The sequence below is a fragment of the Dermacentor albipictus genome, chromosome 1 (genome assembly GCF_038994185.2).
Source record: "Dermacentor albipictus isolate Rhodes 1998 colony chromosome 1, USDA_Dalb.pri_finalv2, whole genome shotgun sequence".
Taxonomy (NCBI): Eukaryota; Metazoa; Arthropoda; class Arachnida; order Ixodida; family Ixodidae; genus Dermacentor; species Dermacentor albipictus.
Window position 1 is genome coordinate 14,475,998 of NC_091821.1, and position 101,133 is coordinate 14,577,130.

Consider the following 101,133-nt stretch of genomic DNA (forward strand, 5'->3'; position numbering starts at 1 on the left):
ATGGCTAGCGGTCTTATTGTATAAAAGGTGCAACAAATGCAAAAGGTGCATTATCATTTCTTTATCCCGAACAGACACTTGAGACCTCACACTGTTCAGGTGACTACTCACTGCTAGGGTCCCAGAAAATGCACTTCCTTAATGTGGGTTGACACTTTTATCTACAGCATTTTATTGAAATGTCCACATTTATATGAAGAATTCTTCTGGCACTTTTGTTTCCACAGTGGCAACACTGTCAAAAGCACTGTGTAGGGTAACAGCCGTTACAGGCTTCAAGGGATGCTAAAGTGAACGTCAACTTTGCATGCATGTTGCAGACCACATAATATGTACTGTTATTACTCAATTCTGATGCACAATTTCTTTTTGAAAAAGTTTACTAAAAAACCATGTGTGCATTAGGTATGAGTACAAATGGAAAGGGGCAATAAGTGAAAGCAGATCCACGGTAGATGGGATGCAATAACATTTCTTTTTCCAAATCAGACCAAATCATCATTACAGATCTCTTACCGTGAAAAAGTGGTGAGGAAACAATCAAGAGCATTCATCATTTTTAGACATGAAAAGCCGATGCACATTACAATCAAGGGCGCATTAAAACAGAGTAAATATGGTAGTTAAATAATGCACTGTCCTGCTGGAATCCAAACCTTCGATTTGCAGGATTAGAAGAGACATTATCGGGAGCATGGGAAATACAGACGAGCTATTTTCAAAGCAGCGTTTTCTGAGACAGATGTGCCTAAACGAGCGTAAAACCAGCTAGACAAGATGCAGGGAACCTAAACTCACATTTTTTTTAAGTAAAGTAAAGTATAAAATCATCTTCAGTGTCCCTTTAATTGCACAGTTGCAGGATAATTATCATTGAACAGCTGTTACATAGGCATAAACTGAGGACTCTTGCTACCGTTGCTGAGTGACAATGTAGTGGCTGGATAGAGGCTATATACATAGAGGTTTAATTTTCTGACCACTGAGAAAGAAGAGATTGAATTCAATGCAAAACATTTGGAAAATTGCACCGCAAGAGCTTATCAGGAGTACCAAAATCTAAGACAGCACAAACATTGCTAGGGACTTCATCCCTTCAAAGCTTTACCCAAGTCTAATGACACCAACAAAAAATCTTCTTTCTTTTTAACACGATAGCATTAAGTGCCCCATGTCACCAAAAACCCAGCATCTGCGTCGGCGGTGAGATTGTCCGTAAGAGAAAATCCTCCCGAACTCCGCAGGCCCTCCAGGTGGCACATAGGCGTTACTGAACTAATTAAACTTCTCAAAGTAAAATGCATCAGAAAATTCGTAAAAAACAACTTACACACAACCTCCAGACATGATAGCATCATCAGCCTGGTTACACCCACTGCAGGGCAAAGGCCTCTCCCATACTTCAACTACCCCAGTCATGTACTAATTGTGGCTATGTTGTCCCTGCAAACTTCTTAATCTCATCCGCCCACCTAACTTTCTGCCAACCCCTGCTACGCTGCCCTTCACCTGGAACCCAGTCCGTAACCCTTAATGACCATCAGTTATCTTCCCTTTTCATTACATGTCCTGCCCATGCCCATTTCTTTTTCTTGATTTCAACTAAGATGTCATTAACTCGCGTTTGTTCCCTCACCCAATCTGCTCTCTTCTTATCCCTTAACATTACACTCATCATTCTTATTTCCATAGCTCGTTCGTTAGCTCGCTGCGTCATCCTCAATTTAAGTAGAATGATATGCTAGCATCGGACTGTAATTTGAACATACGAGAAAATATCATTCTGTTACACAGAAACTCAAACACAAACCCCTTTTCCGGCCACTATTTGACGTCTGTCTTAGTAGGAGTGGCGCACCCCACTCAGTTTCTTGCAACACTATCCAGATTGTTCTCGCCTCTGAGCATCCACGACACCCACCATGGGAAACAACAACAAAAAAAAAAAGAACCAAAAAGCTTGCCTTTGTGCATAGCGTTCACCGCCAGCATTTCCAGGAAAACACTACGGTTACATAAGCTGCAGTTGCTGGGAAGCTTGAGCAGTCAGGGATCTTTTAATGCTATCATTCTCCACTCTTAAAGGTGAAGCTTAAGTGTCGTCCTAATTTTTTTTTTTTTCTTATTGTGCTCGGACTGATTCCAGCTTTAGAAGCACAAAAAGAGTACACAGGTCAAATTTGAGAGCATTTCCATATTCCAATTTATTCTTGTATATAATTACCTTCAGACACAATATATTACTTGGCAACATGGCAAGACATTACAAATGCTTTCAGTATATCAAATATTTTGTCACTGAAAGATTCTATGCTGTAGTTATAGAAGGTGTACTCCTGATGCGAGCACCAAAAGAAAGCCTCTCTGTTAAATCGTGCGAAAGCTTGCAATGCTTTTACCTTGGTTTGATAAACATTGTACCACATTCTAATTCTGTGAACAAGTAATGTTCTAACAGTTGGAGCAAAGAACAATTGCAAGACAGCATGCCCATAATAAGATACCATTTCTTAGCAAATGACAGGTAACTTTCTACTAACATAATAAATATGATAGGGACAATAAATCAAATCTAAATTGCCCTAATACAGCAACGGGCAGCAGCTGCGATTTCTGCCAGAAGAGAAAACTTCGTCCATCAGTACAACAACCATATTAACTTTCTTCACCCAATAGGAAATGCATTAGGTAATGCATTCTCCGCATTAGGCCCTAACAATAAACCGCTGCTTGTAACAGCAAGATGAATATGAATGACTTACTACAACGAAATCTAAAAATGACATGGTAACTCGAGCGACTGCACCCATATCACAAGGATAATAATTGGTGTCTCACACCCAGCCTCGCTACAACCTCTTCGGACATGCAGAAGACTGGGTTCACAGGCTTGAGTCTCTCATCTCCTAGCAACGACAGACCCGCCAAGCCGAACAATGTGTGGAATGGGTCCACCTGTCAAAAGTAACACCAGCAGTGCTTCAGTCCAAGAATGCAGTACACAATTTTGTGCATACCTCAAAAGTTTGGGCTGCAGACAGGGCGTCACAAGGAAGACATATAACATACAGAAGTGAACATGCAGATACAGCCAACTTCTGTTAATTCGACTCTGACGGGACCGATGAAACCGTCTTAATTATCCAGTGCACCGAATGAAACAAGTGCAGAAAAAATGCTAAAACTCACCGCTGATTCATTTGGCAATATTTTAGAGATTCTAACATGCCCACGAATCAACCTTGCACCCACTTTCTATGTGTTCAAAGTAGAAAACTAACATATAAATACTGGGAAGGCAATTTCGGTTTCGTATCCAATTGCATCGCACAGGTAATTTTCGGCACAATTATATTGAAAAAAAATAATAAAAAAGGCACGCATTAGAATCAGGCCAATACCGTAATCAAACATTGTGAGCTATGGTTATTGCTTGAAAATCTTTCTAGGGCAGACCAAAAATAGATGTTTCTGACGAGAGACGGTGTGTGGTCAACACATTCACTGTCCCCTAAGCTTCACCAAGACCGATGCTGCCACTAAAGGGGTCACTATAGGGGTCACCATAGGGGTCATCCTAGTGCTCAGGCACGTACGTGCTGACTGGTCATGTTCAAATTTTCCAGCGAAGGCCAATTTTAGAATTGAAATAATGAAAGTTTGGGTCCACAGAAATGCATAGGCACCAGCCTGGACCTTCAGTCACAATCAAATTGAATTAATTGGAGTTGAATTACCGAAAGTCTACTGCATAAATTTTTGCTGCCCCAGACAAAAGTTTCAGTTAAGGTCTGACAAAACTGGATGTCTTCGCATTTAATATGGAGCAAGAAACGATTTTTCTGTCACCGGGGGCATGACTCAAGACAGCAACCCTACTGGGCAAGAGTGGCTGCTTCTATGTGGACAGTCCTCTATAATCACCACATAACTGCTCAGTTGAAACTATGAAATTCTGAGGCTGCAACACAGCACAAAAAGGGGAACTCAAAATGTCAAATTTTCACAGCAAAGAAATTTGCTGTGAAAATTCTTTTCTGAAAAACTTTTCTCTTTGTACTTTTTCCCATTGCTCCACTTTCTATGGAAATCTCATCCGCTGCATGGGCTCAACTGCAGTGCATTTATTGGACCAAGTTGCCAACAATGTGCTATGGAGAATATTTCCCCGAACAACACTAGCCGACGTGCTGACAAGCAAAACTTAATAGCGAGCTAGAAATAATTACCACTAGTAAACGAATGGTTTCCCAAGTGGAAAATATCTGGTTTATTCTTCTCATATAAACAGTGTCATCCTGTGCACAACTTGCTATTCCCTTTTTCAGCATTGTTCTTCTCTGTCATGTAGTAAAATTAAAAGCAGTGCGGAACAAGACAAGCTTTCTTTCTGAAGGTAAACAGCAAACAATACTAATGAAAGAAATGCAAAGCCATGCTTAGAATTGTCCTAAATAGTTTGTACAGCGCTCCAAAAATCAAATGCAGGGACATGAAGAAAGACAAATAGAAAAGGCAACACATGAACATTCACATGCCAATGTTTTCTGACTTGTCCTTGTGTACTTGCACTATGATTGTTATCTGGATACGGTGTGTGGCTGTGCAAAGTGAAGCCCGTAAACATCCATCAAGTGGCGAGGAAATGAAAACAGAATTCAACTGCAATTCAAATGCAATGCAAAATGTGCAAGAGAAGGGCCAGAGCAGGAGCAACTTTGAATGCCAATACAACAGGTGTGAAGGTGTAGCAGTGATGCCCAACCACAATGTGAGCACAAAGGATGCATCGCACTGCTTCCTGGACATAATTGTGCAGAAGCAGTGCACCCAAGAATGTACAGATTTCTTCTTGCGTATATATATGTGTGTGTGCGTGTGTGTGTGTGTGTGTGCGCGCGTGCGTGCGTGTGTGTGTGTGTCCTTTTACAGCTTGTGGAATTGACAGCTGGGATGATATGCTGTGGTACCTGTCCATGTCCGTGCTTGGTAAACAATGTAAAGATAACTTAGGTGAGGCCAGTGCAACTATGAAATGCACCACCCATGTAGCCCAGTGAAGGCATCGAAATGTGGCAACATGTGTGACCAAGTGGAGGAAGAATTATTGCAGCAAAGAATATGCTTAACTGTTACATTAAGCATTCACTAAACAGAAGTGAAAGCTGAGGTCAATGTTCATACTGCCTTGCATAACTATTACAGGGAATTTAATTTCTCAGGAAATTCTCACGTCCACTGCAGCTAATGCATGCTTACTGTAATGAGCACAACAGTACCTTCTCTATGCTTAACTCCCAGAAATGGGTGTCAATCCTGCAATAAATTGATACTGTTACCATGCTCGAATATCCTTAGGTTACATAACTACAGTGCATGCATTCTCTGCTTCTTTCGTTTATCCTGCACCAAAGAGTTCCAAAATACTGACCTTTCTTGGTCAAAGCTGAATTTTTATGGAGAAATTTGGTGCTCCTTCCTGCACATTTAAGTTTTAGCCCAAACCTCCAAACCCCCATCTATAACTCTTGCCATAAACTATGAAATCGGTTGAAGCCCAATCTTCAACAAAATTAAGTTAGCCAAAGTAAGTTCCACAGAAATCTGTAGGGTGGAGGAAGTTTCATGAAATGGAAAAGAGACATCCATCTGAAAGCAGCACGGAGCCCTACAAGGGAAACTCATAAAAGTTCCTCACTGCAAGATCTCGGCAGCTTAGAAAAAATTCAACAAAACTGAGTGGATGACAGCCTTCCCTTTCACAAAATTTGGTTGAAGAGAAAGAAGATGAATGGTGATAAGCGGAACATATCAGTTGCATACAAGTGCAACACCATGGCTTCAGAACATGTTATAATGAGTGCACTGCGTCTACGTGTTCTGATCAGTTGTGTGAGTACACAGAAGCCGGGCATAAGCAATTCACGAGGTCATGCTTCAGCATTTGGTAACAAAGAAGATGAATGGCAACAAAATGATAAGTGGAACATGTCAGTTGCACACTAGTGTGCTACCATGGCTTCAGAACTTGTTGAGATCACTTGTGAGTGCAGAGAAGCCAGGCATGAGAAATTCAAAAGGTTAGGCTTTGGTGTGTCAGCAGCAGAGATCTCAAAGACAAACAGCTGTGACAATCCTGACACGCTATATAAAGCAACACAACAACTTTCAGCACCAATGCTTCAATCCCACGAGTACCTACATCTTTTTTTTTAAATTTATTTTAGTATCAATATAGTGTTTTAACAGAGAACAAAATTCAGGTGTCACGTGCATTGTGCATATGCCTTGGAGTAACTGAACCTTGTGCACCTTATTACCAAAAGCAGCGCAAAGACTGTAGCAAATCTAACATCGCATCCTTCTAAAGACACTGGCATGTTAAAAAATGGAAACAATTACAACTACTCACCATGTCTCCCGGTCGGTCTCCAAAGCCACCAGTTTCTTCATCCTGAGATGCAAGTATGAAGTTCTGAAGCTTCTCCTAGAAAATGCGGATTTGCATGTTAAAAGAAATTCGCTTTAACATTGCAAAGAAGACCAGTAAGCAATTTTTAAGTGTGCATGAAAAAAAAAAAATGCTGATAGTGGGAAATATTTGCACTGCTGATTATGCCTGAAAGTGCCTACCTTGTCTATCCAGTGCAGCCTGCCGATGATCTTCAGCGAGGCAAGCACCCACCATGAGTAGCACACATCTGGGAGCTTCTCAGGCCGACCTTAGACAGCACAAAAGAAGTAATAAATTCGGGTTCATTTTCATGTTTGCACTTTGAATATTTATATTACAAAGGCTTGGTTAAAATGACGCTGGGCTATTTAAATTAATAAAGAACCTACACAGCCTACATAGCAAGTGCCACTTATGGCTGCAGAAGGACTCTTTAAAGAAAAGGCACTTGAGGGGGTGCCAGCTGACTGCTGCACTTCGTACCTCAATTTATCGAATGTACTAGTTAATATAGCAGGTCAGTGTCATGTGCACTAAACTTCCTATACCGTATTTTTACTGGTTTGTACAAACAGTACTAAGAAATTCTTGGGTGTAACGTGAGTGGGTTTGATTCATGTATGTATCCTGAATGAGTTTCACCAGAAAACCGAAATGCTAAAAACAGCCTTTTTCTACCTTCTTCAACAGATTTTTAGAAAGGTATCCTGATCAAAAGAAGAAAATTGCATTCATCATACAAAACATTCTTAAAAAGCAAGAACATGGAAACTCATGCATGCTGTAGCTGTCGGAAGTTTTGAACAACATAAAAAGTGCACAGCCGAATGCCTCTACAACGAAATGACCTGTATGACAAAGAATTTTGTATGTCGAGGTAAAATTTCTATCTACCACCTCTACAGATAAGACCTCTACAACGAATTTGCCTGTACAATGAAGGAATACAGACGTTCCTGAGGGCTGATTTGTTGCTTTATAAGGAATGCATGCAGAGGCCTCGCCACATCCCTTCATAGCCACCACAGATCAGTGGTGCTAGGGAGCCTTCATAAACACGAAGTTTCCTTAGGCAGCACACATAAAAAGCACCGCCATGCGGAAAGTAGCTATAATACACAGTAACTATAATAGAGTTGTAATTCAGCAGCGTAGCTTTTGCTATTCAAATAATAGAGTCCCTCTCCCCACATCCCTCCCCGTCCCCCCCAACTTTCAACCGACGTGATGATCTGCTCGCAACTAAAAACATGATGACATTGTCGAGGCTATCAAGGATGGGATGGAGGTGAAAGTTGATGAATGCTGCAGTGGTGAAGAGCCTGCAGAATAACAATAAATTTTGAGAAAGCTGTACATAAGTGCCATTTCCGGATTTCGCCACTGAGGATGTCACCAACCTCATTACCTTCAGTCAATTTCAGTCACAAATTCCGTTGAGCAATATGTGTAGAAGTTAGTGAATTCACTAAGTAGCTCTTGAATTCATGCTAAATAAGAATTTTCTTTTGCCCAACATGCTTAGCCTGCTCTATAGCGAGCTGTAGCGTGCACAATACTTACAATGAAGTTACCTGAATAATGAATTTTAGAGGTACCAAGTACTTCATTATAAAGGCTCTTGATTCTACTATGGTGGAAGTAAGGAAATAAAGGCAAATGAGTGAAAGTGGGTTAAACTAGAAAAGAAACAACAGAAAATGGGTTACCATTGAGACCTCCAGACGGAAGTTGCCTTTCACATAACCACCAACCAAGAAGGTCTGCATTAATATGGTGAAGCCGACCAAGTATGGACAGGGTTCCAAGGCAGCAATATATCTACATGCAAATAAAGATATTTGCAGATGAAAATGTACTTTATTTTTTAAACTACAAGCAATGCAAAATATAGAGCAGATACAGAATATCTTGGTCTTAATTGGCCCAAAGCACTCACTGTCGCTGTGCTAAATATTTGTAAATTTCAGACACATTTTACTGTGTACAGTCGAACCCACTTATAAGAATATTCAAGTGCCACGAAAATTTCATTGCTATAACCGATAATTGTTATAACCGGTTTGGATGAAGAAATCAAAATAGAGGGATGGCAGAGCTGTTTTAAGAAAACTATAATGGCGGGGAGGCCAGAGCCCCTCTCCACCACCATCCTCCACCCGGCTGCTGGTTGTGATCCCTTCTTTAAATACTTCCTGGGCGCTCCGATCACGTGTAATAAGCCGCGGCTGTCAGCGTTAAAGAATGGCACTGCTATAACAACTTCAAAGAGGGGGTCATGGGTGGCAAGTGATATGAAAGCACCGCCGAGGCATTGCTTTGGTGGCCTCAAAAGGGGCCTTTTAAATATTGCGAGAAGGCTGTCGCGTCAACCTGTAAGCTTGCGAAATGCAGTAGAAACGCTGAGGTGAAGAAACGCTGAGGCGAGATCACCACAAGCATCTTGTCACATACTTCTCACTGACTTGCACGAGAAAACCCTATATCCGTCAGCCTTGCATGCTTTACGCAAAGCCTGCCGACATCCTTCTCCAAGGCACTTAGGTGCTCCACGTAGTGCAGTGGAAGGTTCCTCGTGAAAACAAAGCCCTGAAGGGACAGAATCATCTGCCACGCCTCCTGTGAGGACAACGCTGAGGCAGTCTGCCCTACAGCGTCATCGCTGCTGTCGCTATCTGATGAAAGCACATTTGCGATGATCGCCTCATCGGGCAGCCTGCCCTACTGCGTCATTGCTTCTGTTGTTATCTGATGCCAGCATGTTCGCGATGATCGCCTCCTTGGTTACAAGCACTTAGTTTAAAAATCTGTAGCTGTGCGCTTTCTTTTCACCGGCAACGTCATTCCTTGGCAATGATCAGAGGGCGGATCAGCCATCTTCCGTTTCGGTGGCAAGAAACCGTGTGGCCAGGAAGGATTTCGATGCAAACAATGAAGAAGAACGTGAGCGATCAAGCTGTTTGAAGAACAGTGCTGAATGAGGAGCCAGGAAGCAACATGCGAGCAATCTGCGAGCAGTGCAGTTGGCACGCTCCATTCGTGTTTCGGAGAGTGGGGCGGCGTAGAACTGTGACTGCAGCTGAGCTGTGAGGGCAGCCCACTTGTGTTTCGAGGGGTGGAAGGGTGACAGGAGAGACGCACGCAGAGATGTCTAGAAAATGAAGGTGCGGCAGCTGTTGAAGCAATGGCCTATCATGAAGCGGCTTGAATTTCTTGTTTTCTTTTTTTCTTTTTAAGGATTTCGCATTTCACTACCTTTCGGCCCGGGCACCCAGCAGTCAGACTTCATCTTCATCCTTATAACTAATAATGCGGCATTGGGGCATTGTAGTAAGCGGGTTATCTCACCATGGAAAACGTACACAAGTTGATGGTGCAGCAGTTTCTCATTGTCATAAATGATATAGCGTTAAAACCGGTATCGTTAAATGTGGGTTCAACTGTAGTAGCTAAGACCCTCCTCTCCTTACCATCCGAACCAAAGCTTCTACATAATATAAATGAAAGCATCATAAAACCCAACTTTCCACACTGTGCTCCTGGCAGCCTCTTCCATTCGTGGATAAGTCATATTGGTCCTCATGGTGTTAACTGTTCTCCCGTTGTCCATCATGGGAATGGATTCGAAATGTGGGCAAGTTATATTTCATAGTTTCAAATGGGTTCAGTCAGCCTGAAACGTTAACTTGACCTTCTGTCACCCATCGCATTAATGGCACGTGAATCTGAGCAAATTCCACCTCGTGGCGTCAACTGAGACAATTAAGGCTGAATAGTAAGTCAACCATCACAGAAATGTATTGTGAACCTCGGCAAGTTCCACCTCATGGTGAAAATCAGGACAATTCACGCTGAAACAATGGCCGTTGTTCTCCTGCCATCCTCACACGAAAAAGAGTACAAACAGAGCAAGTTTCACCTTGTGGTGCCGATTGGGCCAATTTAGGCCGTTACAAGCACCACTATGCAAACAGCTCCATCTACCTTGGCACTTTCTCCGGCTCCTGCCTTGACACGCGAGAACTGCCTTGACAAAGTGAAGACCACACTTCAAAACAAGTTATGTATAGTGTTAGCAATTCAAATGTGATAATCAGACCACAGAGCAGCCAGTGCTTTCTGCACCACCGGTAAGCGCTCGGTGATCGCTGGCGATACCATGTGGACTGGGTGACGTGGGTTTTCACTGCAGGTGCCAGGAGACAATGAGGAAGGCAGGCATTGTGAAGATGAAATCGAGAAGAAATGTATTTACACCATTTGTACAAAGTAGTGACTCGATCAGAGTCCCAAGCAGTTTTGGTTAACTCGAGGGCCAGGACAACCTTAAGTAACCTCCCGAGTATAGCCAATACAACTGGCAGAGAGGTCCATTGTTAAGGAAAGCGGAGAGGTCTCCACCGAAAAGATTGTTTACTCCCCATGGTTTTTTGGTTGTCGAAGTCTGCTGTGGGTGCACCCATGTAAATGCCAGTGCCCTAGACGTTCGCTGCAGACTTTTGGTCCTCTTGGCGATTTGTAATGTCAATGGTCCTCTAGCCTTCATTGCTTGCTTTGTTGCTTGGGTCAGCTCAGGGAGTGACAGATGCCAAAGTGGTGATGTCTTCTCGGAAAGGTGGGCAATTAGCTCGGCAAAGGCAGGTGAGCTAGAATGTTGCTCGGACTTGCAACGCTGAATTTCAGTCCAATCATAACACTGGCGGGTAAAATGCAGTCCCAATGTGTCACAAAGGACCTTGATTTCATCGTATACCATAATGCATCAGCTTGGTGACCACAGCACCCACTGGTGGTGATGGGGATACCGGTGGGCAGCCATGGAGTCGATTATTGCATTTGAATTGCTGAGCACAGTACCTAGAGCTGAAGTTACAATACGAGGGGGTACCCAGAAATAACCAGCATATTCTTCTCATGTAATGATACTTCACTGTTCCTTCAAGGCAACAGCACTGATCTCTAGCATAAGACCTTTCACATCAGTAACATAAGTGCCATAGGTTAAGATACAGTAGTAATTTATTCTGCTGAATTTAGTATAGGCATGCAAATCACATTTGGTAATTCTTGAATGGATCTCCAGAAATGTATGAGCAAATGCATTTTCCTGTCAACACTGAAACTGACTAGGAATAGTTGATACACGTAGAAAAAGACAAAATAACTTTTTGCCGGCTACACCTTATGAGTCATATGTGTATTTCAAAGAAAGATCAATTTTAGGTAGAAAAAAGGCATTGTCGACTAACAACAAGCAGGAAACCTGCAACCTTGAAAAATAAATTCTACAGAAATTCTAATCTACGACTACATTTTGCTCCCAGATGGCATTTTGAAAGGTATGACCTTATAAAGGTGAAGCAAGCACATATTGTCAGTTTCATTTCCTAATAGCCAGTTTCATACTTGCACAAGCAAGTTTTTTTCACAAAACAAAAGAGTTCATTTGCTTCCAGTGAAATGTAGCTACCACATGACCAGGTATGAATGCTATAATGGCACTTTGTGTATACGCTTACTGCTGCACCACAATAGTGTTTTAAAGTGTAATCATGCAATGTGTTCATAAATGTGCATCTTGAGATAGTTTACCTGGCCTGAATGTGTTTCTGAGCCTGGCCTGCAGCCGAAACCACCATCGAAGTTCATGCAGGACACCACAAATTCAACTGCCTTTTCTATGTTGATAGCATGTAGCTTGTTCTGCACAGGAAGATGCCCCAAAACTTGAGAACAACACACACAGACAACTGGGTTGAGTATTCTCACGACAAAAACATATGAACACAATATGACTGTCACAAACTGCGTGAGCAAAAGACTTCTGCTCACTCACTTTAGCTGGAAGAAGATTATAATGATACATTCCTTTTCACTCAATTATTATACAGACTTGACAATACAGGCATGCCTACCAGTGCTATGTACTAAGTTTGCAGCCGGAATATTCAAATAAATGTCTGTTGACACCAACGTAAAAATTTCTGATTTCAAACCCCACAACAATAGTAAAAAGATGCTGCACGGGCATGAAAGCATTTTAATGCCAAACTTCTGCACAGTTGCTTGTGAAAAACTGACAATATTTTCCCGCTCACAATAAAAGAGCTTCAACTGAGCTTACATAAAAAATGTTATAATAAATGAAAATATAAAATTTGAGTATCAGTTTGGCGAGTGTTATTTGTACTGCTTTTACCAGTGCTCGGAAGCAAAATTCCATAGAAAGCAGCTGGCAGCTAAACAGTGAACTAAAGATGAACAGCTAAGCAGCAGTGAGAGTCAAACGCAACGCTAACTGGAACATCGAACTCAACAGCACTACAACTTGCTGTATCCTGCAAAGGTCAATAGCTGCAAGGCTAGTTTACGAATAAGAGCTATAAAGAAAATGCAAACATCAAGATACGCCACACCACATTGACAGCTGTGAACTACTGAATTAGTGATGGCTCGTTCCAATTGTATAAAATAATTGCCCAATGTTTACCAAGGGTACAAATGCACAAATAAAGTTGTAGAATGCAATCTAACACAACACTGCACTTTTTCTTTTATCCTCAAACTTTTCAGACAAGGTTATAATTCGGCAACATTGGCTAACTACTTCAAATGAAACCTGTAAATGGAACAAACTTTGTGCTCCATTCACATAGCATTTAAGTGGAGAATCATGTCATTCTGAGTAACACTAGGCAAGCGTAAATCCAACAAGACGAAGCAGTGCTGCTTTACCTACAACCATTCAGTAGCCACTAACAGACTATTTGCCATACCTAGAGATTTTCTGGGGATTCTCAATACATGTACTCCTTTACCTCTCTGGTAAATCTCTTTATGCTCATGGAAAGACATTGGCACTTGGTCTAGTTACTAACAAACCAGATGTGTTTGAAAAAAGTAATTCTTCAGTCTGTGGCATCAACAATAACAGATGGCTACTTTGGGACAGTGCTACCTCACATAACTGTGCTAGTCACAGCAGAAGCACACTGTGGAGACACCCCAGACAACACTCGATGTCCTCAGGACGTCTTCAAATGGTACAAACGTCCCCATAGTATTTACAACATCCTCGGTATGTCCTCAGGACGACACTCACTGGTGCATCCTGAAAACATCCTTTGCAGGACTTTTTAAGGATGTCTGATTGCCCAAAGAACGTCCACTACAAGACGTTTTTGAAGATATCTCGTTTTATGGTAGAAGAGACCCTCAAATTGAAATTTTTATGACTGTTTCGGTTGATGAATGAAAAATGAGGTGCTATACTTCATGTGACATCGTTACCACACCATGGAGCTTTATTTTGATTTTTTTTTGCACATTTAAACTTTGATCAACTGCTCTTGATACCCCACCATTGTGTTTGATTGAAGCATTTTTTGCAACTTGTATTATTTTGAGTACCCGCGGGTGATAACAGTATTGGTTGGCAATGAAAGAGTGAACCAGTAAGGTATCGCGCGGTGTCAGCGACCAAGCCACCCCATTTACCTTCCTTGCTGGTACTGCCGTGGCTGGCACAATGGCACTCTTGATTTTAAAAGTCAAGCCAAGCCAGTGCAAGCCAAGTGCAGCATTGAAGAAAAACATGGCAGCAGACAGCAGATAAGTCTCGCTCGTGTTTTTCAGGGTGGCAGAAAGTGGAACACAAATTGGTACGGGGAAGAAATAGACGCATTAGCGCATGTTTTCAGTTAGAGAACAGCGTGGACAGAAACTTCTTAATTACATAGTGAATCAGACGGCTTCGTGTGACTTTGCTGCAGAGCTCTTTGTGTTGGACGAAACGGTTGCTGGAACTCACGGTGTCGTTTCGCCCGTATAATAAAATCGCTAAAGCTGCTCGCCACAGGTTTGTGACATTTCATGCCTGGTTGCAAAAGTGGACAGATACAACGAGAAGATTTCAGTGTTTCTATCCATCGCTTCTCCATGGTTCAACGCCACTGTAACATCACTACCAACCTCTCTGCCACCACAAACGCCTTTCCATGCTGTTCTTGCCGACAAGAGCATTGTTGCAAACGTCCAAGCAGTACGACATTTTAGCAGTGGCCGGCGGCAAATATCCCGCTATGCTGGCCTTAAAGCCAGATATAGTTGTACTTAATTTTTCTCTAGATCATGTCACAGCTAAAGAAATATTATTCGTTATGAAGAACAAAAACATTGAATGGATTGATTCTGCCATGAAGAGTAATATTCAATCACCAGAAGTTGCTTTGGTGCTTCATGCAATGATGTTGTGCTCCAGTGCTTCCAAGTTGTGGCATAAACTCTTTCATTTGTCATTTCTCTGTGTTTGAATCTAAGTTGTTTTTGACAATGTGCTGTTTATTATTTCTTTCGGTGTCTGATATGGGCCCTCGCTCTTTAGTGTTTTCGTATGAAGACATTCCAAGCAATGAAGTCCACTGGCGTTATCACACTTCTTTCAACCTTACTGGTGAGTGTAGCCTGCGCCGTTATTAAGTAAAATTAATAAAATGGCTTTGCGTACATCACTATGGGTCTACATATTCATTTCGTGAGGCCACATACTGAGCCCTTTGCAGAAAGGCTCAAAAGTATGCTCAGTCAAGCAGTAAGTGCATGCTGTAGTTTTAAGCCTGAATTTCTCAATGGATCGAAAACAGCTTACTTTAGTTAATAAAATCAAGTATTTTTACTGCGCGCAGCAAATGCCTAGGTCTTTAAGACTAAAAAGATCCTACAAATGGACTTGATACGGATGTTTTGAGGCTCATATGGGGACGTCCTGAGGATGTCCAAACATACTCAATTGTATGTCCCGACAATGCCATTCTTTTGTCTGGAACAGCCCAATACAAAAGACCTAGTGCACTTACCAGAAGTGCTAGACATGCTACAGCACAGAAAGAAAACCTAGTGTCAACTTCACCTGAAATAAAAAAATAAAGAACAGGCCAAATGTGAGCCATAAGATGTAGACACACTTTAGTGACAAAACAATCAATTGAAAGCTGGTGCAAACGGAACAGCAAATTTACACTGATACTTGGGGGCAGCACAAATGAATGGCAAAAGACCAGACAACCCTGCGCTCATGTTGTTTGCCCTTGTCCTGTGTTTTAAAGCTGCTCCCAAGTATCAATGTATGTACCAACAAGCTCAGTTTAGTTTACAACCCTTCTGCAGAACATACACAATGTAATCCAGTGTGTTTCACATGACAGTAAAATGCCTCTAAAGGAAACCACACTTAATCTAGAGAGAAAATTGCAATACTGTTTACTGCCGGCATATTGATGTTCCTCAAATTATTCTAGATGTTAATCGGTCATATTGCTATTGATTGATCAACCATTTGTTATATAAACTGGGTAGCTTTATTATGTGCAATCAAATGCCATTTACTAAATAGTACAATAGACTACCATTAATTCAACTCTGGCTGATTCAATTTTTCGGTTAGTTCGATCCCGGCCGAAGGTCCCATCCAGCGCCCATGCATTTCTATGGGCCCAAACTTTCGTTATTTCGGTCCAAAAATTGGCCTTTGCCGGAGAATGCCAACTTGACCAGTCAGCACGCATGCACTTAACCACTATGGTGACAGGGCCCCCATAGCAACCCCTTTAGTGGCAGTGTCTGTCTTGGCAGAGCTTAGGGAACAGTGAAGGCATTGAGGACACATCATTTCTCATAGAAAGCGTCTACTTTCGGTTCACCCTAGGAAGACTTTCAAGCAACAAGCATAGCTCATATTGTTTATGGTATTTACCTGATTCTAGTCGAAAATTGACTGCGCGGTGCAGCCGGACACGAAATCAAAACCGCGTTGGCAACAGTTATATGCTTTGCCGCATAGCACGTATGCACTGCGGCGGAGCTTACTTTAAAAAACTGACCATATGGTGAATTTTTTTTTTTATTGGGTGTGCATTTAATTTATACTTTAAGAAGTGTAACGTCATTTCTATGTTGGTTTACTTCATTTGACACATAAAAAGTGGACACGCGTTTGATTAGGGGCTGCGTTAGAATCAGGCAAATATTGCCAAATGAATCAGCAGTGTGTTTCGGCGTTTTTTCTGCATCTTGTTTAATTCATCCTGCCAAATAATTTGATAAATTTGGTAGGTCCCCTCAGGATCAAATTAATGGAAGTTGACTGTAGTAACTAAACTGTCCCTGGCATTTGAAGTAACACTGCAAACCAAATTCTTAGTTGGGGCGAGTTCTCATTGCTTTGTATCTTGAGGTGTGTTTTCTCAGTAGGTATGTTCTGCTTGCCTGATTCCTCACCCCCATACCCCTTTTACTCACACAATAGGCATACCATGATAGTTCCAGACATACCATGGCCTATGACCATTATACAGAGGGCACTTCGTAAAACAAATTAGTAGCTTGCAACACACACCTTGCAACGCGAAAAAGCAGCAAAGGTGGGGTCACAATAACAACACGAGGAGAAAGGAGATAATCACAGCTGTGACTGGCGAACCTCACTGAGTAAGGACTGGATACCAGCATTTGTGTCACTACTGTACTTCGAAAAAAAAAAATATAACAGGAGAGGGGCATTTGGTGCGCATCCTGTGCTTTTAATTCTTAAAGGTCCATCAGCATTTTCACTGCTGCTAAACTAAAGTGACAAGAATGATGGATTATGGAGGCTTAAAGGGAGTGACAACAATATTTTTATGGTACCCATTCTTTCCAGTGCAATGGAAAGCTTACGGGTCAGAGTGTCGAATCATGCAGTGGTAACGCAGAAAACGCGGTGGTACATTTTTGATCAGAATTTTTCTATCTGCAGTGAGGATGTAGTTATTCACTGGAAGCATGCTGGAAACAGCGATAGGGGACCACGATAGCAATTATACAGTGGTAATGGTGGGAGGCCGACAACAAATGCAGTTATAGCTGTGAGAAAGTATTACAGCCAAATCTTGATAATTCTAACTTGAAGGGGCCTGAAAATTTGTTCGAATTAGAAAGCCTTGTCTTTGAATAGCATGATGCACATACTATGCAAGTCTAAAATATGGCGGTGCGCAAGCACACAGCGAGTGAGAACCACGAAACTGCCGACGCCGGCCAATGCTTGCTTCGCGCTAATGGCAGAAAATGAAACTTCAAGGAGTGAGCTAAGCTGGCGCCAGGCCAGTGGGGCTCTCTCTGCAGGATGATGTCTTGTTAGACGCTCTTAAAGCACATTACCTTACCACAACTCCACCTACCCGCTCCCTACTTACACCGGCGGCCCCAATCCTACACTAGATGAGGACATTTCCAAATGGGAAGTTAAAGCTGCCATACAGAAACTACGCACCACTTCAGCCCCGGGGGCAGACAAAATCAACAACGAGATGCTCAGGAATCTGGACGAGCGCTCCATACAGGCTATAACAGACCTCTTCAACAGGTACCGGCAAGATGGAGCGCTGCCAGCCCAATGGACGCACGCCCGCATAACCTTTATTCCGAAACCTGGCAAACCCCTAGATCTAAAAAACCTACGCCCAATCTCCCTAACATCCTGTCTAGGCAAACTGTTCGAACATGTGGTCCTGGAACGCCTACAGAACCATATGGACGATCACGACCTACTCCCCCACACGATGATTGGCTTCCGCAGTCCCTTGTCGACACAGGACGTTATGCTTCAGATTTCAGAAGAGGCCCTCCACCCCCGAAATGCAAAACGCACGCGAGCAATACTAGCTTTGGACCTAACCAAAGCCTTTGACAACGTCAACCACTCCGCCATCCTAGAAGCGCTCTCGGCACTAGGAACCGGCCCGCGCACCTTCAAATACATTTTAGCTTTCTTAAGACACCGCACAGCAGAAATCAGCTTCGGATCTCTCTCCTCCCCAACCTTCGCACTCGGCAGCAGAGGCACCCCGCAAGGGTCAGTCCTCTCGCCGCTGCTCTTCAACATAACACTCATTCCCATGGCCAAGGCGTTAAACGCAGTACCTAATCTCTCGCACTCCTTCTATGCTGACGACATTACACTGTGGACAACCACAGGAAATGCCGGAGCCATAGAAGAAACATTGCAGTCCGATGCCGACCTGGTGGCAGTGCATGCTGCAACCGTCGGCCTGGCATGCTCCCCTACCAAATCCGAGTTACTCATTCTTCGACCACCTAGATGTAGGACGGACCTAGGCCCCCCACCTCCAATAAAACTCACGTTGGACGGCACCCCCATCCCAGAAGTGGAAAAGGTCCGAATCCTAGGCATCCTACTCCAGAGCAACGGCAAGAACACCGCTACGATAACCAAACTCACAAACATCGTCCATCAGACAATGCGGCTCATACGACGAATTGCCAACCGACACAGGGGGCATGAGAGAACATGACCTCCGTCGCCTAGTTCAAGCATTCGTCGTCAGCCGCATAGTATACTCTCTCCCATATCTCTTCCTCACGAGAGCAGAAGAAGAGAAAATCAACGCCCTGATTCGCCAGGCATACAAGACCGCCCTCAACCTCCCTCGACACACCTCCAACGAACGACTTTTACTCATGGGCATACATAACACACTAGCAGAGCTTACCGAAGCTCACCGGACTGCACAACTTGAACGTCTCTCCTCCACCCCTACAGGCCGCAGCATTATTAAGAACCTAGGTCTTAGCCCAACCAACACTCTCCGACCTACATACCCCACCCCCGGGGCCGCCCAAAAGCTTCTGACAGTGCATCCACTCTCAAAAAACATGCACCCAGTCCACCACCAAGCTCGACGCGCAGCAAGAGCCCAGGCACTACACAAACATTACAACCAGCACACGGAGGCTGTCTATGTAGATGCCACGGCATACACCACTCAGCCAGCCTTTGCCATTTGTGCTATCGGTAACAATCTTTCACCTCTAGCAGCTGTATCGGTCCTAACGCACACCTCACTAGAAGCCGAAGAAGCTGTGATTGCCCTTGCGATCTCCTCAACCACTGCCACACTCGTATTCAGTGACTCAAAAACTGCGATCAGAAACTTTGCAAAATTTGATTTGATTGATTTGATTTATTGATTTCCATTTACACACACACATGTACAGCGGAGTGGTAAATGGAGGTGGATGAGGGAAAAAAGCCGCACAGACGCGGCTTGAGGTAACCTCACCCCCTTAGGTACAATATGGCTGCATGGGGTTACACATCAAGCGCCATATAAATTACATTTTATCCAGTGGCCATAAAACATTGCAATTATATAATATATGAAAGAACACTGAAATGTTTCCACAATAACAATGCAAAACACACTGCGGCATTGAAATAAATAAATGATATACACTTGGTAACAGACAAAAAAAGAGGAACATAACACACATTATTAATCATTAACAAACGTGCTCTGAAGTGAAAGCAATAGAGTTTTAAATTCTGACAGTGATAAGTCCTGTAAATTGAAGCCTGCTCTGTCGTATAAATTCAGTAATCTTGGAAGGTTGTTACACAACATTTGACAACCGTAGTTAGTTCTAGAGCGCGGAACCTTCCAGACTTCAGGTGTACGAGTTGAATAACGGTATGAATTGACGGATAGATTTGCAAGTTCTACAAGTAAAGTATTGTTACGTTTGGTATTAAAGTAATACTCGCGTAATAGTCTGCAGTTATAGATTTTATGGGCTGTCGCAATGTTGTATTTCTTGAACAGGTTTTCAGTATGGGCGGCAAACGGTACATTAGCGATGACACGTATTATTTTCTTCTGCATACGAAATAATTTACTCAAGTTACATTCAGTTGTGGTGCCCCATACAAGATGCCCATAATGTAAGTGAGACACGAATAAGGCATTATAAATTAATAATTTTACCGAGACGGGTAAAGTATATCTGTAGCGATTTAAAACACCTGTTATGCGGCTAAGTTTTTGGAGTACAAAGCTTACATGGTCGTCCCATTGCATGGTACTCGAGAAGTGTACCCCTAACACCTTTGCAGAAAGAGTGAGTTCTATATTTGTGGATCTATACGCTAATGTTAGATCTGACGGAAGAAGACTCATGCCTTTGGTATGAAAAATTACGGCCTTTGTTTTCGCCGTATTTACTTTTAGACAGTTCTCAGTGGACCAATAGGATAGGCTGCGCAAGAAGTCATTTGCCATACTAATTAAATTGGTACAAGAACCGGACGAGATGAAAACATTTGTATCATCTGCGTAAATGATAAATTTCGCCTTTTCGTAGATGGAAGTAATATCGTTAGCATATAAGTTAAACAGCAACGGGCCCAAAATGCTACCCTGTGGGACGCCACAAAGTATTTCTTTGGTTACCGATGTATTGTGGCCTACAGAAACAAACTGGCGTCTGTTATTAAGATAAGATTTTAATAATTGAAGTGGAATGCCTCTAATCCCATATTTCTCTAGTTTGTAGAATAAAATGTTGTGAATAATATGATCAAACGCCTGTGTAAAGTCGACAAATATGCCTATTGTTAATAGCTTGTGTTCGAAGTTCTGTAATATAAATTCCTTTTGATCGAGAAGAGCTAATTCCGTCGACCTGTTTTTACGGAAACCGTATTGAGCATTTGAAATTATCTTGTACTTTTCACAGAACGAAGACAACTGACTTAGAATAATTTTTTCAAGACCTTTTGAAAAAACAGGGAGGATCGAGATCGGGCGATAATTTTTTATATCCAATTTATTACCCTTTTTAAATAATACTACTACCTTAGCAACCTTCATATTTTCTGGAAATACGCCTGTGGAAATGCACAAATTATAAATATGTGTCAAAATAGGGGCAATATCATATATAACAAATTTTATAGGTAGAATCTGAAGACCATCGGCATCGCAACTGCGAGATGTCTTGAGTCTTAGGTACACAGAACATACATCCGAAGGCATGAGTGGCTGAAAAAATATTGTGTTTGCGTTCGGAGTAATGTGCACATAGTGCGGCATGGGATGATTGAGGTCAACGTCTCTGTGTACAAAATAATCATTGAAAGCGTTTGCCAAATCCTCCTTTACCACCAATCTACCGTTTAAACTAATTTGTTCAATTGGATCACTCCTCTGATTTCTGTTCATAAGAGCATTTAGTCTATTCCATAGTTTCTTTGAGTCATTCATACAAGACGAAAACATCTGCAGAAAATAAGCATCACGTGCTTTCCGTAGCTCTTTGCTTAATTTGTTACGAAACATTTTAAATGTTTTTAAATCCAGAGGCTCACGGGTTTTGATGAATTTAGCATATAGTTTGTCACGCTTCTTCATTCTTTTACAAAGAGCATTCGTTAACCATGGCTTTCTGAGGCATTTTTTCCTCCTGTTAACTTTGTAAACAAAATGCTTTTTATACACGGTAACAAACCTGCTAAGAAAAATATTGTACGCTGATTCAGCGTCATGTTCCTGTAAAACGTCATCCCAGATAATCTGCTTCAGCTCTGTTTGAAAAGATGTTAGGGTATCCTCGGTTACTTTCTGGAAGGTTCCGCTTGTGTCTCTGTGCGAGGTGCTAGCTGTTCTAGTTTTGACAAACATGCAAATAGGCATATGGTCACTTATAGCACTACTCAAAACAGCACTTACGATACACTGAGGTGAGTAATTCGTTATAAACAAATCAAGCGTAGTTTCCGTATTTTCTGTTACTCTAGTGCTGGAGTGAATTGTATTTAAACAACCATTTGAAGTGAATACCCTTTCAAAATCGGACCGGCGTACTGTATCCGCGCCAATGTTTACATTAAAATCTCCTCCAATAATTATGTTTAGACGGTTTTCATTAGCAAAAGATAACAGATCATCAAAAAATTCAAGAAAATGGGAAAGAACACCATCAGGAGGGCGGTAGCATACAGCAAAAAGGTCTTTCTCTGAATGAACACATAGCACTTCGTAATCACTCGTTGTACGCGAAAAATTAGGAAGTATATGACAAGGTATAAGGTCAGACATCAATAGGCACACACCACCCCCGCGTCTTGTTAACCTATTAAGGTAAAATGTTTTCATGTGCGGAAGTTCTAAAATGTGACTGTCATTCGTATACCAGGTTTCGCTTATCATAACAACGTCACACAGCTTATCTATCCCCACAAAAAAGCTTTCCAGTTCTTCTATTTTGCTAGAAACGGATTGAGCGTTGATATGAACACAACTAATTCCCTTTTGTTCAGCTTCTATGTGGGCAAACCATTCTTGTTTAGAAACGGACCCTAAGTGATTCATGGTGCTGAAAAGGAAATAAGATCAACAGCAAGGAACATTAGCAAGGAATACTAAGTAAGAGTCGAAAGCTCATCCTCGTGCTTAATGACTACAGCCTGGGCACCATTTTCTTTGCGTACAAGCACATGCCCATTCGCGTGCCATGCATACTTATACCCGGAATGTTTTGCCCATTCCTTAGCAGCAGCCAGAAGCTTTCTAGATCGAGTTGTCATGTTCTCGGCAATAAAAACTTTCATGGAACTATCTCTAAGTGATCGTTTCTTAGCAAGCCAGGCATTTCGCAGTTCCTGACGCGCGAAGCGCACGACGGACACATGCCGTCGCCCATAAAATTCTCAACTCCTCTCAGCCCCCCACTAGGCCCATTCAACTCATATGGGTCCCCGTGAACGCGGGCCATCCAGGCAACGAAGCCGCCCATGACACCGCTCGAGCGTACGTCAACCGAGCAGGGCAAGCCGCCGAGCCAGGAAGCGCCCGTGACCGAATGGTCACATACCACGAAATTTCACTCCACTACAGAGAGCAACAACTCCACTATCCTCCGCCTCACAAATCACTCACTAAATTAGAGCAGGTGACATGGTGCCAGCTACAATCTCGCACTTTTCTCTCCCCCGCCCTTCTAGCACTAATGCACCCAGGGCTGTTCTCTCCAGAGTGTACCTTATGTGGAGCCCCAAGAGCTAATTTCCATCGCATACTGTACATATGCTCTGAGTTCCAGCCGCCATCAGAATGGCAACTCACTGACCTCGAGCGATGGCAGGTCGCGGTGTCCAGCTCCGACCCAGCTGTCCAAAAGCAGCTGGTGGGCTGGGCTTCGGAAGTCGCCGGACGTCACCGACTGCTGGCCACTTCACGAGACCAAGGGCCAACCCAGGAATAGCTTAAGATACGGCTCAATATTTATTAAAGTTTATCACCACCACCAGTGGGGCTGGCGCCGAGGTGAGAGCGCGTGGAGACGGTCGAAGATGAGGGTGTTAGGATAGAGTTGAGAGGGTGAGCGAAGGGAGCGTAGTTGCGAGGAAGGGCGGGAGGGAAGTGGATTCGCTTTCTCACCAGCTTGCTGGTTGGCGCTAATTACCTCTGCCACCTGCCTCCTATTGCAACCGAAGCAGCGGAGTTGCTGAGGCCAGGACTGGGCCTCCGCTGCTGCTACCCTCTGTGTGCTCACGTGTTCTTTCCTTCATCTGCCGACAGGTCGGCGCTGTGTTTACCTTCTTCGTACTGCGTTCTTAACGTGAGTCATGTCTCATCAAGATGACAAAGTCATTGCCACTTATCATAATCATGTTGGTGTGCTCCCTTCTGTTTCGGCGTCACTGCATTAAAAAAACAAGGAGAATGAGGTACTGGGTGTCGCCTTCGCGTCCTTGTATTGAGGGTCTGTCTTGTCATATAGAATCGTATATGGCGTACTGTCTCCAACAATCTTTCCATTGGGACCTCTCGGTTTAGACTCATGATTGTAAAAAACAAGCGTGAATGAGACCAACCAAGCCACCCAAAACAAGCGCTAGCGAGAGCTGACGCAAGCAGATGGAGCAGACCCTCCTGTGGCGTGCATTTTGTCACTAGTGTGGCTGGGGCATTACGGCGCGACACAGAAATAGTGACCTTGCCATTTGAGAGAGGCTGAAATTTCCGCCACCCTTTTCTTCTTTTTTTCTTTTTCTTTTTTTTTGCGCATGGTGTTGAGGGTTCTCTCCTATCCCTTTCCTCTACGGCAGACTCGGAGCAATATTGGTCGAAGCCCAGTATAATCGAATTAACCTTCGCAAATGCTTGCGTGTTCGAATTACTAGGTGTTTTCACCTATTGGAACACACATAACTTTGACAAGACCACAGCCTCAGTTCGAATAAACCGGGAACGGGAGAGGGAAGTTTGAATTAAGCGTATTTAAATTAATGAGATTCAAATGTATTTTATTTATCAAGCTGATGTTCCTGCGATTCATGTTTTCAGAAGTGCTATTTCTACAATAACTACACGCTTTCGTGATTCCTGTCTAACGGCTATAATTATTAACAAATCAAAGGTGTGTTTTAGCCAAACCAAGTTCTCTAAAGTTAAACGACACTTTTACACGCGATACGCAGTTCAGCGTGTTGCCGTAGCCATGCGTGTGCTTTTGATTTCTGAAGCATGTCACCTCTGGAAGACCTGAGCGAGCCACAACAAAGAATTTTAGCTCGAATGCATCCTCAAAATTTTGTGCGCATACAACAGCAATCATGTGAGCCAACATGCATTGAAGAACGCGAGCGCCGCTTGTTAGCGTGGACGTTTTTCACTTTATAATGCACATAGAATAAAGCGCAAAAGCCTAATAATATACGAAGTTCAATTTTAAGTAATGAGTATGCGGCACTTAGTAACAGCCTACTTACGTACAGTAATCCGAAGTACCATGCTTCAGTTAGTCTGCGCCACCTACAAGTTCTTGGGATTTGCTTTGCCAATTTAAAATTATAATTCCTACTTAAATCGCAAACCACGTGCTCGGTTCTATCACTATAAATCATGGTCATTTCATTTCCATCAACGTCTCACAACACATTCTGGCCAGTTGTCAGTCCCAAAGCTCTTAAAAGCAGCACTCGCCTTATATTTTCTGTTACACACCTCTACTCCCTTTTGACTGAGACTCCCAATGTCCCAAAGGCACATCCGATAAGTTGCACCTCATAATAATCTATTATGTGTGAAGGCTGTTACTGATGTTGCATAGAGTGGTGAGAGTTACGAATGGAAAAAATGAGTTAGTATTGCAAGAGGCATTTTCTTTCTATTTTTCTTTTTTTTATGGGGTTTTACGTGCCAAAACCACTTTCCGTGCTGCGCTGTGCATTTCAGTGCTGTGTTTTTAAACAAACAGAGCAGCCTAACATCTATTGTGTGACTAAATCCCCTGAATTTGCATTTCAGTATGTAAGTTTCGATATTCAAGAGGCCCAAATAACTACAGCAAACAAATCTGCTTCTACTTATCCCTATAAACTGGTGTATTAACACTTCAATTTCGAAAACAAAATTAAGCAAAGTTTACTACAAGAACCACAGCAGGCAATCAAGTACAAAGAGTACATAATGCTGTTGACATAAAAGATTCAAAAGTGAGACTAATCCAGCCTTACCCCATTTGTCGCCATAAAAACTGCCATCCTCCTGCTGAAGTTCCTTGACATAGCTTACGGTTTTTTCAATGTCAATTGTATCCAGGGCATCAAACGTCGATAATATCTGCCAAAAGAGAAAACATATTTAAAACATTCATTAAAAACAATAAAATTCATTTGATGTGATTTTATTGTAGAAAATCACACTTTTACAAAAAAAAATACATACTAACACTTCAAGATAGTTATCAGTATGTGTGCTTCCCAAAGGAAGGGGGGGGGGGGGATAAAGCCATCCACTTCTAAGCAGACTGGAAAGCTGAGTAGTGCAAACATGACAGGAAACATACATTGCACTACAGGTGAAACTAATTTTGTAATTTCCCAATCTTGACTCACGTGTCCCCTGATATTGTTTTCCCCACATGGCTCTTGCATCTCCTGTAATCTTGCTTCTCCATGTAGCTAAGTGGCAACGGCAGTCGGTGTGGTTGTAACATATTATGAGAGATGGCGTGAGCATCGCACTGCTAACACCACCTAACAGAGGGGTTACCGGGGTATGAAAGGGAGTAGACTCTTCCTCTTTGGCTTGAGGTTGGTCAGCTGCGTGGACGTTTCGCACACTTGCTGGCCATTGACAGGACCTTGCTGTGAAAGGCTTAGGAGCGAGATACCGGAATGGACGAACATGATCGTTCGAACTCACCACCGTTCCCGTGACCGTACATGCGAACAATTACAAGCTGAACATATTTGCTCGCTATCTGGTTGCAGTGAGTAGGACTTCCTCAATTTGTCGCGTGCCCATTGGCATGTGCTATTGGTAATAATTCAGCTGGCTAGATTGTTGTATAAAAGGCACAATAAATGCCATTGTGATTGTCTGCACTACTATGTTGTCATTCCTTTGTCCCAAAGTATGTTGTAGACCCTTTATACCCTATATGTAATGCACTGCACATGGCAAAAAGGCCATGTGATATAATATCAATGATGGCACACATGAATTACCATACAAGAAAGTGAGTTCCTTAACAGATAGTGACAACAAATCTGCCAACCACAGCAGTTCGAAACTACTATGGTTGAAGACAGAAAATAGTATTATTTAGTGAAATATACTAAAAAACATTTTATTATCCAAGATATCAACTGTTTATTTAAGAAATTTTGAAAATGTGTTCTGTAGAGACGCTGTGAACAGACATTCTGCTCCACAGAGTTGCAGCAAGCATTATCTGCGCCACAGAAAACGAAAATGTTTGTATGTTTATTCATAAAGCATTCACATTAATGGCAGACAATATCTTGCTTCCAATTATATCAATAAGTGGATGGTGCTAGTGCGGTCTGGTCCGAATTATAAAGCAGGTCTGAAAAATCAGGCTGAGAAAGTGGTCTGGGACTGTTTTGCTTTCTTTTTTTAAATAAACTTTAACCTAAACCGTACACAAATGAAAAATTCAAGCAGCAATTCAAGTGGGAGGCAAGGCACCAAGGAAACCAGTAGGCAAGCTCTCCCAAGTAACAAAGGACCTAATAAAGAAAGGACAAAGAATGAAAGTGTCCAACTCAAGAGATTAGATAGAATTCGCAGAACTGTCAAAACTGATCAACAAGGTGAAAATAAGTGATATTCAAAACTATAATGTGAGAAAGACGGAAGAAGACGCAAAAATTGGACGCAGCCTGAAATCAGTGAGAAAGAAAATTGGCATAGGACAAACCAAGATGTATGCACTGAAAGATAAGCAGGGTAATATCAGCAATCTCGAAGATATAGTTAAAGCAGTGTAAGAATTCTATACTGACCTGTACAGCACCCAGAGGAGTCAGGATACCTCCATTAGAAACAGTAATGAAAAGGATATAGAAACTCCTTCTATGACTAGTGATGAGGTCAGAAGGGCCTTGCAAGACATGCAACGAGGAAGTGCAGCAGAAGATGGAATAACAGTCGAGTTAATGAAAGATGAAGGAGACATAATACTTGGAAAACTGGTGGCTCTTTATACGAAGTGTCTATCGACTGCAAGGGTTCCAGAAAACTGGAAGAATGCAAACATTATACTAATCCACAAAAAGGGAGACGTTAAAGAATTGAAAAATTATAGGTCCATTAGCTTACTCTCAGAATTATATAAAATATTTACCAAAATAATCTCCAATAGAATAAGGGCAACACTGGACTTCAGTCAACCAAGGGAACAGGCTGGCTTCAGGAAGGGATACTCTACAATGGATCACATCCATGTCATTAATCAGGTTATCGAGAAATCCGCAGAGTATAATAAACCTCTCTATATGGCTTTCATAGATTACGAAAAGGCATTTGATTCAGTAGAGGTACCAGCAGACATAGAGGCATTATGTAATCAAAGAGTACAGACCGCTTACGTAAATACCTTGGAAAACACCTTGGAAATTCCACAGCTACCTTAATTCTACACAAAAGTAGGAAGATACCTATAAAGGAAGGGGGTCAGACAAGGAGACACAATCTCTCCAACGCTATTCACTGCATGCTTGGAAGAAGTATTCAAGCTGTTAAACTGGGAAGGCTTAGGAGTAAGGATCGACAGTGAATATCTCAGTGACCGATATCTCAGTGACCGGTTTTCCGATGACATTGTTCTATTCAGCAACACTGCAGATGAGTTACAACAAATGATTGAGGACCTTAACAGAGTGTGTAAGAGTGGGATTGAAAATTAATATGCAGAAGACAAAGATAATGATGAATAGATTGGCAAGGGAGCAAGATTTCAGGATCGCCAGTCAGCCTCCAGAGTCTGTGAAGGAGTATGTTTACCTAGGTCAACTAATCACAGGGAACCCTGATCATGAGAAGGAAATTCATAGAAGAATAAAAATGGGTTCGATCACATACAGCAGACATTGTGAACTCCTGACGGGAAGCTTACCCTTATCACTGAAAAGGAAGGTGTACAATCAGTGCATTTTACCAGTGCTGACATATGGGGCAGAGTCTTGGAGATTGACAAAGAAGCTTGAGACCAAGTTAAGGACCGTGCAAACAGCAATGGAATGAAGAATGCTAGGCATAGCGCTAAGAGACAGAAAGAGAGCGGTTTGGATCAGAGAGCAAACTGGTATAGCCAATATTCTAATTGACATTAAAGGAAAAAAATTGAGCTGGGCAGGTCACGTAATGCGCAGGTTAGATAACTGTTGGACCATTAGGGTTTACAGAATGGGTACCAAGAGAAGGGAAACGCCGTCGCAGACAGCAGAAGACTAGCTGGAGCAATGAAATTAGGAAATTCGCGGGCGCTAGTTGGAATTGGTTGGCGCAAGACAGGGGTAACTGGAGATTGTAGGGAGAACCCTTTGTCCTGCAGTGGACACAAAATAGGCTGATGATGATGAAGTTTATTAGTGCCAATACAACATTCATAAACGAGCTCTAAAAATCAGGCATTTTGCTACAAAATCTAAAAGGTTGGCAGGCATGTGACAAGGAAGCAGTGCTCACACATTCATCTGTTAACATTTGCATATTTCCTGCTTCACTTATCTTGCATGTTCAATTATCACCAGTTACCACTGCTTCAATAACTTGTGTGAAGCAGAAAATATGCAAATTTTAGCCCACAAATGAATGAGCACTACTATCTTGTCACTAATTGTTCAGGGAATGGCTTTCTTGAATGGTCGCATGCATGTGCCATCCTGCACACGAAAATAATGATGTGGTGGAAGGAAAATAATATCACCAAACTGACCACATAAGCTTTGCAATTCACACGAGCTTTAATCAATTTACTCCTCTGAACAGACAATAGGCAGTTTTAGTTTAGCGTACACAACTATAGCGTACGCTACACACTATAATATAGCGTACGCTAAGCAGCGCGCGTTTTCTACAATTTTAGTTGGCCAGCGATATCTTCGGATCTCAGAGGCCCTATGCCGTCGTTGCGGCTATTTCGCGCCTGTAGCGATAGGTGGCGCTGACATCTTGAATATTTATTTCGTTAGGCTTCGACTCGTTCGAAACAAGAAGCGATCTCGAAAACACCACAAGGTTATCCATAATAATCTGTCGTCGAAGCGGCCTGAGACCAATCGAAACCGTTTACACAGTCATTTGCTATGAACTAAGAGAATTTTACAAACGCAACGCCAAATTCAATTCGAAGTGGGCAGCCGGGATCGCCGCCATGTTTTCCGCACACTCTGCAAACCACGCGAAAACGCTAACGCTAACTCGTTTGCAATGCGTACGCCCGCTATACCCGCTATTTCGTTTAGCGTTCAGCGCATGCGCAGTGACAACCCGCTATTTTTTAGTGTACGCAATGGTATAGCGTACGCTATACTAAAACTGTCTAATGCCTGCTCCATGTGCAGCAGCCATAAAGGCAACTGCCTGTTATAAAAACTGTAATTTTGGATTATTACGTGCACAAACCATGACCTCATTATGAGGCATGCCGTAGTGGAGCACCCCAGATTAATTCTGACCACATGGGGTTCTTTAACGTGCACTTAAATCAAAGTACAAGAGTATCTTGAATTTCGCCCACATCATAACGCAGCCACAGCGGCCAGGATCAAACCCGCAATACTGAATACAGCAGCGCAATACCATAGCTGCTAGGATACCGCAGCAGGTCGAAACTGACTGTGATGGACACACAGCTTTATCTTACAAATGACGCCCCACTCAGTGCTACTAAACATAAAACTTGTGTGGTGGATTCCTGAAAATCCTTTGAATTTTCAGGATGCTCACAGCTATCGCATCTCACTGGAATTATCGAAATGGGCCCATTCATAACGTGGTCACCATACATTGCCTTCGCAGAGAGTTTCATTGTGTCAAACATAACTTTCAGTGCCTTCATGATTTGTGTGATTTCAGTGTAATTCCATGTATGCTGTCATTTCTCATGAGCAAGCATCTGTCAGATAGCATAATTTACCAGCTAGGACAAGCTGCTGAGGATACACTCTGACTATTTTTTACAAGCATTTTTACAGACTATGCCACCACCTCACCCGGGGCTTACCCGGGAGGTGGCAGTGTTATACAGGCAATTACAGACGGGGTCCCTGCTCACCCCGGTGCTAGCTAGGCACGTGTGTCCGAGCGTGTACGCGAGTGACGTGTGTAGACTGTGCGCTAAGGAGAGAGCCACCGCGGCTCACATCCTTTGAGACTGCAGTACAAATCCACGAGAAGCCAGTGAGAAGACCACGATCCCGCTGCAGCTAGAGGCTGCAACGAGGACCAATGACCAAGATACACAACTAAAGGCCGTCCAGCAGTTCTCAGCAGCTCTAGAGAGGCAGCAACCTCGCGAAACCGAGGAGAGCGGGGGCAGCACCCCCAGGAAGGGGGTGGCGGCCCTCTCAGATCCACGGAAGTAGCGAAGAACTAAGACCTCGAGGAGCACAATGCACGAGACTGACGTAGTGGCCGCGTCGCGGTAAAAGCTTGTCCTCCCTGCATGGACGGAGCCTAACCGACTCTGCAGGCATATTTACTAAAGTTGTTCTCTCTCTCTCTCTCTTTTGCCCAATCATGCAAGCCAGAAAATAAAGAGCATCAATGGTGGTGAACCTGCTGAAGGCTAGCTTCTGAATTTACCATACAGTTAGTTGTTGGCACAAATACCCTTGCCCTGGGCCAGATGGTATCAGCGCAAAGCTTTCGAAGCTAACATCAGATAATTCATCTTACCTTTTATCACTAATCTTTCACCCGCCGTGATTGCTCAGCGGCTATGGTGTTGGGCTGCTGAGCAAGAGGTTGCGGGATCGAATCTCGGTTGCGGCCGCCGCAATTCGATGGGGGTGAAATGCGAAAACACCCGTGTACTTAGATTTAGTTGCACATTAAAGAACCCCAGGTGCTAGAAATTTCTGGAGTCTTCTACTACGGCGTGCCTCATAATCAGAAAGTGGTTTTGGCACGTTAAACCAGATAATTTAATTTTTTTTAATCGCTAATCTTTCAACAGTCACTGGACATTGGAATTCTTCCAGATTACTGGAAGACTGTGCATGTAATTTCTTGCTTTAAATCTGGAGACAAGTACATCGCTAATTACCGTCCCATTTCTCTTACATCTATTTGCTGCAAACTACTTGAGCATATCATATACAGTCAAATAATGTCTCACACTGAATCTAATAAACTACTTTTTGAAAACGAACACGGCTTTCAGAAAAACCGTTCCTGTAACATCCAGTTGTTTGAGCAAGTAACTGATTTACACAACTCCATCAATGGGTTATTTTTCATGGATGCAATATTTATTGACTTTTCTAAAGCATTTGATCACGTCCCTCACAAACGTATACTACCAAACTACATAGCCTACAGCTAGATGCCAAAACATTTATCTGGATTAATAGCTTTCTAACCAACAGACTTCAGAGTGTTTAAATGGATCACTACATATCTCACAACACGCATGTCAAGTCTGGAGTCCCACAAGGATCAATTTTGGGACCACTGTTATTTTTATACGACACCAATGATACATCAACCAAAATTCAGTCTTCCATACGTCTTTGCTGATGATTGCGTAATATATAAAGAACTAGCAAACCAGAATGACACTTCAACCCTGCAATCTAATTTAACAACTCTTTCAGAATGATGAAGCAAATGGCAGATGAAAATTAACATCGAGAAAACTAAACATCTTAAATTTGGTCCCACTCTCAACTTCTTGCCTAACGATTACCTAATTAACAATTCTGCAGTTGAAACAGTTTTGCCAATTAAATACTTAGGAGTTCTGTTCACTTGCAATCTAAAATGGAATTATCATATAGCGCTAATCACTAGCAAAGCTTTTAGAAAGCTTGGCATCCTAAAACGTCGCTTATGCATCGCTAATTCTGATACCAAACTTCAGGCATTTAATTTGTTAATCAAACCATCATTACAGTGCGCTTCTAACATATGGCATGCACATCAAGCTTACATTACTGACATGCTGGAATCAATTCAAAGTAAAGCCGCCAGACTCAACTTGTCCTCGTATTCTCGTTATCACAGTGTGTCGTCGATAAAAAGATCCCTTGGCATTTTACCTCTCGTAATATGCAGAAAATACTCACGATTATCCTTTTTTCACAGTGTTTATTAAAATGACAGTGCTGTTTCATGCCAATTCATTCATCCAGCAGCCCACATCTCCACCCGTATTGGCAACGAACTCAAGGTATACCCACCCTTCGCGCGGACTAAAAAATATTTAGTCACCTTTAGTCTTGTCGATGAATGAGTGGAACGCTCTTCCACCATTCATTGTCAACATTAAGGAATTATCTTCTTTCCAATCGGCTTTACTAAACTACCTTAATGAGCAAGCCTGCCATCCCAGCTGATCTTTTCCAAACTACCACGTTATCCTGCTTGAGCACCCTACTACCTTTGATCATTGTCATGTATTTGTTGCGTTATTCTAAGTAGTGTTGTAGTTGGATCTTCTGTTATTGCATTATATAACTATTACGCCATGCTACTACTAGATGCACTTTATCTTCTTAATGCTGAAAACAGTTATGTTCGTTACTTTGTGTTTTGATCTTCATGCTTATACCCTCCTTTTGAAGTTTCTTGTCCTTGTTATCCCCCACTATGTAATGCCCTATTCTGGGCCCTTAGGGTAAATAAACGAAATTAAATTACTAAATCGGCTGCATTTGCATTCAACGTGCCTGTATTTATGTGTTAAATGCAAGAGATACAATGGATGAACACATGTATGCCATATTTTTCTGCTGTGGCTTTTCATTTGTAACTTTCTTTATTTGCCTCTTTGCTTTCTGTAAATACGCTTTCAGTGCTATACTTCTCAATTCTATGCAACCTAGCCGACTTAAATGAATTAACTGCTGTAGTAAAATGTGTGCCATCACAGCATAAAATCATAATCTACTCAGTTTCACCATATGGCAGCACTTCAAACCTGAGAAAATTACTAATTTGAAACAAATCTGAGAATTTGGGACAATGACTACCATTCAATAAATCTGCCATTTATTGTTAATAGCAGCACCTATACCAGCCTCTACAATGTAGATGCGCTGGTATTTACAGTGATGTATCAAAGTGTCTAAGATATAAAAGTGGGTATCTGTATTTAATTAATTTATGTTCCAGCATCTCGCAACTGAAATATATTTTTGCAGGTATCTTGTGTTAATATTTAGACACAGTTCCAAGCTATCTTGCACAGCCCTGCCTCATAACGTTATTTTGCAACGAATAAAATAAACACCGAAAGAGGTGTTTCTACTTTGCCATAGTTTTTTCTCAGTGTTATTTCTACTTGTCCACTATCATTATTACTTTAAGGCAGTTATCATTTGACTAACATGACTCACCTGAATAGCACTCAATGTGTAAAGGAGATGAGGGTCATGATGAATGCTGGCCCCAAAGCCCCCACAGGAATACTGGCACTGTTTCACAAACTCAATTATCTCTGCCCTATCAAAGGAGTCCAGGGCACCCATTAGGTCCATGGCTGTCAGGCCCCAGTAGATACCGCTCATTCGCAGATGCTCCGTGATGCAGTACTCCTATAAACCACAACAGCAGCATGGTCATGAGGCCAAAGTTGCAAATAGTGCAAAATAAATTTGCACACAAACGAAATACTAAGAAAATCAGCGGATCCAATGCATATGTAGGAATCAGTGATAAGTAAAGCTTGCATCTTTATGGAAATGTTGAAGCGAATGTTATGCTAATGATGCAAGTGCAAAATCAGGCAAATGCAATACAATTTTACCCAAATGTAATGCTAATGATGCAAATGCAGCGGAATGTATATGCATATGTAACACAATCATGGAAATGTAACCCAATGACAAATATTTCGATGTAGGTGCAGTGTCCGCATCAAAGCACCAGGAATGCACATTAAATTTGCCAAACAGGATGCCCATGTCTATAGTAATTTTGCACTGCATATCACTTCCACAACTCATATCACACAATTTATTTAAGTTATGCATCGCCACTGATGTCAATGTTTGTAATCGGCAATGTGACTTCAATTGGGGCCACTTCACATGGTTGCACGAGCATCGTGTCATGAGTGTAGGCAATGCACTGAACTCGTGCCTTGCCTCGTCTCTTTTCTTGCTAATAGTGTTCTTTATGTGGTACAATAATGGGAAGTAGTGCGCTTGTCAAGAAATATGAAACAGTAAGGGAAACATTCAATGACTCAATCCCTCATGCTTCCGACTTCTATGACTGTCACATTCCTCACTACCAATGGCTGCCATGTGTTGTTCTACTTTCTTGTAGGTGCAATGTTTGACATGCACCTCTGCTAGTGGCTGCCAAGTGTCATTGTTCCACTTTACGTTTGCAGGCCAGCAAATGCTCACATTCTGTACCATGCTTTGCAGTGTAATGAAGATGTTTGTCAGCTGCTTATAATGTATTTCTTTAGCAAGCATGCTAACTCTTATTGACACATAACGCTAAGTGCTCTTCTCCACTATTTTCTCAGCTAAAGCATGCAATAACTTTCCAAAATTGACCTTATGAAAGGAAACCATTTGCAAGGGGCTAAAAGTGAAGCCATGTGGTGAGACCCCTGTGGGCCCCCGCAGCATACCTGACATAGAACACTGTTTCAAGTGTGCATTGTAGATAGCTCATCAGCTAAATGCAATGCTGAAGGTGATGTTGGAAGTAACAATTATTTGCAGCGCTATTTAAGTCAGCTTGGCCCTCTACTGATTAATCTTTTTAGTGATGTACCATTAGCAAATTGAAATGAAAACAGAAACTAGCTAATAATATGCCTGTTATGCATAATTACACAGAACTATGATGGGTAATTGCTGTAAGCAGTTTCTAAGCATGGAGTAGTCCCGACAGGACATTTGGAGTCTGAATTAAGGCACAAATGCAGGTGAACCTGGAAATGGAACAATACATTAGAGTAGTTCCAGAACTGTTTGCGTCTGAATTTATGCAGACAATACCTGCATAGTGACTACTCCCACAACTCAAATATTTCAGCAAACAATAATTAATATATACAAGTGACGTCATTATATAATACCTTGGTCACACAATGACAAGCAAACTGCTATCCACTATACTTGCCTGGATACCAGTGCTTCAAGTGCCACTAAATTTACTACATTCACACAGTGCAAAGCTCTGTACCTGCCATTAGACAGTAATCTTCAAAGGTTGAAAGAAAATACTGCTTCTCAATATAACACCACAGTGAGTAGTGGGCAACACCAATTAGCCCTGGACATGACACATGAGTCTATCACTTTTCGGCATGCACCTGACGATACAAAATTCAATGGCAAAACAATAGGTACCACACTTATGTCCCATGCAAGATAAAATAAATAAACAAAAGATGCAAGCTGCAGTGGCTTACATAATCATCTTTTTTAGTCCCATAGCTTGCCAAGTACTCCTTGTGCTTTGGCAAATTAAGTTCTTGCGCTGGTGATGTGGGTAGATGTACATCCTTCACCAGCATAGCCTGAATAAAATGCAAGCATTAATAAATATTCATGCCAATTTCTCTCACGTCAAATTCATCATATATAACCACAAACATGCAACACTCAGTCCGTTAGTGAATGTTGCATGTTGTCTGTGTGTGTAAAAGGCAAATCACTTTGTTTATTTATTTATTATACATACTTTCAATACCTTGTAGGCACAACAGAAAGGAGTGGTGAAAATATAAAATATTTTCAGTACAGTTTCATCAAAGTAAACGCAATGCATGTTGATTCTTGCCACCTAACAGCATACACTAACCTCATCTCAGGTGCTCGAAAATTGTGATGCAGAGGAGAGAAAAAAATTCCGAGAGCAGATGTGAAGTTTGACAGAGACTACAGCCCAGCTGTGTGGACTGAATAACGGAAGTGTACACTCAGTCAGCAGCAAGTCAAAAATGCAGCAACAAAAGCCCCTGAGAGGGAAGGCACATTCATGCACCAGTGAATAACCTCTTATTTAGAAGGACTAAAATTTGAGCAAGTTAGAGGGGATTTATTTTATTGAGAGGCAGGAGTACAAAAACGACACAAGAAAGACAACAGAAATGCCAACTATCAACTGAAAGTTTGCACAATGGCGGAAAAGAAGGAATGCACAAAACTTATCTCTGCATGTTCAAGGGAAGGTAGCGCTAACCCATCAATCGTGGACATGTGCGGGCACTCGTGAAAGATAGCTATTTAGGCATGACTTACACACGTGCTACTGCTGTTAATGATATGTCAAGCCTCAGCCATAAGGTGAACATCTTCGCTTATATGTGTTGAAGAAAACTATACTGTCCACAGATTTTGAAGTACAAATGCAATCACAACAGTACAAAGAAAGGTTAGACGTTGCTCCACCAGTCAACGAACATTGGTTTAATTAATCTCTGATTGATGCAAGGACCTGTCTACCCTACATAAAAGTTACCTCTGAAACTACCTTCCTCCTTCACACATTCATATACCAACCTTCACCTTGTACAGGCACTGCTATGCACCCTATGGCGGCTATGGTGCTCGTGCAGCACAAATAATACACTAGTCTGTAAAAGGATTAGTCTCATCTCTTGCGGTGCATCTTCTAAACAATGTGAGGCTTATAGCACATGAAAAGACGAAGGACAAATAAAAGACGTGACACACACAGGCGCAACATTCACTGCATTACAGCATTTCTAAACGTGGATAGGGACAAAGAAAGAAAGACCCAAACAGCGCTGTGCGTGTCGTTCATTTGTCCCTGTTCTCACACTGTTCTTATTTTAACATGAACTACCAACACGCCCAAGTCTCCAGCCTTCATTAGGTCAGATATCCCTCTCTTGACCCCCTTTCCGAGTTCCCCAAATGCGGCATGTGATCACAGCACGTTCAGTGTTGCTGATACAGACAGGCGCGTACTCTTCATGCCTGTGTGACCTATTTTCTGGATGCACAGAGAGCAGGCATACCATGCTTTTGTTTGGAAGAGCTTCTCATGCATTATAGACCTGCCACAGTCTATAGTACTGAGCAGTAGTCATCACATTTTGCTTTCTTTGCACTGTAGTACATCCTTTGAGCACTCTTGAAAAGGGTTGACCTACCCTGTGCTTAGAACATCTCGAATAGCTATGAAAGCACAGAGCTAGGTAAAAGAATACGCTTCTATAACAAGCGTTTGGTACAAACTAGCATGTCCAAACTTCAAACAATACGTGTGAATCGCTTGGTCACAGCAACGCACACTAAGCCGCAATGTGTGCAGCATCCACAAGTCGCGCGTAAGTGACGCTGGGGATGAAGTTCCCATCAGGAACAGCGGTCTGCCCTGCACGGCACCTTTATAACGGGGGGAACTATTACCGATAAGCGTGCACGCTAAACTATGTGTTCCAGTAACAATTTGCAGACGTGTTTCGACAGGTTTCGCAGTGTCTGCTCAGTCAATAACAACGCGGTTCCCCACTATTCGTGATTAGACATCATTCCGCGTACTGCAACTTACTAGCCACTGCAGACTGCTTAAGAGACCGGCATTCTTTTATATTTACGAGAGAGCCTCGTTTTGGAAAAGTTTATAGAGAGCTTGATGACACCTGTATGGTGCACTCCTCCGAGTAGCATTGAGGTAGATGCAAACTTTCTCTTTTACGTACACAGCTCTGCCAAAACAAAACTGTTCACCTTTGTGAAGCAAAACAAACCGTATAAAAGGAGGATCACCCTCACCATTTGGGAACACTAGTGTGTTTCAGTATATTTCTTTTATCTGCGTTAAAAAAACGTGTGTCACCACAGATGAACGTCCGGCACGACTGCACTATGGTGTCTAGTAGCTGGACGATTGCCACAGCGACGACAGCGACTGCCTGAAGTCTGAAAACGACTGCAAACACGGTCGCAGGGCCGGCATAGAGAAAGAAATTGGGCCGGCATGGGCCGGCTTATAGCTGGATATAACTGGATAAAAACTGGATTGTAGCTTCTCCGTTGGCTTCGTCACATGGGATCTCAACTCGCCTACGACGAGGACCAGACGACGCTGAATGAATTATGCAGTAGTAAGCACCGTCATCGTTACCACGGTCATCTGTCACTGAACCACATATATTTAATTCGCTGCACCGTAACAGAGATCGTGAGTCGACTACACTTTTGCGGCTGCTGCTGGCGTAGCAAACGGCTACAGTGTTATGAAGGATGACAACATCTGGCCACTGATTCATTAGTGTTGCGTCCGACGTGTTCTGGGCGCAACATTGCTCATATTTCTTTCTTCGCATAACGCGCCTGTGTACGACTCGCACTAACGTAATATATAACTGACTGAAGAACAGGTCTGCCTGTATCTTCTACGTGCTCGTCAAAACTGCTGCTTTTCTTGCGTGTAGTGTGCACCGTTTTGCCATGCATCAGAACGTATCACTATTGGAAGCTCCTGTGAAGCAGTTGTGGGAGGAAGAAGTTTTCCCGAGATGCCAGGGTGCTGTCGTTTTTCTCGACGATGCTATGGCGGAAGCGTTACACTGGAATGGAGGAGCGAACAAGCTCTTCGATGCTGGTGCCTTGGCCGTCAGGGAGTTCAGCTTTTTTGAGGTATTAACAGTGCAAAACTTTTATTGTAACATGAGTGTGCGTACTTGACATAAAGTGTCGGCAGAACACTGTCACCTACTGTCTTTTTTAATTTTTTTTTGCCATCACATGGATCAATTACGCAGACAGTCTGTTCTTTTTCAACCGTCTATGCTATTTTTATGTATTTATTAGATTTATTGTTTGCCAATTGCTCGACAACATATTCTATTTAAAAATCCTCTCTTTTAAACATTGATTAGGATTGTGCAAGATCAACAGTGCTGTTCTATCATTTTTCCGAACAAACCTTTACACCCAATGCATATGTATGTTCAATATTTCACTTGACTGTATCCTTCCAACATAGCGAGCATGCGTTTTACATTTATTGTTTCTATAGTCGGTGCAACTTAGGAATGTATGAGAAAACCTTTCCTGCAAAAGTGTGTACCAGGCCTGCTTTTCCATCCTTCTACACTCGTAAAGACGGGGAGAAGGCTTTGCTGTGCCTCAGCAGCAAATTAACACACTGGTCAGGCACACAGTAAAGGCAGCTAGCGTGGATGCTCTGAAGAAAATCGTAATTAAACGCCAGGAATTGTAGCAGTAAGTGCAGCTGGTGGGGTAATGCACCAGTGTATGCTGCCAAGCCATTGCATGGGCACCGGAGTACGTCATGCATACATGCTTGCATATATGGCAGTGGTGGACTGCACATCGCAAAAATGGCATTGTCTTCACTAAGATGTATGCTGCTAATGTTTGCAAGAAGGGGGCAATGAGTTGATGTACTGACAAGGGAGTGCAAATGTATGCGTACACTAGCAGGCAACAACACTTAGTTGCTGCACAGCAATGAACACTCTATGAGAGTGTGAATGAGTGCCACTGCACTCTTGACCTGTCACTAACTGTAGTGTCATTGTGAGAGTGTCATTTCTTTTCTTGCAGTTTGTCATAAATAGGAAAAACATGGCTGCTTTGCAACATATTTTACGGCCATCAAACTTCTAGGGTGCCACTTCCTTATTCACATCTTGCATCTCATCGTCTTCACAACTACCAATGCTTTCTACGTCTCTTTAGTAGAAAAAAAAAAGGCATTTAATTTGTCGGCTTTGCCTCATGCTATATATCATATTTAAATGGTATTCCAGAGAGCATTGTCGACGTGCACAATCCAGATGCTTTCTAACAGAAACTACACATCATGTTTTCTTAGTTATCTCGTATGCCATATATATTTTTCTTCTTCTCATAGGCCTTATTTACAATAAAATAATTCTGAATAGCCATTGTATATCAGTGCTTTGATTTTTTTTTACTTTGCAATATGTTGCAATTTGTGTGTTGTATGTAGACTTCCGTGAATTAGACTCTGGTGAAGCCAAAAAAATTGATCGAAATGTCCGGAAGGTCGAATTAAACAATATTCAGAAAAAACGTCAAAATAATTAATTTTGCAATATTTGCCCGATTCTAGCACGCCCCCGAATCAAACTTGCGCCCGCTGTCTGTGTATCCAAAGCAGAAAACTGATGTAGAGATAACATTAAAGCTCTAAAACAAAGGAGAAATATAACGCGCACCCGGTTATTTAGCAAGAAAATGGGCAAGGGTCTAATATGTGTTGCACAATGGCGGCTGGTTTTCTAAAGTCAGCTTCGCCGCAATACAGCTGTGTTATGTGGGAAAGCATACAGCCCGCCTCTCGTGATCACGGTTCTCTGTTCAATTTTCTTGGGGGGGGGGGGGAGGGGGGAGGCGCGCGTTATAATCTGGTAAATACCGTAATAAGAAATTGTGCGCTACCGTTATTGCTTGAAAATGTCCCGAGTGCAGGCCGAAAATAGGTGTTTTCGATGGGAAGTGACGTGTGTTCAGTACATTCACTGTCACCTAAGCCCTGCCGATACAGACGCTACCAGGAAGGGTGTCGCCCAGGGGTCAGGCACGTGCATGCTGATTGGTCAAGTTCGAATTATCCGGCGAAGGCCAATTTTAGGATCGAAGTAACGAAAGTCGGGCCCATAGAAATGCCTGGGCGCTGGACGGGATCTTCGGTCGTAATCAAAATAACCGGAGTCGAATTAACGGAAGTGTACTAGTAGCCATTACTTCTCCTTTCTTCATGTTTGTTTCATTTTGTATAAAGCAATATTATTTGTAGTCGGTGTATGCTAGTTCCATTTTATTCGTGTTTATAGTGTATTGTTAATTTGGTAGTATTGCAAACTTGCCACACACCTGCTCCATGTTCTTCAATTCCTTTGTACAATTCCTCCCTCAATTTTCCAGTAGGAACCTGTGAGGTATCTGAATAAATAAGTAGAGAGTGTGTTTGTAGAATGTAACTGCATTGCATTTACTGCATCAAGGGATATGTACTGCTATATTTTACAGAGTAATGTTTTATGATCTTTGCAATGTTTGCCTACTTACAGCATGGATCAGAATCGGAACCAAAGGCCCTATTCTTGGTGTCTACCCCAGTGACTGAGCAGACGTTGGCGACTCTTTCCGCAGTGGTGCGAGCAAGTGTGTTCAGTAATGTTAGTGTTCTCACTTCATGCCCACCGGCAGCACAACTTTTGGCAAGGTATGGCACAACAGAAGGATTGGACGGACCTCGCGCTTTTCTTGACATCGAGGAACGACTTCTGGACTGGATGGGAAATGTGGTAAGGCTTGTCAAGTGGAGAAAATGCAGAGATGGCATACGACCATCAATATGCATGCAAACAACTTGTGGAAAGAGAGAGAGAGCAATCACATGTTGCACATTGCTTTGCAGACTTTTACAGCAGAAATTATGTATGTTCCATTGTCCGTCGTGAACATGACTCCAAAGTTCTTTCTTATGCCACAGTTCCATGACATTTTCCCTCCATTGCTAGGAAATGCTGTGAGTAAACTTTCGCTTTCTCTGTATGCAAATGACAAACACTCTTTATCCTCAGCAGTCACTGCAGTGGCTCACTGTCTGTGCTGTTCTGCTCATGCGCATGAGGTTGTGAGTTCAGTTCTAAGCCCTGGTGTAGGTGCAACAGTACTCTTGTAAAGAGCATTAGGTGCACATGAAAGAACCCAGGGGGTTAAAATTAATCTAGAGCCCTCCACTACAATGGGTATCATAGTCCCCTGATGCTTTGGATGTCATACTTCATCAGTCAGCATTTCTTTTATGGTGAAATGTGATCTAGCTGCTTCATACTTTTGTAGTACACTTGAACTTCGATGTAACGAACATGTATATAATGAATTTTTGGATACTACCAAGCAAATATAAAATTTTTCTAGGCTCTGCTTGGCATGTGAAAAATATGTGCTAATAATGAATATCAGATATAACAGTGGTATTTTCATGTCACATGTGACTTTGCTATGACGAAATCTGACTGTATTACTGAGCGACGTAATTGATGTTACACACTTTCAGTGGACAGAACAAAGATGAAACATAGAAACCATGCACACACACAAGTGGTAACTACCAAGAGACTTTTTTTAAGCTCAACAAAAATACCATCTACAGAGGAAGTGCAAACACTGGGGATACACATTACATCTGAAATAACCAACAAGGACGGAGTGAGCAACACATGAAGATATGAGTCCGATAAGACAGGGGCACAGTTGAAAGGCTTCAGAATTATAGAGTCATTTTCGTGGTTGGCCTCTGCCTCATTTGCAAGAAGCATACAAAATTTGGAATATTTTTTTGTGGATGTGAACTGGTTCTAATTTGAACAGCTTGTTTCTTTTAAAATTTTGTACAGAAAACAGGGCTTTTACGCTTCAGAAATTCATTGTAACAGTGTTTATGGTAATAAAGGCAATTTTGTCATTGATGGGAAATCTGAATTCACTATAATTGAAAACAAAGGTGCCAGGGCATATAGTGCTCTAGAAATGTTAACTGATTTAATAGTTCCCAGTTAGTGATCTTGTAAAAGACCTGTTGCTGGCATGCTATGAGTTCTGGGAGCTTTGTTTTCAATGGCAATCTTGCTGTCATTACCATACTAAACTAATGAAACACTTATAATTAATTGTAAACTTTCTCCAAAGCACCAGCAAGGGTACAGCATCAATGTTTCTCTGTTTACCTTGTCCTTGATGCCTGTAGTGTGACATTTTCTGTGCAGATTTTAGCTTTTGTTTGAATACAGGCAGCAAAAGTAATATCCTTCCGCGGCTCTTCTACAGCGCCTGTGAGGAAAGCAAGCTAGGTTTATGAACTATAATATTGGAGCTTGTGCCCAAGTATGCCTATGATTATTTTTGGCTGTAAAATAAACAGCAAAGCTGTGATTCCCCAATCCTTTCTTATTTTATTTACCTGCACCTCATCGTAGCCTCCATGAGATGAGTACTATTCTGAAGAAAGGAAAATGTTAGAGAAAAGCTGCAAAAGACAGTAAAGGGGTGGATTGGGTGGTATTTATCGCATTTCTAGAGAGACTTAGTTACTGGGCTGTTATGTTAAGTCTTCAAGGAATATACTCCCAGGCAGTGATGACGTCCTCTCCTGTGGTGGCAGAGCGAGTTGTGTATGACTCTCCCAGCAAATATATATGTTTACCTATCCAAATATCACCCTGTCTCGTCTACAATAAGGAGCCATTATTCCCATATATTTGCCCAAGTCAAAGAAATTAAATTTTTGGTACTTGTATACTGGTCAAAGCGACAGACTGTTTTACTTGTGTCTGTTAGGCAGTGTAATTTTTGCATATAATATTATTTTCACTGCTACATGCTATAGCAAGAAATGCCGTAAGTTATCCTGCATGGCTTACTTGCAGCCACTGGGATCTGTCACCCTTAACAGTATACTTTACTTCCTTCCTGAGCACATGAATGGCCACACTGTATCTTACTGCTACACTGGTTATTCCTGGGTAAAATTGTTATTTTTGACATAACTATGAAGTAAGCTGTCTTTTTGAAAACCCACTACTGTTGGTCACTGGTGGCAATCACTCATGCAAATTAGCGTTCATAAAGAAGAGAAGGCTGTTCTTAATGAAAATGGCGGATATTGAAATAACTTTATGTTGCTGATATTTATTTCGAATTCAAATGTTCACTATTTTTGCAGATTTCAGTTACTTGGCATTATTCTTTCACATCTTTGTTCAGCTCATTCTTTGCTGAAGTGCTTTGTTGCAGTCTGTTATTATGCATTAACACATCATTTGTTTTCTTTTGACATGACTAAAAACAAATGTGAAAGAGCACAAGCCAAGCGGGCACAACCCTTGAAGGTGCAGGTTTCTCTAGAAGCTTGCAGATAAGCCTGAAGGTGAGATTGACAGTCGAGCTAAGCTCTTAATTTCATTTCTGGTCCATAATAAGATGCCCTGCCTTTTTTGCAGTCACTGATAGGAAATCTGAACTCTATATTTGAAGTGGCCCATATTAGAGAAGAGACATTTTCTCTTGGATCATTGTCTCGAATTGTTGGAGAAGAGCTGTCCCGACTTTCAAGGGGTCATAGGAAGGTAAGGTTGCCGTTTTGTTTTTGATTTCCAAAAGTGTTGCAAATTCAGCAGCAGCTTCACACCACGTCGTCAAAATTAGTTCGGAGTCCTTCACCAAGCTGTTCCTTGTAGCCCAGTATGCAACTGTGGCGAGACGTAAAACCCTGTCAATTCATGAGCAGCAGCAGCCTAATTATGTTAAGAGGAAGCTTTAGTTCAGGGCCAACTCTGGTTTCCCTATACAGACACATGTAAAACACAGAAATGGTTTTATGAGACAACCGCTGGACCGATTTGAATGAAATTTGTTGCAATTGAGAGAAAAGGTTCAATTTTAGCAGCTCTAAGAAGCAAAATTTTGACTCAGGACCTTGTATTTTTTCCAAAAATTGCCAAAATTTCATAACTTAGAAAGAACAGAAGCACTAACTCTACTCCACAAATAGATATTGCAGTTGTGTAAACAGCATCTGTTAGAGCACCTGAAGCAGACAAATGTAATAGTATATGAATTTACAGCTTAGTGAAATTTTTACAATGTTTAGGAGGGTTTTACGTAATTCCTACTTACAAAATAGCAGTATGTTTCAGAGCAGTGCATAATAAGGCAGCATCTTTGTTCGCTTAGATGTAATATTAGGTGCAGTTGACAAAATTGTGATATTGTTTTTTATTCCCAAGTTACAGAGGTTTAAACTTGATACTTGCATTTCTTGCAATGTTCAAGAATTTTTATAAAAAACATTTGTAATATAATTTAAAAATCTACTTTCTACAGTTACTAGATTTTAATTTTTTCTTTTAAATGCAACAAACCTCATCAAAATAAATGCAGTGGTTGGCAAGAATTTTTTTTTTCATTCTCATGTATTTAGATATATCAGCTGACATGGTCCTATGCTCACAAACTTCCTCATCTGTCATTCCATCTAATGCTTGGCTAAAAACAACTAAACTGTGTGTCCATTCTCACGGCACCCATTCTGTCAGCCTATCACTTACCATATTACTATTACACAGCAGCTTGGTAATGTCAATCCAACTGTTTATACCTTGCGTGAGCTGACCACACCATGCATATCTTGTGCCATGCCACTTGTCGGGCCCTCTGTTTTGGGGTTTCATATTTTTAAGAATTATGGCATGAACACTTGATTGCTGTATTTATTTGCTAATCAAGGACAAATCTGAAGTGGTGGAGCCCTGTAGTAAACAACCTTTGCAATCGCTGGTGTGGCCAGCTGCAAACCCTGTTTGTTGTGGGTGATTTAAATTGTGGAAGAGTTGCATGGGCCCCTTCATTCATGATTTTCTCTGCAACTGAGTCACCTCTTGGGCATAAAACAAATGTTACAAGGTTTCTTCAAGGCTGTATTATAGATTTATCCAATGCGTGCCTTTGGTATATATCTATAACATTAAGGAGCTGCTTGAAGCATGGCAGTATAAGTGTATAAATGTGAAGTGCTACTGGAACCAGTAAGAGCACTGGATGCACATCCCTCAACACAATCCTTGTTTGTAAATTGAAGCCGCTTCTTTGTGTAACTGTGCATCTTAATTGCCAGCAGGAGATTTTCTTTATATTTTTTTTGCAGGGTGAAATTAGCTTTGACTCAGCTGATGAAAAACTGCCTCAGAGTATGAAAATTGAGAATAAGAAGTTTCTTGCCTCAGCACTAAGAGATGACATTGATAAGTAGCACATTATTAAGCATGGTAAGACCCCCAATTTACGCAGTAATTGGAGGATCAGTCGCAGTTTTTCGCAGCAGTGTGTGAAATTCTCTCACCTCAGTGCCAACTTTGTCATGACACACACTACCACTCTTATTCACACTTTGTTGATGTCTTAATGGTGCAGTTGCTTGGATTGTCAGTTTTCACAAATGGAGGTCCGAAGTTTTTATACCAACATAGGAGACTTCTTTTTTATAGGTCTTTACCCGCCGTGGTTGCTCAGTGGCTATGGTGTTGGGCTGCTGAGCACGAGGTCGCGGGATCGAATCCCGGCCACGGCGGCCGCATTTCGATGGGGGCGAAATGCGAAAACACCCGTGTGCTTAGATTTAGGCGCACGTTAAAGAACCCCAGGTGGTCAAAATTCCCAGGGTCCTCCACTACGGCGTGCCTCATAATCAGAAAGTGGTTTTGGCACGTAAAACCCCAAATATTATTATTTATTATTTTTATAGGTCTTTGTTTTGTTTGATTGCTGGAATGGCTAAACAATCATGACTATTACGAAGAAGCTGCTACAACGATATCCTGCAGTGACACGGTGAATGCAGCCGCAAAGTCTCTAGTAACTAAATGGCTATCACTGTAAAATCATATTCTTCCGGAATATGAATTAAAGATCCCACATATCCCAAAAATGCAATGTGAAACAGCTGAAGCGTTGCTGTTACTTTGTCATGTAAACAAGCAAGGTAAGACGTACACGTTGCACCAATATCAGCCATGACTTGGCATTGTAGGTGTTGCCAAATGCTAGCTTGTTTGCATCACTTCTTAGCGGATGCCTTCTAGTGCAGAACGAGTTGTACTGGTGATCAAGGGTACCTTGTAGTTTCAGTGATACGAAAGCTTCCAAGTGCTACAATGCAGGCTGGTACCATGTTATTGGTGAAGTATTAGCTGATCCAACCATTAGCTTGGCAGTGTGGCAATGTGGGAAGGCAGAGTTGATAATTTGGTGGAAGGTTGAATTGCACACTGTAACCCTAAAAAAAATTTCATTCCTTTCTCTCTCTTGTGGTCTTCACCCTTCATTCTCTGTAGTACCAAGTTGCATACCTGTAACCCATTAATAATGACAAAGCAAAAAAATGGGATTGAGATAACACATACGAAGACAGGTTCTTGTTTCTGTCATTTTTTTGTCTATCTCCATACTGGTTGTTCATGCAGTTGCTGAAAATGAATCATGACATGAACTTTCCCAGTTTACTATTCTCCATGTTTGTGAGCTATTAATAGAGTTGTGACGCCTCTGAGGCATATAACCAAAGTGTCACTGTGCTGTGGACACCTGTGGCAGTGTTTATGTGTTATCTAATGATGCTGCACTTAAATTGTAAAAACATTCTATACATATAAAAAAATCTACAAAAAGAATATTGTTGAAAAATAAATACGTTCAAGACATTCACATTGATGGTTGAGACCCCTTCGGCTGTTTCTTGGTCTTATTACATTTTATTTCCATGTTCTGCTGTTTCAACACCTTTATTTTTCTATGTGCTGACCCATTATATATGTATATATGTTGCATACTGAACAGCACAAGAAAGCTGGAGACGAACAACAGAAAGCTTAGTCCCCGTCCCTTTTGTGCTGTTCAGTATGCAATTTTACCAGCCCTCCCTACTTGCTGCACTTATGAATATATACATGCTCTGTGGGGAACATCAAAACTTAGTCAAATATAAATCGCAACGGCAAGGTAAATATCAGTACATCTTCAGATCACCTTTGATGAAAATGTATGTCGTATATCATATTGATAGCAAATAAAGACTGGGACAGCGGAAGAGAACACAAAAACGACACTGCCCGTGTCGTTTTTGTGTTCTCTTCTGCTGTCCCCGTCTTTATTTGCGGTGAAATGCCTAGCCAGTGAAGAAGCTCCACTGATCATCCAAACACTAAAGATGTCTGCCTTAGCCATGTTTCGTTCCTGCTACTCTGCATTTTGAAACAGAGTTCTAAACCCTGACAGAATGTTACTGAATAGCCATAGTTGGTGTGGCCTTCTTATCATCTGCAGCTAAAGGCACTGCTTAGTAAACAGTCATCTTGTCCTCTTCATAAGTTTTCAGTAAATAAATATTTATTTTATTTGAGGCACATTCACGGCACATTTACCACTCAAGATGGCCTTTTGCTCCAACCGGAGTTTGGTAAATGGAACCGACATTTGATATAAGAATCAATAAATTAAGCATCTATGAATTCTCTCATTCACTGCCACGTGTGCTATGTAGCTGTGCATTGTAAGAGTAGCATGTGATGCTGCTAGAATTCTGAACCACTGCATTTTTTTTTCCCTCGCAGTCTGCAGAGTCTAAGGTGTCCCTCTTACTTCTGGATCGCACATTAGACATGGCTGGATCACTTACTGCATCTTGCGAGTCTTTGATGGACATTTTGGTTAGAGTGCTTCCTCCACTTCCTGGTCACAGTTTGGACGTGTGTGTCGACATGCGCTGCATCTCCTGTTCATCTGAGTAAGCACGTGGCAGTATTCAAATATACCACATGATAAAGTAATTATTGTTGCATGGATTGGATTACATTATTTTTGTGCGTGTGTGTGTTTGTTTTTGTTAGTTATAGTATAGGGAAGCATTTCTCCAGGGTTATTTCTTTCTGCATAAGGTCTGCCCTCCCATGCCATAGTTGCAGCACTGGCATATGTGTCTAGTCTGATAAGTGCTCCGACTGACATGTGTAGTGAATCCCCTTTGTCAAACTTCTGAAGGGGCTTATAGCATTTTCCTTCCGAGTTTATTTATCACTTCATGGCATAAATTGCATATGTCTTCTATGAGAAATGGATCTCTACACATTTATTACTTGTATGCCATAAGCATGCCAGAAGCGTTTAACCAGAATGCATATAAATATACAGTGTAATATTGTTTCACTTCTAACTTACAAAAATTTACTTGAATTACGACACTACAGATGAATTATGTGCCCAGGCAGACATCGTTCGCAAGAAGGACCAATGCAATCAGTTAACTAATTAAATTGATTGCATTAATGAAATTCTTCATTACAAACTTTACATCACATGTTTATATTGGATAGTTGAAGGGCATCATCTTAAAAATCTGGTTACAGGTTTCTACGTTTCGAAATGGCTATGTAGGCAGAAATAACTTGCATCAAATTACTACTTCAATTTACTTGATTACACACATCGCAACGCCCCCCCCCCCCCCCCGTGACCTGTGACATAGTAGGACGGCGCAAAATAAACCTTCGCCATACTGCATGACAAAGCAGTTTGTCTCGCGCCTGCTGCTCAAGTGCCTATGCATTCAACCAGGAGCCACACAAAACACCAATTGGTATCAGCTTGTGAGAAAGGGGAAGTGCGACGGCAGCTTTGGTTAGGAGTCAGTGTAGCAGGGAACAAAAAGAAACCTTTGCTTGCTACATAAACCCAATCATGAATGTTTTTGCTGATATTAGAATGTGTGCTTATAATGAATATTGGATATAATGAAGGTATTTTCATGTCAGATGTGACTCCATTATAAAGAAATTGGACTGTATAAATATGAATGCAACATATACAAGAATTTCTACTGAATTTTCTTGGCTGGTTTCATTGCTGTCACATTCTTGCTTGTGACAAATCAACAGTGCATATTCTGTACTTGACGCAGGATAGCACCTGCTTAAGACTGTTAGTGCTTATTGCTGCTTGCTACACAGAACACATCTTTCTAACTCAGCCAAGCCTTAACTTGAAAGCTTGAAGAACTTGAATGTAACAGCGCTGAAGACAGGACAATGATGAGAAATACAAATGTGGCACTGACTAATAACCAATTTTTATTGTGAGTTGATGTCAATACATACTGGGAGTACAATCTGTAGGAGGGACACGAACAAACAAGTATGTGTGATAATGTCACATGCTGGATAAGTACATGATTTCGTTGCAGTGTAGCGATTGTGAAGGCACGCTCATGCAGTTTCCGCTACTTTTATGGATGCCAGAGGCTACAAAAATTTCCTATTTGCATTATTCAGGGCATGTGCCCAAAACTGCACACTCTGAAAGTATAGGTGTACAATTGCAATTCTTGCATTGTTCAACAAGATGGCAGCTGACCTAACCTTTTTGTGAGTATGGATGTTCTCAAAGTCTATCATTAATACATCAGACTGTTTGACTGACGTAACGATGCCCACAGGAAAGTGGACTTCTGTATATCACACTATAGGCCGACGTTTGTTCAAATGTTGCATATGTATCTTTTTGCAGCATGGTTTTGCACCTTCTCTGTTGACTCTTTTGCAAAGTCTGTGGGGTCTCCAACATGCTCTTCGGACAAAGGAACTACAACAAAGTAGTGAAAACAATCACAAGGGCATTTATTGCTCCTTTTATACACCAATCTAGCTAGGCAAATTATTACGAATAAAACATGCCAATAGGCGCGCGACAAATCAAGGAAGTCCGACTCACCACGACTGGATATTAAGCAAATATGTTCGTCCCCATGCTGGACACCAATGCCTAATAATTCACGAGTACAGTCACGTGAACAGCGGCACATTCGAACAATCAAGTTCATCCATCCCAGTGTCCTGCTCCGAAGCCTTTTTCAGGACGCTCCCGTGAAGTGTGTCCGCCAGCATTCGAGACGATTGTGCATGCCGCCGACCCAAAGCCAAAGAGGAAGAGGCAATTCTCTTTTGCGACCGAGTAACCCTGCTGTTAGGTGGCGTTAGCAGCACAACTCTAGCGGCATTAAATTGCATCTGAAAAATAACAGCCAAATCTTTTCAAGTTAATGGCGAGGTGGCTTCTGAGAAAAAAAAAAAAAGCATGAACCGAGAACCAGATGGAAGGGAAGCCGGTGCTGATAAATTCCAACTGGAAGAAAGTTGAAAATTCCTAAGTGCACAGCCACAGGGTTAGATGAGGTTCCCATTAGGCTTATTAATGAACTAGGACCAAAAAGTAAGGAAGCTCTTTTGAAAGCACTAAAAAAAAGTTTACAAGATAGGCAAATACCTGACAGTTGGTGACAAAGTATAATGAATTTAATTTATGAAGGCAAGGGGGAAAAAGATATAATTAGCCCATATAGACCGTTGACCATTACATTGGTAATATACAGGTTAGCAATGCAGGCAATTAAATTAAAACTGCAAGCATGGGCAGAACATGACTGCATATTGGGACAACTTCAGGATGGCTTCAGAATCAGTAGACGTCTGGATGATACCTTATTTGTTCTTACTCAGTATATTGAAATATCCAGAGAAGAAAGGAAACCATTACATGATGATTTTTTAGACATTACTGGAGCGTATGACAATGTAAACCGCAACAGTTTGTGGGATATTCTGGAAAAGGAAGGCTTAGGCAATGACTGTATACATCTTTTGAGGGAAATTTACCTAGAAAATTCTGTTTGCATTGAATGGGAAGGAATGAGGAGCGAGGAGAAAGTTGATATTACCAAGGGACTGCAACAGGGGTGCCCTTTATCCACACTGCAGTTTATGATGTACATCGTGAGGATAGAGAGGGCGCTAGAAGGAATCAATGTCAAGATTAATTTCTCACACAAACAGGCGGCCATACTAGTGGAGCAGCAGCTTCTAAGTTTGTTTTACGTAGATGACATTGTGTTGCTTGGTAACAAGCAAAGTGATATGCAACGTCTGGCTGATATCTGTGGACAGAAAGGTGAGAATTTAGGATTAAAATTTAGCATTAAAAAATCAGGTTTTATGGTATTCAATGAAAATAGTGAACACACAGTGTCAATACAGGGCCAAGAAATACTTCAGGCAAGAGAATACAAATACCTTGATATATGGATAAATGAAGGCAATAGATATATGGAAACACAGGAAAAAACAACAGCAAAGGGGAAGAGGAATGCAGCCATAATGAAATGCAGAGCGCTATGGGGATACAATAGGTATGTGGAAAGGTGTAATGGTTCCAGGACTTAAATTTGGAAATGCGGTTGTTTGCTTGAAGTGAGGGGTACAATCGGGACTCGATGGCAACCAAAGGCCAGTGGGACACCTCTCATTGGGTGCTCACGGGAAGACTACAAATGAAGCTGTGCAGGGTGATATGGGCTGGACTAGTTTTGAAGTCGGGGAAGCTCAGAGTAAAATTGATTTTGAAGAATGACTGAGGAATATGAAAGAAAGTAAAGGGGCTGCGAGAGTGTTTAGATATTTGTACAGGAAAAACATTGACTCACAGTGGAGGAAAAAAACTAGGAAGCTTACCAGCAAATACTCAACCAGTATAGTAAGTAACATGGCAACTAAGAACATCAAGTGCAAAGTTTGAGAGGCTGAGATAATATCATGGGTGGTGGTGATGGAAAAGAAACCTGCTACGAGTAACTACCCAAGAGGAAAAAATGAAATCGGGAAGAAAATATTTGATAAGTCAAAGAGAACCTCCTTACTTTTCGAAGCGAAATCAGGACGCCTTAGAACGTGTAGTTATAAAGCGAGGTACACCAAGGAAGAAGCAGCATGTGCTTGTGGCAGCAAAGCTAGGGAAACAATGCAACATGTTTTATTAAAATGTGAAGCTATCTACCCAACTGTCGGTTTAGGCTCCTCTGTGCTACTTGAAGCTGTTCAGTTCAAAGATAGCAGGGGGAAAGTAAACATGTCTGCAATAGAGATTATTAAGTTGATTGGAGATTTGGTGGTAGAAAAGTAGGGAGACCATAAACAAACAGAGGCACACAAAAGCAAAGTTTCCAGTAGTGGTCCAGAAAGTTTTATGCTAGCAATTCTTTGGGTGATTTTTTTTTTTTTTTTTCAGAGGGATATGTAGGACATTAGGCAAAATAAGAGCTTGGTGGTGCAACTCACCACCCCGTTTCAAAGGGGACACGCATAGCATCTATCCATCCATCCATCCAATGCTCCATCTCTTGCAACTACACCGATTGCCAGCGGCAATTCGCTACATGGCGAAGCCAGGCTACAGGAGATGTGAGAGCCATGCAGGGAAAACAACATAAGGGGGCACAAGAGAGTCTAGTGTCCTTAGAAGGCCGGAAAGCTTGTTGCTTGCATTGAAGACAATTCATGCTCCAGCTTTTTTTAGCCAATTTCTTCAAGTTGTGAGAGACCGTCTAGTTACCTTGAAGTTATATGTACCACCCAGCCCAATTCAACACGCTACGTCACTTAAATCATGTGGAGTTTAATTCACTATTTGTTTTATTTGGTGAAGACTTGTCACAGACAGATCCAAATATAGGTGGCTTTGTGTCACATTTATTTCTTGTAGGCTACCCAGAGCAATCAATATATGTCTTTCTTCTTTCTTTATTCAATACTGCAAACCTTGTACAGGTCCAAGCAGGGTGGGTCAAATGACAACAAAACAATAAACAATAATAACAAAGTTAAAAAAACAAAACATCAAAGTGTGGCGAAAGGCAATAAGGAATCATTCCAGTCCGTTACCGTGCGAGGGAAAAATGAAAACTTGAATAAATCTGTTCGCGCAAAATACGGTGTCAGGGAATTAGGATGATGGTGGCGTGTATGCCTTGACGTTGAAAGCGACAGATATGGAGAAGGGTTAATAGCTAGATAGTTATTCCAAAGCAAGAAAAGAAATTGCAAACGTAAATTTTTTCTTCGTTGTTCAAGACATTGTATACCGTTAATCTGCATTAATTCAGAGGGTGAGTCATACGGGGAAAATTTAGAGTAAATAAACCTTACAGCTTTTCTCTGTACCTTTTCTAGGCGGGTGATATTGTGTTTATTAAATGGGTCCCAGACAACGCATGCATATTCAAGTTTAGGTCTAATTAGTGAATTGTAAGCAAGTAATTTTATGCTAGGGGGAGAACTTCTTAGCTTATGTCTTAAAAAGTACAGTTTACGGAATGCGGAAGAACAGATGTTATCTATATGTAAATTCCATGATAAAGTATTAGTTAGTGTGACACCCAAATACTTATATTTAGTCTCTTCCAGCAAAGGTGACGAACCAAGTCTGTAGTTAAAAGAAAGAGGAGCTTTTTTGCGAGAGAAGCGAAGAAAGACGGTCTTATCTGTGTTAAGTTTCATGTCCCACGTTTCACACCATTCAAAAATCTTAGCAAGAGAGGAGTTAAGATGGATTTGGTCGTTAATCGAAGTTATTTCTTGAAAAAGCACACAATCATCCGCAAACAATCTGATTTGGACATTCGGATCAAGTTCAGCAGCAATGTCATTAATATATAATAAAAACAATAATGGCCCCAGCACACTTCCTTGGGGCACGCCAGAGCCGACCGGAAGGCAACCTGATTGCTGCTCATTAACTGTTACAAATTGGTAGCGATTGGTTAAATAGTTTGAAATCCATATGATTAAAATTTCCGGGAATCCAATACGTCTGAGTTTTAAAATTAGTTTGTCATGGGGAACTCTATCGAAAGCTTTACTGAAGTCAAGAAATATTGCATCAATCTGCCCGTTCCTATCGAGACATGAAGCGAGTGAATGTATTACTGTTACTAATTGTGTAATTGTTGAGTATCCTTTTCTAAACCCGTGCTGAAAATTAGAGAGGACTGCGTGTGCATCTAAAAATTCATTAATCTGGTTGGCAATAATATGTTCGATTAGTTTACAACATGATGATGTAAGTGATATTGGACGATAATTTTGTAATAATGTGCGGTCACCTTTCTTATGTATTGGCACAACCCTGGCTATCTTCCAGTCGCTCGGTAATTTTCCATGAAGTAATGAAATACGAAATAAAATAACTAGAAACTTTGCAACAGATTCCGCATATCTCTTCAAAAACACGTTAGGAAGGTTGTCGGGACCACATGATGATTTAGTTTTTAAATTTAGTAACATAGAAACTATGCCAGGGTATGAAATAAAATTTACATCACAGGGGTGAAACACTGCGTGATTGGATGGACAAGCACCGGATTTAGAAAACACACTGTGAAAGTAGTCATTGAATTGGTGCGCAATATCCTCGTGATCGGTAACCACAGAACCATCAACCAAAATTTGCGACACCGGTTTCTTTTTTTCACTTATATAATTCCAAAACTTTTTTGGTTCCTCTACAATGAAATTTGGCAGCACTGTATTAAAATAATGTTCTTTCGAAGAGTGTACTGCACGTGCAAGACCTTCTTTTAAATCCTTTAAATGACCTAAATGCAAGCGCTGTTTCTTTAACCGTTTTATTTTTCGCTTTAAGTGTATTATTTCACGCGTCATCCACGGCGTTTGTCTACGAACAAATTTACGTTTGCTCGGCACAAACTTATCGATACAGAAGTGGCACATATCTTTAAAACGGCGCCAAAGTGTGTTCAAATCAGTATCATTGAAATCAATAAGGCATGTTTCCAGATGTTCTATAGTTGATGCATCATCTGCACGTGAGTAATCTTTGAAATAACAATTTTTCACAGTGTTATTAGGTACAGTACAAGCGACAATGAGTAAGTGAACACTGACAAGCAGGTGGTCAGAGATGCCTTCCACAATTTCAACAGTGTAATCAGGTAATCCTCTTGGCAAAAATACCAAATCCAGTACAGATTTGCTAGTTCCTTGTACACGTGTCGGTTCCTGAACTATTTGAATGAGGTCATGTGTTAACATTATGTTAAGTAAACTGTTTAAATTATTGCTGTTTTGAGGAAGGGATTCAAAACGCTCCCAATTAACGCCTGCCAGGTTTAGGTCACCTATAAGTACCAATTTGTTTCTCTGGAACCGAGACATGTGCTCTTCAAGTTTTAACAGATAATCAGCTGATGCATCAGGAGGTCTGTAAATGGCAAACAAAATCAAGGTATGGCCCCAGCATGAGATCTTTATGCACAAACATTCAAGGTCGGGAATTTCCTCCAAGAGAATAGCCTGTATGTGGTCTTTAATTAGAACTGCAACGCCACCTCCCCTGAAAGGCCGATCCCTACGAAAAACTTCGTAACAATTAGGGAAGACATCCTCGTCGGCTATTTCAGTCCGCAGCCACGTCTCGGTTATAACGGCAATATGTGGGTCATGTTCTAGTAAAGAAACCTCAAGGGGTTCCGTTTTGTTAACTACACTACGAGCATTTAGGGTGATTATGCGCAAGTGCTTGTCACATTCTTTGGATAGGCGTCAATGCTCGGGCTGCTGAGAGCGTTGATTGTTTATCTTGACACGCATGTTTTTTGCCTCATCCCAAAAGAACATATCATTATTGACCCTAAGTTTATCATGAAGTAGGCGTACTTTTTTACCCTGCAGTTTTTCATCTTTCGCGCTTTCCCACAGAAGCTTCCGTTTCTTTAGCGTTGCTTGTGAGTAATCATGTTGTACAGACATGCCTGAATTTTTGAGCTTGCTGCAGTTTTCAAATATAAGTTTCTTTTCGTTGAAGTCCTGCAGATAGATTATGACCGGTCGTTTGCTACCTTGTCGGCCCAGCCTATGAATGCGACCGATTGATTTGCACTGTACTTGCAGCTTATCCCTCATTACCTCGGTGAGAACTTTTTCTTTGAGGGCTGCTTCCGTTTCGTCATCACAATCAGAAACGCCATGAATAATTACGTTTGAACGCCTATTTCTGTCTTCGAGATCAGTTAGTTTCTTTGACTGGAAGCCAATAACATTTTCTATAGACTTGAGAGAAGTTTGAACCTGATCCCTTTCCGTCGGAGAAGATTCAGATAACCTTTCGTCAAGTTGAGCGCACGTCTGTTGAAGGTTATTTATCAATGTTTCTATGTTAGACAGTTGGACTTTCATTTCTGAAATATCGTTACGGATAGCAGTTTGACCCTGAAGCAACTCTTCAAACAATTCCTTCTGCGTGGGACCTGGGTTTGATTCAATGTCCCCACAGAGAAGCAACTTGCACACAAGAAGACATTCATAGGCAAGGTCTAAACACTTCTGTGGGCACGGCAGGACAAAAATTCCACGACAATCAGTCCGTAAAGAACTACTGTGAGGACTAACCTGCAGAACGCAGAACAAAGTTCTGGTTAGCGTCATTGCCAGTCCGCGTCCGCCGTGCCCACAGAAGATGAACCGGTGAGGTGCTTCTTTTATAGTGGTGTTCTCAGGTGACGTCACACCGCGACTACCAGGTGGTGTCGCTAGTGGAGCCAGGTCTCCAAGAAATAACCATGGTGTCATTTGGCCAGCAGCGTTATCCGGACGAAGTTGATAGACGTCGATAACATCGCTTCTATCCCGGCACGTGTAGCCGCTCGTTGCCGAAAATGTGCCGATCTGGAAAATGCCCTGCAGAACGCAGAACAAAGTTCTGGTTAGCGTCATTGCCAGTCCGCGTCCGCCGTGCCCACAGAAGATGAACCGGTGAGGTGCTTCTTTTATAGTGGTGTTCTCAGGTGACGTCACACCGCGACTACCAGGTGGTGTCGCTAGTGGAGCCAGGTCTCCAGGAAATAACCATGGTGTCATTTGGCCAGCAGCGTTATCCGGACGAAGTTGATAGACGTCGATAACATCGCTTCTATCCCGGCACGTGTAGCCGCTCGTTGCCGAAAATGTGCCGATCTGGAAAATGCCCTGCAGAACGCAGAACAGAGTTCTGGTTAGCGTCATTGCCAGTCCGCGTCCGCCATGCCCACCTGTCAGCACATAACACACAAAGCTAAGCTAATGTATACTTAAATTTAAAAACTTTATATGACACTACAATTAGAAAATGAGAAAGTTGATTCACATTGTTACGTATTGACACTGCGGGCAAGATTAGGAATGCATAGGAGCAAAAAAAAAAAAGAGTGAGAAAGAAAGAAAGAGGACAAACTACTCTTTTTATTTCCATGAAACTTTAATGCAAGTACTAATGGCACTATAGTCGGGTACAATTTTAAAAAATGCGGTGTTTAATCCTCCAAGGCGGATGCACACGAGCCTCCACCAATGGGCGCGCTCTCTAGACTGGCGTCACGAGCCAGACGGCTGGCGACCCCACCGATGGAGAAGATGGTTGCCCACACTTCAAACTGGGCCAAATCGCGTCAGTCATGTGCGTCTGCCCTCGTCAGAGTGCATTCCCAAACTGTTTACGGTGGTCTGTCATGCTGGAAATACTATTGCAAGGTTACAATGCACCATTTGTGCCGCATGCTTTTATTCTGAGCCATGGTCCAGCGACGAAAGATTGAACCGAGCATCACTGACGCTACGCTACGCGAACTGGCGAAACTGCAGGCTTGAGAAAAAAAGAAAAACAGAAATGTGAAAAGGAACAAAAAAACAAATACCTATCACATTCTCGAAAATAAGTTCATGAAAACACAAAACCAAAAAAAATACGGATCTTGTGCTATTTAAAACCAAGAGTATTTACTTAAAACAATGAATGAATCATTTTTGTACCTTTCCTGCCTAAATTGTCTTCTCGCCCCAGGTTTGTAATGGTTTCGATAAATGCATCATTTTTTAAAATACTTGTTAATGGCAACTGATTCATGTTAAGCTCGGAAAATGAGTAGTAAATGTGCTGTGTTCATGTAAACCAGCGCAGAAGCCATGCAGAGCTGCTCTTTCTTCTTTTGTTCCTTGCAACGAAGCTAAAAAGCAGACGATGCGCAGTGTTGTAGAAGGCACAGGGCTATTTTTCTATCGCGATCCGGCATGTACTGTAGCATTCCAATCACGAGAGCTCTACCAAACCAGTCCTCGAAATACAAAAGTCTTTATTTATACCGAGAATTACGCATTTTAGAAGCACGGTTTTTTGAGCGGGGCTATTTTAGTCATAATAATAATATTTGGGGTTTTACGTGCCAAAACCACTTTCTGATTATGAGGCACGCCGTAGTGGAGGACTCCGGAAATTTTGACCACCTGGGGTTCTTTAACGTGGACCTAAATCTAAGCACACGGGTGTTTTCGCATTTCGCCCCCATCGAAATGCGGCCGCCGTGGCCGGGATTCGATCCCGCGACCTCGTGCTCAGCAGCCCAACACCATAGCCACTGAGCAACCACGGCGGGTGATTTTTTTTTTTTTTTTTTAAGTCATGGAGGCAATAATCTGTCATGCTTCAATCATCTGGGCGGGGCCTCCCCTTTTTTTCTAAAGTTGTGCCCGACTATAGTACTTGTAGTAGCAAAAATACAATCACAAAATGTAATTGTAAGCCGTGCTAAAAAGGCATTAGAAACCATTGTTTGAACTGTAACCGTATTGTTAAAATGCATAAACTTGTTTAAAAAGTCCTTTGCACTTTGTTACAAGTTTACCATCTATGCTTTGATTGGTGTAATTTGTATTTTTTTGTTTACAGGCAGACCATGCCATCAGAAGGAGCAATCTACCCTGGTTGTTTGGCTCATGAGAACTCAAAGTTAGCACTTCAGCATATTGTCAACTGCAAGCAGAAGGCAAGAGAGCTTTATTAGCTGTTTTCTGTTGTTGATTGGACAGCTAACTATACTCTGTCACACAAGTGACTTGCAGCACAGCCAAAGGTACAGAGTGTACACAGGCAGTATCTTTGCACAGTAGAATATAGTTCCGGGCTTAAGTCTGATTACTAATGGGATTAGAGCTTTATTTTTTGCTTCACACATGAAACGTTACAGTGATATGTAATATGTTAGGTTCATTGTGCATGCACATTGTATACCACAAATTACTGTTGTGGTTACCACAGGTAACATTGATAGCCACCCTAACCATGATTACGCAGCAACATGGTAGCGCTCCATGCAGACCAGACCGTCTGCTTCAATCCCAGTGCGCACTTGTTACTGGCTCTCCACCCTGACAGCAACAAATAAATGGCAGAATCCATCATCGCTTAGTCTGATCTCACGCTGAGGACAAAGCATTACGTATGTTTTGTCGTTATTATTGAAATCGCCTGTTTGTTTTGATGCTGCTAGGACTACTACTTTGACTCGGGGTGGAAGACGAGAGACGGACTCTTGAAGCGGACGAGGGGACGAAAAGCTTTATACAGTATATACATATAGCAGGTAATAGCATACTGTCTAAGAGGGCGCCAGACCGATAAGGCGGCTGATGGCGACTCTCTCTGCCTGCCTTAAATCCCATTGGGCATCTCATCGTCAGCAGGATGAGGCAGGACCAGTGCTGATGTCAACCGCATCGCTTTGCTCTTTCATAAAAGGAGAAGTCCAAGCTGCATAAAACAGGTCTCCACGGCAAGGGTCAGCAGTTCTGTGGAATTCTGAAGGCTGCCAGTGGATTTGCCGTGGTGCTCTGTGCCCCCGGACCCCTCAGTTCGACCCACGGAAAAAGTTCTGCAGTTTCCTGGAACTTTGCCGGTTGTCACCAAGGGCAACCACTTCAGCAGAACAAGGTGGGGAGGGGGGAGCACCCATTGCCTCAATGTAGGCACGCAGTGGGGCGCAACACTACAGAGGCAGCACCAGTTAGTAAAAGTTGTTTGATTTTTTATTAGCAGATGGCACCACAGCATTAGCACTGGCGATGCATTGACATTGCACAACACTTCGAAGGCTCACTGCATCATTAATTTATTACTGCACTCTAGTATGGTACATGATGAGTGTTGACGGTGGTGAGCCAAATAGACACCGAGCAGGTGATAGGACATCCATGAACATTTATCAGGGCTTTCACTCCTACTAAAACTAGCTAAGGAGGCTGCATTGAACTTCTCAGAAAGTGTATCGATGAAGCGAAGCCCCGCTGTGGCATTTATGGAAACGCAGCCTATTGTTACAACACAAGAACATCTGTTGTGTCACTCTACGAACTGTGGAGGACATATCGAAAAGATGGCAAGCAGATGCTGAGCAGACGATGCTGTGCAGATGAACACATCTTGAGGGACATTCTGCCTTCCTATTGGCTAAAGAGCCCTGCAGCTTCCCCGGTGCTGCAAGGAACTCCTGAGACAGAGTATGTATAGCTGGCTTACTATAAAAGCCAAGAATGAACGGTCGTAAATATATGGTTGAGAAATTGTACGGTCAGATGAAAACTAAAACCCCATAGATTCTTTTAAAATCCCAAGACTGCTTTCAGAATGCAGACTGTACAAATAGTGGTCATTCTTTGTGTAGAACCTGTTGTATCGTATCTTTAAAGGCTGTGTTGCAGGCCAGTTGTGCTGTTGGCAAAATTATTAAGTCTCTCTCTTTTTGAACTTCCAGTTATATTGCTAAATGTTTATTGGCCTTGCATGAAGAGCAGCCCTTGTTTCATTTTAAAGTGAGAAAACTTAACTTTAGCAACATATCATTTGTGTGATTAAAAAAAAAAACTGTTGGTTTACAATGGTGTCTAATGGGGGGTGGCTGTACGGTGAATTATAGTTTTGATTTAGTTATTTGCCAGATTTTGTTGGCTTCAAGGAGACTGCACAACACTACATCATCATGCATTTATTTGTGCTCTGGTTTTTCTAGATAATATTTCAAGGTGTTACACTGAGCAATTGCCCATTTGTTCTCATTTTTCATACTGAGCACAGTTCCATTTTTTTTTCTTTTTGTCTGTAGCAGCTGCCAAAAGTACTAGGAACTTTTTTTTCTTTAATTTATATTCTCTTGTATGAAAGCAAGTTGTTTTGACCTCAGTGGAGATTTTTTGCAACCAGTTGAACCATAAACTAGTATGTCTTCGCAGAGCAAGGTTACATATTAATAAAACAAATGCGTTGAAATATAATTTATTATGCAGCTGTGTCAAACAGTCCTTTACTTGAATGCTATTTATGAGGAAAAACCGAGCCACTGTGCAATGAGTCATTAACTGCTTCGTTAATTCCTTCTGTGCTGATAATGAAGAGTGCGAAGATTCATTGACCGAAACTTACCCCCGTGTGCCCCATAGCTTTTTTCTTCATCCCGCGACACCTGAAGACATAGTCACAGTCATTTTCAGTCTAAAAAATACAGGTCCTGGCCTCGATAACTTCAGCCCATCTCTCATAAAAACGATAGCGTACCTAATATCTGAAATATTCTGTCACATAGTGAACCTCATCTTTAAAACAGGAATATATCCAACTTCTTTGAAGAAAGCCAAAATAATCCCTGTATTCAAGAAGGGAGATAAGCGTCTAACAGCTAATTACCGCCCTATAGCTATACTTTCATTCTTCAGTAAAATTATCGAAAAACTAATCGTAACACGCTTATCAAGCTATTTATCAAAATTTTGCATCCTATCACCAAATCAATTTGGGTTTCGGGAAGGTTACTCAATTGATTTGGCATTAATATTTCTAACAGACAAGATTCAGCAGGCAATTGACACTGGAAATTTCGCTGGTGCATTATTTATTGACCTTTCTAAAGCATTCGATTCACTTGTTCATAACATCCTTTTTGCTAAATTAGACTCTATTGGTATAACTGGCCCGGCACTGCAATTACTACGTAACTATTTAAAAGATAGAGAATACACTGTATCAATCTGCAGCACTTACTCGCACCCTAAAATAACTAACATTGGTGTACCACAAGGATCTATATTAGGGCCTCTCTTGTTTTTAATATACATTAATGACCTCCCAAAGTACCTAAAGTCCTCTGACTGTATCCTTTACGCTGACGACACTACCATCTTCTCCTCAGACAAAAGTCTTGATTCATTGATGTGTAAGCTTAATCACGACGCGGCAAATATTGTAACCTGGTGCCAACTAAACAGACTACACATTAATACTGCCAAATCTAACTTCGTGATCTTCTCAGCTAAACAAAAACATATCTCAGTGTATCCATCGCTAACCTTTGCTTCCAGTGCAATTTATCCTACTGATAGTGTACTGTTTCTTGGCGTCATATTAGATAAACACCTAAAATTTGACGAGCATGTTTTATCCTTAACAAAGAAGGCAGCATATGGAATTAGAATATTAATTAAAGTTCGCAATTTCTTTAAAATGAAGACACTCATCTCCCTCTACTACGCTTTTATTCACACGCATATTAATTATTGCATATCATCATGGGGAAACACGTATCCCACACATTTATCTCCACTACAGCATACACAAAATCAAGCAATTCGCATCATTACACGTAGCAGCTACACATCGGAAGCATCTCCATTGCTCAGATCTAACGGCATTTTATCGTTACAGAAATTAAATAAATACTCACTTGGACTACTTGTTTATAAATCTGTTAACGGAAAGCTCCCATTCCCTATAATTACTACCAGCCAGTACCCATATTCCACGTCTACCCGTTTCGCTTCTACCAACAGCTATTTACTACCAAAACCTAGAACTAATTATGGTAAATTTACTACTAATTTTTCAGCCACACTACTTTGGAACTCATTACCGTGTCATATTAAGATATCCTCTCATTTTTACACATTCAAGTCAAACCTTCGTAAATTTTTGCACTCAATATAACAATGTGATCGTTATCATTTTATTAATAAGTGCTTTGTGTCGTTAATGTTTTACAGCGTAAGCAAGTGACTAACTTAATATGGTGTCTTTTGTGTTTTTATATAGCTGCTTTGTATTTATATATCCTACTCACTTGTAATGGGAGGTCCCCTGTACAGTCTGTTGACTATGGGTCCTCCCTCTGTATGTATGTATAATCCCCATTTGTAACCTTATTAATATTATTAATGAGGCTTTCCCAGTGGTATAGGTTTTTTGCAACAGACCTAATGATTGTTAGTTTCCTTTGTAGTCTTCTAATTTGGCTCGCATCATGCCACATTGGCAATATAAATTTCAAACAAAATATGCATAGCAAAGAGAGTTATTTGACAGCTGTTATTATTTTGCCTTTAATATCGCAGCTCTTCACCATAAGCCAGAGAGGATTGTAGGCTTCATGTTTTTTTTAGCAGTTTTTATGACATTAATTTGATATGCACATTATTGACTGCATGCTTTTCTGATTGTACCTGAACATTTTCAAACCCTGCAAAAACCAATATAGATTTGTATTCATAAATCTCTGGTTAAATTTTACATGCTGGTGCTTTAGTCACAGAGCACGATTTCATGCTAGAGCAAATAAGACAACAATCCTTTCCACCAACTTTACTAAGTGAAGCTGTAGAAGTAAGCTTGCCCTAAGATTATGTTAACTATAGCTAAGTAACAGGAGGGTGCCCTGCCAGTAGGTTGCAAGTTTGTGGCATGCCGCAGTGGCATAGTGGCCCAGGAATTTGGCTACAGAGCACACGGTTGCGATTTTGATTTCCAGACATGGTGGCTGCATTCTGATAGGGCTGCTTAGTATCCACTATGGACACCAGGTGATCAAAGTTAATTCACAGCGCTTAAGTACTGTATCCCTCAGGGCCCAGGTGTAGCTTCGGGTGAAAATGAGTCACTCGAACTCACTTGTACTTAGATTAACACAAAACTATGGTTCCACACAAAACATATTAGTTAGCACAATTGAGGGCTATGTATTGCAGGTGTTCTTGTATGCAAAATCAAAGAGCACACTGCTGTAGCTTTATTACAGCTCGGGAGGAATTATATTAAGAGTTTGTTGTAGCCTTTTGTTGGTATACTGCAGTCCACTTACTATAATGATAAAGAAGTCTGAATCTCTGGCTCAGTATAACCATGTATTGTTACATTTTGACTGATCATACACTCCTTAAATATGAAATGCATAGTAAACCATGCCAGTCATTATAACTGGTAACGATTAAAAGTTTTATTTTTGCAAGTTAACTGCACTGTATTTGATTTTCAATTCACAAGAAGACCGTTTCAAAGGAGTGTTACCTATCTGACATTAACTGGCAAACAATTGCCCGATTTTAGTACACAAGGTGTAACATTCTTCTAGCCCAGGCAATAATTTTAATATTTTCTAAGATACATGAGAAGTAATTCTTGTTTCATAAATAACCCGCCGTGGTTGCTCAGTGGCTATGGTGTTAGGCTGCTGAGCACGAGGTCGCGGGATCGAATCCCGGACGCGGCGGCCGCATTTCGATGGGGGCGAAATGCGAAAACACCCATGTACTTAGATTTAGGTGCACGTTAAAGAACCCCAGGTGGTCAAAATTTCCGGAGTCCTCCACTACGGCGTGCCTCATAATCAGTAAGTGGTTTTGGCACGTAAAACCCCATAATTTAATTTTTTGTTTCATAAATAAATATCTTGTATTCTTGCAGAGGCAAGTTATTCATGGAGTTTTGTTCTCTGTATCTCTACTTAATAGGAATGCATGATGGAACTGAATCGACTTATTGTGGAGGCAGCCCTCAAACAAGGTGTGCGCTTGGATGTCACTGGTCGTCTAACAGCAGAACAACTCAGGAAAAGAATTATTCAATTCAGGTAAAAAAAAAAGACAAAAAAAAAAACAAGTGCGAATCTTCATTCTGCGGTTAGGTGTTTTTTCTCCCAAGCTGAACGACTTTTTAAACCTAGTGGCACAACTGACAAGTGAAATAACTTCAGGTGAGACTCTATTAATTGGCAGATTGTTTCTAGTGCAACTGTACATTTCATTAATCCCTTCAGACATGAATTAAATCTGCCAAGTGGAAATATACATGCACCATTTTGGGCTCTCGACACGTCAAATTAATGGTCATTAGAAGGTGGAAACAAAACCTTCAATTTTTACCTGTTTTCTGTGGTGTCCACATTTATGGACACACCTCGAGCCAGGAAAAAATATTACGCACAAGTAATGAAACCTTCACAAGCATTCTTCACCGGGTATATGACGCAAATCACTTTGAAACATTTTTACTTTATTTATTAATTCACACACATGCTTTACTCTACCTTACGTAAAACAGATAAAACGAGTCGGCATGAGAAAGTTCTACATATCCGGCAGCGAATCTGGCGTTTTGCTATGTATCCCCGATGTCAGCAGCACTGCGCATCAAGCATGTGGACATGCTCCAATCAGTGATTGTGGCCATTGTAACTGCCCACATCTATGGGTGGCCACTGCACGTTGGTTTTCTTCTGTAGGGGCTCAGGAATTTCACTTCTTGGCTCACCCTGTTTTCCTGGCAGTGCTTTGCTAGAATTGATCAGGCTGTGTGGGATATCTATTTCTCCAAAGCATTTTTTTGGAGGAGCCTTTCTGCATTGCGGAAAAAAATCGCAAATTGAGAAATCATCCTCATCAGACGGTACATTCCCTTGTTCCATCCCGTAGGAGGTAGAGTGACATGAAGTGAAGTTTATCGACTAGCCCATGAAGGAATTGTACTGCAGAATGACTTGCTCATGCTCTTATCCTTCTTGAGGTTGACAGCTGCATTCGGTGTCATTGGAGAGCAAATCTTGCGCTACATACTTCACTGCATTCTTCATCGATAACAAGCAGCTGCTTGTCCTGCATTTCCAAAGGTCCAGAAAGTTATTTAACAGTCTGCTCCGTGATACTTATAGCAGCATTCTATATGAAACCACTTGTAAAATAATTCTAAAACTAGAAAACTTGTAGCACATTTCTGTACCATCTCTGTGTCATATTGTCATGTAGTAATGACAGTGAAGAACACAGCAGCAAGACTATGAATGAGGAAACAAAGTTTTTCTTGCATAGACCTGTGCCCACAAAAAAAGGCTACACTCGAAGCACAACGATAGTGGTGAACACAGTCGGCAATCTGCGAAGCATGATCGGTGGGTCAAGTGTGTCAGCTTTTATACATCACTCGTCGAAGGTTCTAGTATAATCGTTGGCGCCCACGTGGTTTCCCGAAACTACTACACAATTTGTGTGGTGCATGCAATCTGATAATATAAGGTTCGATGAGGACATACACAACAGGTAGAATGAATGATAACAGTCGCATAAATTCCAAATCATGCAGGTGCGTGTTGTGCTGAGCAATAACGTTTTAACATTTGTTATCCAGTGAACAGCGGTCACCGGAGAAAGATAAACAAGCACATGTCAATATTAAATGCATGCAACATCAGTGACATCAGTGTCATGAAGGTCATTGTTTGTATTCTTGAAAAAATCTCTTTGGTGATATTGTCATCGAGCTTTCATTTTACAGCTGTATGCTTGAACATATGCGGAAAAATTAGAAACCTTGATCATGGCAGAGTGAGAGATGCCGTGTCTAAAATATTGCAGTGCTCTAGTGAAGGCAGCTTTGAGGACAACTTTGGTGCTACCTGCAATCATGCCGTGCTCGTGATATGGATAAAAGTTGTTTTGCATTCACGGAGCCCTATTTTGTGATTTAAGTGCCAAAATTTTGCAGGGCATTCTTTGTTACGAGAAAAGCCTCCAAAAAATTAGGTACTTACTGCTTACTCTGTAGAATGTTACAATGTCCATTTTCCTACACTTCTTCACAGATGTTTCATTGAGCTTCATGAAGATGTCACTAGTTGTCTATTTGATAAACCAAAGGTGTGTATCCCAGCACCTTCCAAACTGCATTTTTTTTTTTCACATTTTATACAGTAGCTGCTTGAAGTCAGCATCCACAAATGGGACACAGTGCCTCAAGACAAAAATGATGCCAGCAGACCTTGTTATGCAGGGCCGTCCATTCCTAGGGGATTGTTTGGTTACCATTCAAGTGCTTATAGCAGCTTAAGTTTGGAATAAAGGCCTCTAGATTTATCTTTCATTAATGGATATCCGGGTTAGCTGTTGCATTGGTCACGTTTTCTTTAAAATAAAAGTACTGAAAAAATGTAGTTCCATCAGATTGAATACTACTGAAGTATTTTCCTTGATAGTGGATAGCCCTGTGTATTGTAGAGCATTACATTTGCTCCTCAACATTGCTCATCATCTCTGCTTGCAAGCATCATGCACGCTGATAACACTGTGTTTGTCGAGCAAGGATCACATTTTCTATAACCCCTGGGATCAAAAATGGAAAAAGTGTCTTGCACCTCTACATTAAAATAACAAATCAGCCTTTCTCTCACGGAAAGTAAAACTCGAGCATTGAAAATGAACCTGGTGCTGTGAGCTCCTTGGACAAGTTCAGAGTGCTTGACACTCAGCCATCCACTGTAACATTGCATTTCAGAAAAGATGGTGGGGATGCTGTTATTGACATGGGCCTGGTGCAGCAGATATTGGGGGTCGCTCAGGCAGCACTGGGGGAGAGGTATTCGAAGCTGGAGGACCTCCTTAGCACAGAGAAGGTAATTGTGCAAAATGTGAGTGTCTCCACAGAAGCTGCTTCACGAAGCTTGGTTCAGCTCCTTCGGTCGAGAAACACAACGTGAGTACATGAACAGTATTGGCCACTCAGTTTCCCAACAGAGTGTTCTTACCACAATTTCACTTACACTAACATTTGTTTCAATTTTATTGACACTATGCACAAGTTGGAAAAATGAAGAGCACTATATATTATTATGTTTGTGACTCAGTAAGATACCATCAAGGGATTACCTTTGTCAAAGCGTCCTGTAGCAGGTCCTTGCGAAGTCCCTTAGTCAAAACATTGGCTCTATACTTGGGCTTTCCTTGTTTGACCACCGCTGACTACAAGTCTCCATGTTCTTGTGAACCTGTCAAGTATTTTTCCATCCTGTAGGATTTATTTCTACCAGGCAACATAGTTTAGTAGTTAAATTGGTAGCTTATTATTATTGTTGATGGATCTCATAAGATTTCTACAGCAGTGGTGTGTTCTACCAGTTATTCACCAGTCAGGTTTGCTTATTTTGATGCCCATGTTGATTGTAGCATAAAAAAATAGTGGCCATGGTGTGCTGCTGTTAATGTGCAGGGTGGCAACATTATAGCCATAAGTGAGTTTTTGTTATGCCAACATCACAACTTTATCATGTGATATTGTTGCAGCTTAACAAATCACATCTCTTGTGCATAACAGATGCCATTTCGTATTATTTTGTGTTCACTCAACAGATACTGCAAATTTCAAGTCACCTTCTAGCAATGTATAAAAACAGGTTTCACTTGTAGCAGTAATCACAAAACTCAGGATCTGCTGCTGCAAAATGTACATCCCGTTCACAATTATACATGACTGATGAGTGCAATTCAGCAGCAGCCATCCTGTTTGATGACAGCAACTTGGAGTTAACTTTTCAGTGAAAATTTTTGTGCCCAAAAAATAATGTTTCTACCACCATTCATTTTACGTTGAGTCCAGTCCCAATCTCATGGGCAAATAAAAAATAAACCTATTGAAACTGGTGCATGCTAGTAAGAGTTGTTCAACCAAGAAATTTTGAGATCCATGTAAACTAATAATTGCCTTGAACTTTAATTTCGGAAGCCTTCCAGTTCTCACTAAACAACTAGTGACATTGTGGCATGGCGCTAATAAAAAAATACATCACATGCAAGTAGCAATTGACTCACCACAGTGGCTAACCTGCTCAACTTGTGTTCATGGTTGTTGACATCAGGCAGGGCACAAGGTGCAATAATAGACAGAGTTTCAATGTGACACATGGTGAAACACATACTAATTCAAAATGTAAATGTCTTCTACAGTGTTGAAACAGTATGTGAGGATAATATATGCACGAAATCCTTATCCAACCATTCATAGGCACTCAATGATGTTCTGTGGCCTACATCCAGCACAGAAAATCACTGCTCAACATGAAAGTGCCACATAAGAGATTCCCCCAGCAAATTGAAATAGCAAATACATATTCAGGTATCTACACTTCCATGGGTGTTCAAGCATCGCTACATTATGTCTAATAACGTCATCGCTTACTAGGACAGTAAAAAAGTAGTAACATGAGATTTTGTTTGCACCCATTCACTCTGAAATGCCCTACATGAACTCCTGTCCAGTGACACGTTTGGAAAGCAGATTTGTAACAAGTGCTGTCTTGTGCCACTGTACCCAGAGGATTACAATTAGAAGATATCATGGCTCTTATGGCACTTTTGTATTCTTTATTTGGAGAAAAAACACTTGGAATTGGAAGTGACAAGCGGACACTGAAGGTGAGTGCATCTGCAGATGGCACATGCTAGACAAGCTTGTGTGCGACTTATTTCATAATGTAACTGTTCCAGGCTGAAATCGTAGCAGCAGTATATCAAGCAGCAGCAGAAAAAAACTTGCCCGAGTTTTTTAAACATTTTGGTAAGTGCAATCAAAGTCATTGCCGAGCTGAATGCTATGCTTGCTGGTTGAAGTCAGGAAGCCTTCAACTGCAGTAATGTGAAACAAAGTCGTGTAGGTGTTTCTGTACTTAGGCATTATTCCAACCAGTTTCAGATGAGCAGGAGACGCTAGATGAGAACACCGTGATTCAGAAGGTTGATGAAATATTCAGAGCAGTGGAAGCTCTCAGAATTGCCAGACATCAACTTAGAAAGTACAGGTAAGAAATGCAGACAATCTACGCTGGAAAGATTGGGAGATATAGCATGTTTCTCAACTCTTTCCTTTTCAGGCCATAGGAAATTGATCAGTTTGATCGACAGCTTTATGACACATTGTTAAATGTTGCCGATGGAACTCGTCCATAAGCAACACCATGCACCACATGAAACTAAGACTTCACTTTCACTTTCGGCCAGTTTGTGCTTTTTGGTCAACTCGTGTACATAATGTTTAAAGGGACTGACAACCAATTTTCATGGTACCTCCCCCCCCCCCTTTATTTTTTGTGCAATGGAAAGCTTACTCGTCAGAGTGTCTAATCATGAAGTGCTAGAAAATGCTGTGGAACATTTTTTTATCAGAATTTTGCTATCCACAGTGAGGATGTCATTCACTGGAAGCATGCTGAAAACGGTGATAGGTGAGTGCGATAGCGATTATACCACGGCATTAGTGGGAGGAAGACGACAAGTGTGGCCGTAGCTGTAACAAAGTACGATTTTGTTTTCAAGTCGATGTTCTTGCTATTAATGTTTCCAAATCATTAAATTATTTCTGTGATAATAAATACATGTTTTCGTAGTTTCCTGCCCAACTGCTTTGGTATTTAACCAGTCAAAGTGAACTGAATCGGATCGAAAACGAAACGACTCCGTTACATGTAATATGGAGTTCAGTGTGTTGCTGTAGCCACACGTGCATTTTTGATTTCCAAAGCATAGAATAATCCGCGTGTGTCTAATAATATACCAACTGTACTTTTAAGCACTAATTACGCTGTAACAATTGACTTACATACAGTAATCTCATAGAATACATCCGAAGTACCAAGATTTAATCGCCAGGTCTTGCCACTTACTGGTTTTTGAGACTTTTTTTTGCCAGTTTAAAATTGTAATTTCTACTTAAATCACGAACAGCGTGCTGGGTTCTATCACTATAAATCATGCTCATTTCATTTACATCAATGTCTCGTAAGACATTCTGGCCAGTTGTCAGTCTCTTTAAATAACAGCAGTAGTGAAGACATGGGAGCTTCCGTCAGGTTGTCAAATTTTCTGCTGTGACATCTATGCTACTCTAAGCATACCTCAAACGTCGGCACATGCTCAAGAGTGCACATTGTATTGATTGTTATGTTAGATTAATATCAAGTGCAGCTTCAGTTTCTTTGCTCACAGTTGCTTTTTTTCCATGTACAGTGGAAATTATGAAAAATCTTTCTCAACGTGTGGTGTTTTCACTCACCCTGAAGCACACAGTTGGTTCCAGACCAATATTCTGCAGAGACTTGCCTAGCAGTCTGATCTGGTACTTCTTGAACACAGCCCATGCAGATGTCCTTTTTCATTGCCAGAAATACCCGCACAAAGCATGCAAAGGCTCCAGTGTTAGTTCAAGGTGCACAACTTGGCCAGCTTGCTTACAAAGAGAAGCTGATTGAGCACGACAATCGAGTACAAGGAAGTTAGTGGGTGTTTCGCAACCTGACAACCGTTGCCTCAAGAGCCTAAAGAATGCCAAAAGAAAAAAAGCTGTTGCTTGCTGCAAAGAGCAAAAACAAGCTCTTTCTTCACAATAGGCACATGCCAATTTTCACATTTCTGAAACCATGGCTTTCCCGCATACCATGAGCATCACTGTGGCTACTGTACATGCCACCAAAATGTTTTTTTTTCGCTTGACCGGAAACCAGTAGCAATTAAATATTTGTAATTTCAGATTTTTTTTTTTACTCTGCACTTTCAGTAAAACCACAAGGTATTCTTTTCAGTCACGCTACTTGAGTTGCTGCTTTAAAATTTCATGTAGTTATTCTCAAAAGCTTTTTGAGCAATTATTTCTGTATTATTTCCATTCAAAACAACTACAGTTAAGCAACAATTTTATGTATTGCTGCGTCTGTTGCCAATGTGTCTTAAAATAAGGTGTCAAAACGCAAAAGTACCAAAAATGAGCACTTTTCTGGCAGCAATGAAATAGCTCAGTGGATCTATAAGAGCTGGCAGTCAATGAACCTGAGGAAAGCACAGTGTAATTTTAGCACCTTAACTGTTGGAGTAATGTTGCTTTCACAATATTATGTTACTATTATCACATTTTCGTTTATGTTGAAGACGAGCACAGAAAAGATGGCAAATCATCACCAGTCAGTACCTAATCCACAATCTTTGTGTACTTTATTGTATTGTACCACTTGACCCATAAAGGGGGCAATTTTAGGGATATTTTAACACAAGTACAGAACTAGCACATACTAGTTTCAGTGACAACTGTCTCTAATTATTAAAAATATGGTATTCAATACAAAATAATACTTTTTTGAAGAACATGATTAGAAACAAGGGCGGACAAAAGAAAAGTCCCTGTCAGATCATTTAGCAGCTTTAGTAACTAAGATTTGCTAATTAAAATTTTAATCTTCAATGACAGGTTGTCACTGCCAACTGAGCATTTGTAGCTAATGGGGAGCTTATAACAAATATACTTTTAAAACGGATCAAAAGCTGTTATTTATAGCGTACTGGCATAAAGTGTTGCAACTCACTTGCAGCGTGAAACTGAAACCCATACCAAGCACATGACGATACAGGCAGACCTTTCCGGTGCCTTGCCCTTCACGTTACGGCTTCTTTATAACTCTTGGGTGCCTTTGTCAGACGCTAACCTCAAAGGGTTACCATAAGAAAACTGCAGGGAGAAGAAAAGAGAGAAAGGAGGCTGCAGGCAGGGCATTGCTATCACTGCCTCTCCAGCTGAAAGGAACCAATGAGTTGAGGGGTAATGAAGAAAGTAAGCATTGCGCTTTTTATATCTACAGTCACATTAGCTCTTTTTCAAGAAAGCTCTTGGATAGTTCCTTGAAAGGCATCGCACTCATTTCAGGGTGTTGTTCAGTTTCAAGAAAAAGGTATTTCAGGACCCCTTTGACTAATAATAAATGCTACAAGGATGATTTGTTTTCTGAAACGAAACGCCCAACAAAGGTTCGAAGGGTTATACTCTTGTGCAGGACCATTCTCGAAGAAGGGAACCTGATGCAGCCAGCAGTGTACAAGCCGTTGCTGAAGCAGCTGCTGCAAGACATTTTTGACCCCAACATGTCAGAGGCACTGCAGCTCAACTACCACTCTGGGGGGCTCAGTGATATGTTAAAAGCAGGATTTGGGTAATCTACTACTTTATCTACTCTCAGAAATGTCTGACTTCACTCATGCTTGACAGTGTAGCTGGCCTAACACTCTGCGTGCTCACAGCCAGTCTGTTGGAACATTTTTCCTGCCAAGAACACAGAAAGATGAATGGTTCACTCATGCAGAAATTGGCATTCACGAAGTCACAATCAGAGCATAAAAAACTTAATCTCCTTATTTATTAATTTATGTGCAGGCACAAGTTCTTAAATAATATTTTTAATTCTAATAATTGATTACACGACTCACTCTGTTAATTTTTCTAATGAGGTACTCATTTGCTTTGTGCTAGAACAAAGATAAAAGGGAAGATAATGTGACGCTCACAGAATTGAAAATGACTATCATTTAGGCTTCTGTGATGTCTAATAATTAACTTGGCTTTTTCATTCACTCGTAGTTTCATAGCTTCGGGATGCTCATCTGCTCGCCATGAAGGCTGCCCTTTTGCTTCTTTAGTGAGCTGAGGCTGGCACGCTTCTTGCAGACTCGCTTCACTTTTTCTTTTAGCAGTGTGTGTGTGAGTGTAGTTCTTATTGCCCCACGGTCAGTTACACGTTGCCGGTTCACCATGCCGAGACCAAGGTCAACCATCTAGGCAAATTTAGACACGTTGAATGGCAACAGTGGGCCAGTCACAAGCAGGTTCTGTTCTGCCACCTACTTGCAACTAAACAATCCAACCTGATGTCAAATCTAGGGAATTAAAGGATTTGTCTGAAATATCATCTTCAAAATCTTGCTCTAGGAGTTTATCAGTTCGTGTGCAGCCAGATATTCCACCATCGGAAAATGATGTGCACAACATGAAGGTGTCCCGAGAAACCAGGGAAGCAGTGAGCTCACATGACGCCTTTCCATTGCACTGGGTGTTTAAGCGATGACCGTCTCTAATCATTAAAAATAGGGGATTCAAGACAATGGTACTTTTCACTGGCTGAGATTCGCAACAAGGATGGACAAAAGAAAGCTCTCCAACAGATAATTTAGCAACTGAATTAGCCAAGACTTGCAAAACAACATTTAATTATGTTTGGCCACCAATGCCAACTGGACACCTGTGGCTAACAGCAAGCTCATCACAAATGGGCTTCTAAAACAGATCAAAAATCCTTACTTGAAGTATGCTGACACGTTTTGGACGCAGAACAGACCAAGCTTGTCATGAGTGCACATAACCACACCTTAACATTACTATGTCAAACTATGGCAAAAGCTATGCTACAAAACCAAAGAAAACCTTGCAACATCATGCTGTTGGCTGAAAAACAGGCGCTCACTGTGCATACCCATGTGAATTCACTGTCTACTATCACCAATGGCTACTCGTTTTCTTCTTTTGGGTGACAAGCATAAAGTAAATGCGAGCCACCAGTCAAGAAGCCTTATGCAGATCAGTTTGGCACTCTGACTGACGTGCCATGGAATGTTGCATGTCCTACACGTCACCGCATGACGCAACATGACACAACCTTAAGCCATGATCACACGTGCTCCTGATGCGCTTAGTTTGTTTTGAGCAGGAAAAAGCACAGAACACATTGTGTCAGCATGCTTTAAACAAGTGATCTTTAACTATGTTAAAAGCAGATTTTTTATGAGCTTGCCATTACTATATATGTTATTTTGGTGGCATAACATTGATAATTAGAAACTCAACTAATGGATCTTAGCTAATTAGGATGCTAAATTATCAGTAATTTTTCTTTTGTCTGCCCCTGTTATGAACCTTGGCCAGCAAAAACTGCCATTCTGTCTTGAATCCCCTATATTTAATAATTAGATACTGTCGCCATGGAAGCACCCGTTAAAGCGAAATCGAAGCTAAGCCATGCTTGACAAAGCCTTCACAAAATCAGTCCGTGTTTCCAGAAGAGCTTGACTACTCAAAGAACCACCACTGACGAGCTTTCTTTTTAGCCTCTCTGGCTTGCTTTTTGCCACTGTCGTGAAAGCTAAAGTGAAACTAAAGGATGGCCACTTTCTTTGACACCAAGCAACTGAAGTAAGGCCTAGATATAGGACAAAGCTGCACGAATTTGCCACAGCACATGTGCACTTTTGTGCTGTCTGAAATCAAAGGCATTTTGTTCCGCATGCCTACCATAACTTTACTGGTGCTAGTTGTGCATTTCATTACTACACGGCCATTAGTTTGCGTAGACAGTCCCTGGCTATAACTGCAATGTGGACACCAATAAAATGCTCTGGGAAGATGTTAATGGTGCTGTACCAATATTTGTGCGTAACTCGACTTCAGCTTATATGTCAGGCTTATTTTACCAGGAGCTAAATTAAACTGATGGGATTCAATCCCAAATCTGCACAATGGCAAATGACAGATGCAATAGTGTAAGGCCTTGGATCAATTTTAACCTTCAAGGATTCTTTAATGTGCTCCTAATTCTTGGTGCACGAGTATTTTTATATTTCACCTGTATTGGAATGTAGCGTTTGCAGCCAGGAATTAAACCTGTAACCTTTGTGGCCAGATTCAATAATTTTGGCATTACTTTTCTTTATTATGGTGCCTTTCTGTCGCAACAGGGATTCACTCACATACTGTATAGACTCATGAAAGGGCCGCCCCACCAACTTGCCAGCTCGAAATTCAGGGAAAAATGATTTCCAGTGGCAAAGCAATCGCGTTCGGTGCCCCGATGCTATGTGCACACATCGGCAAATTTTCGCTCCGTACTTGCATGTGCTGATACTAGATGGCTAGAGTTGCGTGTTCTCTGATGCAGTGGTACATCTGGGGATCCAGGATGCGCACAAATTGCCGGCTGCTGCTGCACCATTTTGACCAAAAGTTTCGGTCTCGTGTAAGAGCCGCACCTTGTCAGAAGTTTGAAAAGTGCGGCCCTTACACAAGTCTATACGGTAATATGCCTGTGCTGCTTGTCTTGTAATTGGAATTGATATCCGCATATTGCAAGAGTATCACTGACAAGCGGAGTGCCGGTTTACAATTTTCTGTCCTCACGCATGTTAGCGCAGAGTCAATTATCCCAGACTGTTCTGTGTTCCTGCAGCTCCCCCACATCCCCACTTCACAGCCCTTTCGCAAGCTCAGTTTAGCGGCACACTAACTAGCTACAAAGTTGGCAAATTTCTCAAATGCCATTCCATGAACAATGAAATTGCAAACTTGACACTTAATCTTCAGTACCCACAACTTCACCAACACATGACGCTGTTCCGAGTTACTGCCTTTCATACTCATCAGCGAGTTCTACAATAGACCCGACACTCCGGGGCGAATCTACACCTCCTTCAGTAGGCTTTAGGTAGGGTATGTGTGTGGGGGGAGGGGGCATTGCACCCTTTCCCCCATCCCCTTGTGTGCATAAATAAGCATAAGGCTGCATGCTCATTGGCTGTTTCTGCATGACAGTTCAAATTGTCATCAAATAAATGCTGCTTGGCTTAGGTTTTATGAATTCCAGTTGAGTTGAACAGTGAAAACTGCTGTTGCCACCTGATACTCTGGGAGCAAGAAAGCGGTGGCTGAAAGGTTACATATTGTTGATATTTTGTCCCAAAATATATTTGAAATACTTTTTTATGATGTTGAAAGGTATTCCTGTAAGCTACAACTTACTCTTTTGCTGCTAACAAAGCATCCTAGTGTACAGAGGGCTAACTGCTCAACAAGCATTGAACTGGAGTGTGGAGCATCAGCAGCAGTTGTGCTAAATCTTTTGGCGAGAATTGGCTGCAGTGAGCATTGCATGGTCTTTCTGCCCATGTGTGTGCTTGCTGTGCTTGAAATACAATCGTGTCACCGTTTTCCTTGATTCATCAAAGCATTGTGCCACGTATGCAGGAAAGACACCTGGCACCCAAAGGGTCAAACGCAATTCTTGGCATGGGAAGTATGGGTGACATGTTGAACAAGAGTGCATGCAACACACTGCCAATTAAAGGCATTGTTCACATTTGTGTGTTTGATATGCCCCATAGCTTAGCAAACTTTTTCAATGCTTTAGAATTTTTTGCTATATACCTGCTGAAGCACCCAAATCCTGCCTCATCCATGTCATATTCTTGCATGCCGATTGAAAATTAGTGCATGGTTTAACTACACCAAGGCATATCAGCTTTCATTACAATGTAGAGTAATTTTCTATTATTGCTAGTTAGACACCAATTCACCTCCCAAAAGTGATTACCTGCAGCATTTTACAGCGAAGCTGTATATGGCTGTATTCCATCTATGTTTCGTATACGTCATCAAAAATTATCATCAGCAGCTCATACCCTCCTAAGCAAGCAAAAATGCAATGGTTCATCCCCCTCGTAATGCAGAGGCTACAAGCACTCAGCAAAGTGAAGCAAACAGTGCATCTATTCATTGGAATCACAGATACGACATACAGAATAGCACATATTTCAATAAATAACAAGCTCAAAACAAGCATCTGTCATCATCAGCAACGGCTCATACCCCTATCATCATCATCATCAGCCTAGTTACGCCCACTGCAGGGCAAAGGCCTCTCCCATACTTCTCCAACTACCCCGGTCATGTACTAATTGTGGCCATGTTGTCCCTGCAAACGTCTTAATGTCATCCGCCCACCTAACTTTCTGCCGCCCCCTGCTACGTACGCTTCCCTTCCCTTGGAATCCAGTTCGTAACCTTTAGTGACCATCGGTTATCTTCCCTCCTCATTACATGTCCGGCCCATGCCCATTTCTTTTTCTTGATTTCAACTAAGATGTCGTTTACCTGCGTTTGTTGCCTCACCCAATCTGCTCTTTTCTTATCCCTTAACGTTACACCCATCATTCTTCTTTCCATAGCTCGTTGCGTCGTCCTCAATTTCAGCAGAACCCTTTTCGTAAGCCTCCAGGTTTCTGCCGCATATGTGAGTACTGGTAACACACAGCTGTTATACACTTTCCTTTTGAGGGATAGTGGCAACCTGCTGTTCATGATTTGAGAATGCCTGCCAAACGCACCCCAACCCATTCTTATTCTTCTGGCTATTTGAGTCTCATGATCCAGATCCGTGGTCACTACCTGCCCTAAGTAGATGTATTCCCTTACCACTTCCAGTGCTTCGCTACCTATCGTAAACTGCTGTTCTCTTCCGAGACTGTTAAACAATACTTTAGTTTTCTGCAGATTAATTTTCAGACCCACCCTTCTGCTTTGCCTCTCTAGGCCAGTGAGCATGCATTGCAATTGGTCTCCCGAGTTATTAGTAACTCGGGAGAGGCAATATCATCAAGGCAATATCAAGGCAAGGCAATATCATCAGCGAATCGCAAGTTGCTAAGGTATTCTCCATCAACTTTTATGCCCAATTCTTCCCACTCCAGGCCTCTGAATACCTCCTGTAAACATGCTGTGAATAGCATTGGAGATATCGTATCTCCCTGTCCGACGCCTTTCTTTATAGGGATTTTGTTGCTTTCTTTGTGGAGGACTACGGTGGCTGTGGAGCCGCTATAGATATCTTCCAGTATTTTTACATATGGCTCATCTACACCCTGATTCCGTAATGCCTCCATGACTGCTGAGGTTTCGACTGAATCAAATGCTTTCTCGTAATCAATGAAAGCTATATATAAGGGTTGGTTATATTCTGCACATTTCTCTATCACTTGATTGATAGTGTGAATATAGTCTATTGTTGAGTAGCCTTTACGGAATCCTGCCTGGTCCTTTGGTTGACAGAAGTCTAAGGTGTTCCTGATTCTATTTGCGATTACCTTAGTAAATACTTTGTAGGCAACGGACAGTAAGTTGATCGGTCTATAATTTTTCAAGTCTTTGGCGTCCCCTTTCTTATGGATTAGGATTATGTTAGCGTTCTTCCAAGATTCCGGTACGCTCGAGGTTATGAGACATTGCGTATGCAGGGTGGCCAGTTTCTCTAGAACAATCTGACCACCATCCTTCAACAAATCTGCTGTTACCTGATCCTCCCCAGCTGCCTTCCCCCTTTGCATAGCTCCTAAGGCTTTCTTTACTTCTTTTGGCGTTACCTGTGGGATTTCGAATTCCTCTAGGCTATTCTCTCTTCCACTATCGTCGTTGGTGCCACTGGTATTGTATAAATCTCTATAGAACTCCTCAGCCACTTGAACTATCTCATCCATATTAGTAACGATATTGCTGGCTTTGTCTCTTAACGCACACATGTGATTCTTGCCTATTCCTAGTTTCTTCTTCACTGTTTTTAGGCTTCCTCCGTTCCTGAGAGCCTGTTCAATTCTGTCCATATTATAGTTCCTGATGTCCGCTGTCTTACGCTTGTTGATTAACTTAGAAAGTTCTGCCAGTTCTATTCTAGCTGTAGGGTTAGAGGCTTTCATACATTGGCATTTCTTGATCAGATCTTTCGTCTCCTGCGATAGCTTACTGGTTTCCTGTCTAACGGCGTTACCACCGACTTCTATTGCGCACTCCTTAATGATGCCCATGAGATTGTCGTTCATTGCTTCAACACTAAGGTCCTCTTCCTGAGTTAAAGCCGAATACCTGTTCTGTAGCTTGATCCGGAATTCCTCTAGTTTCTCTCTTACTGCTAACTCATTGATTGGCTTCTTGTGTACCAGTTTCTTCTGTTCCCTCCTCAAGTCTAGGCTAATTCAAGTTCTTACCATCCTATGGTCACTGCAGCGCACCTTGCCGAGCACTTCTACATCTTGTGTGATGCCAGGGTTCGCGCAGAGTATGAAGTCGATTTCATTTTCTAGTCTCACCATTCGGGCTCCTCCACGTCCACTTTCGACTAACCTGCTTGCCGAAAAAGGTATTCATTACCCGCATATTATTCTGTTCTGCAAACTCTACTAATAATTCTCCTCTGCTATTCCTAGAGCCTATGCCATATTCACCCGCCGTGGTTGCTCAGTGGCTATGGTGTTGGGCTGCCGAGCACGAGGTCGCGGGATCGAATCCCGGCCACGGCAGCCGCATTTCGATGGGGGCGAAATGCGAAAACACCCGTGTGCTTAGATTTAGGTGCACATTAAAGAACCCCAGGTGGTCAACATTTCCGGAGTGCTCCACTACGGCGTGCCTCATAATCAGAAAGTGGTTTTGGCACGTAAAACCCCAAATATTATTATTATGCCATATTCCCCCACTGACTTGTCTCCAGCCTGCTTCTTGCCTACCCTGGCATTGAAGTCGCCCATCAGTATAGTGTATTTTGTTTTGACTTTACCCATCGCTGATTCTACGTTTTCATAAAAGCTTTCGACTTCCTGGTCATCATGACTGCATGTAGGGGCATAGACTTGTACCACCTTCAATTTGTACCTCTTATTAAGTTTTACAAGACCTGCCACCCTCTCGTTAATGCTATAGAATTCCTGTATATTACCAGCTATTTCCTTATTAATCAGGAATCCGACTCCTAGTTCTCGTCTCTCCACTAAGCCCCGGTAACACAGTACATGCCCGCTTTTTAGCACTGTATATGCTTCTTTTGTCCTCCTAACCTCACTGAGCCCTATTATATCCCATTTACTACCCTCTAATTCCTCCAATAACACTGCTAGACTCGCCTCACTAGATAGTGTTCTAACGTTAAACGTTGCCAGGTTCAGATTCCAATGGCGGCCTGTCCGGAGCCAGGTATTCTTAGCACCCTCTGCAGCGTCACAGATCTGACCACCGCCGTGGTCAGTTGCTTCGCGGCTGCTGGGGACTGAGGGCCGGGGTTTGATTGTTGTATTCATATGGGAGGTTGTGGCCAACTACTGCACCAGGGTGGCCAATCTTGCTCTGGTGAGAGAGTGCGTTACCGGTTCTGGTCGCCGGGATCAGGCCGCACTCCAGGCCTGTTTGTGCAATTTTCTCAACACACGGTTTTTTTTTTTTATTTTCCGGTGGAGAATTGCGCGGCACCGGGATTTGAATCACGGTCCTTTATACCCCTATAAGCAAGCAAAAATGCAATAGGTCATACCCTCATAGGGCAGAGGCTACAAGCGCTTGGCAAGCAAGGCTACAGGCACTCCACCTACTTGGAACAATAAGTTTTATATCTTGGGTCCAAATAGAGCTCTCCTCACATATTAAGCCGATAAGAACAGATACTACACATTGACCTGCGTTGACCATGTCTACGTTTACACTGCCCTCTCTTTGTCGGCATTCTAAGCGCTTGCACATCTACAGTCGAACCCACTTATAACAATATTCAAGTGCCACAAAAATTCCATTGTTATAACCGAGTTGCATGAAAAAAACAAAATCAAGGATGGTGTAGCTGTTCTGAGAAAACTATAATGGCGGGGAGGCCAGTTCTCCTCCCCAATCCCTTCTTCCATCCAGCTTCCGATTGTGTTGACTCGTTTAACTGTTTAACTCTGCTTCCTGATTCCATGTTGTTAACAAGTCGCAACTGTCGGCGTTCAAGAATGGCACTGCTATAACAATTCCAAAGATGGGTCACAGGCTGCAAGTGACATACAAGCTCCGCCGAGGCATCGCTTTGGTGGCCCCGAAAGGCGCCTTTTAAAAAATGCGGGAAGGTTGCCGCAGCAGCATCTCAGCTTGAGAAATCCAGAAGAAACGCTGGGATGTGATCACCACATACTTCCCACTGGCTTGCATGAGAAAACCGCATGTCTGTCAGCCTTGCTTTCTTTATGCAAAGCTTGTGAATATCCTTCTCTAAGGCATCCAGGTGCTTCACATAGTGAAGTGGAAGGTCCCTTGCGAAAGCAAGCCCATGAGGGATTGAAGCATCTACAGGACCTCCCGCAGGGACAACGTCGAGGCAGCCTGCCTTACCACGTCGGCGCTGCCGTCGTGGCCGTCACTACTGCTATCCGATGCAAGCACATTCGCGACGATCGCCTAATTGGTTAGAAGCACTTTCTTTTCACCAGCAACGTCATGCGTTGGATCAGCCATCTTCCGCTTCAGCAGCAAGTCAAATGAGGCTGAGAAACAACATGGCCTCGAACAACTTCGACGTAACAAAGACAAGTATGAGCGACTTAATCAGTTAGCAGAATTTTGCAGAATGAGGGCCATAGAATAAAGAACCAACTGTGAGGGCCCAGCGAGCGATTTGGGAGTAGCGCCGGCAGCGTTGTCAGTGCAGTTGACGCAGCCCATTCATGTTCGAAGGGGTGGAAGGGCGACGGGAGAGATGTGCGTGAGGCTGGCGTGTATCTCATGGAGAGCAGCGCGCGGCGGCAGTTGGGGTGGCGGGCGATTGTGCAGCGACTTGCATTTCACTTTTTCTTTTCTAGGATTTCGAATTCCGCACGAACAACCAGTAGCCAGAGCTCATCGTTATAACCGATAATGTGGCATGGGGACATTGTTGTAAGCGGGTTATTTCCCCATAGGAAACATACAAAAGTCGATGGTGCAGCAGCCTTTCATTGTTATAACCAATATATTGGTAAAACTGGTATTGTTATAAGTGGGTTCGACTGTACTTTCCTTTCCTTCTGCTCTTCCGTGGTGGCAGTCCCATGGAAACATCATTTGTGTATAGTTTCCTCCGGCTCCTCGGGGCAGCAGTCCCGTCGTCTACACGAATGTATATAAAAATCCCGGTAAATTGGCTAATAACTTTGTTCAAAATTCTGTCGCATGCTAAATAGCTTCGCTGGTCAACCACCTTCACAGAGTGGAATGGATCATGATTTTTTTAATTCCTTAAAGTGCAATGCCAGAGTATACTTGTCTGGCTGCCGATGCACACCCCTGGCTGTGCTGAAAATATTTGTGAAAGTGAAACACTCAGAAATTGCCATCTACTCGGGAATTGGCTATTAAGCAAAAATTTTATGGTAGGTTTTGTTTTTTATGCTACAGATGGTGTGACAAAGCTTGACTGCCTGTATTACATCTTTCTGACATGGCAGACTGGTGCAAAGAGCCTGTGTTTTTTAACAACACAGAAATTCAAGAACTTATGAACTGCTTTAGAGGACTTCAATGTTGATTACGTGGTGCCTACAAGGGACAATAGCATCGACGAAGATGCCATTATCCTAATCAAGATCACTAATTAGCATGTCATAAGTAATTTCTTTAATTTTCAAATTTTAAGTATTTGTTCAGTGTTCAGCAGCATATCCCCAATAAATAGCATTTAAAGTGTGCGTATGTATTACTTAGGCAGAAATTGAATTTGTTGAAGTTCTGAAAAACACCTGGCAACTAAAGGGTTTAATATGATTCTTGGCATGGGAAGTGTGTGCAATACGTTGGAATGCAACACACTGCCTGTTAAAGCCATTGTTCAGATTTGTGTGTTTGATATGCCTCTCACTAAATGCATTCTTGCACATGCAGACTTTTCAGAAGCACAAGCAAGCCACTGCCAAAGGATAGTCCAGTGCTTATTGTCTTCATTATTGGTGGCGTTACGGCTTCTGAAGTAAAGCTTGTGAATGATATCACATCGTCAAGAAAATTGCCACAGCAGGTATGCACACCTAATATTTAGACTGCAAGCTTGTCTACTAGTTGCTTGAGGGTTCATATGTACCAGAATTAAATAAGAACTGCCAATTATGTGAAGGACCTTGTAATTTATGCAGATTATACAAACATACTGAAGTACCTAAGCATGCTTCCATGCACTGGACGATATCACAGGTGTACAACATAGCAATAGATTGAGATATGGCAGGCCAGACTGCTACCTATTGCCAATCCAGAGCGCCTGTGTGAATGTTTTATAACATTAAGCGAGGCTCTAGTCCGTAGTAATCGCAGCAGCATGTTGGCCCCTAACCACTAGTCGGCCTATGCAGGAGTTAATTGCACAAGTGTTTTTTTTTTTGCACTGACCCACCCAACAGTGTCGCACAACGTGTGCAGTTTAGTTTCCCGACACGCCAATGTTTTCTTCCTGTTCCCGCAGGTCATCGTTGGAAGCACAACATTAGCCAAACCACACCAACAGCTCGGCCTCCTCGTTAGACATTCCACATGAAAGCTGCAATTGTATGAAATGAATGAATGCAATAAACGAGAACATTTGTACGTGCGGTCACATATTTGCATGTGCAGATATTGACAGGAGTCAGTGAAATTTCCCACGTTGTACTTCATGCCGGGCGTGCTGAAGCGATGATCACGAGCAATCGTCCACAGGCGGCTGTTGCAACTACCTACTGCACCAGATCATAGCAGTTTATATTCCCTGATTTTCGTCGCCGTCGTGTAGGCTGCAGCAGTGGCACCGATGAGAGCTGGGACTAATACTTGGTACTTCTTTCCGTACTGCACTCGAAACATCTGCTGGCTTATGTGAACAACACAGTAGGACAAGGAACCTGCAGCTAGAGTCGACAGTGTCGTCCTAGTGAATCCTTCCATGTAAGAAACCGTTCTTTTGCACGCAGCATTCGGGGCTACAGACTGCATAACTGTATTATGCAGCAAACAGATGCAATCGATGTCCCACGGTACGGTCAGTAGGGTGGTCACGGGCGTAACAGGCGTAATGTGGTAATGCCGTACCAAATCTGACCAAATGGTCGTACAAAAATCTCACGTGACCTGATCCTAGGGACAGGATTGTTTAGGGACTTTTGAGAAGGCGCGATGATGGCGCCAGGCACAGCGCTTCATTCTGTGGCGATGTGGCGCGAAATCTCCGGCCCACGCCGACCCCTGGCTGAATGATGTCTCCGCAGTCGGTTCAGTATCTGTTGGCGAAAAGTCGTGCGGTAGTAGTGGTGTAGCATGTCGGCTTTTGGTGTCGGTGAACTCTGGTGGTGTAAGACCCGTATTTCGGAAGAATGCAGTGGTGCTGACGATCGAAATATTCAAGTGGCTTAGCGCCTCGGCAATGCAATTTGCTAACCGGCGCTGTGCAGCAGCGTCGTCGTGTTCGCCCTTTTAGGCAGCGTCATCGCATCGCACATGCACCTTTACTTGACGGGCGTCGTAGGCGGAGGTGTTATACGTGTTTTTCGCCACGACTTACGTTACTTAAGTAACGCTTAAGGTGGTTTTGCCTCGCAACTGTACACGCGTCCTTGAAATGGGGCAGCGCATGTTTTCGATCGTGTTCAGCGCTAGTGCTCCATCCGTGATTTCATGCGATTTACTTTTATTGTGGACTTTACGAGAATTATCGCGTAGTGCTGTGAACTTAACGGAACTTTAGTGACATCACATGGTCTGCCAGAATTCCACGAACTAAAATGCAGAGTAGATGTCTATTATTATTCATACTAAGGGCAATTCATACTAAGTCTTAGCAATGGGACGCAGGGTTCTGTGTAAAGTTGGGACGAATGAATGTATATATGTCATTATTATCCTCATCAGCCTATTCATGTTTACTGCAGGACGAAGGCATCTCCCTGTGATCTCCAACTACGCCTGTTCTGCGCCAACCGATTCCAACCAGCACCCGCAAATTTCCTAATTTCGTCGCACCACCTAGTCTTTTGTCATCCTCTACTGTGCTTTCCTTCTCTTGGTAGCCATTCTGTTACCCTAATGGTCCAACGGTTATCTAGTCTGCGCACTACATGACCTGCCCAGTGTCATTTTTTTCTCTTAATGTATATTAGAATATTGTCTATACCCCGTTTGCTCTCTGATCCATACTCTTTCTGTCTCTTGAGGTTATGCCTAGCATTCTTCGTTCCATCGCTCTTTGCGCGGTCTTGTTCTCAAGCTTCTTTGTCAGACTCCAAGGCGCCGTACGTCAGCGCCGGTAAAATGCACTGATTGTATACTTTCATTTTCAATGATAACGGTGAACTCCCATTCAGGAGCTCACGATGCCTGCCGTATGTGATCCAACCCATTTTTATTATTCTGTGAATTTCCTTCTCATGGTCCGGGTTCCTTGCGATTAGTTGACCTAGGTAATTGTACTCCTCCACAGACTCTAGAGGCTGACTTGCGATCTTGAACCCTTGTTCCCTTGCCAATCTATTCATCATTATCTTTGTCTTCTGCATATTAATTTTCTATCCCACTCTTACACTCTCCCTGTTAAGGTCCTCGATCATTTGTTGAAACTCGTCTGCATTGTTGCTGAATAGAACAATGTCATCGGCAAACCGAAGGTTGTTGAAGTATTCGCCGTCGATCTTTACTCCTAAGCCTTCCCAGTTTAATAGCTTGAATACTTCTAAGCATGCAGTGAATAGCATTGGAGAGATTGTGTCTCCTTGTCTGACCCCCTTTCTTTATAGGTATCTTCCTACTTTTCTTGTGTAGAATTAAGGTGGCTGTGGAATCTCTGTAGATATTTTCCTGGGCATTTACATAAGCCGTCTGTATTCCTTGACTGCCCAATGCCTCTATGACTGCTGGTATCTCTACTGAATCAAATGTTTTTTTCGTAATCTATGAAAGCCATATACAGAGTTTTATTGTACTCTGCAGATTTCTCGATAACCTGGTTAATGACATGGATGTGATCCATTGTAGAGTAACCTTTCCTGAAGCCAGCCTGCTCCCTTGGTTGACTAAAGTCCAGTGTTGTCGTTATTATATTGAAGATTATTTTGGTAAATACTTTATATAATACTGGGAGTAAGCTAATGGGCCTATAATTTTTTAGTTCTTTAACGTCGCTGATGAAGCAAACAGTCTATTGCGGTGACGGGATGAATGGCAGCCCTAGTTCCAGCTTTGATATTCCCACTACCCTGAAGGTACTCCCCCGCCTGTTTTACTATAATCTCAGGTGCTCTTGAACTCTCTATTTGCCGGTATTTTTATTTTCACATGCAGAATGGTCCTACTGCAATACATATATGTAGTGAGGTGAAGCTTATTAAATTTGCCAAATGCTTTGACAGTATCAGACCTAACAGTTTTAGAATGACATGGCCAATACAACAGCCCAGACCTTCACTTTAACAATTTTATTAGGACTTTCAAACTATTCTTACAGCACAGAAAAACAATGTAAACACCCCAAGAGTTCATTAGCAAGTAATACTGGAAAGCACAAGTCTACTGGCCAAGGGTGTGGTGAAACGCTTTAAACACTCAACTGACACACCTTAAATGCTTAAAAATTTGTAGCATATTGATGCAGGTTGATCAGACTTACTGCGATATTGATTGCTTTACAATGAAAATAATAGTATTGGATAAAATGATGCAAGCGACTCGTGTGCTGCTTGGTTATGCAAACCACATTTGTCCCAGAAATACCCAAACAGGGTTCTTGTCTACGCATGCTGCTTGCGTCCAGTAATCTAAAGCTTTCTTATGTCAGCAGTATAAAGAGAGGCTGTAACAATAGGGCTTTGAACTTCACAACTCCAATTTTATTTCTTCTACACTCATACAACCTAAACACTGTGCTGTCGTGACAGCATCTGCCTAGCTCATTGCCACATTTTGTGACAAAATCAGTGATCACTCAGAGTTGCCTGTCCTAATATTACTCCACTAATTCTTTGAACAATTCATTTTTTAAGCACGAAGCATGTCATGCCCAACTAGAAAATTAACCACGAAATGAGCTACTAGAAGTAGCTAAAAAATCAGCAGTATTCTGAAGTCAGCTTAATTTGCAGCTACTAAAATTGACCATTATTGAATTAGGGGAAGGGAAGAACAGCTTGAATAAACATGTTTCATCAGTGTGTGCTGCAGGCTAAAGCAGTGAAAGGAAGCCGTTTTGGCATGGGTCTACCTTTGTCCCAAAACCAGGCACCGCAGCCGAGGCGACTTCACTTGGCTTTGACATCGTCAAATCCACTTTCCTGAGCACAGAATACTCAGTCGAGGTGAGCTCAATGCACATCACCCACACTGGGGATGCAAAGACATATGGCCAAGAGGATATGCCACCTTGATGAAGCAGACACCACAGACCTCAAATTAACAAATGACACCAACTATCCCAATTGTTACATCCTCCATTAAAACCAGAAGGGCAGTACACTTTCCTAGCATGGGCAACTGGGGCCTTCATCCAGAGTGTCAGTGCAACTCTGCCCCAAAAGGCAGCGACCATTAGTAGGGGTGAAAATGTGCCACATTCAAAATCAGGGTTTGAGGCTGGGACCATTTCCGTGATGCACCGAGTCTGCAGAATGTGAAGGTGTTAAAGAATCGCTAGCAACACGCATTCTTTACACTCTGCAAAGAGCGACATGTGAAATAGAGCTTACTGGGGCAACATTCAGCCCTGACAAGCACCTGCTGCAACTTTGGGGTAAGCAAGCCAAGCTGCATACTGCATACTTAAATTGTGGCTGCATGCAGGAGCAGGCAAGATGTCGTGATAAGAAACTTGCCAGAGACTAGTGGATGGACCACTGCACGTCATGCGACACATTCTCGGCTATAAAAGGATGAACCAAATACTGTAATATTAATGAAAACACGCTGCTCAATCTTCAGTGCACATCCGAGTAATTTGAGGAACGAGCTGCAAATGCTTTCCCCGACCACCTCACAGTGACTGACCGTCACCAGAGTTGTACACTTAAAGCGCACGTGGCAAAGATGGGGTCATTTTGTAGATGTTGAGGAATCTTGCCGAAACGAGGAAGCAAGCACGCTTGCTTGTAATTAATGAAGTCTGGAATATTGGAATTCCCCACAGAGTGGAAACACTTGGTCATGATGCCACTACCAAAACCAGGCAAGAAACCTGATACCATAGCCAACCTTTGATCAGTCTCACTCACACTGACAGTGTGCAAATTTGCTGAAGGAATGTGCCTCGTGAGGCTGAACCACCGTATGGGAAAGACAAGACTTTCCACCTGTGCCAGATTGGTTTCTGGCCTAAGGTTGACACATGTGACAATAGCCTCTTTCTGCATCAAAGCATCGCCAATACCAGCCGCTTCAGAGGAGATATATGGGTTCTTAGTCACAGTCGAACCAAGAAGAATGTTGAGCACAGGCTGCAACGAGGAGATACTGGTGGCCTTTCATGAAGCCTGCGCAGGCATTAGGGCTACCAGTGTTGCCAAAGCCTCTTATGCAACCAAGTGTTTGAAATATGAAGTAACAGTGAACAGCCAAAGACTTTTACCAACTGCACAGGTGGAAATTCAGGTAAAACCTGGACCAGCACACTTGGTTGCAGGAGTGATTCGCTGATGAGGTAAGAAAGTGACTTAGCAGTTGGTGATAAGGTATACCGAATGCAAATATGTGCAGTATGTATATGTACTGTTAGGCCGAAACATATGAATTTTCTCCAAAGCAATATCAAAAGCATTTTTTTTTTTTCAGGATGCCACTTGTGCTTTAGGCAAGTGTGGATAGGGTTATATAAAGCTGCATAGGCAAAATGATACAACTAGATACAGCTGTTAACGTAATATTCTTTCTGGGCTAAATTCTTGCTCCTTGAGCTCATTCGAGATCATTAACTGTAGCACCAAAGTAGTAGACCACCACCAGAACAAAGGCATGTAGTGCGTCCATCTCAATTCTTGTGCTTATGCCAGTCTTCCTTTCTACAGCAGTAGCTGCTATGGGCTACTGCTATCTGCGCAGGCAGATCGGCACAGCTAAAATCACTGACTGGCGAAAAATCAGGGAAGCCCAAGAACAAGACGCCGACATAATCACGAACCTGGAAGACTGGTGCGACAACCTCCGTCGACATAACGCCACACAAAGGACATCGCCAGAACGGAAGAGACCCCAGAGGTGGATCCCCACTTACTACACCTGTGGGATGCCAAACGGGGCCTTACCCGCCGCTGGAAAAAACAGAAATACAACAGGAAACTGAAGACGCGCATAGCAAAAATAACAGCGGAAGCAGAAGAATATGCCATGCAACTCGCCTCCGCGAACTGGTATAGATTCTGTGACTCCTTCGGTGGCACGCTGGACACGGCCAAGACGTGGCACATCCTCAAAGCCATCCTGGACCCCACCAAAACCAAAGGAGAAGGACACAGGGCTCTGGAACGGTTACTACACACCTACCCAGGTAGCCAACAAGACCTCATCGATGCCATCAAGACCAAGTGCTATGGAGATCCCACTCCCACACAAGCATGTAGAACACCCTACACCGGACAACCCAACCCGCTAATGGACGAACCTATTACCGAAAACGAAATGAGAGCGGTCATCGCAGCCACCACCCGTAACACAGCGGCGGGCACGGACCAGATCACGAATTCGATGATCAGAAACCTGAGCGACAAGTCTATCTCCGCGCTCACGGCCTTTGTCAACCAACACTGGGAACAAGGTACGGTGCCGGCGATGTGGAAACACGCACGAATAATCATGATCCCCAAACCGGGCAAGAAATTGGCAATTGAAAACCTTAGGCCCATATCGCTCACGTCCTGCCTCGGCAAGGTGTACGAAAAAGTTATCAACGCAAGACTACAGAAACACTTGGAAGATAACAAACACCTGCCGGACACCATGTTCGGTTTCCGTGCAGGCCTGTCCACACAAGATGTGCTACTCCAAATCAAGGAAGAAGTCCTCAGTAACGTTTCCCGCAGCGGCGAACACGTCCTCCTAGCAATCGACATCAAAGGGGCTTTCGACAACGTCAGCCACCAAGGAATCCTAGAAGGGCTGGCCAACACCAACTGCGGCGAGCGAACGTACAAGTATGTTCAGAGCTTCCTGAGCCACCGCACGGCGGAGCTGAAGATGGGAGAGATCCAGACTCCAGTGTACCACCCTCCCAACAAGGGCACACCACAAGGTGCTGTCATGTCTCCCACGCTGTTCAACGTCGCCATGATCGGTCTCGCAAACAAACTGCAGGACGTAGCAGGTCTTCGGCACGCAATCTACGCAGATGATATAACACTCTGGACCAGAACAGGGTCCCTCGCTGAAAAAGAAGAACGGCTGCAAACTGCAGCAAATATCATCCAGGAATACGTCAGCCAACGGGGACTACAATGCTCCCCCGAAAAATCTGAGCTCCTACGAGTCTGGCGAGGCCGGGGTAACCACACAGTTCCCACAGACCCAACAAGAAGACTCGAGGTATGCCTCAACGGGGGCCTCATACCAGAGAAGCCATTGCTGAGGGTGCTGGGCATGTGGCTGCAATCTAACCAGCGGGCCACACACACCCTTACACTCCTCAAAACCAGTGTCAAGGCGATATCACGCATGATCTCCCGCGTAACATCCAAGAACAGAGGCATGAAGGAAAGCGACACCCTGCGACTGCGACTGAGCAGAATCACATACAGCCTGCCTTACTACCACCTCACACAGTCCGAGACGAAGCAGGCCGACACACTTTTAAGGATGGCTTTGAAGACCGCTCTCCGCCTGCCGATGAGTACATCGACTGAAAAATTATTGGCGCTAGGGTTGCACAACACCCTCAGCGAACTAGCAGAAGCCCATTACGTCTCGCAACAACAGAGACTTGCGCGGACTCGCACGGGCCGGCAGGTCCTACAAACCTTGGGGTTCCCAGAAATAACACGAACCCAAGAAACCTGTTACATACCTCGTCACGTTCAGGACAGGTTTCACGTTGCCCCGATACCGCGCAACATGGACGCTAACCTACATTCCGGCAGGAGGAGAGCAAGGGCCCAGTACATGGAGAAAGTGTTCAGATTCAATACCACGGCCCGTTTTACGGACGCTGCCATGTATGGCACGAACAACAAGGGCGCAGTTGCGGTGGCATGCGACTACCGAGGCCACGTTACCTCCGCTGCATCGACCCGCCCCTGCACGATTACGGAAGCCGAGGAGCTGGCCATCGCGTTAGCCATCCGCGAGGGCCTACACGCAAACCAACCACTGACGATCCTCACGGATTCCCAGCAGGCCTGCCGCAACTTCCTACAGGGAAGAATTGGAAGACCTGCTGCACAAGTCCTAGCCGGAATACTCAAGGAGGACCCTGAGGACTTCACCATCCAAACCATCATCTGGATACCGGGCCACACAGGCATCACGGGCAACCTGCAGGCTGACAGAGCAGCTCGAGGATTTGTACATAACCGAGCACTCAACACGCCGGCTGCAGAAGACCTGGACCCTGTCGACCTCGAGTATTCAGCAATCGTCAACTACCACAGAGGGCGTCGTCTGCTATATCCTCCACCCCATCGAAATCTAAACACAGAGGATACCGCTGCCTGGCGTAGGCTCCAGACAGGCACTTACACGAACTTACACATATTACATAGGATACACCCCACAGCCTACAGGGACGAATGCCCATGGTGTGGGGCCACACCAACCCTATATCACATTACGTGGGAGTGCGCACTACACAACATAGAACACCCAGACACGAACACCACGAGGGAGCAATGGGAGGCACTGCTGTCCAGCTCGGCCCTCGACGACCAGCTCAAGCTGATCAAGAGAGCTAAGAAGATGGCAAAAGCCAGCGGAGCCCTGGACTAAGGGCCCCGACCATTAGCTGTTTTTTTTTATTATTTTAATAAAGTTTATCTATCTATCTATCTATCTGCTATGGGCTAACTCCTCTGGTTCTTTACTGGTGTCACTGGAATTCCTAAATGTCTTGCTAGAATATTGCGAATGAAGTTCACACTGTGCTGCGAGGATTCAAACATACAATCAAATGATTGGCAGTCCACAATTCTATGTTTTAGCCACTCTGCTGAAGGTGCAGTGGTGGTGATTACTGATCCTGGAGAGCGCGCAATCAAGCCAACAGGTGCCAAGATTGGCTAACACCTGCTCAATGTCTGCATACTGTATATAGAGCTGGCATCCATGCCTTTAAGTTCTGACACATCACCTTCCCACTCGTGAATTTTCTTCTTACATGTAATGACAGTGATTGGGTGCATCTGCTTCATTAATCTTCTAGTGCTTGGCTTCTCAGGTTTATTGGATGGGGCTGTTGGTGTCTCGTTTTCCTCAAGCACAGCACGAGACGTACCTAGCAGTGGGTAGGCCAAATATAGATTTCAGAAAACCAATACGAATTCAGCAGTAAGAACCTAAAGGGTTGTTTTGGTGGAGACCAGTGGCCAAGCCCAGATATGAAAGAGGAGGAAGAAAAGCAGCCTCTATCCACTTCAACACTGGGAGGCACAACTCCCACAAATATGACTCTTACTTATTTTACTTCTTTAAAGGAGATTACTGACTTGCATTGGCAAGTATTCACTCCAACAAACACTGCATGAAGCAAGTATTTCGTGCATATTTCACCAGCTACTGCATCATTTTGCATTACAAGTGAAACTGCAATTTTCTTTATGCCACAACATGCCCAATTTTGTGTTTTGCGGTAGAATGTTAGCAAGGCTATTAAGGCACTTAAATACTCGTGAATAGCAGTAGAGAAAAAAAGATTGAAGTAAGAACGCAGCGGCTTTTTGTGCGTAGACTTTGCATACACCTGGTGCTCTCATGGTCATTTCTTCCCTATCTGCTAAACTATTCTAAACAAGAAAAGTTATACACAATTATTGTACAAAGTCAGACCACAACTAAACCAGAGGTATCCTTGGTAGGCAAAGTATATTTATTTGATGACATTTTCTGCAGCCCTGCTATTGGGCTTAAATTCCTTCCTCTTCAGCTGTGCACGTTCATTAAGTGACGAGACAGTTTGACAATTTAAATCATTGAAAGACTTAGCAAAACGCTTTTTGGGTTGTTTTTTTCTTGGTTTCAGGCTGCACATTGCAATTTTAAGGTTTTTTCCATGCTTTTTGCTTTAGTTTTTTTTATGTGTAGGGCATGTTAAAATTTTTTACACCATGTTAAGTATGTGGTGCCGTAGAGTTCTTGGATGGAGTCTTGCCCTTTCATTCTGTACAATATGATGTCGGTTTTTGTGCTCAAGGCTGTTTTACATTTGAGTGTGATTGTAGCATTTTGCTAAGTTTCACCCAAGCTTGAAAGATTGCTTCCCACTGCTGGTGGCATGACACATGTGACATTTTTTTCAATAAAAGGAAGTCTGTCACTTATCCTGTATGCTGATTGTCTTTTTTAATTACAATTTGTTGCCTATATTTGCTCTGCTGTCGCATCTCAGATTAGGAATGGCTGTCATAGTTGACATCACTTAACCATATTGCACACAATGTGGATGATATGTACTTGCAATATATGGCCACCATAAATACAATAAATAGAAGTTAATAATTCAAGAATAGTTCTTTCGTATGGTGGTGCAGCCATGAATTGTGGCTATAAGGTACCAGCGGTGCAGATAGCACTGCCTGTGCAGAATATAGTTCAACTCTACTACTATCCAACATCATTGTTTTTATCTGCATTTGTATAGCTCCAGTTCCTGTGAACAACACACATCTGGTGGAAGAGTGGTTTGCACCTGCAGTTGGGACCAATGAATAGCCAAATTTCTGCTCGTTTTCATGTTATTAGCATATTAGTAAAGGCAGTCGTGTTTTTAGTAGCCTGTTTGCCCAGTGAAGAAGCCGCTGCGGGGTGTCAGGATCTCGTACACATCTTCAGCTTTGCAGGGGACACAGCATCTGGCATATAGTTTGTCACAGGGCAAGTTGAGTTTAGTCACTTGCAAATGGAGAACCAAGCTTGTTGAAATTGAAGTAAACCGCCTGTACACTCAGTGGCCTTCATTTTGTGTGACATGTAGTTATAGCGACCCTTGCTTTATGCACTTGTCTGGCAGCAGTCTTTTGTTTTTGAAACACTCAGGATAGCTTTCAGCAAGCTAGACAGGAATAACACTGAAAAACCAGCTGTTGTTAATTGTCGAACTTATCATGCGAAGCTTCATACAGTATGATGAGGGCGTAAATAAACGAGGGTGTTCCTCAAGGCCTTGTAGCACATGTCACGAGTTTATAGCAACATGATGTATAGCACTTTTTTGATCGCATGCTATAGGTTCAGCAGGTGTGGCCATGGTTTAGGTGAAGCACAAGGTCAAGAAAACATATTTATGAACAGCACCCTGGTAAAGGAGACGCTGGGAAAACTAGTGGGAAGCTTGTTGAACATCTGGTTGACCCAGTTGCTGGCTTCACCAGGCAAAGTGTGATAAAGAAAAGGAAGTCATCAACACATTGGAAGGTTTTTACATATAGGCACTGTGCTAATATTCTCAGGCAGGTCTGTCATAACACGCCAACAAGTCTTAGTGCACAAGCTATGCACGACCAACTACATATGCCTTCTGTTCGGACAAAGAACTGCTCATTGTAACTAACAAGGATAGAATGGACAAAAAGAACAGCAACTCCATTAATCTGGTCTCACTGGCATCAACAGTGTTTTGCAAGAGTGCATCGCTGTACTCCCCAATGTCTTCTTGGGTGACATCAGCAAGGACCAGCTTGAGGCAAGGGGTAATAGAAGTCTTTACAAGCTAAAAATGCATGCATGCATGAAGAGCACATTGCGTCGAAAAAGTAAGCACTTCACAGGGGCACTGGAGAAGGAACAGATTATTGACAGTGGGCAAAGACAAGCGTCTCTGCTACTAGACACCCAGCACTGTTGCCCTGTAACAACCTCTGAAAAAATCCCTCTCAAAGAGGAAATCATCTTTGTGTATCCATAAAGAGGGCAGACAGACAGGGCCCCTTCAGCAATGCTGCCAGCTTCAAAAGGCCCGCCTTGCATACTCTGAATGCTTCCTGCTTACTTCTCTGGGTGCAAGCATTCTACTGTCCAAAAGTTGTCATTGAGAGCACTGTTGGTTTGGTGGCAATAACAGTTCAGAAGCGATTGCAACAAACCTTCTTTTTTAGTTACCTCGCAGGCTGCAAGGTTGGAGTATTAGGTGAGGGGTAATAAAAAAGTAGTTACAAAAGGAAGAAGGGCACAACATTATAAAATACTGAACAAGCAAAAACAGAAAAAATTACCGCCCATGCACCCCGTACAGATGGCAAGCCGGTGAAGCTGAAATGTGCAGCTCCACTGTTTATCACTGGGTTAATTCCAACGGTTTATTAAAGTCTTTCTCAATTATTCATTATGTCTGTTTCTTAATGAGGTTACACACATTTGGCTCGGGTTTATCACATTGTGTATTTGAAATGCCACACATCACGCTTCGCATAATCCACAGGAACACAGGAACCCACAGGAATAGGTCGCATAATCACCATCGTGGAGGGTGCAATAAGTGGTTAATTGTATTATTCCAGCGGGTTCATCAAAGTCTTTCTGAATTATGTTACGCATTTGTTTTTGTAATGCATTAATCATAGTATTTATGACTCGTTTATGCACAGTAATTACCAAGTGACACACCGGGGCCGCACATTTCATTTAATTAAATACAGGGACACATTTTTGAAGCGATTGCGAAGTTGGAGAGAGACTGCTGCACGCACGCTCTGTTGCGACAGAGAAACAACCTCACTATTGGTGTACCCGATGGCCCATCACACCTTTGCTGCAACATAATTATGTCATCATGATCTTGTCTTAACCCTGTCCCCTTCTGTGTCCTTTCCCTGCAATAATACATAGATAAATACATATATTTTGAATTCATAAGCATTTCAATGTCTACTCAACGAGAAATTTGTCCATCCGTCATGTAAGATAAGATGAATGCAATGGCTCATAAGGGCATACTAACTTCTAATTAAAAGGTTTGTTGTGAGAATGCAGTGATTTATAAAGGTTACCAAATGTAGCACAGCAAGAAAGGCTGATAAAAACCAGTGCCTGATGAAACCGAACAATCATAAACAGGAGAGAGAGAAAAATACAAATAAATGTACAAGTTCAGGGAAAAAAGCCATGTGATCACCAACTGTGCATGTGACTACCTTCCAATAAACAATTTTTTTTTTTTTCAATGGCATGGAACTGGAAGATTGCACTTGCATAAGCAAGCTGTCAGTCTGTCTATTGGAAAAACAACAGTGTTTCTTGAAAGGTGCTGGCATGCATGATTGGCGATTGTAATTCGATTTTTCTTACACATGGAATTTTTATCCGTTTTCTTTCTGTAACACTTATTTATGTTTGGTTGCATCAAACACCAATTTTTGCCTTACCTTCTTGCCGTCTTGTTCTGGTAAACTGTACACATTGCCTCATTTTCACAATATAAATCTTAGTTGGAATATAGCCCTCATCCCTCTCTAGTGTCATCCTGTTGATACTGCTTCATGCTATGTGCCCTTGCAACATTAATGTGTATGAGTGCAATAGATTTGGATGTGAAATCAGGGCCTTGGGCGGGGGCATTGTTCTGTGCAGCCTCATGGATTCATTAATTACAGCACAACAGAAAGACAATAGACAAGAACGAAGTGAATGTACAGAGTGCTTTGATCTCGTCTGTTGTCTTTTTTCGCTGTAGTTCATAATGAATCCACGCCAACTCATCCAGTTTTAATTTCTTGGGCTCATGAGCCCACTTGTGTTCTAGAATATGTGCATGGCTATGTATTGTGTAATTTAATTTCTTGGCCATGTGCTTGCAAGTCGAATGTCAACCTCCCAATTTTCCCCGACAACCTTGTGTGATGTGCAGGCCCCAACAGTTTCTGGTGAATGCATGCAAGCATGCAGAATGTTGTAGTCTGCAAATGTGCACTGCAAGTGCTGCTTTGATTGCTCTCAGTTCAGCTTTTCTGGTTGTATGGTATTTAATTTTATGTAGTATCATACTACTGTTACGCTGTTATTGCCACATCAGTGTATTATATGTACCTGATGTTTCTGTCATGATTAGCAACTTCTTCTGTGTGTTTGGGAATTGTATATAGTCTCCTGGCCCAATTGTTTACCCCCATATTGCACGGTACAGGCCTGTTACGTTTCAAGTTCAGGTGCTTCCAAGGTTGTTTCTGAAGGGAGTGGTAGTTATCTTTGCATCTCACATGCTAGCTGGCATACTATCTTGCAACCAGGTTTTGAGGCAAAGAATTTGTGCCGCAGACTGCAATTCTACTCTGTCTACGTGCTTGTTCATTTGCTTTCTTGTAGAGGTCTTCAAGCATGGTAAGGTTGGAAAGACCTGTCCGTACCCGACGCTTGTATTCAATGAGTTGTCTTTTTTTGTGCCCTGCTGATAATTCATACCGTACAATGCCTTAGACACAAGTACAGCATCTGTGATTTTCCACAGTATCCGCTCGTCCACCCCCCATGATTTTCAGTTATTTTCACTGGGTGTAGAATTTGAGTCCAGGCATGGCATAATTGTTTCGCTCATGTGCTGGCTCTGCCATTTTGGTCTTCCACTAGCCAACGATTTGGGGCTGTTGACTAGCGGATATATTTGTCCAGCTACGTGAAGCACAATGTGCAATCTGGGGTACTTTTTGATTCTGGTCTTATTACTGATGTCGATGTAAGCTGACTTATCAGAAAATGAGAGGCCAGACTGGCTAAGAAAGTCTGCCATGTTGTTGAGAGCTTGTTGCATCATGATTTCTGTATAAGATAGCTTTCCTATTGACTGTAGTACACGATAGACTGTAGTACTTCTTGTAGTATGCCTATGTTGGTGCGAGTGGGTGAAATTTACCTCCAACCCTCACCTGAAGTTTTCTGTCTTTCAAAATGTTACAGTTTAAGTTACATGCCACCAATTTTTTTTGCTCATCGTTCCTCCTATTTACAGTAGCATGAGGTACTGTATTTAAAGCCTCTTCACTCTCTTCATTAATTCATAAGTGGTATAATACAATGCCCTCTAACAATGTTACTGCTGCTTATGGCCCACTCATATCAAGTATGAGCATTCATGTCTTTTGACATTTATACATCTGTAGAACTAGCTACATCACAGTGTTTACTATACTTGACCAGCTTGGTTGTGCAGTGCTGTTGAAAAATAGATATTGGTGTAATGAATGTTTACACATTCGAAATGTCAGGAAAGATGCTTGCTATACAATTGTGCCCTTTGCTTTCGACTGGTGTTAGGTTTTGCATATGCATGCCCCCTTATGCAATAGTCTTGCAAAGTTTAAGGTTCAATAAATGATGAACTAAATCAAAGCACAAGAGCTTTTTTTTTTTACCTATGACTCCCATAGAAATGTGACTGCCACAGCTGGGAATTCAACCCCTCATCTTGTGCTAGCAGCAGAATGCTATAGCCACAGTGGTAGGCGAATAAATTTAACAATTTCTTTGTCTACAGATGTTTTTTTTCTTGCCTGTATGTAGGTAAAACTTGCAATAAGTGTGTCAGTGCAAAAAAAGAAAAACTGTTTGTGGTCGTTAACTGAATAAATTGCACATTGTGTATATTGAAAAGCAGAAATTTCTTTTAAAATCCTACGATTATATGTTCTTGCAAGTAGCATGGTACTTTTATTATAAAGGTAGCAACCACAGAAGATATTGTTATAAGGGTTTACACACTAATAAATGTGATCACAAACTTATTAGAAACATGTAAAGCATGAAAGTTTCTGCACACTTGATTAGCTGTGGACATGCAAGAACCGTTTATACTGAAAAGGATTCACAGAAAGGGATGCAACTGGCTGACTTCACTGCAGTTTTGATTTACTTTAGCGTGTCATCTTGTACCGTTTCCGCTACCCAAGAACAGGCTGTTCGCCTGCTTTTCGCATTGTTGCACAAGTTTTACATGATGGTGCAGGAGGCTGCGTTGTCACTGTGCCACTACAGCAAGCCAATAATTTATTACTGTAGAGTTAACTACTGTTCAAAGCAAATGTTAATATATGCAAGTAAGGATACAAAGTCCGCAATATATTAAAGATTTATTGGCTGGTGTGCAGAAAAAAAATATTCTCCAGAGAAGAGAACGTGCATGAAACATTCGAAAGCAAATTGATGAAGCTGTTTATTCAAGCCATGGAATTAATGCTATCGCAGAAAATTTATTACGATAGCCTGCACGTTTGCCATGTCAAATTTAATAAGTGAGGTAAGATGATAACCTTTCAAGATGCATCGGGAAAGTCACGCTTGGAAACAGACAAGAAAATGCAACTGAACAGTACCGCGTTCAGCACAATGTTGAAATTTCGGATACTTTGCTGCCTTGTCATTGCCCTTGCCGAGGTTGAAATTATTTAAGGTGCTCCATACGCGCGATTTTTATATGCTACTCAACAGACGAAAATTGTGACGACCCCCAAAAGGCCATGTTGTCTCGTGGGGATCGAACACCCAACTCGCAAAGGCGTACAAAGCA

At 42.2% G+C, this 101,133-nt stretch overlaps 3 protein-coding genes across 8 annotated transcripts; 2 read left to right on the forward strand and 1 right to left on the reverse strand.

The window, feature by feature from the left end:
• Positions 1-362: 362 nt before the first annotated feature.
• Positions 363-38,698, reverse strand: RabGGTb (geranylgeranyl transferase type-2 subunit beta). 2 transcript variants are annotated; one of them, XM_065451874.1, is made up of 10 exons: positions 38,541-38,697; positions 36,206-36,313; positions 34,167-34,364; positions 25,809-25,914; positions 15,310-15,362; positions 12,047-12,157; positions 8,164-8,275; positions 6,634-6,722; positions 6,413-6,487; positions 2,180-2,955 (listed from the first exon to the last, which is right to left on the reverse strand). In XM_065451874.1, the coding sequence occupies exons 1-10, from the start codon at positions 38,541-38,543 to the stop codon at positions 2,812-2,814; spliced, it is 999 nt and encodes a 332-aa protein (XP_065307946.1). In that variant the 5' UTR covers positions 38,544-38,697; the 3' UTR covers positions 2,180-2,811. The 2 variants fall into 2 exon arrangements, with proteins under 2 accessions (XP_065307947.1, XP_065307946.1); XM_065451875.1 differs by lacking the exon at positions 12,047-12,157 and having other exon boundaries at positions 363-2,955; positions 38,541-38,698.
• Positions 38,699-38,848: 150 nt separating this feature from the next.
• LOC135918194 (sec1 family domain-containing protein 2-like) lies at positions 38,849-85,082 on the forward strand. 2 transcript variants are annotated; one of them, XM_065451872.1, is made up of 15 exons: positions 38,851-39,407; positions 41,834-42,070; positions 42,184-42,294; positions 44,629-44,697; positions 44,771-44,896; positions 48,935-49,107; positions 59,919-60,015; positions 65,795-65,913; positions 68,607-68,804; positions 70,420-70,519; positions 70,592-70,661; positions 70,791-70,902; positions 73,918-74,073; positions 84,387-84,519; positions 84,961-85,082. In XM_065451872.1, exons 1-15 carry the CDS (start codon positions 39,219-39,221, stop codon positions 85,030-85,032), a joined length of 1,962 nt encoding a protein of 653 aa, XP_065307944.1. In that variant the 5' UTR covers positions 38,851-39,218; the 3' UTR covers positions 85,033-85,082. The 2 variants fall into 2 exon arrangements, with proteins under 2 accessions (XP_065307945.1, XP_065307944.1); XM_065451873.1 differs by lacking the exon at positions 73,918-74,073 and having other exon boundaries at positions 38,849-39,407.
• A 136-nt stretch (positions 85,083-85,218) lies between these two features.
• On the forward strand, positions 85,219-94,970 carry LOC135918193 (uncharacterized). 4 transcript variants are annotated; one of them, XM_065451871.1, is made up of 2 exons: positions 85,219-90,147; positions 90,512-94,970. In XM_065451871.1, the coding sequence occupies exon 2, from the start codon at positions 90,831-90,833 to the stop codon at positions 93,414-93,416; it is 2,586 nt and encodes an 861-aa protein (XP_065307943.1). In that variant the 5' UTR covers positions 85,219-90,147; positions 90,512-90,830; the 3' UTR covers positions 93,417-94,970. The 4 variants fall into 4 exon arrangements, with proteins under 4 accessions (XP_065307943.1, XP_070395329.1, XP_070395331.1 ...); XM_070539228.1 differs by having other exon boundaries at positions 85,219-87,724; XM_070539230.1 differs by having other exon boundaries at positions 85,219-87,724; positions 90,515-94,970.
• Positions 94,971-101,133: the final 6,163 nt, after the last annotated feature.

Bases quoted from the DNA above. Each gene is read 5' to 3' on its own strand.
- LOC135918194 (XM_065451872.1), top strand. From the start codon at position 39,219: ATGCATCAGAACGTATCACTATTGGAAGCTCCTGTGAAGCAGTTGTGG. The intron at 42,071-42,183 runs GTAAGGCTTGTC...ATTGCTTTGCAG, and splicing joins TGGACTGGATGGGAAATGTG to ACTTTTACAGCAGAAATTAT. The intron at 68,805-70,419 runs GTGAGTACATGA...CACTGTACCCAG, and splicing joins CTTCGGTCGAGAAACACAAC to AGGATTACAATTAGAAGATA.
- RabGGTb (XM_065451874.1), bottom strand. The intron at 34,365-36,205 runs GTAAGCCACTGC...TGTGGTTTATAG, and splicing joins GGACTAAAAAAGATGATTAT to GAGTACTGCATCACGGAGCA. The intron at 2,956-6,412 runs GTGAGTAGTTGT...TACTTTTGACAG, and splicing joins GAGACCGACCGGGAGACATG to GTGGACCCATTCCACACATT.
- LOC135918193 (XM_065451871.1), top strand. From the start codon at position 90,831: ATGCAACTCGCCTCCGCGAACTGGTATAGATTCTGTGACTCCTTCGGT.